Here is a 144179-nt window from a genome sequence, read left to right on the forward strand (position 1 = left end):
GAATATAGTTAGCAGGCTTTCTGATTTTAAAGTTTATCCAATGTGCAAATCTCTGAAGCTGACTCATCTCATATTTGCCAATGATCTGATGATATTCTGTAAAGGAAATGAGAGCTTAGTTAATAGGATTATGGAGGCAATAACTCACTTTAGTAATGTAACAGGATTGAAAGCAAATATGGACAAATCAAGTATCTTCATGGCTAGAGTAGATAATAACACTAAGGAGTATTTACTAGGAAAAATTAGATTTGTATTAGGTACTCTTCCCACAAAGTACCTTGGACTTCCTCTTTCCCCCAAGAAATGAAATAAGCTTGACTGTCATACATTGGTAGAGAAGGTCACACAAAGGATCATAGTCACATACTTCATGTTACCCCCCCGCAATATTACGTTGATGTTATGTCCTGCAGTATTATATTACGATGATGTTACGCTTTGCAGTATTAAATTATGACGATGTTGCACCCTGTAGTATTGTACGTTGAATTTGTCGTAAGATAATTGACATTAGTCCAAGGAAAAGATTATTTGAAGATTATAAGGATTATGCTATTTCAAACAAGTGATGAGTAAATTCGTAAATGTGAGAGGGGAAGCAAGTCGAAGAAAATAAATTTTCATCCAAGTTTGGCATGTTGGAATAAAATACGGGCCGAGCGATAATACCCGATATTTATAGACTAGTACCATATAAGGTACCATATGACCATGATAATAGAATGTATAAAGTGTATTAAAAATAAGAAGAGCTTTAAGTAATTTGAGACAATTCTTAATTATGCGGGTAGTTGGTTAATTACCAGGTAACAAAATATTACCTAGTTAATTAACTAATACGTGGATAAAGATTAAATTTTCCACCCCATCCCCACGTGGCACCAAGCCGTTCCTAAGGAAATGACTCCTAGCAATTTTCAATTAGGTGGCAAAACTAACGTTCCTAAACAAATGGCTCTTAACAATTTTAAATTATTCATTCCTAACATTTTCAAGAGCAAAAACACTACAATCAAAGGTGGAAAAGCGTTAGCCATTCTTATCACTTTTCAATTTCTCATTTCAAACACATTAAACCAGATTCTCAACCTTACATTAACCAACGTGAATTCTTGCAACCAAGAGGAATCTAACGAGAATTATTAAAATCATAGCAACGTAAAATTTTGCGGTTCTAAAGGAGTACGGTGCAACCTTTTCCAATAACATCATACGAATTTTTTCCTACTCCAGGTATGTTAAGGCTAAGCTCTTCCTTCATCATGATCTCGTCATTACACAAGTTTGATAACGAGGCATAAAGAAAAATTCATATCCCGAAATTTACGTATATTTTGCTAGTCTCGCAAGTTATAATATTTTACTTATCGGGACTTCATATTCATTTGAGTATTTCCTTCTTCTAGTCAAGAGAGCAGAGAGTTTATATATACAATATTAAAGTATTTTCATTACCATCGAGCTATAATCGATGGTCAGGCCCCTATTGGGAAACTTCTGATCAGATGGTAAGTTACATACCGAGCCTACTGTGGTCGAGTGCTTATGAGCGAGCACAGTTGGTCGAGATACAGAGCCTAGTATGGTCGAGCGCCTATGAGTGAGCCTACTACAGTAGAGCAGTTTTATATATATATATATACACACACCGAGCCTTATAGAGCCGGACAACTATTTTACTATATCGAGAGAGTTGAGTCAGTATCAGCAGGTAAGCATATCTTCAGATTACTTTTGACTTCCAGCTACTTGCAGTTATTATATTATCAGTTCAGTTTCAGCTTTCAGTATATTGCCTTACATACTCGGTACATTATTTCATACTGACGTCCCTTTCCTGGGGGCGCTGCATTTCATGCGTGTAGGTTCAGACAAACAGATGGGTAGGCCTCCTCATTAAGTGTTGCCCGAGTTCAGCTTGATCGGTAAGCTCCATGCCTTTCGGAGTTGCCGGGTCTAGAGCCTTATGTACATCTTGTATATATATGTATATATGTTATGAGTAGGTCGGGGAACTGTTCCGATCACAGTATATCCATCAGTAGAGGCTTGTAGACATATCATGTCAGTGAGTGCAGTATGTTGGGCTTGCATGCATTGTATGTATATTTGGTTGGTTTGTCAGCTGTAATAATTATGACGGCATTGTCGGCCCAATTTTATATTGATATTTAGTCAGCATTCGCAGTTGTATTGCAATGTGGTCCATGACCAAAGTATGACATCATAGGTTCAGAGTCCCTGAGTTGCAAATTGGTATGCAAGGATAGGTGAGGCACTGGGTGCCGGTCTCGCCCTCCAGGTTCGGGACATGACACTTCAGTCTCATTTCATATGCTGGCAGACTGCAAATCATTAATGTAGTATTATTTTCCATCCATAGCTTCTGGGCACAGTGTTCATACTACCTCAAAGTGTACTCAACGAGGTAGACAGGATATGCAAAAAATATCTATGGGGCAGCTCGGAGGAGAAGAAGAAGCTGTCCTTGGTTGCTTGGGAAAAGATTTGCTATCCTAAGTAGTAAGGAGGATTGAATGTTAAGGATAGCAGGAACTGGAATATGGCATCAGTGGGTAAGCTATTATGACAGTTGATTAAGTGTAAAGAAGCATTATGGGTGAAGTGGGTAGATATGGTGTACATGAGAGCATAAATAAATATATGGAACCATCAGCCCCCGAAAGATAGTAGTTGGTATTGAAGGGAGCTTAATGGTCTGAAAATCAAAATATAGAGCTGGTATGAGCAAGATAATTAATTATAAGCTTACTAGGAGGGGTGACTACTCTATTACTAGTAATTATCTTGCTCTCATTGGTGATCATTCTAAGTTGAAAATAGCTAATCTGATATGGACCTCATTAGGTCAACCTAAGCAAAGATTTATAGCGTGGTTGGCAGTGCATCAGAGGCTACTCACAGGGGATAGGCTACTCAAGTTGCAAATCTCAGTGGAGGACAACATGTGCTGTTAATGTAATGCTCCCATGACCGAAACTAGTGTCTACTTGTTTGTGGAGTATACATGGATTATAGCTCTAAAGCAAGAGGTAAACCAATGGACAGACATCAAGGTACCGACAGTTAATATTACGCAGGCATTGGATAGTATTAACATGAAATATTGGAAGGTCTACAAGAAAGAATTGGCAGCTGCTATCAATGATGTTATGATCTTTCACACATGGCGTGCTAGGAACTGGAAGATATTCAGAGGCATCACTGTACATAAAGAGGATGCATTACAATAGATGATGAAGGAGATTATAGAAAGTATAGAGGTTACCAGAAATTCACATAAAGCACGTAGAAGTAGGAGTTTAGTACAAGTCCTATATAATTAGAGTACATTGTAATTACTTCTTGTTTCGTTGGAGGCCTCATTTCTGATTGATTCAGGAAGGAGGTGCTCTTTATTTGTAATGATTTTTGGAATTAATGGTAATTTGACAATGGTTACCAAAAAATAATTTATCTTTAAATTTTTTACTTATGAATTACGGTAGATCATAAATTTTAAAAGTCATTATTTTTTAAGCTTCGTGCCAAATTAAATACCACCATATAAATTGGAACGGAAAAAGTATATATTAGCAATTGAAATTTAAATATTTAAAGACAAAAATACCCATAAAATAAGTTTTCTCCGTCAGCGTAACAATAGAAATCACCAAACTTTTTATGTATGTTGAGATTTATCTCAAATAATTTCATTCACTTCATTAATTGGCAGCAAAATCACATAAACACACGGAGTACTTTATTATACTAGTTTTAGTATACGCGCGATGCGCGTGCACCTTGTACGATGCATATAAAATTATAAAAATATATGTCCTTAAAAATAATTTTTTAAGAATATAAGCTCTTGAAAATGAAAATATTGAGTCTATTTAGTAAAAAAAAGTAGAGGCTAAGCATGAAACAACCAAGATGATATTGAAAGTTTAATATTCTTTTATATTAGTTTCGTATCAAAATAATGGTCTAGATGCCATGTATTCTAGACAAGTCTATTACATAAAGAAATAAATTAGCGATGAAAAAATTATCTAGTTAAATAATACAAAAAATATATCGCTAGTGACAGATCAATAAAAATGATCAGCTACAAGATAAATTTCGTAAGTTATTCCTATTTTTAAAGTTAAATTATTAGTTTCTTTTTAATATAAATTTTTATTGAGGCAATTTAGATATTTTTGTAAATTAAATTACGGTAATTAATTTTTTATCACAAATTAATTATTACTTTTTTCCAAAAATAAACACTCTCCCCTAAAACCTAATGTGGTAGAAAATTTTGAGAAATAAACGAATTTAACAACTAAGCTTCTAAAAAAATACTTTTCATTTAAATTTTAAAAACAATAAATAAATCTATGAAAGGGAAATAAAGAGGCAAAATTGGTCTTTATGATTAAACAAGGACAAAGAATAGAAATATTACACAAAATCGTGAAGCTTCCTTGTTGGAAACTAACGAAAATATTTCCTCCTACTTTTTTGGATTCTTTTATTGTCTTAATATTTTATATCCTTATTAGGAGAAGATATCAAACACTAAATTACTTAGAAAAAAACTTAGTTGATTTAGAACTCCTAAATATTTGGAAAGCTTTTTGATTTTACAATTTTATCCGATGTAAAATATACTTTTAAAGGGTAAAAAAGGCGAATGACATTTCGTTATGGGCTAGTCTTAGGGTACACGCTTTGCGCGTGTACCTATATTAATGAATACACAAATTTTAAAATTTACATACATGTTATTAGATAATTTGTTTGAGTTATAAAATATAATTTAAGATTTTTTTTTTAAAATAATAAATATTATTCCCATTTAGTTAGCTTAGCAAATGAATGAATTCTATTTATTTGATGCCTTATTGTTATTTTGTCTGGACTTATGTCCAAACTTATGAAAATTGTTGATATTTACAATTGTTTAAAGATTTATCAAATAACACAAATTAAAAATTAAATCTTTTGGTCTCTTAAAACTTTGCGAATGAAAAACGTTGGCATTATGCCTTTTAGGAATTTGATAGTGACAATATAAAGTTTAAAGAATGAGTAATATAGAACTAATATTATACAAGAAAAAACTTAGTATAAAAATTGTAGCGAGACGTTTTCATTTGTTAAACCGAATACAAGAAAAAAACAAATTATAACTCATTTATAATCTAGTTGCCTTCAACAATTTTACCTTATTGCTTAAAATTTATTTTTTTCACCGATTTGAATCTTTATTTTTTGCTATAATTAATTTTGCTATATTTTATGATTTCTTTCACTATCGATATTCTTCTTACAAAAATAAATTTATGTACTTTAAGTGTTTTTTCAATTTAACAAAAAATAATTCTTATATGATAAATTTGTAAAATAATTGAATTGGATTCCTTTACTAATTAATTAATTCAAAGACTTGATTATTTGTTTTCAACATTAAAAGAAATAACTTAATTTTTCTTAATTCAAATTTTGAATATTTGCTCATTCTAATTTTTAAATATTTGAGAATAATTATATTTTTTTTCAATAAGAATTCGATTTACAAATAGTAAGAAAAGACATATGTTTTGAATCTTTCGTTGCGTGCTTGACTCCTACATAATTGTGCTAACTCACGTTTTGCATAATAAAGAATCTTATAGGAATAGTTCAATACAACTCTAATATTAATGGGCTTTACATAAGGATTTTACTTGATTTTAAAGTCCTAAAATTAGAAAAATAATTAAATGACTATTTTATCTATTATAAAATCTATTTTTAAAGGGCAAAATTGACGAATGATATTTCGCAAAGAATTTATGCTGATATGTAGATAAAGATTTTAATGCTCTAATGAGATGTACAATTGCTCCAACCACACCAAATAATTATGATTTTGGGATGGTTCTAATTAAATCTATCAAATGTTAACGTAATATTTCAATAAACGGAGAGAGAAGAAACCAAAATTAAAAAGAACAACTTGTTAAAAAACTTATTTCGCCTATTTTTTCGCTTTTGGTTATCAAATTAGCCGATAAGTAACAGAAATAGACTAAAATAGTATAAAACTTACGTATAATTTGAATTTGCCTAAAGATCAAATTAACTATTTAAGTTCAAGCATAATTTATATTATTTATAATAAAACAAAAGGGTAAAGACTTGAAAAATAAATATGCCTGACGGGCATTTGGCTAAAGATGGAATTTTATTATATTTAACTATCTAAGTTTGATACTAAATATGATTAAATTATTTTTTATCAAAATAAAATGGCCAAAGACTTGGAAAAATATTGCCTAACGTACGGTTCTTAACATGGTTAAGAAGAAAAACTTGGAAACTTTGAAGGATTTAAGGAGAGTCCTAATATTTAGGATTTTGTATATAATTAAAATAAGGAAGTATTTAATAAATGTATTTTTAGTTGATTTTAAAGATCAAATTTTAAGGAAAATAATTAAATGACTATTTTATCTAGTATGAACTCTATCTTTAGAGGATAAAAAAAGATATTTCGCTAAGAGTTTTCGTGTTTTTAATGTATGTATAGATTATTCACTCCATACCATAAAATAATAGTCTCTTTATTACTATTATTGATCGCAAGAATTAGCTTTGCATTATAATTGTAGAACCAATGGTGGTGAAGTAGAGTTAAGCCAAAGAAAATTCAAGGGCACAACACTGACATAACGATATGCTCAAATTGGCAAATTGCCACCTTTGACATGTCAAAAACGTTTGACCATCGTTTCCCTCAAAGCTTTCTCGCTTCTCCCATAGGATTTCTGTCCCTCACATTTCCCGGTTCTTTCCTTCCTCAACTAATAAAGCCGCCTGCTTGTTTCCTTATTACTGGGTTCTAATCTTTCATTGATTTTAGAAATTTTCAATTCCATTTTATAAGGATCTGCTTCGAGAGATTTTCAATATTGCAGGATCTCATCTGTCAGCTTCTTAGGTGAGGATTATTACAAAACTGAAATTCTTCAAAGCTTTGATCTTTCTTTTCTTTTAAAGTTCTATTGGTAATGTAAATATAGGAAGAGAGTGAAGAATGGGACACCCAGGTTAGAATTTGAGCTCAATTTATGAATGAGACTGAGTTCTTGAATAATAGGTACTAAGATTTAATTTTGATCTTCTGAGGAATTCCTTCATATGTTTGTTTTTGTACTCCATGTCTTTTTTCTCAACTTATGCAGAAAAAAAGACTTTTCTTTCCTTCAATTCTATCTTTAGATCTCAAGTTGAGGTTTATCAACACTTTTAAGCTATGTTGCTCGGACTCTCCGAAAATGTTGTCGGGTGCATGTCGGATCCTCCAAAAATAGTATTTTTGGAGGATCCGACACGGGTGCGGCATCATTTTGGAGAGTCCGCGCAACGTAGCTTTTAAGTGATCAAATGTACAATGAAGGATCTGCATAGTGCATAATCATTAATGAGTTACATAGATGAATTCGCGAGTCTACTGACTGTGAAGAGGATCAATCAATCCGCATTACTTGCAAATTTGTTTAAGTTTTTTGGTTCTTAGCTTACTTTAGGTGATTTACTTTTATAATGAATTCTTGTCAAATATGTGTATTCCCAAGTTCATTTTCCTTTTTGTTTAGTGATATCTTTTTATCCATGAGCAGGATTTAAAAAATAAAAACAGGAGGAGTATTGCCTGTCAATCTTCATGCTGCTTGCCGAATATAGTTGGAATAATCACAGTTATCTTAATCTTCAGTCTCAAAACTATGAATTTGCTTATTTGTTATGGGAATGTGTAGATTATCAGTTTGTGTAAATGAGCAGTGGTTCAACTTGGTTGATTTGGTTATTCTTTGTTCTATGATATGATCGTCATCCTGCATAAGTAATAATACCAAGACTTGCATAATAATGCGGGGAATTAAATACATTAGATGTATGAAAAAATGAATAATATGTTCTACATAGAGAAGTCCTATGCTCTACATATAAAAAGTTGAAAGAATACAAATTGAGATATTTTGGTACTTCAATATTTGAATGATAAAGTATCTACCATTTGCATGGTCATCTTAGATCGACATGTTTACTGGATTCAAATTCATCAAATACTCAAGTTGACATCAGTGTAAACTCTCTCAGAGCAAAGTTGCTGGTGGAGAGTGAGAAGAAGTTATTTCAGTGCTATATCATAAAAACAGGGAACACTTGCAGTATAAAATTTTTGTGTAAATGAGTGACTTCCCAAAAGAAAAAAAGATATTTGTGTAAATGATCCATTTATCCAAAAAAAAAAAAAAAACGAGAAGATTTCCTGTGTATAAAAATCATCGTTATTATTTGTGCTCTATATTCTTGGTGCTATACTGCTTAAATTCTCTTACTAGAGGTAATTTTTTTTCCCAATCAACCTCATCAGTACCTTGTTATTTTGGTTCTAATTTACATCTCTTGAGCATTGCAAAGTGGAGGGAATGTGGTAAATAAACCATCCTAAAACAATTTTTTTTTTCTGTGGGTAAGTTTGTCACCATCGTCTGTATTTTCCAAGTTTGTAGATAATGGATTCAGCAGTTTCTATACTGGCAAATACAGTGAGAGCTACATCCGATTGGGTGACATCAGCCTTTGAGGTTCCATTCGCAAGAGCTGTGATATTTGAGGTCAACATTGGAGGTAGTCTCTTCATTCTTTGGATGGTAATCACCTCTTTGTTTTTAGATTCTGTGTTGTGCATTGGCTAATGTTTTGCTGTTTTTCCTGTAGGACATCTATTTGTGGAAGGTCTTCTCCTGGTGGTCATTGTCTTCCTAATGTCTCAGAAGAGTTACAAACCACCTAAAAGACCATTGACAAAGAAGGTTTGTGAGAGATCTGCATTTTCAACTGTCAATGGCTCTGTGAATATTATGTCTTCTCATTGTTCAAAGAAACCACCTTATGTCTGGCTGTCTTTAGTAGCTTCAATGCGTGTTGCTGGTATAATTTTTGCAGTTAAATATCACTTAGCATTTAGGCTCAAGACAGGGATAAACATGCTTCAGAAGCATCTATGTTGAAGATATGCATAAGGAGTCCTTTCAATTAACCCTTCAAAATAAGGAGTCCTTCCAATTTTGTTTAACCATCGTTTTCCTTTTTTTTCGCTTCACGTGAAAAACCCATATTCATCAAAATGAGAGTCAAGAGAATCATGCAGTGTCCCTCGGTCCCCGGCTAGCACCTTTTATATGAAAGCAAAAAATAAAATTGCAAGAACAGAATTCCTGCAAACTTCAATCAAGGTGATGAATACCTTTACTATTTTCAGGAAATTGATGAGTTATGTGAAGAATGGGCCCCAGAACCACTTATCCCTTCCATCACTGATGAGATGAAACATGAACCTCCGGTTTTGGAAAGGTGGAAAAGCTGTTTCTCTTTTCCTTGTTTTAGACAGTCTGAAGCTTGTATTTTGTTCAGCTTTGTAAAAATAAAATTGCATTTTGTTCAGATAATTTCAGTCAGGTTACTCTTTCTTTTATTCAACTGTATGCATTCAGAGAGTTAGAAATTTCTACCAGATGTACATGACAGAAAAGGCAACTCTATAAATGTTTTGCATTCTCTTTAATGATATTTTTTCTGTTCTCTGCACCGTTCTCCCCAGCTTTACATCTTTTTTAAAGTAGATTACATTTAGAGAACCAGTTTTAGTATTTGTTTTGGTTTTATTCTTGTATTGATTGATTATTAGATGGCTATCTAAAGGATAAAAGCCATTAAAACTGTTATGCTGCGCTCTTGCTTGCTAGATTCAACTATTTTTTTTTAAACGTAAAGGTTATTTTATTCATGAAACAGCATTGAGATGGTGCTGAATATGCTTTGCAAAAGCTTAGCTGCCTCAGGTGGTTTTTCTTTTGGGCAGCTGTCACCGTTGGATCTCGCCAATACAGCCCCCTATAGTTTTCGTTACCGAGATATCTTTTTTTGTTTTCATTGTTCTCAGAGATTTTGTTCGAATTCCTTATGATATGCAACTGAAACAAGTTCTTGCTAATGTTTTTTTTTTTTGGAAAAGGGGGGGGTTGAACGTGGGGGCTGTTCTTATTTTACCGGAGGGGTTTTAATTAGCTCCTCCCGATCGTATTTCCCCCGAGATGAAAGACAAATATAGGGAACCAAGGAACTCCAACATGGTATCAATATCATATACATTTAGCATGTCAGACTAAAATGCCAAAATTATGAATACTAGTTTTTGGAGGTTTTATGTAGAGACTTAGTACGATGGCTCAGATATGCTACAAGTTGTAAACAGCGTCTTTAAGTTATGAGCTGATAAGCGATGTTACTAAGCTGCATTGAAGCCGTATTTATTGTTAGAAGAGCTTTTGTTCTGCTAATGTTCAAGTTCATGATTCAGATGCTAAAGTTATCAAACTTTTAGGAATGAATAGCTAGATGTATTGCTTCTCATACCTTGTGTTTGTTCAGTGCTGCAGGGCCTCATACTATAGTTAATGGGAAAGACGTAGTGAACTTCACTTCAGCAAATTACCTTGGATTATTAGGAAGCAAAGAATTACTAGTAAGGTTTTCTTCATTACTTATTTAACAGGGATTTTGCTTTAGTTCTTTAGTATAACAGAAAATTCTACTAATGTTGAATGACAGGAGACTTGTACTTCAGCTCTAGAGAAGTATGGTGTAGGTTCTTGTGGTCCCCGGGGATTCTATGGCACAATTGGTATAATTTGATCATTTGTATCTACTTACTATTCTATGGTTTTGTTGCACTCTTCTCCTTCTTCATTCTCATTAAATATCAATCTGAATATTCTACAATTTGCAGATGTCCACCTTGATTGTGAGGCTAGAATAGCAAAGTTTCTGGGAACTCCAGACTCTATACTCTACTCCTATGGACTTTCTACGATGTTCAGTGCAATTCCAGCATTTTGCAAAAAGGGAGATGTTGTTATTGCGTGAGTATTTACATTCTTTAGTTATTGAACGCTTTATCTGTAGTCCAAGGTTTTAGTGTGAAAAGATGTTGAAATTACATTGATTTTGCTGAAGTATTGCAAGAACCAAAGGCATAAGTGTGGGCTATGCATACAAGATGAGGGTTATATTACATAAGTGTGGAATTTTTTAAGCTTCTCTTGTAACTTTTTGATTCTTTGATATTACATGACGCGTCACTGCGATATGAATAAAGAGAGTCAAAGTATCTTTTTGCTTTATGCTGACACAAAAGCTTCTATGTTGACTCATGTTGCATTTCGTCCGTAGCTCAACTTATTCGAAATGTATGAGCTCATCTTGCTACTCTTTGGGAACTGTTTAATTTGTTAAAAGTGCTTTCTCAAGAATTTGCACAATCAATTACTTAGAAACATAATTGATTCATTCAGTCTATTCACTGTTCAGCTACAAAATTGATTTTAGCTTGTAAAACTCCTTACTAATGCACTTACCATGTTATGCATATGTAGATTAGCTCGTGGAGTCCTTAAAAATTGCTTGGCAAGTTATTTTTCTGTTCCCTTTTACTTTTAGGAGAGGGAGTGGGGGAAGGAGGTTGTGGTAATACACTTTCCCTCCTCTCAGCTATTTACTTTTTAGGTTGTGACACCTAATACCCCTCAGTTCTAAAATGTATGCAATACTCCCTTGAACTTAATTTTAGCTGTGTCAAAAAATTATTGGTTTCCCCTTGGCTAGTATCAGTTCTGATTATCATAATAAATAACCCTAAGACTGCCACTTGTCATCAAATCTCGCTATTATTGACATTGTTCCTGTGATCTTTCTTTGCTCCTGTAGGGATGAAGGTGTTCACTGGGGAATCCAGAATGGCCTCCAGCTCTCTAGAAGTACCATCATATACTTTAAGCATAACAATATGGAGTCCTTGCGAAATACTTTGGAGAAAGTAACCCAAGAAAACAAACAAGCTAAGAAGTTACGGCGCTATATCGTTGTTGAAGCTGTGTATCAGGTATCAACTGTTTATGTTAATGGAAATACCTGATACGAAAGAGTAACTCTGATTTCTTTTTTTCGGGTGGTAGTTGAAGGGGAAGTTATTAGTAAAGACATGGGAGAGGTTAGCTCTAGGCATACCACATATGTAAATAATGAGCTTCATTCAAACTGGTCCGGATACCAAGTCCAATTATATTGTTCAGAAATTTCTTTGAATTAATTGGATAACTTTTTGAGGGGCCACGGTGTTCTAAATCATTTTCAAGGTTCTGCAAGGAAGTAATTCATCAAGTACGATGGTTTGTGGGTTGCACATTGTATTCCTGATGTCCACCTTATCATTGACAAAAGATTTTCTTTATGGGCATAACCAACTTGTTGCTTCATAGTTTAGTGGCTGCCTATTAATACTCAGCGCAGTTCTCTTTTTTTTCCCCTCTAGTCAGTGCACTTTCTACTAAGGGAAATTGTGCTTTGCAATGCCAGATTTCATTTATGACTGTAATTTGCAGAATTCTGGCAAAGTAGCTCCTTTAGATGAAATCATCAAGTTGAAGGAAAAATATCGATTCCGTGTGTTGTTGGATGAAAGCAATTCCATTGGTGTGCTTGGCAGTTCTGGTAGAGGTCTAACTGAACATTGTAAAGTTCCGGTATGTTCATCATAATATTTGGTTAATTAATTTTTGTATCTCTGTGTACATCCTCTTACGGGATCATCCAATTGCAGGCTGACAGGATAGATATAATAACTGCGGCAATGGGACATGCATTGGCCACAGAAGGTGGCTTTTGCACAGGGAATGCTAGAGTCATTGATCACCAGGTACAACTAGTTTATCTTCTATTCTCGATAATTGCATTTTCATGACTTTCATTTCTTGCACTTGTATCTCTTTATATTTCCACCCATCTTTTATTGATGGTTTACTTTGCTTACGTTGGCAGCGCCTCAGTAGTTCTGGTTATGTCTTCTCTGCTTCACTGCCTCCTTACTTAGCAAGTGCTGCGATTAAGGCTATTGATATCGTGGAAGAAAAACCTGAACTTCTTGTCAAACTGAGGCAAAATATTGCTACGCTGACTAAAGGTCTTTGTCCCGTACCGATTACCTTTTCCTTCTCCCTTATCCCCATTAAGTGAGTCTGAAGAAACTCTTTTTTTCTTGGTACAACTGCAGGTTTATCAGATATAAAAGGCTTAGAATTAGTCAGTGATCCGCTCTCCCCTATTATATTTCTTACATTAAAGAAGTCCATTGGTACTTCAAAGGGTGATTTACAAGTGCTTGAAGATATAGCTGATCATGTAAGTTATTTTGCTTAATGCTCGTTACCTTTGCCATCTAATTCTGAACTCATCATCATCTAGAGTTATCTCACGAGTTTGTTTTCGTGCAACATCTTATACTCTGTAGGTGTTAAAGGAAGATTCTGTCTTTATTGTGACTTCAAAGAGATCAACTCTTGATAAATGTAAGCTGCCAGTTGGAATTAGATTATTTGTCTCGGCAGCTCATACAGAATCCGATCTGGTGAAAGCCAGTGAAGCATTGAAAAGAGCAGCGGCATCACTATTGCCAGTTCATGATTGAAATTGAAGGATCCAAACGTTCTAGAGATTGCGTGGTCACAGTTGTTGATTCACTACTTGTAGAAATTCTTTTGTCCAAGATTTTGTTTTCATTTCCTATTTCATAATTTGCTTATTAGTGGAATGAACAAGAAAAAACTGAAAGATGATAGTAGTAGTTGAATAGTTGAATAGTTGAATGTATAGACAGATATTTGTTTCTATTTTGTTGGAGTATGAAGTTAATTTTGTTTAGTTGAAGAGATGGAAAAGTGCGTTTGTGATTCTATGTGCAACTTCTTGTCATTCAATGGGGATGTCATGTCACCTAGTATGTTTTTACATTTTCTGGGTTAAGTCCTGAAAATCACAAGATCCTATCAAACTGCCAATAATAATTATTCTGAAACAAGTAAATAAAGAAATTATTCTAAAGCAAATTATTGTCTATTGTCCCTTTCAATAAGATAACTCACTTTTTTCCAAGAGTGCATATGATAAGACTAATGATATGCTATACTTCTTTCTGCTCTGAAATTAACTCAAGAAGACTTTGAGTGTGTTGGATACAAGTGCAACAACAATAAATTCAGTGTAATTCCATAGGGATTTAGAAAGGGTGGTGTGTATTTTTCTATAAAATTAACTCAAGAAGACTTTGGGTGTGTTAGGTACAAGTACAACAACACCAAGTCCAGTGTAATTACACAAGAGTACAAGAGTCTTATCCCTATCTTGTAAAGATAGAGGAGTTGTTTCCGATAGACCCTTGGTTGAGTGTGTTAGGTATCAAGGAATAAAGAAACACAAGTGCGTTTGTTTGAGTTTTCGCATAATTGATTTTGCAAACTCAGGTTTTATGTTTTTGGTGTCTTTGGGACCTCGAATATTTTGTCACTGGTGAGAAAGGGAATGCCATGAATTATTAAGATTATCCGGGTTGAATATTCTATTTAAAAAACATCATGAAAGACAAAAAGTTTTTGACTCTTTAAATAATAATCATATTGTAATAGAATAAAGTAAAAATGATAAAATAATCACTTTTAGATTGCTAGTTCAAATATAACCAGCCTTTGCAAAGTGACTAAAAAAAACCAATAACTTAAACATACAATATAGTGGTTCAAATTGATCATACAATTTCAAATAAAACTTCATGATTGTGTCCTGAAGTCGACATTTATACAAATGAAATTTCAGAAAACTTTACAAGTGCAGATAAGCTTTTACCATAAAAAATGTTGTTTTATCCATCAAAGTTGGGAAATGTAAAAGGCTTTGGGTGTGTTTGGTACGAAAGAAAATATTTTTCATGAAAACAATAGCTTTATCACTTATTTTCTATTGTTTGGTTGGTGAGTGAAATTTTTTTTTTCTAACTTTTAGTTAGAGAGTAGAAAATATTTTTTTTAGGATAATGCTACTATCCTCACCCCCTTCCCCCAAATTCTCATGTTTCCTTGCTCTCCCTCCCCTCCTAATACCCAACGTTTTCAGGACTTTACTTTTTTACATAAAAACAACGTTGAAATTTGTGCTCCATAACTAAAAGGAAAATACTTTTTTTTGGTTGAAAGAAAGTACTCTTTGTACAACATAAAAATAAAGTACTCATTTTATTGTAATAAAAGAAAATATTTTTTCTACATCATGAAAAGAAAATATTCATTTTGTTGAAATGAAAAAAAATACTTTTTCCACATCATGAAAAAAGAATACTTTTTTTGTTGAAATGAAAAAAATACTTTTTCTACATCATGAAAAAAAAAATACTTTTTTTGTTGAACTGAAAGAAAATACTCTTTACTACATCATTAATTGAAATGAAAGAAAATATTTTTTATTATTAATAGTACTTTATTTTCATATTATAGATAGATTTTTTTCATTTCAACAAATGAGTATTTTCTTTTCATGATATAAAAGAAAGTACTATTAATAATATTTTTATTTAAGGTGGGATAGAGGGCGAGAGGGGTAGGGCGAGGGGTTGGGGTAGGTAGGTGAGGTGGGGAGGTGGGCTTGCGGGGATGGGGAAAAGGGTGAGAAGAGTTTTGAAAAATATTTTTTCCTCCAATTAAAGAAAAATGAGTTCACGAGTAAAATATTTTCCTAAAACATTTAAGCCAACCAAACATGAAAAAATTGAAAAATATACCAAACAGGCAAACACACTCTTTATTAAGTGTAATTCGGTTTAAATTTCCAAATATTTTCGGGACAATATCGTATTTACCCAAACTTTGGGGGCAAAACAACGATTTAGCAAACATTCATGAATCGAAAACAATTCGACGCACAGAGAACGAAGGATTTAACACTGAAAACTGCTAATATTATTAACAGAAAGTTCGCCCGCCCAATTTCTTGAATGGAGAAAATCCGTTAGAGTTCAACTCGGCTCATAGTTGTTTGCTACAATGGTAAGCTAGAGCGTAATAAAATTCAAATATTTTAACTTCTCGCAGTATATTTTTGATCATCTTCAACTGTGTCTCTCTGATTCTTTTTTTGCTTTTTTCAAAATTTGGGGTTTCAGTTTTCAATTGCAGCTATCAATGATACAGACTCAAAAAGCCAATGGGAACCTTTAGCCCCAACCAAAGAAGCCCAGGTAAACTCCAGCTCAAGTTTCTTTGTTGGTTTTTTTTTTTTTTTTTTTGTGTGTGTGTGTGTGTGTGTAATTTACACATGTTGTTGGTGGTGCAATTGGTGTCTGAGATTAAAGGGGACTTCTCTGTAAGAAACAAATATTAGTCCTTAGAATGCAGCAAAAAATAGTCTGCTTAGTTGTTGAGATTCAAGAATTAATAGTAAAGAGCACCTTGTGTTAAAGTACCCTAATTTTGCAAGCTTTAGATCTAAAAGGAAAAAGTTTTTTCTACTAAATTTTTAGTTGATTATAACGCATCTCTCTTTTTTCTTTTTCCATTTTCGTTAAAAAGTCGGCTATTCTATCTACTATGCATGCAATATTGTGATCACTTGTTTCTTATATGGATGAGTTTTTTTGTTACGAACTTTTATTGTGTTACTGTGATGAAGAGCAAGCATGGCACTATTTCGATTTTCGTCTTTTTACAATGGATTTATGATAACTTGGTTTTTCCAGGAATTTCATTTGTCACAAACTTACCATGAAGGACTTTTGAAACTGGAAGCTAAAGACTATAAAAAAGCTCGTGAGCTTTTGGAGGCTGTGTTAAAGGATCCTTTGGTCGCAAACTCTCAGGTAAAATGGTGATGGTTACCTTGGAATCACCATCTTTTCTGCTACATCCTTACTGATGATTTTTTTTCTTGATAAGGTAATACAACCATGCTGATGATTATTTTATTTTTTTTCCCTTGTTGACATTCTAGGTGGTTAGTAATTCTAGTGATGGTCATCTTTTGCAGCTCAGGTGTGTTTTGAGGCCTAACTTCTCACTTGAACTGCTGGTTCCAATTGTATTGTAATTCTTGTCGTGCTTGTTCTTGGCTCCTACTTCTCTAATAGTCTAGAATAGCAAGTGGACTACCATATCTTCTATCTGGCTATAGAACATTTTCCCATTTAATTTTCCTGTGCATCTAAAACTAAAGCGCATTTATTGCTCTTACCTTCTATGTTCGCTTTAAGATTCAATTATGGCCTTCAATCCTCCAAATAAAATCAGTTTCATGGTTGATTGTGGATGTTAATAAACTAAGATAGTTGCCCTATAAAAGCCTCAAATAATTGACTACTTATTGACAATTTCTTTTTTGTTTTGATAACCGAGAAATCCCCAAGGAATAGTGGTACACGGTTCGTAACTCGGTGGATAATGGGCCTTCCCCCAACCCTTCTCCACTTCTAATTGTCAATATTTGTATAAACATATATTTCTGATGCTGGGTAACTGTACTCATTCACATTTCTGCAGATTTTTGGCACTGAAGAATCTTGCCAATGTTTTTCTACAACAAGGTGCTCCTTACTACAAAGATGCTTTGCAATGCTATCTTCAATCTGTAGAGATTGATAATAAGGATGCTGTTGTCTGGAATAAGCTGGGAACTTTAGCATGCTCAATGGGATCGTTGAGCATTTCCCGCTGGGCATTTGAGCAAGGGTTATATTGCAGTCCCAATAACTGTGAGCATTTTATATCATGTTTAAGTTCTTATAAGCTTCCTTAAATAAGCTTTTCCTGTTACATGATATTGAATGTTAAAAGAGCCAACATATTCAGCTTATGACAGAGGTAATCTTATTATTCCTTCATCCGCTGCTTCTTCTTGAATAATATGCAGGGAATTGTATGGAAAAACTTTTAGAAGTGCTTATTGCTATAGGTGATGAGGTTGCCTGCCTTTCAGTCGCTGAACTAATTCTAAGACATTGGCCTTCCCATTCTCGAGCTTTGCATGTTAAAAGAACTATTGAAGAGTCTGAACCAATTCCATTTGCCCCACGAGGGATAGACAAGCTAGAACCTAAACATATGCGGCTGAAATTCCCAGAGAAGAGAAAAGCTGCAGGTGATGACCTTTATGAGGAACCTGTTTCCAAAAAGTTGAAGCAAAGTTTGGAGTTCTGCCTTCCAGATGTTTCCTGGACAGCTCTTGCCAGTGAACTCTTGAAAATTTTACATCCATCAATTGAATCTAGTTCTGAACTTGGACTAGGGAAAAACATATCTGGTGATGTTACAGTAAGCATTAAATTGTCCAACATACCAGGAAAATCTAAGGATCCTTCCGAAAGGAAAACTACTTCAGTCTCCACAGCTGCTGAAAGCATTTGCGTTGTGGCTTACAAGTCTGAGAAAGGTAGTGCTGGTAGAGAAAAACAATCAAGTATTTGTGGAGAACAACCTCAAGAAAGACGAAGCAGCCGCCTGGAAAGGCTCAGGACTCGTAAACCAGACAAAGAAGAATTAGATTTTGAGACCAACAGGGACCTTGCTAAAGTTGTAATGCAATTTCTAGGACCCTATCTTGTGAATCAAGCAGGATTTGCAGACAAAGCTGAGGATCTTCCTAATTCACCGGATACAGAATGTAGTGATGTTGTTGAATTTGTCCTGAAATCGACAAGAAATCACGGTGCTTACCACTTGGGTCACATGCTCCTGGAAGAAGTTGCCAACCGAGGCATTTTGTATCAGGATAGCATGTCTAAATTTTTAGATCTGGAGAAGGTGATAAGGTTTTGGGGCCAGGAGAGAACTCCTGAGTGCAATTTGTTTCTTGCTGAGTTATATTATGATTTTGGTTTATGTTCTTCTGACACTTCAAAAAAGTCTAGCTTGATGTCAGAGGCTTCATATCATCTATGCAAAATAATTGAATGCGTCGCTTTGGACTGTCCATTCCACATTATTGGCAGGAAAGAAAGCTCTTCAATGAGGGAGCATTGTCAGAATAATGGTCATAGTGGATATCCTCAAATTAGTAAAAATCATGGGTTTTGGGTTCGCTTTTTTTGGTTAAGTGGGCAATTGTCTATATCAGACGGTGACAAAGCGAGAGCTCGAGAAGAGTTCTCTATTTCAATGGAGCTTTTGACAAATAAGGAAAGCAAAAATGACTTCGTTTCATTGTCCCACTTAAAATCGTATAAGAGGCTGACTGTCGATAGAATCCTCCATGAGATTCATCTACTGGACGTTGATTTTCTAATGAAGGATGGTATCCATCAGTTAGTTGATAAAAATCTGCACTCTGAGTGTGTGAAGACACTTGCTCCTCTTCTCTTTTCCTCAAAAGAGGTCCGTGCTGAATCATTACGTGTCACCAATCATACAGAGAGAGGGCTAACTTCAATTGAACTGTCTGCCTTAGATATTTTAATAAAAGGATGTGAGGAGACGGAGCCATTGGACATTGAGGTCTATTTAAATTGCCATAAAAGGAAGTTGCAGGTGCTCATTACTGCTGCTAGTGAGGAAGAATATCAGCTTTCTAACCAGATGAAAGATTCAAAAATGTTATCTGTCTCTGACTCAGAGTCAAAAGAAATCCCAAGTGACCTCTGGAACTTGGTTGCTCAAGAAGTGAAGGCAATATCTCAGTGTGCGTCAAGGATAAAGAGCATCAGTAACCCTTCTGAAAGCTCTGTATGTCAGTTTTATCTTAAGAGTTTTTGGGGCGTCTTTTCTTCATTGTTGCAGATGCGTTGATCTTTAATTTTTTTTATTTTTATAAAAGATGCTATATCACTATCAATCTTAGACCAAACATACAGAGAATGAACCCTTTTTTTAAATTATATATAGGGGGGGGAGGGGAAATTGGGGAGGGGATTACAAGATGGGGAATCGAACCCTCACCAGCGAAGTGGAAGTTTAGGTAGCCAACAATTGGACTACTAAGATTCCCCATAGAGTGAACTTTTTATGGGAAGTATTGAAATAAACGTGCCCATTGGCTTTTCCTGGTTTCAACCTGGACCCCCCCCCCCCCCAAAAAAAAAAAAAAAAAGAGAGAGAGAGAGAGAAGATAGAGAATTCAAAAGTCTAGCTTGCGACAAGTTCCTCACTGTCAATGAGCTAGGGGTGTTGACCTCACATATTGGGGGCACTAGAAAAACATTGTAATACTGATTTTGTATCGCTTTCTGCACCACTCCACATGTAGTTGAACATTTACTTGCTGCCTTTAGCTTACTTTTAAAGCTTGAACTGGTGTAACTGCCTAGAGAACAATACTTTGGTGAAGGTTTAGGGATTTCTAGAATTCAATCTCGAAATATGCAAGGTTCGGTTTGTTTAATGCTTTTATGGTGTTTCAGGTTTGTGAATTATGCTGATAGTGTTTAGTATAACATTGATCTTTGCAACTTTATCCACTACTTGTTGGCTATTTAGTTGTCAAGTAATTCTACTAGAAGATTGGAGCATTACGCATTGTGCTTATAATTATTATTGTAGTGATGACGTTTTCCAGTGATGCTTATGTTTAATAATGCTAACACCTAGATTTCTAAGAGCTATCTGGACCTGGAACTTCAGAACAAAGTAAACAAAGAGAAATTGATAGTTTGAAGATGCAGATAATGCATTCTGTTAACTTCAACATTTGATCCCAAATATTACTACAAAAGCTCAAAGCATTCTTTTGACCAACTTCGCTCATATATTGCTTGTTTGTTCAACTTTATCCTCTTTTTCATAGTTTGACTTTCCATACTAGATAGTCAGCCGTAGTTGTATGGTTATGATGCTTATTGTAAGATTGGGAAGGTGGAGTATGCCACTATGATAGCCTGTCATGGATTTCATTTGGTCAAAATCCTTTGTCCAACTAGGAAAAGAAAGTGAGAAGTTTAAATAAGGATGACTTGTTCTGTTATGCAATTTCTTCCAACTCTAGTTCTAAGGTCTTGCCACCTTTTGTCCCTTTTTTTAAGTTTTTGGTGATTTCCTTGCTCTCTCCATTTAAAACCGCGTTCCTGTTGAGATGGATGCTTCTCATCTGACCTGACTTTTTGCAGTTTCTCGTCCTGAACTTCGGTCATATAGACAATTAAGGTCCATGTTCTTGTTGACAAATATTAGATGAAATGTAACTGATGCTTCACATTTTGGTTTTCCAAGAAATGATCAACTTTTATTTTGTTAATGAGCAATGATCATCAGACATCTATTTAGTTTTTGCTGTGTATTCTTTTGATATATAAGTTTTGTGCTAAGGTTGCAGAATTTGATACATCTTTCCCTTGCAGAGTGGTGTTCCAATGACTGTCATTAGTGATATTCAGTCGTCGCTGCTGATGTTTATGTGTAACATTGCCAACACATATTCTTGTAAGAAATTTTCTGGCCCAGGAATTTCAGATCATAGGGAACAGAGAGAAAGCTCGTACTTTGTAGATGCAGCTATTGCATTCTGTAAACTCCAACACTTGATCCTAAATGTTCCTATAAAAGCTCAAGTGAGACATCTTTCTTTCTTTAGAGGGTTTAGACCGTTGACTTTCAGCTGTAACATCAGTGTTTGCTAACTCTATCTTAATCTTTCATTAGAAACAAGCTGATCTCTTTAACCTTATCATGCCAGACAGAGTTGATTGTGGCAATCCATGACATGCTTGCTGAGTTTGGTGTCTGCTGTGCAAATGCAACTGGTGAAGAGGAAGAAGGAACATTTCTAAAACTTGCAATAAAGCACCTCTTGAACTTGGATATGAAACTGAAATCTAACTTTCACTCTGTCTGCAAGGAATTTGAAATGTCTCAGTGTGACGAACAGTCTTCTCATGATAATAATGTAGGGAAATCTGAGCAACTTTCTCATGGAAGCAACATCAAAGTGTTATCAAATGTATCAAATTTGGACAACCTAAATGTGACAGGTCAGGTAGATAGAGATGAAGCGACTGCTTCAGATAAAGATGCTGTTGAGAGGATTAGTGCAGAAGCCATTTCTGCCAGTAAAGCTCTGGAGGTTGAGAAAACTAAAGTGGAGAAAAGTAAGAATATTGGTGTTGTCTCTGATGGTTTGTACCCTAGATCGGAGAAATCAAAGGATCAATTGGTCGAAGATGGAACTGAGCTAAGTGAAGATGAAAAGGAGGAGCTTGAAGTTGCCATTGATAATGCTTTGGATCAGTGCTTTTACTGTCTGTATGGATTGAATCTAAGGTCTGATGCATCTTATGAAGATGATTTAGCTGCGCATAAGAACACAAGCCGGGGTGATTACCAAACTAAGGAACAGTGTGCTGACGTTTTTCAGTATATACTTCCCTATGCAAAAGCTTCTTCTGTAAGTGCTACATGTCTTCTTTTTGTCAAATCCTACTTATCAAACCTCTTCCTCCAATTCCTTATTCCGTGAGAAGTGTTATTTCAGTTATATATTGTTATATTTTCCTCTCTAGGCATAATATATGATTTTAAAGCTCTCAATTTTGCTTTTCTTTCAGAAAACGGGGCTCATTAAACTCCGAAGAGTCCTTAGAGCTATACGAAAGCACTTTCCACAACCACCAGATGATGTTTTAGCTGGAAATGCAATAGACAAGTTCTTAGATGGTCCTGAAATGTGTGAAGACAAACTCTCTGAGGAAGCAGGATCCAGTGGCTTTTTGGAATCCATGACAAAGATATTATTATCAGATCCCGGAAGCCTCAAACAACAGAAAGCATCATCAAAAGGAAGGTAAATATGTTAGTTATGGGATCAGCATTTTGGAACAAATGAATTTACTAGTACTTTGGACTATGGACTCAAACAGATCTTTGTCATTGGTTGTTTGCAGTTCTGAGCCATACCTGGAAGTTTATAGCAATTTGTACTATCTTCTTGCTCAGTCTGAAGAAATGAATGCAACTGATAAATGGGCTGGCTTTGTTCTGACAAAAGAAGGGGAGGAATTTGTGCAGCAAAATGCAAATCTCATCAAATATGATTTAATTTACAATCTCCTACGCTTGGAGAGTTGGCAGAAACTTGCAAATATATATGATGAGGTAAGATTGTTCTGCAGTCTATCTGTTGCGGCTATACATTCCCTAACTGAAGGCAGTTTTATACTGTGGGGAGTTCGTGGGCGTCGTAGTTACTTAATCTCTTTGTTTTTTGTACATTCTTTGGGTATGCAGGAGGTAGACTTGCTGCTAAATGATGGAAGCAAGCAAATAAATGTTCTGGGATGGAGGAAAAATGCTGTTTTATCTGAGAGAGTTGAGGCAAGTCGCAGAAGGAGCAGACGATGTTTGTTGATGACTTTAGCTTTAGCCAAAACAGCAGATCAACAGGTTTGCTTCACTCTGACAACTTGTGGGTGAAGGTTTTGCTTTTGTTAGATCTTATTGCCATCCTAGGAGTAATCAAGGACAGACCCGTTATTGGAGTTTGAAGCTTCCGATGTTACACGAGTTTCATGTATCAAGGTTTCTTTTTCTTTCTTGTTTGGTTGATGGTCCTGACTCCTGAAAACATATAGAATGATTTGAATGTTTACTTAGGTGTTAACAATTTTCAGTTTGCTTGGCATTTGACTATGTTGATTAACTTCTGCCAGTTTTTATATAATAATAATTACCTTACGTTATAAAAAAAGTTAATGTTGGAGCTAAGAGTGTGTTAGTGCATTTCGTTCTCACAGTCTACATATGATTGTTCCTGCTTCTTTCAGGCTGAGATACATGAGTTATTGGCATTAGTATATTATGATGGTCTTCAGAATGTAGTACCAATCTATGATCAAAGATCTGTTTTGCCGTCCAAAGATTCAGCATGGATGATGTTCTGTCAAAACTCAATGAGACACTTTCAGAAGGCCTTTGCACACAAGTAAGTCTGTTTGGCGACTCTGTATCCCTTGATTATTTCTTCATCTAATGTAACCTAGCCTGCAATTTCAGGGAGGATTGGTCGCATGCATTCTATCTGGGAAAACTTTCCGAGAAGCTTGGATACTCACATGAGATGTCATTTTCATTCTATGCTAAAGCTATTGCTTTGAATCCATCTGCTGCAGATTCTTTCTATAGGATGCATGCTTCACGGTTGAAGTTACTTTGCACATGTAGGAAACAAGATGAGGAGGCCTTGAAGGTTGGTGCTTTTCTGAAACTTGCTTTAGCTCCTTTCTGTTTCCTCTTTTATTGTGACAGTTATACATGTAAGCAAACTATGACACGAACAGGTGTGTATTGACAGTCGTGAAGATAGCTAATTTAATTTTAGCTCTTTTCGTTGTTCATAGATCTAATCTATCTCCAGTTGTATGTAAAATTTCGAGAGACATACACAGCAAAGCCACATTTCAAAATATATATACAAGCGCAACAGAAATATGTTTCACTAGATTATTCTAAACATAGCCTGCTTAGAGTTCAGGTTTGTGTATTATATAACGCTCTTCTCTAGTCAGCAACCTATATAGGTTCATGAATTTCAGCAGCATGTGCGTCGTTTTCTTTTTTTCTTCATAGCTCATCGCAGAAGAGTTCCCAAAACATACCCTGACAATCTGCATGCCCCTTCTCTGGCCAGACTTGGAAATAATTACCTTTTTCAAGTGGTCATTTTCCATGTGGTAGGAGTACAATTGTTGACTTAATTAGTGCCCGGATGCATTTTAGGTTGTTGCTGCGCACTGTTTCAATGAATCGACTCAGGATACTGTGATGGATATCCTCAGTAAGGTTTGCCCATCAATTTCAGAATCAACGTGCTCCGAGGATAGAACTCCCAATGCTTACTCTGTAAATGATGTAAAAGGGGATTCACATTTTGAAGGGGTGTGGCAGATGCTTTACAATGATTGTCTTTCTGCCCTTGAAATATGTGTGGAAGGTGACCTGAAACATTTTCATAAGGCTAGATATATGCTTGCTCAAGGCCTATATCGAAGAGGTGGGAAGATGGATCTAGAGAAGGCAAAGGAGGAACTTTCTTTCTGCTTTAAGTCGGCTCGCTCTTCATTCACAATAAACATGTGGGAGATTGACAGTATGGTTAAAAAGGGAAGGTATGCATTTCTATTTTCTTCTCTGTCCTATCATTTAGCACATCGAGAAGTCACTTTGACGACACTTTCTGATTCCTCCTAGATTGTTCTCTCTTTATTTAGGGAAGGCCCTTTTATTTAATTGAATCAAAATATTGGTGTTGAGTATCACACCAAGGCGTTGTCAGCTTTAGTATAGGGTATAAAAGGATTGCCATCCCATCTACATAAGTTATTGGAAAGATCAACCCTGAGATTCCAAAAGATCCATCCAAGTGTCTATATATAATAGGGATAATACATAATTACCCCCTTGGACTTGTCCCACTTTGTCAGATGCACCCTTCTACTTTGCGTGGGTCCTATGACCCCCCTAAATTAATTTGAAGTGAAGTTATTACCACCCTGAATACTGATAACTAGATGTAAGCGAAGGCAATGCATCCCATGCGTTGCCGCGTCAATTCCATGTCATTTTTCTTTTTCTTTTATTATTTTGGTTTTCTTTTTTGATTGTTTTCATCATTTTCCTTCTTCATCATGTTCCTTTGTTCAAGTTCCCATTTTTGAATTTGCAGTGATGAGAGTGGTCTCGAGGAACATCAATCTCATATCCCTTTCTCCTGTTTTCATTCTATGGCTTTGTGATGGGTTTCTTTTGATGAAGTTGGCTCTTTCCTTTTCTTTTTCTTTTCCTTTCAGTTTTTAGGGCCTTTTTCAGATTATTTCTTATCCTTTTTCTTTTCCTCTCTTTCTTTACCCTCTTTTTATTCATCTAAAACCTACATCCACAATCTCCATCAGAGAAAGCCACTGGATGCCTCCACCGCTGCTTCATCCGAGAAAGCCACGGAATCTCGTTTTCATCGAAACCACAATTTTATAACCCCTTCAGCCTTCTCTTCACACTATATAGATTTTATCTGAGAACGGATGGTTATTTTGGAAAACAGAATTGTGGGATTTCTATTAGATTGTGTTTTATCTGGTTGAAGCTTCCTAAGCTTTTTCTTGAAACTGATATTGTGGAGATGATGACAATCAAAGTATTGGTGGATGTGATTTAATGGATGAATATGAGGGGTGTAACTTTTAAAAAAGAAAAAAAGAAATCTGGTGGTTTGGTGGAAATGGAGGCAGTGAATTGGCGGAGGAGGTACCTGTAATTTAAAAGAAGGAAGAAGAGAAGAAAGAAAAGAAGAAAAAAAAGGAAAACAATGTGGAGAAGAAAAACAAAAAAGAAAGAAAAGTAAAATATATACTTTTAATAAAAAATCTTGCAAAAATTTAAATTTTTAATTTTCTTTTTTCATTCCCCCTACTCTCTTTAAGTAAGTGATATATACTCTCCATGCCATGTGGGCTCAGAAGGGGGTAATAGTACCAGTTCAAAGTTCAAAGGGGTTCATAAGGACCCTATAATGTATGAGGGTGCAACTGGTAAAGTGAGACAACCTCAATGGGATAATTATGTATTATCCCTATATAATAAGATAGTTTCTTTCCCCAAAAGAAAAATATAAATGGAAGTAAAAAGAGCCTTGAATGTGCATACAAGTTTTTTTCTACTGTTCCTTTCTCGCAAATCATTCCAAAATATACATTGAGAGAAATGAAACAAGCAAGAGAAGATTGAGAAAACAACATTGCTTGATTATTCCCTCAAGCTATTGGGGGTTTAGATAGTGAAGTCTACATGTTCCAAGAAAGGAATGAATATCAAAACTACATAACTACAGGAAATAAAGCAATCTACTTGATTTTGGATTGATATGTTACTATTTCACAAGACCCTAATACTCCCCTCAAGTTGGCACATACAAATGGTATGTATCAAGCCTGCTACATAATATATACCTTCTTTTGAGAAAGGTAAGAGACCTCGTGTTTATATCTGCAAGTTGATCATTTAACTTCATGAACTTTATGACAATGTCTCCTGAGATTATCTTTTCTATGACGAAATGACAATCAATTTCTATGTGCTTGGTCCTATCATAAAACACTGGATTTGATGCAATATAAAGTGTAGCCTGATTATCACACACAAGTTCAATTTGGTCAATCTCTCCTAATTGTAGTTCTGTTAGCAGTTACTTGATCCGTATGAGTTCACATATAGCCACTGTCGTAGCCCGATAATTCTGCTTCTTCGCTCGATCTTGCAATTACGTTTTGTTCTTACTTTTCCAAGACAAAAAGATTTCTCCCAACCAGAATGCAGTATCGGGAGGGAGATCATATGTCTGCCCAATCTGTCCTCTAGTATATCCAGCAATATGCTCATGTCCTCTACCTTCGTAGAGTAGTCTTTTCTCTGGAACATATTTTATGTATCGAAGGATACAAACAAATTCATTCCAGTTACTATCACAAAGAGAATCCAGGAATTGACTTATGACACTCACTGGGAAACCAATGTCAAGCCGAGTCACAGTGAGGTAATTTACTTGCCGATCAACCTCCTATATCTTCCAGGATCACTAAGAGGCTCCCCGTAACGTAGTAGAAGCTTAACATTTGAATCCACAGAGTATCAATGAGCCTAAAGTCTATCGTTCTTGTCTTATTAAGAATTTCAAGAAATGCCTGATCTGGATTGAGCAACCTCATACATAGGAAGTATCTACTAACCAGGGTCCTTGGTCTGAAAGTGCTGGAAAAAAAATGATGCTTCAACTTGGTAATTCCCTCTTCATCACCTCTGATAATTATATCATCAATGTAGACCATAAAATACATGCACAGATCTAGAGTGGAGACGATCTCTTCCCGTGACTGTTTGTAAATGGGAAGTGGATAAGCTGTAGGGGATCTTCTTGGTTTGACACTTTAGACAACATATACTTTGCATGCTCAACCTCCCTACTCTGCGAATGCTTCCACCAAAGATGTGTTCAAGAAATATTTATCTCATCTGAAGCATCCCAAGCCACTAAAATATTGTTTCACTACGTAATCTTTTGTAAGCATCCATCAAGGGACAAAGATGCCCATGCCACTGCCTTCTAGTAAGATCTTGAAACGGCAGCCGTTTTGTAAGATCTCCTACAGTTTTTTGACTGACATACAAAGTTCATTGGTCACACTTTGTATTGTCGTACATTAGGATTGAGTTACGTATGGCGTAGCCGGGACTGAGTCTATTGATTTGACCCTTTAAATGTATGTCACAATTTTTGCAAATTGTTGGGCGTGGTGAGTAAGCAATTGCAGAAGTTAGTTTGTTGCGACTCTCAAGAATAGGTTATATCACTCACAAGTAGGAGAGAAAGATATGTCACTATCACAATTTAGGGAAATGTGAACGTTAATTAGAAGACCGACTGGAACTGAAGTTCAAATTGATGAATGCCTATGTTTGTTAGGAAATGTGAGGTTTTAGGTTGTTGTAATCATCAAATGATATAGTAATGGAAACATTTTATTTATTGAACCTGGTGAACTTGGTAACAATGACGGGCAAAGTCAATTATAATCATGTTCCTAGATGAATCTCTTTTGAGGTCCATTACTTCGTCAGTATTGGAGCCACATTTCTTGCCTCGTTATCTGATTCAGAATGTTAATAATTTCGATGAGTTAAGCCATGCAGATCAATGTTTTTAATATTCATATTGCAGGCGCAGAACCCAAGGTTGCTCAGGGAACAGGAGAGCCCTAGAAGTTAACTTGGCAGAAAGTTCTCGGAAGTTCATTACTTGCATCCGCAAGTACATATTATTCTATTTAAAACTTTTGGAGGAGACAGAAGACATATGTACCCTTGATCGGGCTTATTTCTGTCTTAGGACAGATAAGAGGGTACTGCCATATGAATTGGATGTATACTTTGTTCACAATGATTAGCAGCGTTAATGATTAGCCTAATGAAAAAAAAACATATTCTTCTTTATAAACCTTATCGCGTCGCCCCTTTCTGAGGTTGCATATTAGCAAAGCCCCTTTGAGGTTGCTTTATTTAATTTATCCATAAGAAAGCATTTCTAATAGCTAAATTTTCTGACACAAATGCTCGGTTTTATTATTTATAGGAAAGCATTCCTCATGCCATATCTTAGAGCTTTATAAGTTGGAATAACAGTTAGTAGAAAATACAAAGAGAGTTGTTTTACTTGTATAATACCATGGAAAAATAATGCAGGAAAAAAAATAAAAAGCGCCTGGAAGAACATTTATTTTATGTTATAGATCATCTGATTAAACTTTCTATTTATGATAACCAATTTAGACCCTCCTTTCTTTCAATTCTCTCGTCGTTGGCTGTTCTGTTGGATACTAACATGGAACCTAAAGCTCTGGCCGTTCTTTTTGATTTAATTAACTCAACCCACTCTTGTAAATTTAGTTATACCTCTATTTCTTATTTAATGAAAACTCCCTTGCCTAACATATATATATTTTTTATCCAGTTCTCCTTATGCCTTGAAGATCTTATTCCAGTTGCTCTGGGACGATACTTAAAGGCATTAATTTCATCTATTCATCAAACTGACCATATGTCTTGTGCTGCTAGCAACTCTAGTGAGCATCATCTGGAGAAAATGTTCTCTCTGTTCATGGAACAGGTAACCATGTGGTCTGATATTTGTGGCTTACCAGAAATAAAGAGCTCAGAGTTGACGGAGAGCTGTTTATTTGGGTAGGTTCTTTTGAAGTGACCCCAACTTTATGTGTGCTGTACTAACTTGAAGTTATTCTGTGGTTTCCAGCTTGCTTACATTTGCAATCGAAAATATTTGTTTTCCATCTCTATGGTAAAAAAAAAAAGAAGGATTTTCCCCATCTCTTTTGTAGTCTCAATATTGATCTACACCAATTGTAAGCTGAGCAAAATAACAAAGGTATAAGGAAATAATTGCTCTCTTATCTAAGAACTATGTTCAGGTATAATTTTGTTCTAGTATCAAACAAGATATTTTGTTTTATTTGTGTTTTTGATGTAAAAGAGACATTAGTTAGAAGGATTTGTTTGGATATTTATTGTTTACCTCTTGTACTGATACCATCTTGGTGTGATATTTAATGAATGATTTTTGGATTATCAAAATATTGTATAACTTTGTTCCTATAAAATGTGGTGGTGCACAACTTGCTCTTCTTCAAAAAAAAAAAAAAAAGTATTGGTGCACAAATAGGAACTACAAGAAATAGATGTAATTTGATAACAATCTGGATAGAGTGAGCACTTATACATGTGTTAGTTGCTCAATATTCTCATTAAAATTGCATGTACTATCAAGATATTGTCCTTGCATCAAGTACTTTATATATTTCACTTTTGGGAATGTATGAATTTTCCAGTGTGTCCCAGAAGTGTCTCTGTTGTTTATTCATATGAGTCCTAACCAGGCTTTGAACAATAGAAATGATACCATGAGCATTTGTGGAATACAGTTTCAAATTCCTTGAAGCTATGAAGTCCACTGTTTGCTTAAACTCAAAGCAGTTTGCTTATACAGATACCATTTTAACATTCCTTGCAGATATCTTTATCGATATATCCAGTCTTTAGAGCAAAATATCAAAGTTGAAGCGCTTGAAGGAATAAATGAGAAGATACGCAAGCGTTTGAAGAACCCAAAGCTGTCGAATAGTAACTGCGCAAAAGTTCATAAGCATGTTTCTGCTGCTTGGTGTCGGTCACTTGTAATTAGCATGGCCTTAATAACACCTTTGCATTCAAGACTCTCTAGTGAAGTGCAAGTTCCAAATTCGCCAGCTAATGGATTAGAGAATTCACAACTGCTTTGTGTTGATCTCCAACTGGATGAACTATGGAGTTCATCTTTTGAGGAGATGAATCATTTGAAGGATCTTGAGAGGAAGTGGAACCCTTCATTGTCTAAGATAAAAAATGTAATAGTAAAGAGAGCTGCAGATGAAGACATGGAAACTGCTTCTATGTTGCTTAGGTCTTGCTATAATTTTTATAAGGACACTTTTTGTGCATTGCTCCCATCAGGTATAAACCTTTATATGGTGCCATCTCAATTTGCTACAGAAACATATATCCAACCTGGGATAGATGCAGTTGACATACTCGATATGAACACTTCACGGAAGCTACTTTTGTGGGCCTACACACTTCTGCATGGCCATTGCACAAATGTCTCAGCTGCTATTAAGTATTGTGAAGAAAATTCCAAGGTATTACATCCATCCTTGTCGAATTAGTCTAGTTTAATTTCTAGAGCGCTCAGGTGAGTCATCAATCACCAATAAATCTAAGACCTTGACATACGATATCACTGCTGATTTAGGAGTGTAGTAACTAGAGCTGCACACTTGAGGTGCTCTGCTGTAACATCCTCCTATGCATTGTGGTCTAAACTCGAACAGCAGGGAATACTTTTCGCTTACCTAACCTTATAGCCAAATTGGTTTTTTTCTTACCTCTTGATTTCCCTTTTCCCCTTACCTCCCAAATTACATAAACTGTAGAAAGATGTGGCTCCTTCACTTCAATATTTTCTCCTTTTTAATCTCTATTCTTTGTTAAATGGATCCTTTATTTTCTTTGACCTGGCTGTCTAAGGCTGACAGGGTAGGGCTACCCAGCGGCCTTTCTCTGAACTATATTTGGAATCAGTAAAACTTTACAGGTTCAGGTACCTGATACTTGCACACTTTCCTATAGGGAACATATCCAAAGCCCTGTAACATAATTCTATTTTGCGTTTAGCTTACGATACTCTGTTTCTACAACTCCCACGTGCTAGTTCAAGATTTTTGTTTTTTGTTTGGCTATTAAGAGCATGTAAAAAAAGGCCAAGAAGGAAATGAAAAGGAAAAATAAGATAGATGGTCATTTCACAACAACTGATGAATTTTAAGTGCTGAATTCCATGCAGTCAAGGATAAAAAAAGGAACCGGAAGCTCGTTGCCTTCAAGTGCAAATGCATCTCCTGCCACAGCTTCCCATATAGGTGATCAACTAGTTTCATTTATCCTTATCAATGTCAAGTAGCGCATACATCTTTGTTTCCTCTCCAAGCTGATCTGTAACTCTATGTTGTAGGTGGAGGAAAAGATGGAACAAGTAAAAGCTCTGAACCAGATGTTTCCCCATTATCAAATTCGGGCAATGCACCATCTTCTAAAACCGATGGATCACAAAAGGTTAAACCTCCCAGTTTGCCAGAAACTGAGAAGGCAAGTGGTGCCTCTTTATCCCAAATGGGGGGCACAATGAATGCATTATTGACATCTCTGCCTGAAGGAGAGAGTGGTTTCAACATGCCATCCATATCTTTGTCTGAATCTGTAAGCACTACTTGTCCAAAAGCTGTATCTGCTGATCAGGGCCAGAAGGCTTTATCGGCTGCTCCACATTTACATCAAAACAATCCTGTTGATGAGAGCAAGAAATTGAATATGCAGAATGATGCGAAACCTGAAAACGTTTGATTTTGTACAACCTGTTCTAATCAGTCTGTTCTGCAACTTTGCGTCGTGACTGGTCTATTATTGTATGTAAGCAGTTCCTTTTCTTGAAGAGCTCTTATTTCTTTTCTTTTTTTTCTACTGTTTTTTGGCGTCAAAGGGGATATAAATATAGGTTTTCCCCCTTGTATTCGGTACTCTACCTATTCCCACAGCTCGTGCTGAGCATGACCCTCGCTCACTCTCCCTCTCACACACACAGACAACAGCATGCCATATTTTTTGGTATAAGGATCTGATAGCCGGTACCCACTAGCCCAACTAATTCATATTTGTGTCCTGTAACACCTGTTCAAGGGGAAGTGCTTTCTACCAAGAATTTCTCCATTCTCAGGGCTCGAACTTGGGACTCTGCTTAAAGATGGATGGATCCATTCATCCCACCACATCCCTTGGTCATAAGCAAGCCATATTTAATGAAGCCTATTTTTTTTTTCTTTGTTCTTTTTAAACTTGCTCTGGAACGCACTTAACTAGCTACAACCTTCTTTTCTTTTTTGCTTTGGTTTTATTCTTTGGAGCCGTTTCTATTTCTGCCTCCGCCTGTCCGCCTCGGTTTAGCGTTGTGCTTCTGGTTCCTCGGACGAATCAACTTATGCCCGCTCCCCTAAAAAAAGAAGAGGCGGACCATGCTGGTGAAAGAAGCAATAAAAAAAGTTTAATCTTTGATCCAAAATCAGTTTTTGAAATGCAGATAGAAAGTAGTTCTCTTCTTTGTTTTCTTCTTTTCTTTATTAAGTGTTCTTGCAACAAATATTTTTCATAAATTGGTTAATATTCGATAATGAAGCTTTGGTTGTTATAGATTAAAGTTATCCAAAAAGTCATATTTCAATTTGTTTTTATGATATAAAAATTTAACTTTAAACCTCAAAGATATTCATATTTCATCTGTGAAATGTAACTTTGAAGTCAAAAAACTTTACACTTGATCTTTTAATTGGTTCCGTTCATCTTCTAATTTCTCCTGTTCAAAATTCACAAGAGTGATCACCCTCAAGCATTCGTGTAGCGTTACAAACTTCAGACAAAATGATGTCTGATCCTCCTCTTCTTGCTAGCCGTCCCACAATTGTTGCTGCAAAGCTCATGGTGTTATAGTTATCCAGTCTTTTTTTACTATTTATAGCTCTTTCTGGTGTACAATGAGAATGATTGCTATGTTTGGACTTCTTTCGAACGGTAGACTCGATACTCTCAAGCATGTTCAAGTATCAGAAGTGGATAGGGCATCCAAGTGTCGCGCCCCCTTTTTTCCCTCCGCATGTCCGGGTTTCGACATTACATGGGGTGATAACTCATTTCCTTTTGGGAATTGGGTATTTGAAGAGTCGCCATCTAACGAATTATGGTACGTTAGGGCACCCAGAGCGGTTAACTCTTGGATTGGTTTGCATTACCAGAGATTTAGGGTAAGAGCTCGAAATAATCTTGAGGGGAAGGTGTTAGGCACCCTTCTCGGTCCACAACGGTGGGTCCCGGCCGAACTCATATTTATGAATTAGTCCTTTAACAAATAAGTAGTTGAAACAAATAATTGCAAATAAAGCATGTTGGACATTGTATGACTCAGATAATAAGACAAGGGATTTGAACAAGTTGTATACATAAAAAGAAAGTTTTAAGCAAAAGGAGTTTGGGAAAGGAGGGGTCCTAGGTTGATTAGCCTACAGGATCACTCCACTCAATGCCCGGTAAATACTCCTTAATGAGGGGCTACACGTGACGTTAGCGCGTAGTCATCATATCCCTTTCTACCCAAGTTCCCCCTGGTCATAGCCTAAAGCGTTCTAGTAACCTTGACAATGTCCTATGCGTGCACTACCTGTCCCTTCCCTGTGGCCCTGGAGGTATTTTAGGACCTCTAAATCTGGGCAGTTCTAGACGATCCCTAAAGTGTTTAAAAGGAGAAAATTCTAGGCAACAAGCAAGAACACATAGGACTTAACAGATAAATGTAGAAAGAAGCACTTAAGAGGCTCAGGTTTACCTCCACAAGTAATGCACATAAGCAGCACGTCTCAAACACGAACAAGATCAGTTTTATTAGAGAAAACACTTAAACAGGATATCTAAGTGGATGTCGATGCACAGAAATATGCAACTTTATTTTTTATAAACTTGACAGTAAGGTCCTAATCAGTTTGCCTACTGATTTTAAACATGTTAAATCTAAACAGCTTTAAGTAGCAAAAAAATACACTTTCAGAGTTGTAGAATTTAAATCGTCCTATAGGCTTGCCTAAACGCAGAACAGTGATGTCCTAAAAACATCATAACTACGTTGATATAGTAAAACAGTGAGCAATTTTCAAAACAGACTCCTGAGGTCCTATAGGCATGCTTTCTAGCAGTAGTGAATGAAGGCAATGTTTAAAAGATCGATTAAAGAAGCGGACAATTGATTAAGCTAATTTCAAATGAAATAACACGAATTAGACTGACTTGTGTAACTAAATTGATTTTAATTCTATAGGTAGAATTCCTGATTTTATTCCCTATAAGCATGATATCTAGTTGTTAAGAGCTGATGTTAGAAACTTATAGGCATGATTTCTAGTGGAAACAAATGTAAATACACGTTGTAACAGAAACTGAACCTGATCACATTCTAAGGCATGATATCTAATTATAAAGCCATTTAGATCCTATAGGCATGATTTCTATTATTGGAACCATTTAAACCCTATAGACATGGTCACTAGTATTGTAAAACAAACATAGCAAGTATATTAACAAAATCCTATAGACATGATTTCTAGTATGGTAAAGCAGATATAGCAAGTATATTAACAAAATTCTATAGGCATGGTTTCTACCCATACTACCCCATAGATGTATAACCACACATCCCTTTTCACTAATCACCCCAATATTCGTTTACAAATAGTTATTACAGACCAGCTGGATAAATTACATAAATGGAAAAAAAATAAAAGAAGATGTTACACTATAGGGAGCCTGAAGCAGGCCCAAATGATTTTCCCAAGCCTCCAATAGCCTCAAATGCCAAATTTCATAGACAATATCATTATCTAGGTGCGTCAGAGTTCCCTAAGGATCTCAAGGATCCGGGGCAGTGCTCACACCTAGACTTTATAACTAGAACTGAGTAAGTGCAGTGTGGAAGAGCCAACTCCAATGCATCAGAGTTCAGAGGGATCTCATAGGGATCCCAAGGCAGTCACACACTGGAGGGGCAGAACTTAAGGACCTAAGAGTGGAGTGAGAGTGTTTGACATGGTTTTGAAAAGGTTTTAATAGGAAAGCAGTATTTGAAAAGACTCATTAGTTTTATAAATAGGGGAGTTCTTCAGTAAAACAGTTTTAACAAGAGTTGTGTAATCAAATAAACAACATATCAAACATATAGTCAAGACAGATTCAGCAACACTCAAACAACAGTCCTTCACACAAAGGTGATGGGAATTGGGGACACATAGAGCACATAGTATACATGAGCATAGCAGTTCTTGCGGGGGTTTATAGGATTAGGGGATAGCTAGTGGTACCAACACAATATGAATTTCAGAACCAATTATAGAATCAGACATTTAAAGTGACAGATCAGTTTGCATATCAAAACTAGATAACAAGTAGACAAGCATTCAAAACAGGGTTGAGACAGACTACCAGGGGAGTAGAACATGTTCTGAAATTCCCTAAGAGGGTTAGACTAGCATGCTATGAAGCAGTAATGTAAACATGTCAATTACATGTTGAACAACAGAACCATAGATAGAAACAAATTAGAAACATGATAAACTGAAGCAGTAGAAGAAACATATTGGTTTTGGGACTTGAATTGAAATCAGAACATACCAGTGAAGAGATAGTAAACACAAAGTGAAGAACAGGAGAGCACAATAATTAGCCTTGGCTTGCAGCCGGCTAACTCAGAATAATAGCAAGCAACCAAAGAGAGAGAGCAGAAAAGTTTAGAGTGTGAGAGAGTTTGAATTAATATGTTCGTGTGTGTTGACTGTTAATGAGAGACCATATATATAATAGTTCGAAACTAGGTAAAATAAGGTAAGAATCACAATTGTATAGTAATTATGGAACTCAGAACCAATTAGAGCAAAATCAGTACAAGTACTTCCTTAATTAAGGGAATCAGTTCAACGGTAAGAACAGGTGGCAAATAAGGAAAGAAATCAATGTGTAACTGGAGCATAACAGACAAGGAAATAATTCAAACATAGTAGGCACAGAGTAAACAATTAGGGCTAGGTTCAGAAAATTCTAATTAAGGAGATAATCAGTAAGAATCAAGTAACAATGCAGACAAGGTAAAGGAAAGTTAATTTAGGCAAGCAAATCAATCATATTGAGTAGGAAGGTAAGAATCGAAGGTTTAAAGGAAAGTTTTCAAATCAAACCAAGAAACAGGGAATTCAGAATCAATCAAAGAGAAAGTCATGAAAAGAGTTAGCGTTTAGCATATAAATAAAGTAAGACATGGATAGTCAAGAGTCGACATACAACTCTAGCAAACATGAAAGTTAAACAATACTTATTCAATGAGAAAGAGGCGAGTCTTGAACAGTCAAGATGAACACAAGCACATAGGATCAGTGTAAGTTTAGGCTAAGAAACTCAGTAGAAACATATCAAGGTAAGATAATCACGAGAAATCACAGAATCTCAAAACGAGAACCGGTCAGTCGTGCTAATACACAGAACCAAACGAAGAACCCTAAAAAATTAGGGCTTTCAGCATAGACGAGTTAAGATGTAGCAAACTCATAGAATCAGTCAAAATATGTAAGAAATAGAAGTTTAAACACAGAGAATCAGTTAGACAAGGTTTTAAAAAGAAGTTCCGAAAATCCTGGTTTTAGAAGAAGACGAAAAACACTTGAAATCACATGATTCTTGTAAAGAACCTCAAGGATGGTTTAAAACATTCAAGAAACAACTCAAATCGTCCTAGATCGTGTAGAAAAAAAATTAGGGTTTCGAAAGAAACCCATATAGAGATGAAGAAACATGTCTGGAAACCCAAGGATCGTAGCAAATAAAGAATGATTTCGCTTGGAATCACACTGGAATAGCTAGGAACAGGCAGGATATGAACCCTAGATGCAAGTCGGCATGGCCCTGGGCCCTTGAGGACCTTAGAGAAGGCAAGAATGGCATGAGAGAAGCAATGGGAGGCTTAAGAAACGATGAGAGGTCACTAGAGATGACCGGAGATGGGAGGTCGGCGTTTGAAGACTAGGGTTAGGTTGAGAGTGTTTTGAGAGTAGAGAGGATTTTAGGGCGGCGAATGCATAGAAATGATTAGGGTTGGGGGTCGTTTGGAATTAAAAAAGGTAAGTTTTAACGAGGGTCGTTGATTTTAGATCAACGACCATGATCTAATGGGGTCTTGGGTCGGATACGTGTATTTAGGGCCTGGGTTGGGTAATTTGATCAGAAATTGGGCTGGGGTATTGGGTTGAATTGAGGCTGAAATTGAAATACAATTTGGCTAAGTTTTAAATAGTCAATTCAACCTTATATAATTTATAATAAATAATAAATAATTTCTAAAAAAATAATTTCGTGTACTAAAATGATTTAAAAATAATTTTTTAATATTTTAAAAATATAAAAGACCCTTTTATGCATTAATAACGTAATTGTACATTAATAGGGCTAATATTGCAATTATATGCAAATTGGCTTTTAAAAATGTAAATACAATTATAAAAATGTACTAAAAATATTTAAACAATATTTTGGCACAAATATAGAATTTAGATGGCTAAATCACTACAAAAATAATTTGAAGGATAATTATTAGAGATTTTATGAGTAAAAAGGGAGGAAATAAATCAATTTGAAGCCTTTAAAATTATAGAAAAATTATAAAAATGATTATGCATGCTTATATATGCATATATGCTATTTTGAAAGTATATTTATGCAGTAAAATATATAGAAAAAAATTGGGTATCAACACCAAGAACTGTACAAAATTGTGGGTAAACAAAATTCCTGCCGACTGCAGTATATTACTATTACAGCACACAAAGAAGTTGCTAGCGATAAATGAAAATCTTGCCGAAGAGGACGAATTTCAAGATGAGTGCCACTTTGCCTTTAAAAAGAAACATCTGAGTTTGCATCATGATTTCACTTGTGAAATATGCTTAATGAAAAGGGGGAAACCTCAAAATGAAATGGTCATATTGTCTAGCTTAAAATTAACCAAGAGTAGGTGCCCCAAAAAGACATTAACATGTATTTGCTTGTTTGCGCGATGATGGAAAGCAGACCAAAGAAAGGCAGCCTATGAATACAAATAGGACTACACTTATACTGGTGATATTATTTACCATTGGCATCAAAAAGTTGCCGCTCTCCTAACGGATACAAATGAAGTGTGTCAACTTAATAAGCTTGATAGCTTATGGGATAAGACACGTACAGTACAACTTCCAATCTAGATGGGGCATATATGTTAGCATTGCAACCTAAACTACTGTGTAATTCACAAGTACAAACACAACATATTTACAGTATGGGGTGAACACGTTCAGGACAAAAATTGTTGTGCATGCCCTCTGAACATAGATTGCGAGCACTTTGAATCAATGCAGTGTAATATCAAAACCCTCTCCGGATGCTCTTGCAGAAAAACAACAGAAGGGAACACTCCGTCAACCGGTTAAAAGCTGATATTTTGCATTTCTTACCAGTTCTGCAACTGTGAAATGATACTTTTCACTACAGGATGATATTCAGTATGCAAGTACTTCTTTGCTTTCTCTGAACCAGGCTGTTCAAGCCACTCATTGTATAGGCCTTTTATGATGGGATTGTTGAAAGGATCAGCAACGACAACCTGAACATTAACAAAGACCATTCAGTTTCAAAAGATCAGAAAGTTTAAGTGCAAAGAAAACAAAGAGTTCTCATGTCAATCATGGCTTTGCAACTTCTAAAGAGTAGACCTTTCTTTCATTAGAATCTACTTAGGTGAACATTCTCATAAACTTCCTCATCTCGTAACACCGGGGAAAATATAAAAGCCAAAACAAGCAGCAGCTCTTTATAACAGAAAAAAGCCACAGATGGGGAGACACAGACTTCCATTTCAGCATCTCAAACATGAATGTTTTCATATTTGGTTACTAGAGAGTAGTCAGAGATGAATCTCCCAAGCTCTGTAATTCAAGTTACACACTGTATAGTTCCTTGACTTGGCACAAATTATACGCAAAGACTTCAAGCTGGAGTGGAAATTTCTAGAGTCCAAGATGGTGTAGTATGACAAACTCTGCCAATCATAATTGGCTATACAAACAAAAATAATCCAATTGCACCATGTCACTTACATCTTCTACATAAGCTGTCTCCAACAGCCGAATCAACTCTTTACCTGACTGCCCAGGCTGTGGCTTTATTTGTCCACCACCATTTAAGCATCCTATAATCAAGAGGGAGGCAATTAAAGACAACTAACTGTTAACATTGATGCAAGGAGGTTCAGAGTCGTTATTTACAAAATAGAAAGATCTAGAATCTGACCTGAAGGGCATGCCATGATCTCCAAGAAATGGTAGTCACACTTTCCCATTTTCACTTTTCTAACAACATTCTGCAGGTTTCGGAAACCATAACATAATGCAAATTTCAGGACCGATTTATCATTCACCTGTGTTATAGATATCTCGTCAGTTGTTTGTCAATGGCCAACTACTCTTTTGTGTCAATTGCTACGAACTTATTATAAGTATACATTTAAAAAAAAACTTTCAACTACATATATATGGTTCAACTTGAAGACATTGGATATGCGGGGTGGTGCGGAAGCTCTACATCCGCAGATAAGTTGGGATTTTACGAACTTTTCACTAGCTTTTATTTAAAGTTTTGCATCTTTTGATAGCATGCCCCTCCCCTTTTTCCATCCTGGGCCGAGGGTCTACCTGAAAGGGGTAAGGTCTGCGTACACTCTACCCTCCCCAGACCCCACTTGTGGGACTATATTGGGTTTATTGTTGTTGTAATCTTTTGATAGCATACAATAGTATAATCTCACCCGATTTTCGTTGGTTGCAGAGTTAAAAGATTTTGGAAATCTTTGAATAGGAAGAAAAGATAGCAAAAGGATTCAAAAAGAGTTCAAATGCAAGCTAATCTGAAGAGCCGCTGTCAGCTTTTTGATTCCGCTGGCAGCAGAATTGTGACAGTTTGATAGGATTCTGAAGTTTCTGCAGCAGGAAAATTCCATTGCAGCAGATGGAAGCCGCAGGCGGTGGAATTGGGTTCAATCTGGAAATTCTTCGAAGTTTCAGCAGCAACGGCAAAGCGCTGCAGCGAATATATTTTGTTGGCAGCAAAACTGGAGGCTCCTGAAGTTCAAATCTGGGATTCAAAAGCGCTGTCAGCGCTTTTATTTCGTTCGTAGCAGAATAGCAGTATTATTAGGGCTATTGTAGGAATGATTTGTAAATTAATTAGACTAGTATAAATAGTACATAACGAGTTTTTTTAATCAGTTTAGTAGATAGAAAGAATATCTAGGAACTTTTGCTGCTGGAAAGCATTCAATAAGATCTTTCTTCTATTCTTAGCAAGGATTCAAGCAACTTTTGGAAATTCATCAGGAGTTTGAGTCATTCAACTTAATTTTCATTATTATTATAAATTCTTATCTTTTAATTGCTTTTACTTTCATTTCTAGCATGAGTAGCTAATTCTCTGCTTGGGTTGTAGACTTAAGTTTGCAAGTTAATGGGTTATTAATTGCTTGTCACTAATTGCTTGGGTTATGATTATTTAGCTGATTCCATGCTTTATTTGTCAATTTAATGGTGGTCAGCACTAGATTAAGCCCTAATTTTCTTAGTTCTTATTTGGGAAGATGGAACCAAGACTAGGTAAGAATTAATTATCAAGGAATTGAGTTTTTTTTTTGTTTTTGTGTTTTTTTTGTTTTTGTTTTGTTTTTTTTTTTTTTTGGGGGGGGGGGGGGGGGATGGTGTTGAAGGTAACATATTAGTATATCTATTAAACAGGGATTACACAAAGTAGTGTAGTCCTATATAATTGCAAGGAGAATTGAAGCCTGAGTTCCTAGCCCTTAAACTATCATAAGAAATCTAGAATCTCATAAATAGATTCAGCTTCTTGTAAGTAATCCTGTTTACACCAAAAATAAAAGAGAACTAGACAGTTCATCTTCAGCTTCTGAATGGGACTTCCGTTATCTTCAAAACATCTCTGATTTCTCTCTTTCCAAATTGTCCACCAGATGCAAGTTGGGACGATCAAGGAATTGAGTTTTATAAAGGATTATATATAACTCAATTTATAGAATCAACCTAGGAATAGCTAGATTCTTACTTGGGTGTTCATCAATTTGATTTTAAAGCATTCCATTATGTTAGGGAGAACTTAATTGGGGTAGGCCAGTTATTATTGGAAGATCTTAATAAATAAATTACAATTGAACCAAAATCAAGAAGATATTGCATTGCCAGCCTACAGGCACTTATAGCCTGTTTGGCCAAGCTTCTTTTGAGGAGCACTTTTTTTTGGGTCAAAAGTGCTTTTTTTTCTAAAATTAAGGTGTGTGGCCAAGCTTTTGAAAGGAAAAAAAAAAGTGCTTTTGAGGAGAAGCAGACTCCAAAAGCACTTTCTTGAAAAACACTTTTGAGAAAAATTACACTTAGAAGCAGTTTTTTAAAGCTTGGCCAAACACTAATTGCTGCACAGAAGTGCTTTTCAAATTAATTAGCCAAACACAAACTGCTTCTCACCAAAAGTACTTTTGAGAAAAGCACTTTTGAAAAAAAGCACTTCTCAAATTAAGCTGATTTTTGCAACTTTGCCAAATGGGCTATTAGTTTAATAGAACACTATATGGGCGTCTTCACAACATTCTATAAAATCATGCTCCTAGGGGAAAACTGAAGCAAACTTACTTCTAGGCTCACTTCTTGGAAATCAGAGTTCCTTAAAGTCTTGAATGCTATAGGGCCTTTAATTTCCTGATTTAAAAGAACTTTAGCGGCATGACGATAAATGGTATCTGCATATCCTCCAGAGCTTCCGTGAACCCCATAAAGATGGCCCTCCTCATCGATATTGGCAAACCTTTAGAGAGCATATAAGCACTCAATTGTAAGGATTTGCATTAACAAATGAAATAAATGGAAGGTGTATAAAAGTGCTTACAACTTATCTAGGGGTGACTCTTCCAAGGATTGAAAATTAACTGCTTTTAACTACATCAAAGAGAAAGAGTTTGACTATGAGTAAACAACATAGTGCCCTTTTTAAAGAACAAAACCTGAAAAGAGTGAAACAAAAGATAGAAAGGAAAATAACTGCAAGTACTCTATAAAAGCAAGCTCTCTCACATTTTTGCTCCGAGGGAAAGTAATACTGAGAAGCGGAAAACTTTCTTTACCTGTATCAAATCCAAAACCTCTCCTGTTGTCAGAACTGAATCAACCCCCGTAATTTTTTCACTATCTGTATCCACTTGAAACACAAAGTCCTCACGAGCAGCCTCAAGCTTCTTGTCATAACATGGCATTACCGTCACATGATATATATCCTCTGGTCTGTACAAAAAGCAAATCTATCAAGCACCAATTGACTGCGATCAAGTCCAACAGCTAACAGCTCGATTTAAGGAACATAATAAAAACTTCAACTTTTCACCAACTAACATGCCATATCATATATCCTGAAATATCAATCTGTCAGCTGATTTTCACTGTAAATGAAAAAGAAATGATTTCTCTGAAAACTTTCTGTAGGATGCATAAAATGGATGGGAAGCACAACAGGCAGCAAAAGTTGATTGCTTAGTGCATAATTGCAATACAGCAACTTATGACTGATTCTTCTTTTTGAGGTAGACAAGTAGAGTCCAAGCATTACAGTTCAAGAACACAAAAATGAAAATTACAGTTTACATATGATGCACAATGCTTAAAAGACGAGATGACAACAAGCTACCTTACACTTAGCTTTTGACATAAATAATTCTTAACGACTGCTCCAATAGTTTGTTGGGGGCTCTTGACTGAAGATATGTATGGAAGAATGTAAGAACCAAGGGTCTTCTCAGCATAGCATATCCAACCTGCGATTCAACACCAGTAGAATTAGAACATATCGTAGAATCTCAAGCAAGAAATTAAGACAAACACCAAAGTAAATGAAGCCATTACCTGGACATGCGGAAGATATCATAGGCAAAGGTGGCTTTGACTCCCCATTACCTGTACTTTGGGATTGTTTGTATCGCACCATGAACTCGTTACAAGATTCTATTAGGGTCAAGTCTCTACTGCAGCTGGTATCAAATATAGCTTTCACACCCAGAGACTTAAATAAAGTTGTGAGCTTCCTGAAGACCTGACATAAGAAGTGCAAGCTCGTATTTATTTCAAACAAAAGCAAATGCTTTGTAATACTTGTTTGTTTGTTTTTTTTACTTTGCTGAAAAGTAGGAAAACAAACACCACGGACCCGCACCCCTCGCAAAAGGCATTTTACCAAGAAAAAAAAGATGGAAGTAAGAATTACAGCGGTCATATCAGGTGAGAAGATATACTGCAAAAAGTGAAATTACAAATATGAAAATATCAAAACCTACCTGAAGTGAAGAAAGTCCATATTGAACAGCGAGAGAGGCTCTAGACTGGGGAGATACAGAGACAATAACCGTTCTTCCCTTTTCCAAATTGGAAAGGAACTCATCTAAGCTCTGCTTCTCAAGCATGACTGTTTCCGCTGATGTAATGCACCCGCTGCAATCAGGGATCAAGCTTAGTTGCTCACCGTTGTTAAATCTTTTATAGAGAGATTGACATTTGCTTTTAATAGCTCAAGCAACAAATTCAAACACAAAGTACAACAAATAAAATTAATATCTATCAAGTAACAGTTTTCTGAGTAACTTCTCTTCTTTTTTTATAATGAAGCATTTTTCTGGGTAACTTATAGACTGGAGTGACTGCAACAAGACCAGCACCGTATAACTGGGCTGGTCATAGACCTTTGAGGGACCTTTTACCTGATATGTTTATTCTGGCAGCAAACAATACTTCGTCTTTAGCAGAAAACAGAATTGACAAAGTTTGGAACATCATTTAGAAGAAATTTCAATGATTGGGAAGTACAAAGGTTTGCTGAATTTTTCAACCTTCTGAATACAAATCAGCAGCCATCCAACACTGATCATAGCCTTATATGGAAGCCAAGAAGAAGGGTTATCAAAGGCGAAAAACACAAAAAGCTCTAAGGTCCTTTGGGGCTTTAAGCGCAAAGCGTAATTAAAACGTGGGCTTTAATGAAAAAAAGCGCAACCGAGAAAAAGTAAAAATATGTATATGTGATCCAAGACCAATAATTATAAGCATCAATAACAAATATATGGACAAAGAAATTGGAAAAAATTACGATAAAAAGTGAAATATCAATTGTTTAGTGTCGCCTTTTCAGGATTGCACTCATTGGCAAAGAAAAATATGCCTTAGAGCCTTGATGCGACACTGAAGCGCCCACAAAGCGAGGCGAAGCGCTCAACGTGTTTTGAGCCTCGCTTTAGGGCTTACGCGCGCCTTTGACATCACTGCCAAGAAGCAATGGAGTTTCAGTAAATTGTTGCTATAAAGATCTAACAAAAGGTGGATAATCCTGAAAAGCCTTCCCCATGGAAACAAATTTGGAGGTCCAGAGCTCCAACTAAGGTTGCTTGTTTCACATGGATGGTATTTACTGAAGCTTGTCTCACACATGAGAATCTACAAAAGAGAGGTATTGTTTTGACAAGCAAATGTTTTCGCACTGCCAAGTTACCACCCAACTTGGCAGCTCTTCATGGATATGATTGGTTTGGAGTAGGTCATGTCAAGGACAACAGAGGACTTGTTGAAGTGCTGATTCAGAAAGGGAGTCAGGAAGAGAAAGCTACTATGGTGGAATATTATGCCAGCGTGCATATGGTGGAGTATTTGGAGTGAAAGAAAATGTTTTGAAGACAACGCTAGCTCCATTCAAAAGATAAAGGCCAATACATTTTTGTTTTGCTTTTGGTTAGAATGGAACATGTAAATGAGGCTGAAATAGGTTTACAGGTTCTAGAGTCTTTACAGGTTTAGCAAGGTGCTTTTGTTTTTTGCTCCTCTACTGATATTGTAGAGTGGCTACAGCACGATCTTTGTGCTGGTTTATTTACAAAATTATCTTACCTTTTGAGGGAAAAGAACAAGACCGGCACCTGAGCCTTAGCATACAAATGTAGCCCAAAATTCCTTATTGCCAAAACAATGGAAAAATTCAAGCTATTTGAATCGTCATAGTTGATTTACAGTTAGAGCCAGTTTTGTTAAAGGATAGCTTAAAGCGCGCTTAAGTCGTGAAGCTTGGTGAAGCTCAAGTTGTGCACTTCCCTTTCACTTAACTGGTTCTTTACGGTAGGCGTCAAGGTGCTAAGGCATGGTCATTTTCACTATGGGACTAGACAATAAATATAGCTGACAAAATGATACACTTTAGTTGTTAAGAAAACGCTGTGGTTGAACTTTAATGATTAAGAATAAGAAATTAGAAATTTAGTATAAGAAATCTGGCTACTGAAAACCTACGACTACATCTTCTATTTTTGATAAGGAAAGAAGGTACTAAGTGGGACTCGATCCCTTAACCTCCAAGTAAATAACCTAGCATCCAACCAAGTACACCATTCAGCCTTCTGTACGTCTTCTATTCTAAATCAGAAATTTAAAATACTTTGAAGTTTGAACTAGATTGACATGATATTAACTGCATATATACAGCTTAATTATTGATTTTTCTTCCTTTGTCCAAATAATTATTGTCTGTGTTTATAGTTACATTTTCTTGCATTCCATTTCCATTTTTATATATTCTTCCCTAGAAACAACTTTAGTTGTGTTTTGTGCTTAAAGCTCCAATAGACTTTGGCGCTCTTTTTGCGCTTTCGCTTTTGAACTTTGGCTACGGCTCATTTGCTTGAATGTGTAATTGGAAATTATTCTTGTTTGTTTGCTACTTCTAAACCTTGAATAATCTATGTATTGGATATCTGCAATTGACGTATTATTTTAATAAAACTCGACATGATAGACGTATTAGAAATACATTGTATTAGAGATTACAAGAATGACAAAAATGACCTTTTACCAATTACATTATTTTGTTAATCATCTCCAACTCTTTTTTTGATGAAGTAAGTTGATACATTAAAAGGCATCAAGCAGAAGCTAAGATTACAAAAGAGAAATTAAGTCAGCCCATATTATAATATGACGTAGCTAATATGGCATAGCTTCTTTTTCTTTGCTGACCCTGTGATGATCTTTTTTTTTTTAAATAAACAAAGTCATGTTAAGGTTATCCCCATATTACTGAGCCTAACTTTTCAATTCAGGGCATGGTTGCCTAGAACAGTATATCCAAAAAGAGATAAGGTAATACCTGCAAGCTAAGCAATCTTTGAGAGAAATTTTGACTGGTTCATTTTGTACTACTGGTTTGCTCAGAGCTCCAGCTGATTTTCCCACATTCTGTTCAAGAAAAGCAGGATTAACTCAACATTAGTTATAGCAGCAATAGTCTAATAATATTAAGTATGGGCAGCTAGCTGTTCTTCAAACCAATTGCGGCCCTAAGAAATAATCCTATATAAGTCAATTTTCACTTCCACCATTGCGCAAAATACTTTCTTTGAAGTACCATAAAAGTGTTCTCTTTACACCAAATCCCTACAAGACTAGATTCAAAACAGCATGAACACAAAATCCATGCCTAAGGGAAAGCTGGTCTATTTCGCCCACACTGAAAACAAAAATTACATAGACAAGGGTACTTCAAATAAAACCCTAACCTTAAAAAATGGTACTGTAGTAAAAAAGATATACCTGAGGGATCCTAGGAGTAGAATTAGCATTGAGGGAAACGACGCAGCCCTGGGAAGGAGCTATGTAATCATTCAAATCCCCTATCCTTAGTGTCGCTGAGAATTTCTCCGACATCACCAAAACTCTTATTGCAAATGGGAAATTGGAGGCGGTGGAGAGAGAAGCAAACGCTGCTATCAATTTGGAAGAGTAATAGTTCTCAAGCTATGGCCTAAACGGGAGATCCTTCTTCTTATAATGATGGCGGCCTGTTCCTTTCTGCCTTTTCCAAATGGCGGCCTACTGTTTTTTTCTTTTTCTTTCCAATCACATTCAGTCTCTCTAACATTATATTCACTATAATCTTTATTGCTGATATTAATTTACGAGGCAAAAGCATAAAAATAGCACGGTCTAGCCAGTTTTTGGACTGATTATTCAAAAATAGCCAGTGTTTATAAAATTATTGAAAAATAGTCACTACTTTGCTGCAACACGGAAAGTTGAGATCGGTCCACCTGTGTATGAACTTCCAACATATTATGCTGGAACTCCAACACGCAAAAAGTTTCAGTATAATATACTGGAGATTGGATGTTGGACCGGTATATTATACTGGAACTTCAGTATATTATACTGGAGTTTTTTTTTTCGGATTTTAAACAGTATTTTCATTCAAATTTATTTTTACATGAAAAATGGTTAAATTACGATTAGTTTTGAACTTGTGGCTATTTTTGAATGACCACTTGTAAATCTGACTATTTTTTAATTTCTGTCAAGCGTAAAAATGAAATGAGCCAAAAAAAAAAATGATTATTATGACATGAAATATGCAACTATAAGAAATAAACCATAGGGAAGAAACAACGAGATAGCTCCCATACAAGCAAGCCGTATTATCAAATGCATACATTTCTTTTTTTGTTCTAACCAATTAACCCCTACAATTGTTTGTGCTTTTCGCAATGTCGAATTATTTTTCGAACAATAATCACCTTGTACAACCAATTTATAATCTTCTCTAGTTGGATTGTTAATCTTCATTTGCAGAGTTCTTTTCATCTTGTTCCATTAATATATGTCCTCTTGTGTGATTTATACCTTAATTCAACTTTCTTTTCTTTAATGATATGAATCATAATCTCCTAATTTCCATGCAAAATAATAAATTACTTATTTTAAATTTACATGCGGATAAACTAATCAAATATAATTAATATATTTCTAAATTTATTTTAGCGTTTAAATATTCAGAAGATCCAGATAATATTGAATCAACTTTGAAAATTTAATTTTCTTTAAAAATTTTGTACTAATTTAACAAATTTTTCTTTACTGAATAGTCTTGGAACTTTTTTAATTTAGCCCTTTTTCCAATTAAGTAAGCTAAAGCTTTTTTTTTTTTTAAACTAAATTTGATGTCAGGTAACAATTAAGTAGCAAACATCATGGTACAACTTAAAATCATAGCTACGACTGTTGGGTTTTTATCTAACTAGATAGGATATGTGAATGGCAAATAGAGGGAAAAATTTGGAGGGTTACTAAAAGTTTGAAATTGTTTCCTTTACTAATGCACTTTGTTCCTCATCGGAAAATGGAAAAAAAAATCTCCGTGCTTATATAGAGAAGCATATCTTGTAGCTCTTAAAGAGTTAAAACAAGTGGTGCCTTGCGCCATCGCCGTCGTCACTCGCTCGGCTTCGGCTTCGCTATAAATTCAGAGGTTTTGCCTCATTTTTCAGCACCGAAAATCTGCACACTCTCCCCTTTTTCGTCTGCATTTCTGCACTGTTTTTCAAAGCAAAATGTAAGCATAAGTGTGGTTTAATGCCTTTTGTTGAGTTCGACCACGTTCTGTAATTTTCATTGCCGGAATTACAAAATAGTTGTTCCATTCTATCATGAGAGGTATTAATCCAAAAACATTGGGCAACGGTGAGGGAATTAAATTCCTTAAGGAAACACAATTTACTGTTGGGTTCAGAACTTTTATTTATTATGTTTCTTATTCTATTTGTTTTATTTTTGCAGAAATTATTTTCGAACACAGGTTTATAACAATGACAACTTCAAATTAGGAAACCTAATTCTGATAATTAAAATTACAGAATAAACTCTAGCAGAACACCGCACGCACCCTTAAAACACCATATGCGGGTCTAGTAAGGGAATAGGCATGTTCTACCTCTATTTTTTTTATCAGTATCTTTATCATGAACGTCTTGTGCAAAATATATTTTTTATTCTGCTCAATGAACATGACTTACGAGACTATTTAAAATAAAATTTGAATTTAACAAAATAAATACAAGAGATAAATTAAAAAAGGAAAACATAATCAATGTATCATTTATAAAAACTTCCTTGTATTTGCGAAGATCTTGAGGACTTTATTCATTTTACACCAGAACATTTATTTTTTTTGGAGGAATTTAGTTAAGAAGGACTCCTACAAAATAAATACAAATCCAAGTCTACTCACCTTTAAACTTGAGCCCAGTACTTAAAGTCCACCACTATTTATGTACTTCACCCGATCCAGTCAAGTCAAAATAGCATGGGCTAGCCAGTTTCTTAAATTGCTAATTGAAAAAGAGCCAACATTTTGAAAAATGGCCACTATTTTATGGAGAGATAAAATCTGGACAAAAATACCCTAGCTGAAACACGAAAAATTCTATCGTAATATGATGGATTATGAAGTTCTTGCATATAAACTTCCAGCATATTATGTTGGAACTACAACATATTAAGCTGGAATCTCATATGTAAAAAAAAAATTGAACTCCACCATATTATGCTAGAATTATTTCGGATTTTTAAAGATAGTTTTGTTCAAATTTTATTTTTACATAAAAATAGCTAAATTTTAATTACTTTTGAAATTGTGACTAATTTTCAATTATCAAAAGTAAATCTAGCTATTTGTGATTTTCTTTTTCCCTCCAAACAAGTAAAAATTGCACGGGGCGCCCTATTTGGTCGCCCCTATTTAACCTATACCCATTTTTTTAAAAAACTTTGAACTTGTACCCACTTTTTAAACAACTTATGCCCCTTTCTCCTCCTCCTTCTCCTCCTCCTCCTCGAAGTTATATCCGCCCCCATCTTGCTCAATGTTGTAATAGGCGATCAGTGTCAGTGCGACCTAACTTCTGATGGGAAGTTCACATGTTCCTCTGTTAGAAAAAAAAAAAGACATCTTTTCTAGGATTTTTGCACAAAAGAGTTCCATTAAATTAAGCTCCATTTCTTAGTTGGAGAAAGAAGCTCCCTTTGGATGATACCTTAGCCAAATTAAGTCTAAATATTATCTCCAAAATGCTCTTGTTGTAGGTCTCCTCAACTAGAAACGTATTCATTGAAAGTGAGGCTGCCAATAGAATCTGGAAATACTTTTCGCATACTATGGACATCAAGATAGATTAAAACTCTCTTTCGGAGCTGGTGGGGGCATCAACACAATAATTCTATGCAAGCTACAACAATCCTAACGCGAGAACAAAAACTTCAGCTCTAGAGGTGAAGCTCGCCAGTTACAAAGAAAAACTTCAGCTGTAGAGCTGAAGTTCGCCAGTTACAAAACAAAAACTTCAGCTCTAGAGCTGAAGTTCGCCAGTTAAAAAAACAAAAACTGTTACAAAACAAAAACTAGAGTTGAAGTTCGCGAGTTACAAAACAAAAACTTCAGCTCTAGAGCTGAACTTCAGGCCCGACTACTAGAATGCTGAAGTTTTGTGTGATTGTCTTTGCTACTTCAGCTCCGTATGTTGAAGTTATGCGAAAAAACGGGTATGCTTGCAACTTTTTTTTGCAAAGCGGGCACAAGTTAAAACATGACACAAAAAGCGGGTATAGATGCAAATGCCCCGATTTGGAGGGGATATTTGCATCTATACCCACTTTTTGTGTCACGTTTTAACTTGTGCCCGCTTTGCAAAAAAATTGCAAGTGTATCCGTTTTTTCGCATAACTTCAACATACGAGGCTGAAGTAACAAAGACAATCACGCAAAACTTCAGCATTCTAGTAGCCGGGCCTGAAATTCAGCTCTAGAGCTGAAGTTTTTGTTTGTAACTGGCAAACTTCAGCTCTAGAGCTGAAGTTTTTGTTTTGTAACTGTCGAACTTCAGCTCTAGAGCTGAAGTTTTTGTTTGTAACTGGCGAACTTCAGCTCTACAACTGAAGTTTTTGTTTTTGTAACTGGCGAACTTCAGCTCTAGAGCTGAAGTTTTTGTTTTGTAACTGGCGAACTTCAGCTCTAGAGCTGAAGTTTTTGTTTTGTAACTGGCGAACTTCAGCTCTATAGCTTAAGTCTGAGGGAATCAATACTATTTTTGGTGTTTCGCGGTTGATCAACTTTGATGTTGCAAGTACATTCACATGAAAATACAGATGATCTCGGATTCCAAAAATATCCAACAAACTTGAAAAGATTGAAAGAAGTAAACAAGTAGGGTTCTTCACGTGCTTTGTCTTGTAAAAGACATATGCGTAACTAATTTTGAGATCTTTTTTTGCACACAGAAATTATTATAGTATCTTTGAATACAATGACAGGAGATCGAGTCACTCTATTTTCTTTAAGACTACAATGACAAGACATGTTAATACTACAACTTTATAGCAGTAAGAACAAACTTGGACATTGTGGTTATTCATGGTCAGATGAAGCTAAATAGAGGAGAAAAAAGAGGTTAAAAAATTTAAAGTGCCAGATTCTATGTTCTAAAGTATTCAAGAGATTGTGCAGATCCTTGTTGTTTTCTGTGGGTGTTACTTGTTAGAGTCCAGTTAAACAAAAAAAAATAGTAAAAGGAGATTGGTACTGAAAGACCAAGAAGAAAGTGTTCATTTATATAGTATCACTGCATGGAAAGAACATCGTAAGGTTCTTAGCTGAGATTCTCAAGGACGAGGAGAAAAGGGGCTGAAGTTATTTAAAAAATGGGTACAAGTAAAATAAATTTAAAAAATAGGGATAAGTTAAATGGGAACGACCGCTCGTGCAATTTTTACAACAATTACAGTCTAGCCCAAAATGTGAATATGGGCTTAAGTCCAAAATAAATGAGAGAACTTCATTTATAGCTGCAGTATCATCGTCATCCTCGTCAAACAAACAAACACCATCTATCCATGGGAAGCAGCATCAAAGCTTTGCATTTGCTGAAACCAGCCACTGATTCTTTCTTCTTCAGTTTCACTAAAAATGGCATTTCCTCATTACCACTGTCTATTAAGCAGCGAAGAAGCTACTCTATGAAATCGAGTGTTCTAGAGCCTCCCGATGTTCCTCGTTTGGCTGAAACTGCTCGAATTTCACTCATCCCTCAACAAGTAATTATTATTCTTTTCATATTTAACCTTATTGTTATTGTTTATACATTCCAAAATTAATCTTGGTTTTTTTTTGTAGGTTGAAGAATTTGCTCCCAAAATTCGACAAGTTATAGATTGGTACCGTTCTTTCTCTGCATTTTTTGTCTCTGTATATGTTTGCTTCTAAGTCATTGGTTAATATTAAAAAGGAATTAAGATGGTGTTCTAATAATTGAAAAGTTGTTGCCTTTTTAATTTTCTTCCAGTGATTTATTGATATTAAAGTTATGAGGAGGGATATGTTTGTTAAGCACTTTTCAAATTCAACAGTTAATTGATATCTTGCTCTTAATTCAACTTAGTCCCTTTGAACATAATTTTTATTGATTTGGTTACGAGGCTTTATTTTCATCGTCGTATTACTTATTTAGTGACCTGAGAAGTTGTTGTTTTTTAACTAATGATGACTGAGAAATCCATCTAGGGCCAACCCTTAGGACGAACCGCATCCTTCGAACTCAGCGATAATGGACTCACCCTTCTACCCTTCTCCACTTAAATATATGATGCAGGGTTCGAACCTATTGCCTTTTAGTACATTAGAGGTGTTGTCATTTACATTTATTTTAGCTAAGTTAACTATGCTAAAGATAGTAGAGTTATGTATCTTAGAACTCAAGTGGTAGATAAAACTGAGTAACATGAAGTTGCTGCTCAGTTTGTATTAGGAGAACCCCCAATGTGTGTAAGACACACGTAATATATGTCTTTTTCTTTTCCCCTCTTTGCGAGCAGGGTGAGGAATGGAGCAGTTTGATGAATCGTCGTCTAATTAATCACCAAAATTTGTCTTCAAGTTCTGAAACTAATGTTCAGAGTTCTTATTTCAAGCTAGAATTCCGGGTGTGCTTGAGCTTGAAATAGTTAGAACCGTTGAAGCTTGCAAGGCACTAGTCCAAGAATTTGGTGGATACTTGATATTTGTCTTTCCTAGCTAATAGGAGGGAGGGAAGGAGGGAGGGAGGGGACCGATGGTACATTTTTTACTTTTGGTACGTTCTGCAATGGTGCATTGTCTACTTTTCATGTTTTGATGTGCCTTCCTCGTTGGTGAAACAGGTTTGGACAACTTCAAGCTGTTGATCTGCAGAGTATCGAGCCAGCCTTAAGGGCAGGTGCTTAAGATACTTAATTGAATACTTCTCTTTGATTTTTTTTCTTTTCTTTTGAAGTTCTATATTTTTTTTCTTGAAGATAATGTCATATGTTTCTCAAAATAGTGCTTGCATCATTTGGCATGAAATCAGGAAAAAATGGTATAGGAATGCCTGCCTTCTCATCTCGGGCTATAAGCACCAAAACAGAGACTTTTCCCCCCATATTTTCTTTTTTGAGTTGGCCGTGCACCAAATATGCCATGCTAAAAGATTTCATTGACTGATCTTCAGTGTCAGCTATCGGACACCCAATAATGAAGAAATTTATCTCCTTGCAGATTGTATTCTATTAATAGAACAGCAACTAACGCCTACCTCATCCCTTTTTTCTCCTCTCGTGTTCTAGTTTACTTGTGTTAGCCTTTGCAGAGTAGACTTAGCAATGGATTCCTGGAAGAAGCTTTAGCCATGCTTGGGTAGACTAACAATAGGTTAAACAGTCAAGGTTACTGTTCTTCTTTTTTCATCTGGATCTTGTAAAAATGTCAAGTTGATACAATTAGGCTATCAATTAAAATCATTTGCTTGGGAATTCTGTGTCTCTTGACTTGAACAATCAGAATGTTTTGTTTGATTTTCTTTTCTGACTTGTGTATTAATAACATGCAAGAGCACTAGACTTTTGAACAACAAGCATTTGATGCAACATTGAAATATTTCGTTTTGGCAATTTTTTTCTTGATCTACAGATACTGAGGGAGATAATTTGCGCGATGATGTACCTGAAAAGTTTGAGAATAGGTAATGTTGCTTTCCTCCATCAACTTTCTTTTATGTTATTTGGCCCTATGGTAGCAAACGAATGATTCTTGTATGCAATTTCCTCAACAGGGAAGCATTGATTTCTGTTGTGCCAAGCTTTGAGGAGCCTTACATCAAAGTTCCCAAAGTGTTGAATAAGGAGTAATATTATTTAGGTAATATTACATTTTACTTTCACGGAAAGACCATGATTTTTTGTTGATGTATTTTGATTAGAAGAAAGACTAGAATTCATCCCTCCAAAATCTTTTCCCAGATGTATTTAGATTAGATGCAAATGAACTCTTTCTTTTTCATGTTGCATAGTTAGTGTCTTACTGCTGTTATCTCTATTCAGTTGCTCTATTGCTCATCTAGAAAGTGCACAAGTATCTGAATTGGTATTATGTACATTTCATACTTGTCCGATATTTAGAACATAACGTCATTTAGCCCCTAAAACCTATTACTATGTGTGTTCGCGCGCTTCCTTAAAATGGTCATTGTTCCGGTTTGAATTCCATAGAAGAGATAGCATGGATGAAATATAATGACAAACAAATGAAGACTTCCTCAAGATTCTAATCAGATCTGATCCACTTAGAGTCCTAAAAATTGGTTGAGTGAGCTTGCAGATTTGCTCTATTTCGTTAACTAAGTAAACAATTGAATAGGTTCTTAAATATAAGGCTGGTCAATCACTAATTCATAACAACAAAAGCATTGGTGTATACTCGGAACTCATTTAGTTTAACAAGGTTGTAAGCATTTAGTCAAAGAAAAAGGTTGTAGCCATTTAGTCAAAGAAAAAGGTTGTAGCCATTTATTAGAAAGAAAGGCAAAGAAATATTCACTTGACTTTCGAGAAGACAAGTAAATGAAAACAGACGGAATAATAAGTAATCTGTTTAATTTAGCCATTTGACTTTTACTTTTCCCAGTGCTGTCAAAATTTAAAGTTGAATTCCAATTCAAACCGAACTTAACGTTACGATTCAATCTGTCATTAATACGACCAAAGTAACTATGTACGAGAAACCAACAAACACGCAACAAAGGATTCAAATGTTGTGTGTTTTATAGAATGAGAACTTTCCTGCCTTTTCTTTGTTCTGTTACCAAAAATAAAAAATAAAAAAAAATCCTTTTTACCCACACTTAAAACAATCTTCTAACTCTAACAACAACAAAAAATCAACTGACTCAACCAGAGCTGTTTTATCACCAATCTTCTTTTTCGAAAACTATACAAGCAGGGGCAACCTGTACACAGTACAAGAAAGAAACTCAAAACAGCAACTCAGTCGAGATACTGATAAGGCAACAGAACTCAGCTAGAAAATCACATCTTATTGAATAATAAACTAATAAGCATCGCCCGAAGATTACATTAGAATTCCAGAAGGATATATATCTTGGATATTTACAGTGAAGAAACACAACTGCACAACCAAAAGTGGAGGGTGTTACACAATGAATGCCTCTCTCGGTATTTCTATCTACTCTTTCAACTTTCTTCTGTTGTCTACCCAATTCCTTTCTACATCTGTGACAATTCACTATCTAAACGACTATAAAAAAGGCAAAAAGTGGGTGATGTAGAAAAATCTAAATGAACCCAGAAAAAAGATAGGGTGTTAGCGGAATATTTCTGCTCAGCTTTGTACTATGATTGCCAAAACAGTTCGAAGTCATTGCTATACAACGACCTATCTTGAATCTCTAGATTAGCAACATGCCAATTTACGAGCTGCAATTGGATACATTTACACAGAACCAGTGCGAAAGGAAATATCCACCATTCACTTTCATCCCTGCAATAGCAAAAGCATTATTTGATAGCGAAATTGGATAAATTTCAGATGACAACATTGGACAAACTTCAGAATGCTTACATGTTCCATGGCTGGAAGTAAGGAAGCTTTCTGCTTGATTGGGTGCTATAGTGGACATATCCACAGACAAATGTGACAATCTAGCATGAGATAAATGATATACAGAGCAGTAAGTAGGCATAACCAGAAAATAGTCAGTAAAACATATTGATGAAATGAATTTACGCCCTCAGTGGAGAGTTTAGACAGCGAATGGTTCTAATTGGTCAATTAGAAAAATCATAAGTTATGGTGACATGCAATTCAACCATCTCAGTAGATGAATGTACATCCCAAGTTAGTTTTGAAAACACCAACCAAAACTGAATGATGAATTTTGACTTGAACTGGATATGGACATTAGTGCAAAAACTGTTAAGAAAGATAAATGGTACTCATTGAACAGCACTTATTTGGTGGTAGATTATGTAACTGAGAACGTGCTACTACAATATCTCTTTTAGGGTTCAATAGAGGACAGGGTTCAAATTTGGGAGAGGTAGTAGATCCAAATGATTGCATTTTGAAGTATACAAATTGATAACTCCTAACTAATTGACACTTTATTGGGGTAAAAAACCCTAACAGATGAAAAGAACAGAAATTGACAAAGTATATCACCAGAGAAGATGTAAAGTCCTACACTGATGAGACTTTTATATCGAGCATCAGTGATAATGCAGCTTTCCCTCCAGTCAATCCCAGAGTATGACCCAGTAAGTAAAGAGAAAAAAGAAAGGCACAAGGAAAGAGAAGGCAGAATATAAGGACCACTTAAAGAATGCTGACTGTTTATGGGCCCTAAAAAGGTAAATAAGTTGGGAAAGGAACAGATAGATTACCAAAACAAGTTCGCTACAGGCGTAATTACTCTTTTCATTTTTAAGGGTAAAGGGTAAAGTTACTTACAACATTAATCAGGGATGTAATGTTCCACATTGCATATACACGTGCAAGACCCGCAGAACGCCTTTGCCCATGACTGAAGAGAGCATTGATTCCAGCAGGAAATGGAAATAATATTCCAAGAGGTAAAACAAACAAAACCAGAAAGACATCCGCTAAGGAAATCGAATACAGCTGGAGCAAAGTAAGCAGCACTAAACTAAAATCGCCTAGCAGCAGTATCGAAATGACCAAACCAACAAGATCCTGCAACATTAACAAAATGTTCTCAGTAACAAAATTTCAAGGCCACCCGATGAGAGAGAGAGAGAGAGAGAGAGAGAGACCGACCTGATGACCAACTGGTTTAGTGTTATGAATTAAAAAAGAGAGAATATAAAACAGATCTCTTTTCTCCTTAAGCATTTTTAAGCTGTTAATGTCCAAAATCCCTCCGTAAAACTTCCGCTTTACAGTGTTTTTGTCATCCCCCCTTAAGTTTGACTCATCTCTTAGATAGCGCGGAGAATTCTGTATGTCTGTGTTGTTATCACTGCAAACAACGAAACAAATAGATCAATTAGGTCCATTGCAGTTGGGGGAGCAAACAAAAGGGGGAAGATATGAGATTAATATTGTTACCTTCCTCCACATTAAAAGTTGAAAATATTTGGGGTGCCTAGAGCAAATAGCAAAAAGGGCAGACTGGAATAAAAAAAAGTTCAAGGAGGAACTAGCTATGAATTGTTCTTCTTTCAAGCAAGACTCTCCAAATCCATTAGAGTCATTACATATTATTAAACACTTTTACTTGCAGACATGAACTAATCAGTGATAGAATATTCAGATGATTAAACCCCTGCCCTCTTCTACCACTCCCCCCCCCCCCCGCGGTCCTTCTTCAGTGACCATAAGATGACCATGTAACAATTTCACAATAATGACAGCAACTGATAGCAACACAAACAGTGCATAAACGAATGAATACATATTTAACATGTATTCATGACTTAAATAAAAGTCACAGATAAAAGTGAAACAATGAGAAGTATGAGAGTCCAGATGAAGGAATATGTCCAAATGGACCGGAGTCGGGACAAAATGCAGGAGAAACCAAATAAAGGATCTAAAGGAAACTCTAAGTGCACACCATACCTTGATAGGTGTTCACTTCTGGAGCCTTCATCAAGCCCTTCAAAAGACACTAGTCCAGTTTCTTCTTCGATAACACACACCGAAAGTCCAAATTGAGTATAGCTATCAGTTGTTGCTTGGAACAATGCAAGATCCACGCGGATGCCGTAGACCCTTAAAGCAGGATTGGCAAAAGTTTCAAGCCATCTAAGCACCGGGCGAAACATTGTACTAAGGCAACCCCGACGTACCAAGCGCAACTGTGCATTCAAACCAGCCACAAGACGGTACCATGTAGTAGGTGGAACAGACTGAAAACAATTGCATATCTTTAAGTACAAGGTGAATAAAAGCATCAGGAAATCCCTGCTTCTCTAACTTTTTTTTTTGCATTGGATCATGGCTAACCTGACTCATAAGACTGGTAAGAACATTGTCATTATTGAGTGAGAATGGAGCCATATAACTTCCATCACCACCAAATAGCAGGGACATCGGAAATCTTTGGTGAAGACTAGGAGGAAGATCGCTTCGCTTTTCATCACCACCAAGAAAGAAGTCTAAATATGCTAGCATTAGATCAGGTGTTGCTGCTACCTACAGTCATGAAGACCTATAATTAAGGTTGAGAAGTCATTCTCGAACCACATGGTTCAGTAAAATTTGCTTTTGGGACTCTGAACATAAAATCAAATAAAACAGGGGGAAATGACACATTTTTGCAACCGAAAAAGAAAATCAAAACTAATGTTATTAAGAAAATAATTTAATTCATCATCTGATATCATAAAATTAATACTTTATTAACAAATTCTGTCTGATATATCCAGGAGTCATTTATAATATGCTAATCTTTAGAAGCGGTCCACTATGGTTGAAAGACAATTTGGATTGAAGTCTTTTAATTTTAGGAAGAAATCAACAGTGGAAAACTAAAAAGCAGTGGCTGAAATCAAAATTGTGAGTTACATCATATGGATGGCAGTACAAAGTCAAAATACAAGACACAATGGCTCTACTAAAAAATACGCAGAGCTATCACACAACTGAGATGCTACTTTTTCCTGCTCAACATGATATAGTTGGTCCAATTAGAAACTCTGACAAAATAAAGATGCTGTTCAAACTTAACAATACATTTATGCCACTTTATTGATGAACAAATAAAGTGTTGCAAGAAAAATATCCAAAAGACTGTCATCTGCATAAAACAAGCGTACACAAAGCCAGAGTACAAAAATGGAGTTTGAAGTTTGAACAGCAAATAGCAGAAAGAACCAAAACTTCACCCATTCAAATTTCTAAACATGCTTAAAAATAAAATAATGACAAATGATATCTGACCAAAGTACAGTATAATCTAACCTTCAGCCCCTCATAAAGAGCACGTGATCGACAAGAACGTAAGCAAGCATGATCATATTCTGATCGAACAAATTCACGAAGACGTTGTAACTTCATTCTACGCCGCCATTGCTGCCATGACCATGCAAGAGGATACACAAGGATACAAAGAATGCTATGCACTGCTCCTTCCCACCATTGGTAGGCAGCAATAGTATTAATCTCATCCACAAAGGTGTTGAAGGCACCCTCATATCTGGCAGTCAAATACAGAACTACTGAATGGCTATTCCCAGTTTGTATAAATTATTCGGCGAAGAAAGACAAAGACACCAGATTTTGTGTGTGTGTGTGTGGTGGTGGTGGTGGTGGTGGGGGGGGGGGGGAAATTAAAATGAAGGAAAGAACCACCCAGAGAAAATGGAGGCAGAAAGAGATACATTCCTCCTCCCTCATTTTCCCTTCTGGATTAAAGCAAGAGTAAACTAGAAAAAAAAAACGACTTCAACGAAACAAAACAACCAAAGCAACACATTCAAAACAAAAGAGTAAACTGCCAAGATAAAACGGAAAAAAAAAATCAACTTACACAACTTCTTTTATTTGCTGTGGAGGTGTATGAGACAGATGCCAAGGTTCACTGAATGTGTTTGGACCCAAAAAGTACAATCTATAGACATGGCTTTGGGACTCCTCGACCCTGTTTGTTTCCAAAACCTGAAAGAAGCCAATGCCAAATTCCACTTTTTACCTTCAATTCCACCTAAGCTAGTAAAAAAGTAGACAATCTAATACAGTTGCATTATTGTATGTCAATAAGAGACATCTGGACAGACCTCATTCAATGACTCCAGAAATGGAAACGAGTGATCAATTTGAGAACCCTGTTGTGTGGGAGCAGGACCTGGTGACTCATCGACACCAACAAACTTCATTCGAGCTACACTAAGAACCAACGCTAACAAAATGAGAAGACCTAACAAGAGAAGAACAAACAGCCAGGGTCCTCCAAACGTGTAGATTAGTTCTTCAAGAGCTGTATAACAATGAGGCATATGGTATCTCTCGGAAACACATTTGTAAGGACAAGGACGTTCTGTAACACCACCTATTACAAGGAAAGCTTCTTAAAGTTAGTCTAAGAGTAGCCATCAACCGCAAATCAGCAAAGAATTGTGTAGAGAACAAAATTTCACGAATTCTGAACAAATAGGATAAGAAAAGAATCTGTCAAAATGTAGGAAATACAGAGACTTATACAAGTTAATTTCACTGATGTAGATCTTTTGAATGTTACTTAGTGTCTTAAAAGATTCATTTCTTATTTATTTATTTATTTAAAGAAAAAACTTAACCCCAAAAGCCATAACATTTATGTTGGTGAAAGTAACTTGTATCTGGCCTCCTTATTCCTCTATTATACAGAAACTAGTGAAGGCCTTTGCAGCTGCTATAAACAGCTCGTCAGTTGCAATACCTCGGACAGAAATATAAACAGCTCGATGTGGGAGCTCATCACTCAGGCACGAAACACAAAGGGCTCTATCAGATCCCGTGACATTCTTGAAAGTACCAAGCGGGCATTCCTGCATAGACACAACAGAGGAATTATAAAATTAAAAAAAGGGAAAAATTCACAGACAATACATTTCCGAATTTTAGGGAAGGAAAAGCAATGGAAAGTTGGAAACCCACACAATTGGAAATGATAACAGACTGATGATAGGAAAAAAGAAATGACCACCCCCTCCATCCAGGAAGTTCTTTCTTTGCCCTTCTTTCAAGCTGATTCAAGAACCTTATACAAAGAGAAGTTTATAGATACTATTGGGAACTTACCTCACAGAAAATCCCATAAAGACCTTTTGGGCATGGCTTTCCAGACAAAGTTCCACTTCCACCACTACCACCTTGCTCTCCACCCAATCCACCCCTGAAGAACCAGCACACATGACATAAATACAAAAAAAGGTAAATACTGGAACCACTGTTACAAAGTTAAGTCAACAACTGTACCGGATTAGTAATTGATCTGAAGGTCGACTAAGAGGACCTCTTCTGAGGACCTTCACGTATCGCTCACCTCCAGCATAACTTATTTACAATAACTTGGACGATTTTCCCATAAAAGGGAACACATTTAAAATAATCAAAACAAATTCATGAAAAATACTCAGTATTAACTAGATCTGTCAGTACGGGTTGGCTCAACCCAGCCTAGCTCAGCCCACTGTTTTGACGGGCCTCAAAATGGCCAGCCCAGCCCAGCCCTACATGGGTCACGGGTCCCCACGGGTCGGGCCACCTTTTTAAAATTTATTTTTTATATTTTTTAAAATTCAAATTATAACCTACAAAACTTAATAAATTTTGACATTGTTCCAATAGATTACTATAAAACACAAAAAAGGAGGACAATACTTCATCCATTAAAAGTCAATACTCAAAACAAACTACTCAAAATATTTTCAAATATCCAGCACTAACAAATCATCTTCATCAAGCACGTTTGAATCCTCTTGTGAAATAAAAATGTCTTAACATCTTCATTTTCATCTAAATATATAATTATATACAATGTTAATTAGTTAAACATCAAGAAATAACTAAAATTGTAAGAACAAAAAGTATTTAAATTCACATAAAAATATTACCGGTTTGAGATTGAACTACTTTTCTTGTTATTTTTAGTTTCCTGTATTTTTTTCTATTCTTTATATTTTAATTAAATATGTTCATTAAGCCCGCGGGCCGTCCAAGCCCAGCCTTAGTCAAGCCTCATGGGCCACTGGCTTAATTGGACCGGGATTAAAAGCCTCATTTTTAAATGGGCTCCAAAAATCTTAGCCCAACTCTATTAAATCCTGGGCTGGGTTGGGCCGGCCCAACGGGCCAAGCCCATATTGACGGCTTTAGTATTAACCAATTGCTAATCGCTCCTAACATGCTAACACTATATAGTATATAGATATAAACCAATACATAGATGCTTCCTAGAAAAAGATTTGCAAAAATCTCAAAAGGACGTGTGGGATACACGAAGAAACCACAATGGAATTCTTTGTAATACCTTTAATTTAATGACCTGTCAGTCACAGAGATCTTAAATGCATTCATAGGATCCATCCTGTAAAAATGTATTAACAGCCAAAAAAAACCTTCTAATCCAGTCTCTAGCTTTATCTCCTAACTGGATCTTAGACCAGCTAAGCAACCGCAAAGAATGAAGCAACAAATTGCACTTGAGGTTCTGAAGTTGATTGTGGCCATCAGGCCAAATAACAAATTACTAATTGATGCAACTAATAAACCAACATCCATTAGAATTTGAAATCAGATGCTCAGGAAGTATCATAAGCAATGTAGTGACATACTTCCAAAGAGAACAATGAAAAGTGAGGCTACAACTCTATCTAGTCATTGAAGTGAAACTATGTATCTTCATGTTATAAGCAGAGAATTTGACAAGAAGTACCAATTACATAGCAAGTAATCCGAACAGCAGCAAAAGAATGCAAACACAACAAGACTTAACATTTGGATATTTCAGGTCTAGCTATTTGCATCTCTTGATAGTGCAATAATACAGTCTCGAAAAAATGGTTTATGAATTCAGGGAAACAAGATTGCATCTTTCAATGAATTGAAACATGGCATTACCAGCAGGCTAGAACACGGAACAATGGACCTGTTTACTTCAGCAATTTCTATAGTACAATAACTAGACTAGAAAAAGATGCACTAAGATGACTACACAAGTTATCCATAACTTATCAAATGACCCGTGCATATCCCAAAGTACGCAAATTAACAATAGCACAACTTGTGGAAATAAATTTTTTAGCAATATGTTGATTCATAACTGCACAAACCTTGTATAGATGCTCCCATTCACAGTTGCTATTGGCTGATACACATCTCCAGTAGGAATATCCGACCAGTGAAAGTGTATTCGTCCACCACCTCCACCACCACCACCACTGGAACTGCTACTACCTCCAAGGCTTGACATGGTGCCAGATTCACCAAGATGGAGTGATCTCAAAAACAATAGAATACTTCCACCGGATCCACCTCCAGGCCCTATGTACTGATCTCTAGTTAGATAACCTTTCTTCCTGAAGCTTTCTTCAAAGCTGTCCCCGTCAGAGTCAACTTTGCCTTTAACCGACAAATACATCAGGGGATGCTCCCACGAGCCCATTACTGCATTTGGATGACAGCAGAAAAAAGAGAAACAGAGGAAACAGATTTATACAGTACCCAAAGATAGTGTAGTGACAAAGCATTAAAAACAATAATCTGTTTTTCACAGCAACTGGCCAAGCAGTAGCATGTAATGGGAATCTCATGAATGAGTAAAGCATCAGGACAAAATTCAGACGAAAACTGATATAGCTTGACGAGTCATAGGCATTCAAGCCAAAAACTTTTCTTTTAATCAGGTAAGGTAAAATTCCATTAATAGGAGCATCCAGAGGATGCAAAATCCGATTCAAGCCAAAAACTTACACTAGATAGGCTTTAAATAGGTAGAAGCACACAGAAGTTGACAAGGTTAGAGAATTTGTTGCACATGTGTTACTTTACTCTGACATTTGAAAAAATATGAATATCACATTTTATAAAGAATGTTTTCTTGCTCGTTAACACTTCAGTTTGAATAATGAACAGAGCTTGAATAAGGAAGTGAACTTAGAGGAATAATATTACATTTTTTCCAAGCCCCTTTTATTTGTTTTCAAGCTTTTCTGTCCAAAGCAAATTCTTTAGGTACAAGATGGTTGGTTAGGAACAATCTAATAGATCATCTCATACACACTCCCTTCCCTCAGCAAAGAGAAACAATCGATCATTTTATCAACAAAATTACTTGGAACTAGTAAAGAACGCAACTAAAAGCTGGAGATTGGAGAGAATCAGCAACGAAAGGAAAGACATGGAAGATGACATCTACTTGTCTCCGTTAGGAGTATATGGAACAAATGGAATAGGAGATCATTTTGTAATAGTGAGAATGATGTAGAAAGCATGAATAGATCTTTGTTATTGCACATGTACCTTTGGTAGAAGACAATGTATGACTCAAGCAGAGTGACACACACATCTTGTATGTATTTTCGGACACTGAATTGGTGCTTATTAATGAAGCATTTGACTTATCAAAAAAGAGTTCTTGGACCTTGGAAGGGAAGGAAAAGAGGACGACTACAAACAATGGAAGAAGAAGCATTAGATGCAGATACCAAAACTGCCATGTTTGGAGAATAAGAAGACCCCAGATCTTCAATCAATGAACACTCTACTATGCCTGCAGACTATACAAAACATCTGCAACTATTACTTTATTCGAAAAATAAGTAAATAGCAGTGTTACATGTGCGACCGCTCGAGAGAAAACGTGGACAAACTATTACCACCCTTTTGGCAGCTAGTCAATTATGATGGATGGTGCAGAGTCTGTTCGGAATATAGTGGATGATGCCCACTACAGAAAAGGATGTGATGTTTAGCTGGGGTTTCCGACGAAGGAATAGAAGATGTAGAGCATGTGATGAAACCCTTTTGGCTATCTTGTGGGTACTCTAGAAGAAAAAAGGAAGCTTGTGAAAGTGTGGAAAATAATTTTGTACTGAATGCTAGTTTCTTGTTACTGGTTAAATCTTGGTGTACCGGCAAAGTTTTTATAAGTATAGATAAGCGGATATTATTTGTAAAGAACCATATGTTTGTGCAGGTCTTCTACTTCTTTATACCACTCGTATAGCGGGAAAATTTGAATAAGATGTATCTTTCTTTCAAAATTTTAGTAATTTCGGGTGATTAATCCATTCAATAAAATCTAATTTTTGGATCAAACCAGGATGAATGCGGAGTTGGCCTGACCTCTCAGTTGAATGTAAGACTTAGCTGATATGGTTGCAACAAAAAGAAGTGGCATTTAAAACTGTTGTCGGCTTAACATTTAAATTTGGCATTACAAAGCTTGCATTGTTTTTTTTCACCAGGCCCATGGCATGCCATGATAATTATTCTACTACTTAAAGAGGAAATTCAAGATCACATGAAGAATTCCACCTTTACTACAAAATTAATAAAGCAATAGATGTTTATGCAATTTGTTTCATTACCAAATCGAGTTGATCAACCATCCACAGGTTGTCACTTGTCATATACAAAAAGATAAAGCTAGCACAGGGAAGAAAGCGGAAGCTGGGGATTATAGTGAAGAAGACGAATCCAACTTACCCAAAACACCACCACCTGCTGCTGATCCAGCTAGGCTACTATTCCCACTTCCACTGCCGGGTTCACATGGCAAATTGGGATCTCCATATGTGATGCCACCCCCAATGCAGCTTCCATTATAATATCCATATCCGCCTTCACCACCATGACCAGCACCACTGCCAAGACCATTGCTTAGAACTGATCCTTTGCCTACTCCTCCAGTGCAGCCTGTGGAGATGACACAGTGGAACCGATGAAACAATGAGGTTACATAATACGTTCTGAGAAAGTATATTGTTGTCGTTTGATTTGTTTGACAATAATAACATTGAAGTTTTGCATCTAAATGTGAGCTTTTTTCTTCAAGGCAAATTTGACCTTTCTCTAACAGATAAATTTGAACTGTCAAAGCAATGATAGTATACACTAGTATTTCTCAATCACTAAAGAAATTAAACCCTGCCTTAAGAAAAGCAATGTAAGATAAGGGTTACATTGAAAAAGTTAATATGATAACATCAAATATAAATTGAAGGAAATTAAGAACAGACCCATCCCTGATGTGCTAATAATTCCATAAGGTTGCACATCTACAGTCCTTGCTCTGTGGAAATGAACAACAGATCCTTCTATGAGGCCTTCAACAAGGATATCTTCAACTCGGCAGATCTGCAGATAAAGGGAGAATTAGAGTTGCATAAGTGCACCGTACAATCTATACACACATCATGCAGAGATGTCTGTTTTGATACTGGGCAGAAAATAGCACCTGTAAAGTGAATGATAGTGAAGAATTCACGTTGCAGTCTTCTGGAGGGTGGAGCAATTCAAAAGGACAACCTGGACTATCACAGTTCAACTTCGGTTTCCTATCAAGCACCATATATCCCATTAACAAATCAAAGAAAGCTTCTTGGAAAAGAAACAATAGGGGGAGGGAACAAGTAATTAGGAACTCACACAGCATCAGCTGTCGCATTTCGTGAAGGACCACGCAAAACCGACCCTGGTCCAATCTGCATGCAGTAAGAGAATAGTAGGCAAGAAATAAAATAAATAGATATGATATATAGAAAAAAAAATGGTCAACCCAAACTACATATAAGGCCAGGAACTGGAATACCAAGCTCCTCAGGAGCTGAGGCAGAACAAAGATCAGGTGAAAACCTGAGCAAAGACTAAGCTCAGTTACCACCTTGCTAGTGAAAAGAATTGGAACAGTAACACAGATACCCAATGCAGACTGACATATATTATCTTGCATCTGATATTCATATAAAGACGACGAGGGAGAAAGAAATTACTACACGCAATTTGAAAAATCCATATACCGATGTCAAAAATACCATAAAAGATCAAGTGACCAGGAAAAATCAAGTGTCGAAAGAAAGCAAGTATAGACCAGTTAGGAATCTATTGCACATCTCCTATAAACACAGAAACAAAAGGACTCAAAACAAGATTTCTGCTCACATTGACGCTGTAAAATAAAGACAGGACCAGTCTTTGAGCTTCAATAGCATCTCCTGGTCCAGATAAATTCAACAACCCTTGGCCATGAACTCCAAGATTTGCATTCGAACGAATTTGAGATGATTCCTGCATAAGATGGCACGTAGAGGACATCTCAAAATGAACAAGTACGCGAAGACAACCAAGAAAAACAAGCAACGGAAAAAGAAAGAGCACCTTAAGAACAATTAGGTTACTAGCCTCAAGCATTGTTGTCTCAACATTTTGATCTCCACCACCATCAATTATCATTCTCGAATTCCACATCAGAAACATTTTGACAGACATCCGTAGCGCTCCAAAAACCTGAAAAGAACAAGTCAGATAACATTCACTGCCAAGGTTTCAGAAATACGCTAATACAAGACACAGCGCTTAAGGACAATGAGTATAAGAGCTGCAATATAACTATGCTTCTAGAAGCACAGTGAAGAAATTTATGCCAAAGAACGAAAAGAAAGCATAAAATCACAGAAGCAAAACTGAGGCTGGCTGAAGTAGGTATTTTACCCTACCGTATCAAAAAAATAGGTACAAGAGCATACAACACGAAGGGAACAGCAGCAGCGAGATAGACCAGACATTGTCAGTGAATAAAACTCCAACTTCTCTTTCATCCTAATGAATAATTGTGACAACTCTTCCTTAAAACCTTAATGATGAAAGAAACATTAATCTACAATCAAATAAGGAACAGCATTCAGAGGATCCCAACTCATTTGGTTGCTTATGACCCCAAATAATGAAGGAAAGAGAAACTATAAACTCTCCTTTTGATTCTAGACATGCAAATCTTTTTGAAATAAAAGAAAAGGGTGCTGGACCACAGTTTCAAAATTGGTGCCGCGCATTGCACAAATCTAAGAGTCATCCCTGCTATTATTATCCTTTTTTCAGTAAGCAAAATGATTATAGCAAAAATCTTAGGTTAAATAACCGAAGGTAGGGTTCTAAATCATTTTGACATAGGTAGAACCCAAATCATGCAAACTAAACATAGAAAGTTCTCGAAATAACCAACTCAAGATAATTTTCAATTTATATTCAGGGAGCTACTTGACAGCCTCAGGCATCTGCACTACAAGGAGAGACACCTTATTTTAGTACAAGGAGGAGAGATACAGCAGCATGAAAAGAAGGTAACAAAGCTAGCGTCACCTGCTTCAGTCTGGAACTTTTCCCTTCGTTTAAGATTATTTTTATGCTTTTATATGACAGTGTCAGAAAATGCAAGACTGAGGAGACATTACGGTTAATAGTTAGTCAAGCTGTTATTAGAGTACAACTACAACACAACAGCAGGGAGACCTTACGCTTAGCTAAGCTGTTTTTCAACTTCCGTGAAGTAGCTTTAGCAAACACATGCAATATGTATTGCATGTATTGATGTTTCCGGTGGTCAATGCAAGTAATGCATCAAAGTTGACGCTCCAAAGGACAGCTATAACATCATTCAAGTAGAAGAAAAGAAGAGTAGAGGCACAAGCTAGAGTTTAACAGTTAAGAGTTTATGAAGACAAATGTAAATGAAAAACGGATGTGAAAAAGACTTTCCAATTGGAATATTGCATTAACACTTCTATAGATCACCAAAAGAAAGGGCTTAAGGAGACACTACAACCCTATAAAACAACAAAATCTGTATTTGCAAGGAGATTCTACCGCTTACCTTAATGACAGAATCACTCATCAAAAGCTCCTCTGCCAATAATTCAAACTCTGACATCGCATAACGTGCCAGCCCAAAGCTCAGCGCTCCATTACACAAAAGGCTGATTTGACCTTGGACCTATATGAGAGAGAGATAAGATACTCATATAATCCAAAAACAGAGGCAGGGGTGCAAAACAGAAGGAAGCTGGAGAACCACTACAATGCTTAGGCAGCTAAATTTCCCAAGGCATTTCATTGTCACCTCAAGGTGAAAAGAAACCCCTTGGCTTGTTTGGCTTTTCAAGGAGTGAAAGTAAAAGAATTATTGTAAGCTTCTGAATAATTAAATTCTTCAATTAAAAGGGGTGTTATAAAGATAATTTAAATGAAGAGCTCTATAACTGGAAAAGCAAAAAAAGGATTGGAGTGTTTTGTATCACTTTTATTCTTTCAGAGCCCTTGGACCCCCATTGCAGCTCTTGGGGATTTTATCTTTCTATCTTATACATGTTCCTTTCACATAAGGAAATCAAGTTCTTCTTAGATGAAAGAAGTTAGATGTCAAGCAAATTTAACCTTTTCAGATTAAATGCCCATCCTGTGACATGTAGAATCTAGAATGAAGATGAGTTGATAACTTTGGTACATAACTCAATTTCTAGATTTATCTACAATGCATCACATTATGGGTACAACTTAAAAGTATCGGTAAAACATCAGAACAAATAACAAAATAAAAAATGGGAAACCAGAACAATCCCTTTTCTTCATTGTAAGATCCATGTGAAGAAAATCAATGAGGACAAGTTAAAGACACCTAACCTAGGAAACACGAAGCAAAACCATGAAAACTAACGCAACCAAGGAAAATAAAGCATTAATTGTAAAACAATGCAGGAATCATTTAGAAACATACATAACATCCTGAGGCAAGAGTTTGATATGCATAAAATAGAATAAAGGAGTAGGAAGGGACTATCTTTATAAAGAATAAACAGCAAAATTTCTCATTATAACCAAGGAAAATATAACTTCTCTATGATGCTTCACTCAATAGATTCAATGTCAAGTAAGTTCAATCAATTGAGGTTACACATATATTTACTCTCACGAAAAACTGAAAAAGGAAAATTAAGATGCACTCCACCAACCTGAACACGACTCCACAGCAAGGGGACAGCAGCCTTAGCGTGGTTGCGAATATAAACATTTGTCAGAAGTGGCTGAGGAAGATCCAAGAGAAGCGTGTCTGTAGAAGTTGATTTATTGTGGTTGCTAACAGTAAGACTGCGGGGGACATTATCATAGAAAGTTCCAGCTGCGCCTGCATTTTCTGGGCAACCACGACTGCTTCCTCCTGCATGCAGAAAAATGGAGGTTGCATTGGCTTTAGTACCAGCTGAACAAAATAATAAATAGAAGTAAGAAATGTTCAAGCGGTTTACCTATCCAAAGGCCACAATTAACTACTTACGGAGCCCACATGATAAGGTTTTCTTACCATAAGTATTTCTAGAGTAAATCTTTCATCAAGACGAGAGATAATGCATCCTGCTAAGGGAATAGTTGCTACGTAGAGATAGCTAATGTTTAACACAGCATGGTGCAAGTTAAAATCCAAAAGCACGAGAGGCCAATTCTCACTTCATCATTCATCTTTGGAATAGCCATAGAATTTTCCATGGTTTAGTTCCCTTGCTCAACTATGAGCGGGAACTGGGAAGTTATCACACTTCACATAAACAATGTGTGAAGTTAGAAGATTCTTAAACAAACAAGGTAAATAGCCCTACCATACGCAAAGATCTCTGGTTCGTCGTGTCTACTAAAAATATCGACAGAAACTCTTCCACCACCTCCACCAGCAAAACCATCACCTCCACAAGCGCTAATTCTACCGTTTCCGGTCCTGCATTTGGTGAGAAAGAAAGGGTTAAATGGCAGTGCAGGTACAAGCATTCGACTCTTTTTGCAACTTAAGACATATCAACAACCGAGTAAGGTAATTGCAATTAAAATTTCAGGAAAACCACTGTGTTCCCGGCAACAGGGTAATTGTGTATAAACATGAAATAATATGTCGTATAAGATAGCTGCTAGAGTCATGGAAGGGCTAATGTATTATTTTATATTTTTATCAAGATTCTTTTGTTAAAGAAACCTTGGGGTGTATTACCAACACATTCATTTTTTGCTTCTCATCTTCGCTAGAAGCAAAAATCGAACCAATAGAACTAATAGTTAAACGACATAACTTTTTCCTTTTCATTACTAATTTACTTCTATGGTCACCACACAGCAGCACCCGTTCTACTGAAATAGTTCTTCAGTAGAGATGTTCCACCAAGTAGCTGTTTTCCGATCATATTATACTTCCTGTTCCTATCCTACCTGACCTCTCTACATTCTTGTAAATTCATAAGCTTATCAAAGCAAATCCCCTATTCTATCACCCAACATAATTGAGAGAAGCTCATCATACTAATAAAATTTATTTGAATAAAGGCTCTATCACTTCAACTACTTCTGATTGACAAGGAAGGGGATCCGCAATCACCAGAGACACTGATAAGTAAGTAGCTCCTAAGTAGTTATCATGCATGGAATTTGGAAAAAATCTGGTCCATCTCTATTTACACTACCTATTGCAAAGTTTCCAAGTCAGCCACTTGGGCTTCCATTTCAAATGTTTCAAAATTACTCTGATGGCTAAAAGTGGAAAACAGTAACTCATAACTGCTGATAACCAGCAGATGGGGAAAGAGAACAATAGGAACCATCCAGGAAGATAAGGGAAAAGGACATCAATGCATATATAGCTATTCAAAGAGTAACATAAATGCGCATTGCAAGTTTGCAACAGGTCAAGCATTCTTCATACAGTAGGTTTCTACCGTTTGTCTCTTTCAGGTAACCTTTTTCACACAATTTTTGCAAGTGAACCTTCAGCAATTATAGCTTTTACCTTCATCATAAGAAAACTTTTAATAGGTTAATGAAAGAAAGTTGATGCTGGCAGCAAGGTGGTGGTGCCTGCCAGTTTGAAAATCATATTCACTACACATCTGCCAAAATAAAAGAGCTAGCAAGCATGGACACCATATCTCAGACAACTGAGCCACATAACACGAACACCAATTCAAGTCCACTCGCATTCAGATGTTTGAGTCCAATACCAACCCAGCATGTCCAATAGCTTTTAGAATTTTTCAATTCATGTCAGCCCAATAGACAACAATTCGTCACTAGTTCCATGCTCTTTTATTTTGTCAAAAGCTTTCTTAGGTGCAAGGAACAACTTTTTCGGCGGGGGGAGGGGGGGAGGGGGGAGAAATAAGAGAGAGAGGACTTGGGTCTCTCTGGAGCTGTGGAGCAAAAGAAACTTGTGAACAGACAAACAGAACCAACAAGGAAATAGACCAAAGAGAACTAGAGATGCACACATCAAATGTCGTATTCCATTTTCTTTTCTAACCTGCTGCTATTTTAGAACCTTTTTTTTTTCCGAAAATGTATTTTAGAATCTTTTGTAGAATGACTATCCATTTTGATGTCAAATATTATGAAATTGATCATTCAAGAAGACACCTTCGAAATTGATGCATTATGTGAGAAGTATGCACCATGTGTCCTCCAAATTTTGAAATTTCCATGTATTTAGATGCATGTATCTATTGCTTAGCACAAGAGTGTCCAACAACAACAACAACAAACGCAGTGATATCCCACAAAGTGGGGGTCTGGAGAGGGTAGAGTGTATGCAGACCTTACTCCTACCTTACGAAGGTAGAGAGGTTGTTTCTGATAGACCCCGGCTCAAGAGAAAAAACTAAAAAGGAAGCAGAAACAACAAGTAGTAACCATAGCAAGCAAAGGTGATATAATGACCGAAGCGAAAGAAACGACATATAGTAAAAGAAATATGCGGATACGAAGAAATGAAAATACGAGACTAACACTAATGAGACCGACATATAAATAAGACACGCCTGCTTAACCACTACCCTTCTACCCTAATTCTCAACCTCCATACCTTCCTATCAACGGTCATGTCCTCAATAAGCTGAAGTAGCCCATGTCATGCCTAATCACCTCTCCCCAATACTTCTTAGGCCTACCTCTACCTCTACCTCTCCTCATCCCCCCATAGCCAACCTCTCACCCATGGCGCCAATTAGGACTGAGCCAACTAACTAGCCCAGGGGGAATTTCTTGGTTATACCTTATTATATTGCAGGTTTTGATCATAATACTTCACACCACACACTACAAATCTCAACTTGAATGCCAACTATATCTTGTGAATGTGCTAAAGCAAGAGCATATCAATATATGATTACATGATCAGTTGATGTTTACAAGGCCTTCAGCCTCACAGAGGAACATCATTCCCCTACCCACTTGCTAGATGCATTCCCTATATCAATGAATTTACTTGAAAATCGAATGGGGGAAACCTTACAGCAGATATAAGATTACCATTTTATTCAAATGCAAGACATGAAAACTTAAAACAAGAAGCTTATTCCGGATACTGGAAGTCATCATAATACTGAATTCAGCTTAGCTCTTAAAGTCAACACTGTATTTCTGAAGCTTAAAGTCTAAAGATGCTTGGATTCATTTTTGGACGCCTTGAACATCACGTTCCATGCGCTCATCTTTTATGAGGCACTTCCTAGATGCCTCAGTGATATCATAGAATTGACTTGAATAATTACACAGGAGTAAACAAATCAGAGAATCAGGATGCCATTCAATTCAAGTAAAGAACATGACAGCTTAAAGGAAGCTAACTTTTAAAGAAAGTTTACCACAAACTGTAACAGCCAGCCCCAATAATGCATCTAAAGCTTCAGTTACTTTTGACAGGCATGTGATTATCTGCATTTGATGTATCAATCTTTTCATTTGACCTTTTCCATTCTTTAATTCCTTCACCATCCCTCCCTCAGCAGCAACCACTACCTTCTTTTGATGTGTGACATCAAGTACCCAAGCAACATGTTCGTTCCATTCTTTGTTTCTTTGTTTGATAGGTAAAAGTTGTCAAATTCCTCTGTATAAGTGAACTTTTGTTCCATTCTTACAAAATGCTTTTTTATAAAGTAAAGAATTTTATTAACGATGAGGGAAAATCCCGTATAAAAGCCGTATACTAAAAAAGAACCTACACCGCAATATGGTTCTCTACAAAGTAACCCAATCATTTATACACACAGGAACCTCATGGGTACACCAAAAAGTAACTAGAAACAAAAGGCTATTTTGCAATTTGATGAAATCACTCTCTACTCATTCAAGAGTTCTCGTGTTTCTCTCTTTCCATAAAACCCACATAATGGCTAATGCTAACCAATTCTTATGAAATATCAAATCTATACATATATATTAGGACATTTTTAATCACGTAGCAAACTTAGCAAAAGCTGTACTGGCACCAGGTTGGTTTAGTGGAGTCAGGAGTGGCATTGCAAAAAGCTCAATTCCTTAGTGCATGTGCAAGTAACTAAGGAACTACCATTTGTTTCAATATGTAACATTTAAATCCATTATCTTAGTGAGGACATGACAGTGGATAGGAAGTTGTGGAGGTCGAGAATTAAGGTGGAAGGTTAGTAGGTAATAGAGCTTTCTGTCTGTCCTTACTGATAGTTTTAGTATTACTCTCATTTAGTGTTATTCTTTTTTTATAACTGTGGTATCCGGGCCAACTTGTACGCACCTCTCATTTAGTCTTATTCTTGGTTGTCTATATCCATCTAATGTGCTTCTGCTTCGCTTCTTCGCTTCTGTTACTATCTTCTTTGTTGTTATTGCCTTTTCCATGTCTTTTTCATTACTTTATTTCCTTTGCTTTGTTGTTGCGACGATGTTGAGTCGGGGTTCTATTAGAAACAACCTCTTTATCTACACAAGCAGGGGTAAGGTCTGTGTGCACACCATCCTCCCCAAACCCCACTTGTGGGATTCCATTGGGTTTTTGTTGTTGTTGTTGGTGGTGGTGGTGTCTTACACCAAAGAGCTAGACTATAGATACGTTTGTTCTTGAGCTTCATAATGCTTTCCTCTCTTCCTTTCAAAATTCTCTGATTTCTTCTTTCCATATCACCCACCACACTGCTACAGTACCTAAGGAAGTACCAAACTATATGTAACATTTACATCCATTGTCTTACACCAAAGAGCTAGACTATTGATACATTTGTTCTTGAGCTTCAGAATGCTTTCCTTTCTTCTTTTCAAAATTCTCTGATTTCTTCCTTCCATATCACCCACCATACTGCTGCAGGAACAGTGTTCCAGAAGAATAATTAACGAAATCCTTATCTCCGCGTGCAAGAACGAGATTTCTTTTTTAGGTATGAAGGAAAAATAAGTTGCTGTTTTCAAATCAAAGGTCATGTCAGTGCTAGATGGTACATAAGCTTTTTCTATTGGGTGTATAGTTTTGAATAGATCTCTAAGTTTTACTTTGAGTTTCAAGGGGTGTGTAAGAATGTTGAAGAGTTAGTGTAAGCATGTTACAATTAAAGTAATAGAAGAATTAACTCTTTTAAGGCTCACCGTTTAAGAAGAATTAAGTCTTAAGTTGGAATTATCCCACATTGGACAAATATCATATGTGTCTCTTCATTAAGACCTATAAAGAGGTAGAACAGCTTCGGAATTTACCCGTTACCCAATAAAGATGCAGACCTTGTACTCATCAAATTTCAAGTAATCGATATTTCTCTTCTCTTATTTTCTCATGGTATCTAAAGGTCACATATAAAATACTTGAATATCTGTACTGATCGACGGAAATATTTGAATTCCAAAATCACCCAAGAGATGTATCTATAAGTTACTAACATGCGTAAATAGTAAAAGGAACCTTTCAACTACCTATGACTTCAGAATTTTTTTCTTTTTGGGGGATAAAATGACTTCAGAAATATTTATATAATCAAACTTTCATCTTCCTTTTTCAGTATGCACACTTCAACCCAAAATTTTAATAGTAGTCTATATCTTGACTGAGAGTATGCACGTGCTGTTCCCAGCAACGAGGAATTCTTTCTCATCATGAACACCAACCTCAGATGTGTCTACTCCTTTCTTTTCACTCTTGTTTTCTAGCTAAACAGGATATTCGGATAAGATAAACTTACTGCCTCTCATAGGCTACCACGAAGAGCCCCAAGAAGCACGCCTCCAACCCTAGTGCAGTAATGTAGGATGATCTACTCCTGTTTCACTTGAGCCAATAGCAAGAAATTCTGCAGCTCATGTATTCTTTCTTCTTCTACTTACTGGGATTATTCCTCATGATAAATCAACTTATAGCCTGTTTAGACAAGCTTCTCCAAGGCCAAAAGCACTAATGCTTTTTTTCAAAGTTGAATTGTTTGGCCAAGCTTTTGGAAGAAAAAAAAGTGCTTTTGAATAAAAGCAGAAGCAGAAAAAAGTAGCTTCTACCCCGAAGCACTTTTTTGAAAAGCACCTTTGAGAAAAATACACTTTTATACACTTTTATACAGCTTGGCCAAACACTAATTGCTGCTCAAAAATGCTTTTTAAATCAATTAGCTAAACACAAACTGCTTCTCACCAAAAGTACTTTTTAGAAAAGTACTTGCGCTTCTCAAAATAAGATGATTTTAGAAGATTGGCCAAACAAGCTATTATTTTGAACCATTCAAGCATGGTTCGTCAAGCCTAATTACATGTATCTACCTAACATATTTCATTCTGTAGAAACAACCATGCGACCAAGGACAGTCTCTTATAAAGCAAGATAAATTCAGCATAAGCACATCTCACAGTGATATGATACCATCCATGCACTGAAAATTTTCGTTGAAACATGATATAATCATTCACAAAATATCCGGTGCAAACCAAAGGTTGATTGCAAGTCATGCAAACTACATGTTGTAGCACCTTTACAAGTGATAAGCTCCTTTTGTTTGTCCCAATGGTGCAGAGTTCCATGTATTCCCTCAAAAAACAACCCTATTTCTCCTACCAACTCATAGTCTAACACTTCATCATCCCACAGAAGAAAAAGATTTCTACATGAACCTACTGAACATTTCTAGTAACATAAGAATAAGGGCAGTATAAGAATAGCAATATGAAAGAAAATCCACATTTCTAGTCACAAAGAATAATGGCAGTACGCCAGTACAAACTAATAATATGGAGAAATTCAAGGGCACAGAAAGATAGTAATACTGCTGAATATGAATATGGAAATAAAGCAAAAGAAATATTACATCTTATAGGCTTTGATGTAGATGCTACCGCCAGAGCCGCCGCCACCTTTGACGCCTCCATCACCTCCATCAGCCAACACACTGCCATTCACTTCAAGAAACTTGTCCACCAACAGCATTATCTTTCCACCTCCACCCCCACCATAGTCCACAACCTTACTTGTGGTCCCGCCTTTACTCCCATAACTCCATGGCATTTGCAATGTGGACCATCCATAAGCATCCCCGCCCCAAACATCCTCCTGAATCTTTTTTTCATCCGTCAAACAACACGCCCCTCGTCCCCCGTACCCTCCACCCGCTCCCTCCACTCCCTGTGGCGTCCCACTCGTCTGAGCTGGCGCTGAACCAGCCAAACCAGTGGTATTCACAGCTGAACTATTACTAAATGTAGCGTTATCCGCCACCAGCTGGAATGTTCCAACTAGTATCACGGAATTCTCACCCAAAGTGAAGTTCCCAGTCACATTAATCCCAATTTCACAACCGGTAAAAGTACAATTTACGGTCACGTTTGGAAGGACATAAAAATTTCCCTTCCCTTCTATATACACACTCTTAGTGATATTCACATTGGACACAATCTTGCAAGTTGTATCCAACGACCCAACGCCGCCAAGATCGTCCTCGCATGATACCGACGGCGGGTGCGGCGGCGGAGGTGGCGGCGCCGGCGGGGAATAGTCTTGATGGAATAGAATTAACTCGGAATCATCGTCTGAATAACCCGAAATCGATAGAGGGTTTACGAAAAATACCAAAAAAAGTAGGAGAGTCAAAGCCATTGACTGATGAAAATAGTCATCACATCGGACAGTGATAAAGATCGGATTTTTGCATCGCAAATAGGGAGAAAAAAATCCCACCTCAAAAAATCCGCCCAAAATCAAACCGTATAAAGATTAAGCTTATACTGAACAAAACCCAGTTGGGTTTTTGTAGAAAGACAGCTGTAATAATAAGTATTTATATTTGGGGCTTATGAATATAGGAAAATTAGAATTTTTTGGAGAAGAGAAAACCCTAGAAAAAAATTCTTTTTTGTGAAGGAGAAGAGAATCTCGCGGTAAAGGGGACAGAGAGGTTTGGGAGAAAAGGGTTTAGAGAGAGAGAGAGAGAGAGAGAGAGAGGAAAGTTGGAAATGAGGTGAGCAAATGGGGAAAAAGGAAAAGGAAAGAGGAGAGGAGAGCGTGGTGAGATGATGGGAGTGAGGGTTTTGTTTGTTTAATGTGGGATAGGTAAAAGGTTTGTGATTAGGTAAGGAGTGACAAGTTTTTTTCTAAATTCTTACATAGTAATTTGTACTTTCCTAATTATATTGGATTTTAGTAAAACTTTTCGTTAAAATATTTTGGGAAAGTTTACTAAATGTGGGGTTCCCAAGATTGTAAAAGGAAAGTATTCTTATGAAAGATATATCAAGAAAAAACTCCACGAAAAAAAGAATAAGAAAAGATTATTACATAAATTATTTATGATTTATTTTGTAACCAATTTTTTTCAAATAATTAATATGTACTTGTAAGAATGAACCAACTAAATTAATTCATATAATGTGGTTCCAAGTACAACCTTTTAGATATAATACTTTTCCAAATTGAGAGGGGAAAAAATACGTTTATATTGTGACAAAATGAATGCATTTAAACCAACGAAAATAAAAAAATTCACATATTATGTAAGGAGAAGATCTTTGTGTGTCCCTTAAAATTTGATCTTCTTCGAACCGGAAAAAAGCCCTACTTTCCTTTCTTCTCCAACTGATAACAACACTAAGAGAAAAGCGATCAGCATCTTAAGTATGAAGTTGTTAGTACATATGAGTGTATTCTTATTTCTTTTTTTGTTAAATAAGATATTGATCAATAACTATTTAACTTTACAATATTTGGTCATGGATGTCCCACGGGGATCAAAACCATGGCTTGTAAAAAGGTAAAAATATTACAAAATAAAATAGTACTATTGTCACGACACTAAATTCTCACACCGTGATGGCGCCTAATATTTCACTTGCTAGGCAAGCAACGTTAGAACAATATATCCATTTTTCAACAATTTAAATTAAACAGTGAGAAAGAACTAAAATAACTGTAATAATCAAAAGTAAAATGCGGAAACTATAACAACTAAAATATCTGATACAACCCTTAACTCGATGTCACAAGTGCACGAGTTACTAGAATAGTACAAACAAGGGTCTGAATAAAACATAAATTTGTCTGAAGGAAAGTACACAGCTAAATAAAAGGAGAGGGGACTCTAGGAGCTGCAGACGCTGAGCAGTTGTACCTCAAGTCTCCACAAAGTTGTCCAATCCGAGCACGCTAATAACCGCCGCTGGGACCAACTCCAAAATCTGCACAAGAAATGCAGAATATAGTATGAGTACAACCGACCCCATGTACTCTGTAAGTGCGAGCCTAACCTCGACGAGGTAGTGACGAGGCTAAGGCAAGTCACTCACACTACAATCTTTATGCAGTATATAATAAAGACAGAAGAAGGAAATGTAGAACAAAATAAGACAGTTAACTGAAGATAATAGCTACAACCTCAAGAAATAAATCAGTGATGGTCAGAATTGTCAATCCGTAGAGTTTCAAATGAAAATACCGAAAACCGACACAGCTCACGAAAATAGAAACACATAGGTTGTTGTGGCATGCAACCCGATCCAACCCATACAACACAATCCTATCTTATCCCCCTGTAATAATATCAACAATCATAATAAATATATATTGCGGCGCGTAATCCGATCCCATCATATAACATAATCAATATCACAATTCACCCTTATTTCACCGTATCAATCCACCCTTATTTCACTTGACGCGGCTTACAACCCGATCACACCATATCAGTGCAAAATCACCCTTATTCCTCCGTGTCAATCCACCATTATTTTACATGTTGCAGCGTGCAACCCGATCCCACCATATCAGTACAATTATTCGCCGAGTACAATTAAATCCATATTTCAAATCACAAGAACTTCCAAAACTGATGAATATAAAGCTGAAACATAAAGGAAACCTTGCACCACTTGAAAATTTACATATGAAATACTATACGGCAAAACAAGTCCAGTAAATGACAATTAGAAGGTGCAAGTACATCAATTAAGGAAAATAACAGCAAGTCATGAAAGCATGAAGAGGTCTAACATTTTTAACAGGAGAAACAACGATTAACAAGTAGCAATTAAAACATGGAAGGCATTTGGGCACATAATAGTTAAGGCAGGGAAGGAGGTAATTAAGGAAAAGTAGAAAATCAGGGAAACAAGTAATTTGGCGGCGTATAAGCACTCGTCACCTTGGATATACGCCGCAACACATGAAATTCACATAGCACATAGTCAGAGGGTTCCTAATTCCCTCAAATTAAGGCTAAAATCAACGCTTACCTCACTTCACAATCAACTCAGAGCTTTACGGGAGCTTTTCCCCTAGAATCCGCCTCCAAACCACTCGTATTTAACCACAATTGACTCAATAATATCAAATATTGCTAAAGGAATCAATTACATGCATAAATTTAGAATTCCCACACTTTTCCCAAAAAAGTCAAAAATTGACCCGGGCCCGCTTGGTCAAAACCTGAGGTTCGGACCAAAATTTATTTACCCATTTACCCTCGAACCCGATTATGTAATTAGTTTCGGAATTCGACCTCAAATTGAGGTTTAAAGCCCTAATTTGAAAAAACCCTCAATTCTTCCTAAATCCCCCGTTTCTACCATGGAAGAATAAAGATTAGGGCTAGAAATTAATAGGGTGATGTTAGAAATGGAAGATAATGAGTTAAAGTGTACAAATCTATGAATTGATGTTGAGTTTTCCCTTTAAAATTGCCTCTAGGCCGAGCTCCAATGGAGAGTTTATCAAAAAATGGAAGAATCCCATTTTTGGTCTATTTTTAGTCATTGCGTCAGGCCTTCTTCGCATTCGCGATGTGCAACAACCCAAGTGGCCTTCACATTCGTGAGTTCGACAATGCGTTCGTAAAGGTTGTTCCCCCATGGCGTTCGCATTCGCGAGCCAGTGCTCGCGTTCGCGTAGAAGAAATGATTGTCCCCTTCCACAGGTCCCTAAAGCTACGTGTTCGCGTGAAGTTGGTCGCATTCGTGGAGGGTAAACCCCCCAACACTCCGCGTTCACGACCCAACAATCGCGTTCACGATAAAGAAAGTCCCACCCAGCCCAGATCACTCTTCGCAATCGCGTGAGTACCTTCGCGATCGCGAAGAAGGAAACCAGATGATAGCTGAAGCTAAGGAAAAACAAGATTTTTCTAAGTTCCAAACCACCCGTAGCCTATTCGAAATTCACCCGAGCCTTCTGAGATCCAAACTAAACATGCACACGAGTCCAAAAATATTATACGAACTTGCTCGCATGATCAAAATGCCAAAATAATGCCTAGAACTATGAATCGAACACCAAACCAAATGAAATTTTTGAGAAAACTTTAGAATTTCTATTTTAACAATCAGACGTCCGAATCACGTCAAACCAACTCCGTTTCTCAACAAATTTGATAGACAAGTCATAAATATAGTAATGGACCTATACCGGTTCCAAAATCAGAATATGGACCCGGTATCAATAAAGTCAGGCATTGGTCAATTATTTAAAGTCATTAAACCTTTAAACTTTCAATTTTCGACAAAAAGCGATAACTCGAGCTACGGATCTCCGAATTTGATTCCGAGCATACGCCCAGGTTCCAAATCACGATATGGACCCATAAGAACCATCAAAAATAGATCCGGATTCGTTTGCTCAAAATATTGACCGAAGTCAACTCAAATGGATCTTTAAGGTCAAATTTCATATTTTATTATTTTTTAACATAAAAGCCTTCCAGAAAAATACTTGGACTGTGCACGTAAATCGAGGAAGGATTAAAGAAGCTATTGGAGGCTTCGAAACACAGAATTAATGTTTGAAACTCTAGATGACCTATCAGTTCATCACATTCTCCATCTCTAAAACAACCATTCGTCCTTGAACGGGCATAGAAAAGTACCTAGGATGGTAAAAAGGTGTCGATATCTACTCTATATGTCCGTGTCAGACTCCCAAGTAGCTGCCTCAACCGGATGACCTTTTTACTACACTCAAACTGAAGGATAACTCTTTGACCTCAACTGTCGAACTTGCTGGGCTAGAATAGCCATCGGTTCCTCCTCATAAGTTAAATCCTTGTCCAACTAGACTGAGCTAAAATTTAACACATGGGACAGATCACCGTGATACTTCCGGAGCATAGACACAGGGAACACCGGATGGACTGCTGATAAACTAGGTGGCAATGCTAGTTTGTAAGCCACCTCACCCATTCTCTGAAATATCTCAAAAGGTCTGATATACCTAGGGCTCAACTTGCCCTTCTTCCCAAACCTCACCTCACCCTTCATGGGCGAAACCCCGAGCAACACCCTCTCTCCGATCATGAATGCAACATCACAAACTCTACGATCGGCATAACTCTTCTGCCTAGACTGAGATGTGCAAAGTCGATCCTGAATAATCTTGACTTTATCTAAGGCATCTTGTACTAAATCTGTACCCAACAACCGAGCCTCTTCCGGCTCGAACCATCCAACTGGCGATCGACACCGCCTCCCATATAATGCCTTATAGGGAGCCATCTAAATGCTCGACTGATAGTTGTTGTTGTAGCCAAACTCAGCAAGTGTCAAGAACTAATCCCAAGAACCCCCGAAATCTATAACACAAGCACGAAGCATATCTCAGATTGTCCGTCTGTCTAAGGGTGAAATGTTGTGCTCAACTCAACCTGCATGCCCAACTCATGCTGTGCTGCCCTCCAGAAGTGCAAAGTGAACTGCGTACCTCGATCAGAAATGATAGACACGGGCACACTGTGAAGACGCACGATCTCGCGGATATAAATCTCAGTCAACTGCTCTGAAGAATAGGTAACTGCCACAGGAATGAAATACGCTGACTTGATCAGCCTGTCCACAATAACCCATACTGCATCGAACTTCTTCTGAGTCAATGGGAGTCCAACAACAAAATTCATAGTGATACTCTCCCACTTCCACTCAGGAATCTCTAACTTCTAAAGCAAACCACCAGGTCTCTGATGCTCACACTTTACTTGCTGACAATTTAGACACCAAGCTACATATGTAACTATATCCTTCTTCATCCTTCTCCACCAATAATGTTGCTGCAAGTCCTGATATATCTTGGTGGCACCCGGATGAATAGAATACCGGAAACTGTGGTCCTCCTCAAGAATCAAATCACAAAGTCCATCTACATTGGGCACACAAATATGACCTTGCATCCTCAAAACTCCATCATCTCCAATAGTAACCTGCTTGTCACCACCGTGCCACACTGTCCCTAAGGTCATCATATTGCCTCTCCTTGATGAGCTCAAACAAGGAAGATCGAGCTACCGTTACAAGCTAGAACATGACTGGGCTCTAAAACATCTAACCTCACGAACTGATTATCCAAAGCCTGAACATCTGATGCAAGTGGTCTCTCACCGACTGGAATATACATAAGACTTCCCATACTCACTACCTTTCTACTCAAGGCATCGGTCACCACATTAGCCTTCCCAGGATGATACAAGATGGTGATATTATAGTTTTTCAATAGCTCCAACCACCTCCTCTGCCTCAAATTGAGATCATTTTGTTTGAACAAGTACTGTAGACTCCGATAATCTGTGAAAACCTTGTATGACACGCCGTAAAGACAATGCTTACAGATCTTCAGCATATAAATAATGGCTGCCAACTCTAGGTTATAAACAGGATAATTCTTTTCGTGAATCTTCAACTGCCTTAGCGCATATGCAATCACCCTGCCATCCTGCATTAATATTGCACTGAGCCACACAGGAGATGCATCACAATACACCGTATAAGATCCTGAACCTGTGGGCAACACTAACATTAGCGCCTTAGTCAAAGCAGTCTTGAGCTTCTGAAAGCTCGCCTCACACTTATTTGACCATCTAAACGGGTCACCCTTTTGGGTCAACCTGGTCAATGGATAGATGAGAACCCCTCCACAAACCAACAATAATAACCCACCAAACCCAAGAAACTCCGGATCTCCATGGCTTAAGTGGGCCTAGGCCAGTTCTGAACCGCCTCAATCTTCTTAGGATCCACTTGAATGCCCTATGCCAATACTACGTGCCGGAAGAGAGCGACCGAGTCCAACCAAAACTCGCACTTTGAATACTTAGCATATAACTAGCTGTCTCTCAGAGTCTGAAGTACAATCCGAAGATGCTACTCGTGCTCCTCTCGACTGCGGGAGTTGATCAATATATCATCAATAAACACAATCACAAAGGAATCCAAATAGGGCTCGAACACCCCGTTTATCAAATCCATAAATGTCGCTGGGGCATTCGTCAGCCCAAATGACATCACTAGAAACTCATAATGCCCATATCGAGTCCGAAAATTTGTCTTATGGATATCAAATGCCCTAATATTCAACTGATGGTAGCCAGACCTCAAATCAATCTTCTAAAACACTTTGTCACCCTGAAGCTGATCAAATAAGTCATCAATCCTCGATAATGGATACTTGTTCTTGAGGGTGACTTTGTTCAACTTTCGATAATCTATGCACATCCTTATTCACCTATCCTTTTTCTTTATGAACAACACAGGCACACCCCAGGGCGAGACACTAGGTCTGATGAAGCCCGTATCAAGCAAATTTTGCAACTACTCCTTCAATTCTTTCAACTCTAGCGGGGCCATATGGTATGATAAAAGAGAAATGGGCTGAGTGCCCAAAGCCAAATCAGTACATAAGTCAATATCTTTATCGGGTGGCATCCCTAGCAGATCAGCAGGAAACACCTATGGAAACTCACGAACAACTAGTACTGAATCCATGGAAGGAACCTCCGCACCAGAATCGCGGACATAAGCCAAATAAGCTAGACACCCCTTCTCGACCATATGTCGAGCCTTCACATAAGAGATAACCTTGCTGGTAGAATGGCTAGGACTCCCCATCCACTTTAATCGAGGCAACCCCGACAAAGCTAAGGTCACCATCTTGGCGTGACAATCTAATATAGTATGATAACATGACAACCAATCCATACCCAAGATGACATCAAAATCTACCATATTGAGGAGTAGAAGATCTACGCCAGTCTCGAGACTCTCAATAGTAACCACACACAAACGATAAATACGATCTACAATAGTAGAATCTCCCACAAGTGTGGACATATACACAGGAGCACTCAAAGAATCACGAGGCACAACCAGATATTAAGCAAAGTAGGATGACACATAAGAATAAGTAGAGCTCTGATCAAATAGAACTGAAGCATCCCTACAGCAAACTGAAATAGTACCTGTGATAACAATGTTAGATGACTCAGCCTCAGGTGTGACTGGGAAAGCATAACATCGGGGCTGGGCCCCACCACTCTAAAATACATCTTTAGGATGGTCTTTAGCTAGCTGGCATTTACCTCTAGCGACTTGACGTCCGCCTATAGTAGCCTAGCCTCCACTTCTAGCTGTCTGACCCCTGCCTCTAACTGTCTGAGCGGGCGGTGGTGCAACCGATGCCGGAACTATGGCACGAGAACTTTGTTGTGGCGTGCCACCCAATAATCTCAGACAAGTCCTCATGATATTCCCAAAACCACCACGCTCAAAACAACCTTATGGTGTTGTGGCAGTTGAAATTGAGACTGACTCGAACAGTCCGAATAACTTCGATGATAACTCCGAATTAGAGGCGCACTCACAGGAGCTGATGGTGCGATGTAGGCTCGCTGCCCAGTATCACGACCCAAATCGATAGGCCGCGACGGGCAATCGGTGCCTTACTCAACCAAGTACTAACATAACATATCTTCTGTGTCATACTATCATAGGTAAATAAGCCGGAAAGGCTGTTATGAAATAATTAGAATAAAATATGAGGCAATACTTGACATAGGATGACCCAACATGATATAGCGGCTTATACATATAACGTACGGGACTATAAGACCGACATGATCATTTGTATACTCAAAACATAGGTTGACAAGGCCATACAAGTTTCAATATACATGACATATGTCTACAAGCCTCTAAGAGTACATAAATATCATAAAGGTCGGGACATGGCCCCGCTATACCAATCAATACATGTCCAAATCATATTGATCAAATAGGCAACTCCGGAGCAAATGAAGTGAACAACACCTTTTGCTGAGCTAATAGCCTACTTGGAAGACTCTCAACCTGTCTATAGGGACCTGCGGGTATAAAATGTAACGTCCCAAGAAAAAGGGATGTCAGTACAAATAAAGTACTAAGTATGCAAGGTATGAAAGTAGTATATAGTAAACATGAAAGAAACACAAAAGAAAAGACTCAACCTGTAAGTCTGAATAACTCTGTGAAGCATGGAACATTTATAATGTCATGCATATACATATAAATGTTATTTCATACATAGGTATATGTGTACATAACATCATCAAGCCTCTAAGGGCATCCCATCATCTCATCTCGGCCATTGTGGGCAAAATCATCAATGTATACCAGTTGATCAGGTAGGTGGTGCATATATAATGCCATAACCTTTCCCCATACCCAATATATATATAATATACGTGTATATAATGTCATATGGTCATGAGTTAATGTACATGTATAAATGAATGCAATGTATGAGAAGTACGTCAATAAGATCTCTCGGATTGTCATAAGATCATTATGCCTTTGATTAATATCATAAAATAAACTTTATCAACTTACGTATTTTCTATGACCCATGAACAGACGATAGAATAATAGGACATATGGGGAATCAAGACATAGGAACCCCTAGTACTTTTAAGAATATAGTCATTTGTGAAAGTTGCATGTTTGCTCGTTTCGTGTGTATCATACGGATCATGCCAAAAGAAAAGAAGAGATAGCCTTAACGTACCTTTGTCTTTTACCTAACCACACGATGATGGTTCAACTCATTAGTACTTCAATCTACAACAAACAACAAGGGACCATTGTTAAGCTTACATAAGCTAGAACTCAACACAAATGTGCGACTAGCTCATCTACGAAAACACCTCCCCTTATTCTTTTCATTTTCATTAAATCAAACAACAAGACCAACATGTCCAAAAAGTCTACAAACATAATATATATATATATATTATATCAATATCTAACCCCATATTCATTACAATACATCACCAAAACAGTCCACACCATCTCACCCAACAACCAAGTTCTAACTTGCACTTTCCAAGCCTTCTCTCCTTCCAAACACATCAACCATAAATAGTAATAGTATTCTTAAGTTATTTCTACTGATTTCCAGCCATAAAACATCAACAATTCAACTCCAATATAGTCCCACACTACAACACTTCAACATGAAGTTTAACCTACTTCACAAGTTTCCTTTAACAAATCAACTAGATATACATAGATGATCTTAATAACATATAGGAGAGTTAAACCTTACCTTGGCAGTAAGAGTACTTGTCCAACTAAGCTTTACTACAAGCTCAGCCAATATCTTTACCCCAAACAACAAAGTAGAGAGAGATAAACTAGGTGATCTTGATCTTCCAAGAGAGAAATCACCTTACCAACTTGTGTATTTGGTCTTGAACCGTAGGATAACTTTGAGAGAGATCTTGGGATGATGTTTTGGAGCTTCTTCACATTTTAATAGAGAGATAGGGATTCTAAATTGTTTTCTTAGTGAAATATCTATGTATATATGGCCCTACTAATGGGCTTGGACAGATGGGTTGGATGCCCATCTCTATCATTTCCCTTTCCCTTTAAATTTGGTCTACAAACTTTTACGTAGGTGATGCACCTACTTGTCACCTACTTAATCAAGTAGGTGATTCATGTTGGTTCTTTTTCTATTTTGAAACATGTGTCTCATCCTCATTAAATAATTTAGACATGTGTTGAGTAGCTCAAGCAAGTAGGACGGAAAGTAAGTTGGTGAAGCAGGCACGTTTGGTAGGCAAGCAGCTCATTTTTATTTATCCAAAATCTTCTCGCGTTTAAGTGCATTCGTCCTCAACCTAGTCATTTGTATGCTGAATGGAAGTACGAATGTAATATCATTAGATCACTTTATATACTTTTAGAGAGAATCTCATTTTCGAGCTTATATCAATTGACTTATAGCGTACTTTCACGTACGAAAACATGGGGTGTAACATCATTCCCCCCTTTTGGAACATTTCCTCGAATGTTGACTGATGCACTTATCATTATAATAACCTATAGCTCTTGCGTATACTTTAGTACTCTTCTTGCCATATAAGCAACTGTTTTGTGAATAAATCCAAAGGCCAGGACATTTCCCCCTTTAGGCCCTTTACTCACACCACGACTTGTGGTCGAAATTCTTCTAATCTCGTAACTATTTCTACCTTTTATCATGCAGTCTGTACGACTTTATCCTTGTATGTGCGCCTATGCGACTCTTGTCTCCTTTTCCTCCAGCTTTTAGCTAATTTCTAGGCCTCACTTTGTGAACATATATGGAATTATGACAAGCTATCCCTATGGGTGTCTATGGCTTTACTACATCTAAGTAGATCATAATATACCATAAATCTTACTTCAGTTAATTGTTACCGAGATCTGCTACCAAACTCCAGGTTACTCTTGTTACTTATCCAATATGTATAAATCTAAGTCCTGTAATGCTTCCTCATTACTATTCATCTTAAGAATGATGACCTAATTTATCTCATACTTTGTAACTTTTATCCATCTATTATTATTTCACCTCAATGTTGATCTATAATTTACCACTGATAATTTAAAACCTGTTACGTAATACATTGTCACTATGCTTACATCGCATTAAGGAACATTTTGAAGTGATTTGCCCGATCCACCTAGGGACAATACTATACTTAAATAATTGTATTTCATATCATCCTAATGTGATTCATCTTATGGGGTATTCTAATCCCGTGCAATTCATGAAATTCCCTTTTTTCTTCTTCAAATCATTACTCAATTGAAGGCCCAAACATCATCCTTTATCTATCACAATTACACCCTTATTCCACTATCAGGGCAGCATCTCATCTCTTCTAAATGCTACTAATCTTAGACTCCTTTGAGTTCATTCAGGCTATACTGAGCTTTCTATAACTTGGAGAAACCATCAGCTCTTTTGTTTTCATGGTCATTAAACCCGAGGAATTATCCATTCTCGTTATCTTCTCACTTATCTTTTCTTATCCTTACTCCTGTTTTCCTAAAACTTTGTCGCTCTACCATACTTTAGCTTGCAACCTACACACATCTATTTATACTTAATCGCAACCTTCCTTCAACTTGCTTGCACCATAGATTTCCTATGTTATTCTGGAATATCAAGCGATACATCACATTGTCTCTAACTATTCTTTACTCTCTTAACTAGACCTTTTCATACCTAGAAACCATAAGCTAGAAGATATGCCACTAATGACATCGCTATCATTCTTGGATACTGAATCCCAGTTCTTCTAGCCCTCTATCTGAAGTATGGATTATTCACAACCTTCTGCACCTGAGTATCCCGTACGTTGTTTACCTTTACCTTACTTACCTTAAAATCTTACGTCATATCTTCTATCTCTTTCATAACCCCCTTCCACATAGGTATAATTCACATCCACAACTTGAAGCTCTCTTATAATACTTGCACCTCTGGTGGATACACAATCTGGTGGGAGCTCCATACTGACTTCTTATGAGGATGATACTCTTCTAACTGGCTTTATCTTATTTCCCACGCATGCCAGAATTTTTGTGCAACTCATATGATCTCAAATATTACTTTTGGTTTCACTTCCCGCTCATTAGCCACGATTGGTGCCACTTTCTTAGTGTATACAATGTTGTAGTTAGATTGCTATTACAAGACCATTTCTTCTTCAAGTCACTATGCTTAGGTTGAAGTCTTCTTCCTTATTTTCTCAGCTAGTCTTTGTTGTAGTACTTAGGGATACCTTCTGGCTCTAGTAAAGTTGCAAGCTAATTACATCATATACTTGACAGATCTTTTTTTGTTGTTGTTTTTCCTCATCTATAATTATCCCTAGTTATTTATATTCGCGCCCTTGTGCTCGTAGGATTGCTTCAAATCTGAAATTTTTGACTATTTCGTAGTGGCACTCTCTTTTATTTCTGTAACACTGATACAACACCTTTAACTACCCCAACTCCTATCTGAATATTTCTCAAGGATCACGATGTCATATTTGTGATACTGAATTCCCCATATTGGGGTTCACTATGCTTATCTTGCATGATCTATTGATTTGTCTGTATTCTCTTGTCTAGCTATAACTAGGCTCTTCCTGAATCAACTACTAACTACTCGTTGACCCATTCTCATATTAATATTTTGCGTAATATTTCTTGGGTTATTTCTTTTGCCTTAACTTACCGTTCGCACTAGCTCCTTATTTATCAATAACATCCCGGACCGGAACCCTTGCTTCCTATCCTTAACGTCGTGCTTGCATAATGTTCTGGAATCGTAGCATATCTGTAGGATTTGAATAAGTGCAATCTTGTCTCTTTTTCATTTTTATCGCATTCTTCCTTTACCATTCCATAGTTACTAGAACCACTTAATTCTGACTTAATGCCACATCACTTCATATTCCCCCATTTAAGGGAGTATTAAGATTTAGTGCTACGACGATCTACCTATAGATGTTTTACATCTTCATCTTTGGCATCTTTTCACATCATCGATGACCCTTACTTGCCTTGCGATGATCCTTCTGTACCAAGGATAATGAAATTCCTTACTTACGAGGGTGACACCTAGTGTAACTCGCACACATAGTCCCTTAAGCTTAACTTTGCTCACATTGCTTGCTTTAGGGAAGCGTCTTCCTGAATGACCTTTAAAGGGTATTCTTCTGTTGTTCATTCTATTATCGCCGGAATGCAATCTCTGAAATTCTCTTTATGCCGACTATTATCAAATCGCTCATTTCCTAATTCATGTTTAGTTTATCTTGTTCACCAGCCCATACTAATTTGTATTACTCTGGGGGTCTAACTTTTCCTTGTCTTAATCACATTAGAGTTACAAACTTATTTCTCGAAATGAGGATATGACTTTATGGCCTATACTCTTTTGTTATCTTAAGGCCTGTCACCTCTCGTCTTTTCCTTCCCTTGACTATAGACTCTGTAGTACTGTCATTTTTTGATCTACCGTTGTCATCCATGTATTACATCTTACTCATAATGCTTCATTAACTCTCTTCTTATTTTCGTGCTAACATTTTTGTTTATCACTTTATTCTGAAAACTTCAACAAGACATTCTTTTGCTTTTATCTCCCCTTGCTCCATCCACTGGCTCTTCGGGTTGCCTAATATTCTCTTTCTACTAGGGACGGGAGCCACACTAAGGTAATATTTATCCCTTCCAGGATTCCAGTACCTGTCTTTGTAATTAATTTTTTTTAACATTCTAGTATTCATATCTAGCTGTACTATTCTAGAGTGCACCATCTGGGTGTTTTACAAGGAGATCTATTAGCACATTTGCAATATCCTTCGGAAATGTCAACTAACGCAAACAATCCATCCATTATTTTGGGTTGCTCTAACCCCAGCCGGATCCTGATAACCCGTCCTTCTCTTAAACTATATCTATTAGCTCCCATAGGGAATAACTAAGATGGGTGTGGCCAATTGTACATACTATGTTACTGTTGAAAGTAACTCAAAAGGCTTATATCTCTCTTCCTGAATGGTAAATAATGATAATCTTCACTAGTTGGGGTACCTAGTACACTTCTTTACCTTGTTTTTTTTACTTGTTGAAACTTGTATCTACCTTCTGATGCTCTCGTTGCTCTTTACCATAAGGGTGAATAGATATTCATGCCTTAAGGCTCCTTATCAAGAAGCTTACATGTCTTAGTACACACATGATCTGCTAAAGACCTTACATTTACTCATCATAAGCATCATGAAAAATTGGGTTCCTCTGACTCAAATCTTCTGCAGCCATACGCAATCTCTCACCAGCTATCATTCTAGATGTATGTATCATTGTATTACGAATAAAATATAGTTTAGGAGTTTGAATTCTTACAACTGAGCTCTACCACACGATCTAGAGTAAGAAAAAAGAGTGACATTCCTAAATGCCATGTAGTCTTCTGCATATAAGTATGGTGTACAACACACCCAAAAATAAGACTTTACTAGACACAGCTTGTAGACTCCCTAGGACAGAACTGCTCTGATACTACTTTTGTCACGACCTGTGACGACCCGGTTGGTCGTCTTAAGAACTAACACCCCGATCCCCTATTAACTACTTTCCCCATGGTTATTTCTGCTATTTTGATTTGCTGGGATGTTCGGTTTTAAGTTTCGGAGAGTTTTGGGACACTTAGTCCCTAAATGAGAGCTTAAGTGTTGGAAAGTTGACTGTCTTCGGAATAGAGTGAAGACGGCCTCGGAATGGAAATCTGACGGTTCTGTCAGCTCGTTGGGTAATTTCGGGCTTAGGGGCGTGTCCGGATTGTGTTTTGGAGGTCCATAGCTAATTTAGGCTTGAAATATCGAAAGGTCGAATTTTAAAGTTTCCTGTTTGATAGTGAGATTATGATCCAAGGGTCGTAATGGAATACCAGAAGTTGGAGTAGCTCCGTAGTGTTGAATGTGACGTATGTGCAAAATTTCAGGTCATTCGGATGAGGTTTGATAGACTTTTTGATCGAAAGCGTATTTTTAGAATTTTTGGAATTCTTAGGCTTGAATCCAAAGAAAAATAGGTGTTTTGATGTTGTTTTGAGCGTTCTGAAGGTTGGAACAAGTTTGAATGAAGTTATGCGATATGTTGGTAGGTTTGGTTGAGGTCCCGGGGGCCTCAAGATGATTTCAAATGGTTGGTGGGAAATTTTTTGGAATTTGGAGTTGCAGCTTCAGTTATTTTTCTGTCATAACCGCACCTGTGAATGTGGGACCGCAGGTGCGGAGCCGCAGAAGCGACGGATCTATTACAGAAGCGGAAATCGAGAAGTTCAACAGGGATCGCATAAGCGGTAGGATTCCTGCATGAGCGGTACCGCATCTGCGGATGGGGGGTCGCAAATGTGGAAGATTAGTTTTAAGTGAGAAGTCGCAGATGCGACCCGTGTTTTGCAAAAGCGGTACTGCAGATGCGGTAATAGCTGGGCAAAAATATGAAATTTCGAGGGTTTAGTTCAAAAGTTGGAAATTCGATTTGGAGCTCGGGAGATGACGATTTTGAGAGGTAACTGAAGAGGAGATCAGTGGGTAACAATTATTTAACCCTTTCTAGTTATATTCCATCAATCTATAGTTAGTTTCATCATTTAATTTCGGATTGGAGATGAGAAATTGGGGAAAAGTTGGAAGAAAGTTCTTAGACCTAAAATTCGACTTTTAATCGGGAATTTGACCTTAGATTTGGATAATTTTGGTATGCATGAACTCGTGAGAGTATGAGGATTCTAAAAATATATATTTTACCCGATTCTGAGACGTGGGCCCGAGGGGCATTTTGGTTATTTTACCTAATTTCGCTTATTAGCTTAGAATTTCTTTGTATAATCAGTTACTTGAAGTGTTATTTACCTTATGCAATTGAATTGAATAGATTTGGATGTCGAGTACTCGTGGCAAGAGCGTGGTTTCGGATTGATTATTGAGTTGGTTCGAGGTAAGTGGCTTGCCTAACCTTGTGTGGGGGACCTTCCCTTAGGATTTGGTATATTTGGTAATTGAAATGCCTTGTACGTGAGGTGACGAGTGCGTACTTGTGCTAATTGTTGGAAATCTGATTTTCATTAAGTAGTTACTAGTATGTTCCTGTCCTGTTTTTATTACTTGTACTATTAAGCCTGTTGTTAGCTTAAGAAAGCATGTCTAAGTGACTTAATTGCTTTACTTGTTCAAACTGCCTTACCTGAATTTCATATCGCATGCTAGGCTAGAATTACTTGCTTGCCTCAATATGAAATTGCCATTTCTGAATATCTTCCTGTTGCTGCTGTGTATTTACATTAGGACTATGGATGTGGGATTCCGGTAGCTCCCCCCTTGGCTATTTATTTTGGGACTACGGATGTGGTATTCCGGTAGATCCCCTTGCACAGTTATATGGAACTACGGGAATGCACCCGGTAGATTCCCCCAATAATAGGTATTTACATTTGGGACTACGGAACGAGATTCCGGTAGATCCCCGCGCACTATGAGTTGGACTATGAGATAGGATCTCGGGAGATCCATTGGATATGTATATTTGGGACTACAGGATGGTATCCTGGGAGATCCCCGATTGTTATTTTGGTGCTGAACAATATTTGTTTCTGTGTTTACCTTGTCTCTGTAATAGTTGTTGTTGCCCTTTATATCTTGTGTTACTTTTATTGTTATACTTATTTATATTGTTCTGTTCTACACTGTTGAACTTTATATTTTATTTAACCTCATTAGGGCCCTGACCTTCCTCGTCACTTCCCGACCGAGGTTAGGCTTGGCCTTACTAAGTACTGATGTGGTGTACTCATGCCCTTTCTGCGCATGTTTTTCATGTGCAGATCCAGGTACCTTGACTCAGACTTACCATCCTTGAGGTGAGGTGACCGTTCAGAGCCTTAGGGACGTATGACGCGCAGAGTTTGAGCATTTTCGCCAGGGTGCTATGACGATCTCAAAGTATGCTATTTGTTACACTAGTTTGGCTAGACATACCCCGACCTTGGTTTCTACTGTTCGCGAGAGGGTTCACCGGTTTATTAAGGGGCTTATTCCCAACATCAGGTCTAGCAAGGCTCGTGAGTTGGAAATGGACATTTCTTATTAGCAGGTAGTGAGCATTGCTAGGAGGATTAAGGGTATGCATGCTAGGGAGAGAGAGGAGAGAGAGGCCAAGAGGTCTAGAGAGTTGGGCCATTTCTCTGGTGCCCGTGCCCCAGCAACAGGTCGTCATGGTAGGGGTTATATGAGGTGCCCTATTTATTCAACTCTTCCAGCAACCAGTGGTATTCCAGCTCCTCCTAGACCCCAGGAGCCTTATTATGCACCTCTGGTGTTTAGCGTGCCTCCTACGCGGGGTGCTTTCAGAGGTCAGTTCAGCAGACCTGGCCTAAGCCAGTCACAGCCACCACGTCCTCCCAGATCTTATTTCGAGTGTGGTGACACACGCCATATGGTGAGAGATTGCCCCAGACTTGGGAGGGGTGCACCTCCACAGACTTCTCAGCCAGAGCATGCCCCGCAGAGTTCTCAGGCTATGGTTACAGCTCCAGTTGCTACCCCACCTGCTTAGCCAACTAAAGGTGGAGGTCGGGGAGGTAGAGGTCGCCATAGAGGGGGAGGCCAGGTCAGATACTATGCCCTTCCTGCCCATACCGAGGTTGTTGCCTCCGATTCTGTCATCACATGTATTATATTGGTTTGTCACAGAGATGCATCGGTTCTACTTGATCCAGGCTCCACTTACTCTTATGTGTCTTCTTATTTTGCTCTGCATTGGGTGTATCTCGGGACTCTTTGAGTTCCCTTATTTATGTTTCTACTCCTATGGGAGATTCTCTTGTTGTGGACTGTATTTATCGGTCGTGTTTGGTTGCTCTTAGTGGTTTTGAGACCAGAGCCAATTTATTGTTGCTCAGCATGGTAGATTTTGACATTATCTTGGGTATGGACTGGTTGTCGCCCCATTATGCTATCCTTGATTGTCATGCCAAAACCGTGATGCTGGCCATGCCAGGTGTACCGCATGTTGAGTAGAGAGGTACTTTATATCACACTCCTAGTAGAGTTATTTCTTTTCTTAAAGCTCAACATATGGTTGAGAAGTGGTGTGACACGTATTTAGCTTATGTGAGAGATATCAGTATTGACACCTCTTCAATTGATTCTGTTCCAATATTACGGGATTTTCCGATGTGTTTCTAGCTGATCTTCCAAGCATGTTGCCTGATAGAGATATTGATTTTGGCATTGATCTGTTGCCGGGCACTCAGCCCATTTCTATTTCGCCGTATCGTAAGGCTCCTCCTGAGTTGAAAGAGTTGAAGGATCAGTTACAGGAATTGCTTGATAAGGGTTTTATTCGGCCCATTGTAGCACCTTGGGGTGCTCCTGTCTTGTTTGTGAAGAAAAAGGATGGTTCTATGCGTATGTGTATTGATTATTGCCAGTTAAACAAGATTACAGTGAAGAACCGTTATCCCTTGCCTCGTATTGATGATTTGTTTGACCAGCTTCAGGGCCCACGGGTGTTTTCTAAGATTGACTTGCACTCAGGTTACCATCAGTTGAAGATTTAGGAGCCAGATATCCCGAAGACTGCTTTCAGGACTCAGTATGGTCAATACGAGTTCCTTGTTATATCATTTGGGATGACCAGTGCCCCAACAACCCTTATGCATTTGATGCACAGTATGTTCCGGCCGTCTCTTGACTCATTCATCATTGTCTTTATTGATGATATTCTGGTGTATTCCCGGAGTCGGGAAGATTATGAGCAACACCTGAGGACTGTGCTTCACACTCTAAGCGAGAAGAAATTATATGCTAAGTTCTCAAAATGTGAGTTTTGGTTGGATTCAGTGGCATTCTTAGGCTACGTGGTATCGAGTGAGGGTATTCAGGTGGATCTGAAGAAAATAGAGGCCGTGCAGAGTTGGCCTAGACCATCCTCCTCTATAGAGATCCGTAGTTTCCTTGGCTTGGCGGGATACTACCATTATTTTGTGGAGGGGTTTTCATCGATTGCAGCCCGTATAACCAGGTTAACCCAGAAGGGTGCTCCGTTCTAGTGGATAGAGGAGTGTGAGGCGAGCTTTCAGAAGCTCAAGACATATTTGACTACAGCCCCAATTTTGATACTGCCTATAGGTTCGGGGTCTTATACGGTTTATTGTGATGCCTCGAGGATTGGCCTCAGAGTAGTGTTGATGCAGGACAGTAGGGTGATTGCCTACACGTCCAGACAGTTGAAGGTACATGAGAAGAACTATCCGGTCCACGACCTTGAGTTAGCTTCCATTGTTCACGCCTTGAAGATCTGGCTCCATTATTTATACAGTGTGCCTTGTGAGATTTATAATGACCATCGGAGCTTGCAGCACCTGTTCAAGCAAAAGGATCTAAATTTGCGCCAGAGGAGATGGTTAGAGTTGCTGAAGGATTATGATATCACTATTTTGTATCACCCGGGCAAGGCCAATGTGGTGGCCGATGCCCTAAGCTGCCGAGCAAAGAGTCTATAGAGTTTGGCTTATTTACCAGCATCAGAGAGGCCGATGGTGATGGATGTTTAGGCCTTAGCCATCTAGTTTGTGAGATTGGATCTTTCGGAGCCTATTTGGGTTCTAGCTTGTGTGGTTTCTCGGTCTTCCTTATTTGATCGTATCAGGGAGCGGCAGTATGATGATCCTCATTTGCTTGTCCTCAAGGACAAGGTTCAGCACGATGATGCCAGAGATGTGACTATTGGTGATGATGGGGTATTGAGGATGCAGGGTCGGATTTGTGTACCCAATGTTGATGAGCTTCGAGAGTTGATTCTAGAGGAGGCCCATAGTTTGCAGTATTCCATCCATCCGGGTGCCGCGAAGATGTATCAGGATCTGAGGCAGCACTATTGGTGGAGGCAGATGAAGAAAGATATAGTTGGGTTTGCAGCTCGATGCCTCAACTGTCAGCAGGTGAAGTATGAGCACTAGAGGCCGGGTGAATTGCTTCAGTAGATAGAGATTTCGGAGTGGAAGTGGGAGCGGATCACTATGGACTTTGTAGTTGGGCTCCCACGAACTTTGAGGAAGTTCGATGCTATTTGGGTGATTGTGGATCGGCTGACCAAGTTCGCTCACTTCATTCCTGTATGTACTACTTATTCTTCGGAGCGGTTGGCGGAGGTCTATATCCGGGAGATTGTTCATCTGCATGGTATTCTAGTTTCCATCATTTCAGATAGAGGTACTCCATTCATATCCCAGTTTTGGAGGGCCGGTCAGCATGAGTTGGGTACTCGGGTGGAGTTGAGTACATCATTTCACTCTCAGACGGACGGACAATCCGAGCGCACTATTCGGATTCTTGAGGATATGCTCTGTGCGTATGTGATTGAGTTTGGAGTGTCTTAGGATCAGTTCTTGCCATTGGCAGAGTTTGCTTACAACAACAGCTTAGTCCAACATTCAGATGGCACCGCATGAGGCTTTATATGGTAGGCGGTGTAGATCCCCGGTGGATTAGTTTGAGCCGGGTGAGGCTAGACTATTGGGCACAGACTTGATTCAGGATACTTTAGAGAAGGTTAAGGTGATTCAGGATAGACTCCGTATAGCCCAGTCCAGACAAAAGAGTTACACGGACCGGAAGGTTCGTGATGTTTCTTATATGGTTAGAGAACGAGTTCTGCTTCGGGTTTCGCCTATGAAGGGCGTTATGAGATTTGGGAAGAAAGGGAAGTTGAGTCCGAGGTTTATTAGCCCTTTTGAGATATTGAGGCATGCTGGGGAGGTTGCTTATGAGCTTGCCTTACTTTCCAGCTTGGCAGGAGTTCATCCGGTATTTCATGTTTCGATGCTCTAGAGCTATCACGGTGATCCGTCGCACGTGTTGGATTTAAGTTCAGTACAGTTGGACAAGGATCTATCCTATGTTGAGGAGCCATTGGCAATATTGGACAGGTAGGTTAGGAAGCTGAGTTCAAAGAACATTGCATCACTAAAAGTTCAATGGCGAGGTCAGCCGGCCAAGGAGGCAACCTAGGAGACTGAGTAGGATATGCGCAGCCGTTACCCTTATCTTTTCGCTACTTCAGGTATGTCTTTATGCTCGTTCGAGGATGAATGAATGTTTAAGTGTAGGAGGATGTGACAACCCGGCCGACCGTCTTAAGAACTAACGCCTCGATCCTCTATTAACTGCTTTTTCCGTGTTTATTTGTGCTATTTTGATTTGTCGGGATGTTCGGTTTCGAGTTTTGGAGAGTTTTGGGACACTTAGTCCCTAAATGAGAGCTTAAGTGTTGGAAAGTTGACCGTAGCCGGAACAGTGTGAAGACGGCCTTGGAATAGAAATTCGATAGTTTCGTTAGCTCCGTTGGGTGATTTCGGGCTTAAGGGCATGCTCAGATTATGTTTTGGAGGTCCATAGCTAATTTAGGCTTGAAATACCGAAAGGTCGAATTTTGAAGTTTCCGGTTCGATAGTGATATTTTGATCCGAGGGTCGGAATGGAATACCATAAGTTGGAGTAGCTCCGTAGTGTTGAATGTGATGTGTGTGCAAAATTTTAGGTCATTTGGACGAGGTTTGATAGACTTTTTGACCGAAAGCATATTTTTAGAGTTTTTGGAATTCTTTGGCTTGAATCCAATAAAAAATAGGTGTTTTGATATTGTTTTGAGCATTCCAAAGGTTGGAACAAATTTGAATGAAGTTATGGGATATGTTGGTAGGTTTGGTTGAGGTCCCGGGGGCCTCAGGATAATTTCAGATGGTTGACGGGAAGATTTTTGGAATTTGGAGTTACAACTTCAGTTGTTTTATGTCATAACCGCACCTGCGAGTGTGGGACCGCAGGTACGGAGCCGTAGAAGTGGCGGATCTATCGCAAAAGCAGAAATGGGGGAGTTTAGCAGGGACCGCAGAAGCAGTAGGATTCCCGCAGGAGCGGTACCTCGTCTGTGGATGGGGAGTCGTAGATGCGGAAGATTGGTTTTAAGTGAGAAGTCGCAGATGCGATCCCAGGACCGCAGATGCGGTAATAGCTGGGCAGAAATATGAAATTTCGAGGGTTTAGTTTCAAGAGTTGGAAATTCGATTTGGAGCTCGGGAGAGGGCGATTTTGAGAGGAAATTGAAGAGGAAATTAGTGGGCAATAATTCTTTACCCCTTTCTAGTTATATTCTATCAATCTATAGTTAGTTTCATCATTTAATTTGGGATTGGAGATGAGAAATTGGGGAAAAGTTGGAAGAAAGTTCTTAGACCTAAAATTCGACTTTTGATCGGGAATTTGACCTTAGATTTGATTAATTTTGGTATGCATGAACTCATGAGAGTATGAGGATTCTGAAAATATAAACTTTACCCGATTTCGAGACGTGGGCTCAAGGGGAATTTTGGTCATTTTACCTAATTTTGCATATTAGCTTAGAATTTCTTTGTAGAATCAGTTACTTGAAGTGTTATTTACCTTATGCAATTGAATTGAATATATTTGGGCCATTTGGAGTCGAGTACTCGTGGCAAGAGCGTGGTTTCAGATTGATTATTGAGCCGGTTCGAGGCAAGTGGCTTGCCTAACCTTGTGTGGGGGATCATCCCCTTAGGATTTGGTATATTTGGTAATTGAAATGCCTTGTACGTGAGGTGACGAGTGCGTACTTGTGCTAATTGTTGGAAATCCGGTTTTCATTAAGTAATTACTAATATGTTCCTGTCCTGTTTTTATTACTTGTATTATTAAGCCTGCTGTTAGATTAGGAAAGCATGTCCAAGTGACTTAATTGCTTTACTTGTTCAAACTGCCTTACCTAAATTTCGTGCAACATGCTAGGCTAGAATTACTTGCTTGCCTTAATATGAAATTGCCATTTCTGAATATCTTCCTGTTGCTGCTGTGTATTTACATTAGGACTATGGATGTGGGATACCTGTAGCTCCTCCCTTGCCTGTTTATTTTGGGACTACGGATGTGAGATTCTGGTAGACCCCCCTGCACAGTTATATGGAACTACGGGAATGCACCTGGTAGATTCTCCCAGTACTGGGTATTTACATTTGGGACTACGGAACGGGATTCCGGTAGATCCCCGCGCACTATGAGTTGGACTACGGGACAAGATTTCGGGAGATCCATTGGATATGTATATTTGGGCCTACAAGACGGTATCCTGAGAGATCCCCGGTTGTTATTTTGGTGCTGAACCGTATTTGTTTTTGTGTTTACCTTGTCTCTGTAATAGTTGTTGTTGCCTTTTATATCTTGTGTTACTTTTATTACTGTACTTATTTATACTGTTCTGTTCTACACTATTGAACTTTATATTTTATTTAACCTTAGTAGGGCACTGACCTTCCTCGTCACTACCCGACCGAGGTTAGGCTTGGCACTTACTGAGTACCGCTGTGGCTCATGCCCTTTATACACATGTTTTTCATGTGCAGATCCAGGTACCTTGACTCAGACTTACCATCCTTGAGGCGAGACGACCGTTCAGAGACTTCCAGGTATATCTGCCGCGTTCGCAGACCGTGGAGCCTCTCTCCACTCTCTCTTATAGTTACCGGACTTATTTATTTATTTTGCTTTAGACTATTCTGGAGTTAGAGCACTATGTAGTGATCCTTAGCTTGTGATTCATGGGTTTCCGGGTGTTGGAGATATGTATTGGTTTTTGAGAGTTAAATATTGCGTGCACTTTTAAACACTGTCTTATTACTCTAATTCAGTTTTAAATTGTTTTATTTCCGCAAATTGGTTTATTTTCCATAATTTAGGCTTACTTAGTCGTAGGGACTAGGTGCCGTCACGGTGGTTTACGAAGGGCGAACCCGGGTCGTGACACGACCCAAACCAATAGGCCGCGACGGGCACTCAATGCCTTACTCAACCGATTACCAACATAATATATATTTCGTGCCATACTATTATAGGTAAATGAGTCGGAAAGGCTGTCATGAAATAACTAGAATAAAACACGAGGGATACTCGACATAGGACGACCCAACATGATATACCGACTTATACATATGACATACGAGCCTATAAGGCTGACATGATCATTTGTATACTCAAAACATAGGCCACCAAGGCCATACAAGTATCCATATACATGAAATCTATCTACAAGCCTCCAAAAGCACATAAATATCATAAAAGGTCGGGACAGGGCCCTAATATACCAATCAATACATATCCAAATCATACTGACCAAATAGGCGACTCCGGAGCAAATGGAGTGAACCAACACCTTCTACTGAGCTGATAGCCTACTTGGAGGACTCTCAACCTGTCTATTGGGACCTGCAAATAAAGTACTGAGTATGTAAGACATGAAAGCAATATATAGTAATCATGAAAGAAACATGGAGGAAAAGACTCAACCTGTAAGTTTGAATAACTATGTGAATCATGAAACATTTGTAGTGTCTTGCATATGCGTATAAGTATCATATCATGTATAGGTATATACGTACATAACATCATCAAGCCTCTGAAGGCATCCTATCATATCATCCCGGCCACTATGGACAAAATCATCAACGTATACCATCTGATCAGGTGGTAGTGTGTATATAACGCCATAAACTTTTCCCATACCCTATATATATATATATATATATATATATATATATATAATATGCGTATATAACTCCAACTGGTCATGGGTCAATGTACATGTATAAATGAATGCAATGCATGAGAAGCACGTCAATAAGATCTCTCGGAATGCCATAAGATCATTATGTCTTTGACTAATATCATGAAATAAACTTTATCAACTTACGTATTTTTTGAGACTCATGAACAGATGATAGAATAATAGGACACATGGGGAATCAAGACATAGGAGCTCCTAGTACTTTTAAGAATATAGTCATTTGTGAAAGTTGCGTATTTGCTCATTTCTTGTGTATCATGCGGATCATGTCAAAAGGAAAGAAGGTATAGCCTTAATATACCTTTGTTATTTACCTAACCACACGACGACGGTTCAGCCTGTTAGTACTTCAATCTGCAACAAATAACAAGGGGCCATTTTAAGCTTACTGAAGCTAGAACTCAACACAAATGTGCAACTAGCTCGTCTACGAAAATACCTTCCCTTATTCTTTTCATTTTCCTCAAATCAAACAACAAGACCAACATGTCCAAAATATCAACAAACATATATATATATATATATATAATCCCATATTCATTACAATACATCACCAAAACAGTCCACATTATATCACCCAACAACCAAGTTCTAACTTGCAATTTCCAAGCGTTCTCTCCTTCCAAACATATCAACCACAATAGCAATAGTATTCTTAAGTTATTTCTACTGATTTTCAGCCATAAAACATAAAGAATTCAACTCCAAAATAGTCCAACAACTTTAACACATCAACATGAAGTTCAACCTACTTCACAAGTTTCTTTTAATAAATCAACTAGATATACATAAATGATCTTAAATACATATAAGGGAGTTAAACCTTACCTTGGCAGCAAGAGTACTTGTCCAACTAAGCTTTACTTCAAGCTCAACCAAGCTCTTTACCCCAAACAACAAAGTAGAGAGAAATAACTAGGTGATCTTGATCTTCCAAGAGAGAAATCACCTTACCAACTTGTGGATTTGATCTTGAACCTTAGGATAACTTTGAGAGAGATCTTGGGATGATGTTTTGGAGCTTCTTCACATATTAATAGAGAGAGAGGGATTCTAAATGGTTTTCTTAGTGAAATATCTATGTATATATGGACCTACTAATAGGCTTAGGCAGATGGGTTGGATGCCCATCTCTATCCTTTCCCTATTCCTTTTAATTTGGTCCACAAACTCTTAAGTATGTGATGCACCTACTTGTCACCTACTTAATCAAGTAGGTGATTCATGTTGGTTCTTTTTATATTTTGAAACATGTGTCTCATCCTCATTAAATAATTTAGACATGTGTCGAGTAGCTCAAGCAAGTAGGACAAAAAGTAAGTTGGTGAAGTAGGCACGTCGGGTAGGCAAGCAACTCATTTTTATTTGTCCAAAATCTCCTTTCTCGCGTTTAAGCACATTCGTCCTCAACCTAGTTGTTTGTATGCTGAACGAAAATACGGATGTAATATCATTAGATCACTTTATATACTTTCAAAGAGAATCTCATTTCCGAGCTTACATCAATTGACTTACAGCGTATTTTCACGTACGAAAACATGGGGTGTAACACCCAAAATAAGGCACATAAGGACCACAACCCCCGAAAGCACTGTGGATGCCTGAAGCGCCGACTAAAATGGCTTGGGAGGATGACCCCTACCGAAAGTACCCCTGCCTCCAGATGAGGCACCACTAAAACTATCGGAATGATGAGGCCTCTTATTAGACCCCTGCTTTCTCTCCTGTGCAAGAACCACCTCGATAAGCCTGACGACATTAGCAGCCGTCTGAAAAGAAATCTCACCCCCAGTCTTCTTGTCCATCTGTAGCCTGATAGGATGAGTGAGTCCATCAATAAACCTCCTCACCCTCTCCCTCTTAGTAGGAAGAAGAAGAAGATCATGACGGTCTAGTTCCACAAAACAGGTCTCGTACTGAGTGACTGACATACTGCCCTGCTGGAGATGCTCAAACTGCCTGCGGTAGTCCTCCCTCAGTGTAATAGGAAGGAACTTCTATAGAAATATCTAAGAGAACTGGTCCCAAGTAAGAGCAGGTGACCCAGCTGGTCTAGTCGATACATAATACTTTCACCATCTCTTGGCGGAACCCGTCATATGAAACACAACAAAATTGACCCCATTGGTCTCAACTATCCCCATTTTCCACAACACCTCATGGAAATGGTTAAGATAATCATGTGGGTCCTTGAAAGATGCACCACTAAAATGAACTGGTAAGAGTTTGGTAAATTTGTCCAATCTCTACAAGCCTTAGAAGACATAGCGGGCTTATCACCGGCCTGTGCCACAACAACCGGTTGAACTACTCCAACTGTCAGGGTTGCTAGAGTCTGATACTAGGGAGCCATCTGCTCTGGAGTGTGAGTAACGTGAGTCTATTCTCCACCCTGAGAGATGGATGGTGCCATAGGAAATGTACCGGCCTCGGCCAGACTCTCCATAAGGCCCACCAAATGGACTAGAGCGTCCTGAGGCACTAGGGTAACGATGAACCCCTCTGGGACCTGAGCTGGTCCAATAGGTACAGTCTCAGTTGCAACCTCCTCATCAAAATTTACCTGAGGCTCCACTGCTGGTACTACTGCTCGAGCTCTAGGCTGAGCTCTGCACCTGCCTCGGCCTTGACCTCTGCCCCTCGTAGGAGCTACTGCTGGGGCTCCGGCTGCTGTCCAGCTGAAGATGCAGTGCACGTTCTCGCCATCTGCGAGAGATCAAGAATAGAAGAATTCAATCATTAATGGTCGAATAAAATCGCATGACCTAGAAGAATATAAGTAAAATTGTTCCTAACTCCATAGCCTTTGGAAGATAAGTACAGACGTCTCCGTATCGCTCCTCCAGACTCTACTAAGCTTGCTCATGACTCGTGAGACCTATGTAACCTAGTGCTCTCATACCAAGTTGTCACGACCCAGAATTCCCACTTTCAGGACCGTGATGGCGCCTAAAATTTCCCTTGCTAGGCAAGTCAACGTTAGAAAAATTTATCTATTTTTCAATAGTTTAAATTAAATAGTGAGAAAGAATTGAAATAACTGTAATAATCCAAAGTAAAGTGCAGAAACTATAATAAATAAAATATCTGACACAACACTGGATTCGATATCACAAGTGCACGGGTTACTAGAATAGTACAAACAAAGGTCTGAATAAAATATAAAACCGTCTGAAGGAAAGTACAAAGCGAAATAAAAGGAGAGGGGACTCTAGGAGTTGTGGACACTAAGTAGTTGTACCTCAAGTCTCCACAAAGCTGTCCAATCCGAGCACGCTAATAACCGCCGCTGGGACCAACTCCAAAATCTGCACAAGAAATGCAGAATATAGTATGAGTACAACCGACCCCATGTACTCTGTAAGTGCGAGCCTAACCTCGACGAGGTAGTGACGAGGCTAAGGCAAGTCACTCACACTACAATCTTTATGCAGTATATAATAAAGACAGAAGAAGGAAATGTAGAACAAAATAAGACAGTTAACTGAAGATAATAGCTACAACCTCAAGAAATAAACCAGTGATGGTCAGAATTGTCAATCCGTAGAGTTTCAAATGAAAATACTGAAAACCGACACAGCTCACGAAAATAGAAACACATAGGTTGTTGTGGCATGCAACCCGATCCCATCATACATCACAATCCTCCCTTATTCAATCGTAACAATATCAACAATCATAATAAATATATGTTGTGGCGCGCAACCCAATCCCACCATATAGCGAAATTAGTATCACAATTCACCCTTATTTCACCATATCAATCCACCCTTATTTCACCTATCGCGGCGTGCAACCTGATCCCGCCATATTAGTGTAAATTCACCCTTATTCCTCTGTGTCAATCCACCATTATTTCATCTATTACGGCATACAACCCGATCCTACCATATTAGTGTAATTATTCACTAAGTACAATTAAATCCATATTTCAAATCACAAGAACCTCCAAAACTAATGAATATAAAGCTGAAACAGAAAGGAAACCTTGTACCACTTGGAAATTGACATATGAAATACTACACGACAAAATAAGTCCAGTAAATGATAATTAGAAAGTGCAAGTACGTCAATTAAGGCAAATAATAGCAAGTTATGAACACATGAAGAGGTCTAACATTTTTAACAGGAGAAATAGTGATTAACACACAGCAATTAAAGCATGAAAGTATTTAGGGAACATAACAGTTAAGGCAGGGAAGGAGATAATTAAGGAAAGGCGGAAAATCAGGGAAAGAAGTAATTCGGTAGCGCATAAGCACTCGTCACCTCGCATATATGCCGCAACACATGAAATTTACATAGCACATAGTCTAAGGGTTCCTAATTCTCTTAAATCAAGGTTAAACTCAAAACTTACCTCACTTCGCAGTCGACTCAAAGCTATATCGGGGCCTTTCCCCTAGAATCAGCGTCCAAACTACTCGTATCTAACCACAATTGACTCAATAATATTAAATATTTCTAAAGGAATCAATTACAATGCATAAAATTTAGAATTCCCACACATTCCCTTAAAAAGTCAAAACTGACCCCGGGCCCGCTTGGTCAAAATCCCGAGGTTCGTACAAAAATTCATTCACCCACGAGCCCGATTATGTAATTAGTTTCAAAATCTGACCTCAAATTAAGTTCTAAATCCCTAATTTGCAAAACTCCCATTTTTTCCTAAATACCTAGTTTCTACCATGGAAGAATAAAGATTAGGGCTAGAAATTAATGGGTAATGTTAGAAATGGAAGAAATGAGTTAAAGTGTACAAACCTATGAATTGATGTTGAGTTTTCCCTTCAAAATCGCCTCTAGGCCGAGTTCTAATGGAGAGTTTATGAAAAAAAATGGAATAATCCCTTTTTGATCTGTTTTTAATCGCAAGGCATCAGGCCTTCTCCATGTTCGTGAAGGGCCTACCGCATTCGCGATGTGCAGCAACCCAAGTGGCCTTTGCATTTGCGAGTTCTCTCACGCGTTCGTGAAGGCTGTTCTCCCCTAGCATTCGCGAGCTAGTGCCCGCGTTTGCATAAAGGAAACGACTGTCCCCTCCCCCAGGTCCCTAAAGCTATGCGTTCGCTTGAAGTTGGTCGCATTGTGTGAAGCTGATCGCATTCGCAGAGAGTAAACCCCCTATTGTGCCCCCTTTTTCCCTCTTAACATCGGAAAATCGGGTTTATGACATTCGATATAGGACAACTCATTCCTTTTGGGAACGAAGTTTGCATTTTTTGAAGAGTCGCCACCTAATGATTTAAGGTACATAAAGACACCTATAAGGTTCATCTACAACTATGTTTGATAACCAGAGACATGGTAAGAGCTTGAAATTATCCTAAGGGGGAGGTGTTAGGCATCCCTCAGGATCCACTAGTGTGGTTCCTGGCCAGACAATTTTTATGAATTTGTACAAATTGGCAAGTATTGGCTCAAATAGTAGGGGATTTAAGTTTTGATACACATATATATGAAAACAACTAAAAAGAGGCAAGATTTTGAAAAGAGTTACAATTTTAAAGGGAGGGGAGTCCTAGGTTTGTTTATAATATGGATCACGTCAATGCAATATCCGGTATGATACTCCTCAAAAGAGGGGCTACACATGGTATTAATGCACCAGTCACCATATCCATATCTACCCTTTCCCACCCTGTAAAAGTAATTAGAGCGATGATTGGTCTCGACTCTTATTGCATGTTGCTACCTGTCCCTTCCTATCAGTCCTAGAGGAATTTTAGGACTCCTATTCCTAAAAGAAGGAGGTTTTAGGCAAACCTCAGTTTTAAAGGTAAAAATGCTAAAGCGACATACAAAATATATATAAGACTGCAATTAGGGGGAAACATGTAAGCAGATAGAAGGCTCAGTTATACCTCCACAAATAATGCACACAAACAACATGACTTATACACAGTTAAGATCTGAATTAAAAAATATCAAAGCAGGGTGTTTAAGTTGTTGAAGCAGAACCAAATTTATTACATGACTCAGATAAGAAGTCCAAATCAGGCCTGCCTGCTGCTTGTAGCAGTTGATAATTAAACAAAGGCAGTTATGTTTTTAGTCAGGTTATTACCTAAGGCTTGCGTAGGCATAAAACCATATGCAGTAGTTATTCCAAGTTATTAAGGCAGTTGCAGATGATTATTACCTAAACATGCTATTCTAATCACAGAAGTTGTTGCCAATTTTATTCAGAAAAATGCAGTGCGAAAATTATTACTTTACTACCTTTTTCATGAATCAGTAGTTAACTAGGCATTTGGATGAAATGTAAACAGGATCCTAGACAGGATATCTAATATGCATATGCGAATGGCAGGGTTGTTAAAGAAACAGAATCCCTAAGACATGATGAGTTGCAGAATTATCAGAATATAACTTTGTGAATACAACTTTTATAGCAATGTTATTATTGCCCTAGGAGCAAGATTTCTAAGCGATAGAGATAAAGCATGGATTAATGAATGAGATGCTGAAGCAAGAAATATGAATCCTAAGAACATGATTTCTAATGCATTGTATGAATTCCTAGACATGGTTTCTATTGCACGATTTGGAAATGTAAACCTAATAACATGTTTTCTACCCTGTAACAACTATAGCATGCATATTTACCATCCCTTTTCACTAGCCAACCCCATACTTGTCTATAAATTATTACAGACCGTATGATTGAATTACATAAGAAAAATGTAAAAATAAGAAGTTACAACTACAAGAAGCCTGATTCTGACTTCCTCTCTGAGTTATGGAATAAACCACCTCAAATGCCAATGTTGTTCCAAAGCCTTCTCATATCTAGGTATGTCAGAGTTCCCTAAGGACCTTAAGGGATCTTGGGCAGTGCTCACACCCAGATTTGCATAATCAAAAAGAGTAAGTGCAGTGTGGAAGAGTCAGCCCTTACGTGTCCAGGTTTAGAGAGAGCTCAAGGGTCCCAAAGCAAGGCTCACACAAAAGGGGCAGAACCTAGATTCTAAGAGTATCGTGAAAGTGCAGAACACACGTTGAAAGGGATTTGTTTAAAAGGCTGGATTGATAGTACATTTTGGAAAGCAATCAGTAACAAAGGTGATTGAAATCAGTCGTAGTAGCAAATAAAACTCAAAACTCCCAAGGTGGGATCACACATAGAATCAGTAGTCACAAAAGGGGTCAAGGGACTTGTGACACACAAACATTTGACTGTAAACACATAACCCTATCAAGGGTCTTAGGACCAGTAGGACATGCATATCAATAGCTGATACTGGCATGATCACAGTCTAGTCAGAAAGAACATAAGCACATTGAAAGGATAAACACTTGGGATGACAAGTACACAATAAGTGATTGACAGGGCACGCTTTGAAACACACATGGGGGAGTGCATTAATCTAAAGGGAAGGGGGAACATTATAACATGCTGGTAATGTAACTTAACAGAACCACAAGGAGAAATAGACCAAAATGATAGAAGCTAAAACAATTAAAGGAGCATGTTGTTGTTGAAGCTTTAAAATTAAACTAGGACATACCAGTTGAGAAAGCAAAGTGCAGAAAGATAAGGCAAATAGGATTCCACAGTCTAGCCTTGGCTTTCAGCCGGCTAGACAAAACAGTAGCACAAGTAGTAGTAGAAAAAGAGAGAGTTTTTGAGCGTGTAAGTGTGTGTTCTGAACACAATTGTTCGTGTTTAGAGAAGATGGGGTAGGGTATTTATAGATTTGAAAACGAGTAGAAAAATAAGGTAACAAGTAAAGTTTTAACACAAACATGGAAATAATCACAATCAGAATCAATTAATACAAGTACTTTCCTTTAATTAAGGAATTACTGTTCAAACAGATACTGACAGGAATAATTAAGGAAAGAAAACTAATTTGAGAAAGATTGATTTCTGACTATATAGGGGATATTAAAAGTATATAGTAAATAATTGAGTCTAAGTACAAAATATACTTAATTGGGGAAAGGGTTCAACAAAGGTAAAACATCACAGCAAAGGAAAGGAATCAATCAATTCAAACAAAACGAGTGAAACCAGGGGTTTATGAGAAAATATTTGCAATCAGTCGTAACTTGAGGAAATCAAGATCAATCAAGAAAGAATCATGATTCTGCACTTTGCCATATAAATAGAGAAGAATGAACAGGAGTATCAGACATGCGAGGCCAACCATATTGCCAAAAAGTAGCAAATTAAATGAACATAAACATACAAGAGTGACATGAATTGGCTAGGGACTATTTAAAGCATGGTAATCAACAATGTCAAGCAGTCATGGCTCAAACGTAGAACCCAAGTAAAGAAACCAGTTTAATAGGTATAGAGGGTCAGAAATAAGTAAAGAACTCACAATAACAAGCGAGGAAAATCTTTTAAGAAATTAGGGTTTTAACAATAGTCGAGTTTAAAAGAATGGTAAGAACTCAGAATCAGATAAGTCAAACAAAGGAAAAGGATTCAAACACACAGAACTTAATCGAAACAAGTATACACACAAACAAACAAAGACAGCTTCAAAACTCGGATAAAACCAAAAAATACCTAGGGTTTTAACACGATGAATCAGGTAGAAGAAAAGCATGAAAAAATCGTTTAAACACGGTAAAATCATAAAACAATACTAAAAATTGGAGAAGAGATCCTTTTAAAAGAGGTTGAGAAAACCCTAATCATTGAAGACGAAGAGTCGCTTTGAAAAATCGGGAAGCCTTTGAGGAAAACACTTAAGAGGTTCATAACATACACAGATCTAAGATAGATCTGAAAGAAAATCGAAAGATCTTAAAGGTTAAGGTTTCAGAGGACCCAAAAAAATGAGAAAGACTTTCAAAAGTTACCGATCTAGCTGGAAAAGTCAAGGATTTGACTCGAATGACTATGGATGGCCGGAAAAAGACTAGAGATAGAGGTTGAGCAAGGACTGGACCAGATCTCTTCGAGATCTATCCATGAAATCACACAAACGGACCACCAGAAGACGTAGGATACCGGTATACATCTCAAATAGCCATGAGAGTCCATGAATTGAGTGGGGATTGAAACGGATTAGGGTGGATTTAGGTGGCGGCGGCTGGGGTTTAGGTGAGGTTGCAGAGAGAATTGGAGAGGAAGGGGATTCAAGGGCAGCAGGTTGGTGGAAATCATTTAGGGTAAGGGGTTCGTTTAGGGTTAAAAATGGTAAGGTGGAACGGTGGCCGTTGATATGAATGATCAACGGCCTAGATTAAAAGGGGTAGGTGGGGATCCGGGTTTGGGTAGGATTTAATTGGGTAAGGGTCGGGTTTAAATTAAAATTGGGCCGAGGAATTGGGGATTCGATTTAGGCTAAAATTGAAATACAAATAGACCGTTATTTAAATAGCCAATTTCCTTCTTTTTAAATTATAAAAAATAGTAAATGGCTTCTGAAGATTAATTTTAAAAACTAAAATGATTTATAATATATAATTAACAATTTAAAAATACAGGACCCTATTTTATAAATATAAAACCCAATTAAACCTTGAAAGGGCTAATATTGCAATTGTATGCAATTTAACTTTAAAAATACTAAATAAAATTGTAAAAAATATATAAAAATTACCTTAGCCATATTTTGGTATAAATATAACAATATAATAGATGGATTATCAAAATAATAATTTTGAAAATAATTATTGGGATTTTATGGATAAAAAGGGAGAAAAATAAATCAATTTAAAACTTTAAAAATTATAAAAAAATAAAATAAAAAAATATTTGGACATGCTTATATATGCATACATATGCTATTTTGAAGTTATTTTGCATATTGAAAATATATAGGAAAAAAATGGGTATCAACAACCCCCAATATTCCACATTCGTGAACCAATAATCGCGTTCGCGATGAAGAAAGTCCCACCTAGCCCAGCTCACTCTTCGCGATTGCGTGAGTACCTTCGCGATCGCGAAGAAGGAAACCAAATTACAGCTGAAGCTAAGGAAAAACCAGTTTTTTCTAAGTCCTAAACTACCCGTAGCCTATCCAAAATTCACCCGAGCCCTCGGGTCTCCAAATCAAACATGCACACGAGTCCAAAAATATCATATGAACTTGCTCGCGCGATAAAAATTTCAAAATAATGCCTAGAACTACGAATCAGATACCAAACCATTAGGTTTTTCTTTTTTCAAAGAAAATTATAATTCTTCCATATTTGGCTAGTCCCTTTTTTTTGGAGGAAAATGTTTGGATTTCTATAAATTGAGGATCCTTCTTTCTGATTCAATAACATCCACAATGTAGCAATGAGGGGTTGAGAGTCTTGTTTAGGGGGAGAACTTTTCGGGACAAGTGTTAGTGTGACATTTGTGTTTGCCTCTTCGTAAGGTTGTTCTCTCGATATTTTGTACTCTCTTTTATATAGTGGATTGCTCATCTCCGCCCCTGGATGTAGGTCAAATTGACCGAACCACGTTAAATATTTGTGTTTCTTTTGGTATATTTCTCTTATGTTGTCCAATTTATCATAGTTCAAGGTTTTCTTTACTAGCTTCTGCATGACACTTGATTATTTCATTCCTATCAAGTGGTATCAAGGAGGTTTAATACAGGTTCATCGTGGCGGATTTAGTTCTGGCCGCAACCTATTTGACGATGATCATGATTTTTGTCCGAAAAATTTGATTGGAGTGACTCACGTTGAGACAACTTTATTGTGGAGATTTGGAGATGTGATTTGTTGAAGGTTATGTGAAGGTGGATCAAGTTTATTTTGTCAGAAAGTTCCAGCCAAGGGGAGAATTGCTAGGTGCTTGTCCTTACTTTCTTATCATATTTGATCATCCTATCTCATGAAGGAAAGGGAAATACATTTACCATAATTGAGTGTTCTTTTTTTAGAAGAAAATTATAATTCTTCCATATTTGGCTAGTCTCTTTTCTTGAAGAAAAAAGTTTGGTCTTCTATAAATTGAGAATTCTTCTTTCTTATTAAGTAGCATCCAAAATGTGGCCATAAGGGGCTTGAGAGTCTTGTTTAGGGAAATTTTTTCTGGACAAGTGTTAGTGTGCCACTTGTGTTTGTCTCTTCATGGGGTTGTTCTCTCGATATTTTATATTCTCTTTTATATAGTGGATTGCTCATCTCCCCCGGTGGATATAGGTCTAATTGACCGAACCATGTTAAATGTTTGTGTCTCTTTGTTATATATATATATATTCTATTGTGTGATTTATCGTTGTTCAAGGTTTGTTTTACTAGCTTTCGCATAACACCTGATTATTTCGATCCTAACACTATGTACTTTTGTTTTCTCTTACTTTATGTCTATTGAGCAAAATTTAGTTACGCCAATATAGAGGTCGATGGTATAGTTACGATGAGGAAATAAAGAACTTGAGGCATAACTTTTTTTCTTTACTTTTTAGCAACCATTTGAGATAAATTATCATTTTTTGTTAATTTTGATGAAATTGAAATTTTAAAACTAAGTGTGATACGCTAGCAAACTTGTGTTTTTATGAAACTTGCCTCGAGTGAGATAAAGAACATAAAAAAATGGGTCGTCAAATGAGGGAAACCCAAGCGTCTTAAATTAAACACGATTCCACAACCCTCTTATATTAACAAAATCATACCAAAAACTAAAAATAAAGCAAGGCTAGAGGTCAAGTATCTATCCCGTCTTTCCGGAATCACAAAACAAGAGCATTTTAACTAAATTTGAGAAGGATGCTCCAAAATCACCTCCACATATACATCACTAAGCAGAGTACAAGTATCGCTACCATACTCTCTATAAATCAATCTCACTCGGTAGTTCATCACAACACATGATAAATTAGTGTTGAGAAGATAATCACCGGCATAAAATGATAGATGATTGTTAAGGTTAACAACTCAATATAAATACCTTTTATAATTTGAGCAAATATAAATGAACCACATCTAGAAATAAAGTGAAAATTTAATGCATTAAAAAGAAAATGGTGGCAGAGGGAGTCGAAAGGGAGGACAAAGAGTCATGAGCTACGACCACGAAACAAGGCACAAAGCATAATATACCTCGAACCAGCATACATTGAAACATTTCATATATAGTTTATACAATGGTAGAACTTCATGTATATTCAACACATTCTACTAAATTACATCTTCCTTAAACATTACGAGCTTGAATCTAAAAGTATACTTGAGTGTATTCGAAATGTGACATCAATCCCAAGATAGACAAAATAATATCAAGATATGTTCAAACGGATTGTGCTTCAAATAATTTAAAATAATTTTGTTGGTGTTTCGGGTCTATCCCGAGCTCAACCTAACGCTCCGTCTATTTAGAATATGACAGAAAAGTTATGAATTTCAGTTTTTTAAGACATGAAACACAATCAATACCGTCATGACATAACACTGCAAATGTCATAATACTAAACATAAGGGAGGGGTGAAGTGTCATTGACAATCAAGCACAATTTCCAAAGACAGTCCTATAAGGGCGTTGCTTAACTAATATTTTTTCATGCCACTCATACTTTAGTTAGATTTCATAAATAGCACTCCTTCCATCTCAAACTATTTATCAATATTTTTTTTACACGCCTCTTAAGAAAATATTATCTAGGAGGAATTTTAAATTATTTTACCCTTATTTATATCTTAAGATATAATCTCTATTCATTGAATATTTACTTTATTTATAGGTAATATCCATCTCCAAAGACAATTATTATTGAGGGTAAAATAGAAAAAATAAAAGTAATTTTAATTTTCAACTTTTAAAATAATACATAATTTGAGAAAATTATTTTTAGAAATCACGATAAATAATTTGAGATGGAAGGACTATCTAATGCAAAATAGTTACGTTAGAATAACTTTATTATTTTTTCTGATCATCTAACATTTAAGGGATAGAAGATTATTTTCACATAGTTAACCAGGAATAGAAAAATTGATAGTAAGTCTATAAATTACAATTCTAGTTATAGCCGTTTGCTAACAAAATAATCTCCGAGGGACAAGCTCTAAAATAATTACCTTATGAAACATATCATAATTTTACTTTGCATAAAGGGTCATCTGTTTACCCTTAAAATTGGATAATAATTGAATTTATACGCGGTTTTAAAGATACGTGATATAGCTTGATACAAATCAAGAAGACAGATTAATATTGAAATTAATGATGAGAAAATAAATGCAAACCATACAAATTGAACAGCCTTAGCCTCCGAGTTTGATCACCCTCGAGCCAAGAAGCGTCTCAACTAATGTTAGAACTTAACAACGATGATAAGAACTAGAAATAATCAGTATATTGCTTTTTTTGTGCCTGTTACAATGTCCCCTACAAATGATCAGAACCCCCTTTATATGGTAGGGGTATTCAACTCTTGGTACAATTCTATACAAGGTAAAAAATCTCATGATTTGCTAATTAATCGGCCTCTTCTTGCGTGCCGAGATTTCTGCCGTGATCTTCGACTGATTGCGGATATTTTGGCTTTCCGTTATTTGGCTCAGCAAGTTTCCCTTGATCTTGTTCGGTCTCGTTCTTGTTCGGTCTTTGGGTTACGAGCTCGACGATCTAATTTTGTGCCTTGGTTCGATATAACCAGAGCTCGAGCTTTAACCTGCCATGTTTCAGCCTCGATTGGTCACTCAATGGACAAACCCAGTTTCGACCGTATACAGATAGTCCCCTCATTTTTCGGAGAGAAGATGACGATAAACGATATGAACTGCCGAACCTTGCTTCGATAGATCATGACGCAAGCAACAAAAAATAACTGAAATGTCCTATTGGTCGAGTCTCCAAGGCATTAAATGTGTGTCAGTGTTGGTCGGCCACTACTGGTTTTGAACCGTCATTAGCAAGCTATAAATATCCCAACTTTCATTCATTCAAACTTTATGTTCAAAAGCTTCTTCTACTCTTATTCTTTAAGAATCTCTTCACTCTCTAACTTTTGTACCTAGATTTCTTGAACCTTTTGCAACCACTAAGTATACCTTCTTAATTTCTTTTTCTTCATCTTGTTTTAAAATTTCAAAAACTTCTAAGATTGTTCCATAGAAAGAAACAACCTCTTCATTATGGCCTGCCGACGATGGGACTACGACGGAGCCACACCCTAAAGAGTTCGTTCCAGGAGGGTGCCTGATCGGTGTTGATTTCAAGATCAAAAAAACTTCCACGGTACCAGGTCGATACGAGCCGGTCTTGAGATATATATGTTCGATCACCGATGATCTCCTCTCCAAGGTTAAAGAGGATTGTAACTAGGCCGATAAACACGTGGTGGTGCCCTCGCATGAGAAATCAATTACTATCCACATGATTTTTAAAGTGTTTACACTTATCTCTTCATGTTGGGTCCCTTAGACCCCGATCATCATTGCCTTCTACAAAAGGTACAAAGTGACCCTCAGTCAAATTCACCCTTCTTTCTAGAGGATAGTGATTCTTCTCCACTTTTTTGTCAGCAAATTCGAGGGGTGTCCCTTCACCCTCGATCATCTCATGCGTATGTACAGTCCCCGAATCTATCAAGGGGGATTAATAAAACTTACTCGCCGGGCCAATAGGGCCCCGTTCTCGAGTATAGAAGAGGATCGGGACCGAGGCTGGATGGGCCTATTTGTTCGAGTGAAGACCTCGGACTTGATCCCTGTCGAGGATATGCCATTTCTCGAGAAATGGAACATGAAGCGTAAGTATAACTTTGCCTTAAAGATTTTATTTATTATTTCTCCCCTTCCCTCCCTTCTTATCGGCGTTTTTGTGGTGCAGATGTGGCTTGGATACCGGATGCAGTTCCTCGACTCATGGAGTGGGTCAAGGATCTTGTGTCATAGAGATCATATTTCGAGTGCGCATGGCACGAATTGTCGAAGGGTCGGTGGGAGGCCCGTAATCATGGTAAGTTTTCTTTTCTGATTTAATAATGTTTGATTTTCTCCTTGTGCCGTCGAATTCTTATCGGTTCTGTTTTCTTTTATTGGTTTCCCCAAAGATGTTGCTATGAGGCCTCCATTCGGTGATGAGAATGTGCCTCTCGAGTCTACTGCTCCGAGGCAGGGTGATGAGAAGAAAAGGAAAAGGGCTCCGAGTTCTTCGAACTCCGAAAAGAAAAAACCAAAGAGGAGGTTGGCGCATAAACCCAAGGGAAGCATCAGCGCTCTATCCACAGATTTAGTCCACTGACTAAGGGATGAGTCCGAAAAAAAAGAAGATAAATCCAAGCTGGTGGCCTGCGTGTGGGCAGGTGTCTTGATACGAGAGGTCTCCAAACCAGTAGGTGTTGAAATTGAACCACCTCGACTTGAGGAGGTCGATGGGAGAACTTTATCCGAAGCTCCCGAACTAAAAGGGGCTGATGCCACTCCGCCTCAAGCTAGAGGGCTTGAGAGGAAGACCGGGGCTGATACTTCTTGATCAGAGGAAAGTGCCCGAAAGATGCACTTTGGGCGATTGACCTTACCGGGGGATCTCCTCAGTTCTCAGATGCCATGATCCATGAGGCTGGTATGCTAGAAGGTCGTTCTTATGAGGGGCCTCAGGGGGCTACAAATATCCACAACTTCTTATATGAGTTAGAGTATTCTGCTTCAGAGGACGTTATTGGGTTCGGAGACTTGCCGGTGCCAAAAAAGGTACCATCGCTGGGAGCTAGTGGGTCTTCCTCGAGCCCAAAGTTAGTGGACCGGTTCCCGGGCCCGAGTGTTGACCCTGATTGAAAGCTGTCAATAGTTTTCTCTATCCCGAAGGATGCCCGGGTTTTCTCTGCCCCCGTGGGGGTTGCTAGCTATCTTCAGTTTTTGGTGACCAAAGAGGACCAAACCGTGATGGACAAGTTGGAAATGCCCTGCCTATTCAATGAATCCAAACAGGTGTTGAATCGGGTAACTTCAAGTGTCTTTTTAGGGGGGTCAATGGTTCGGTTCGACCGGTTATTTTATAAAATTTGTACCATACCAATTTTTCGGTTATTCTATTATATGTAACCAAAATTAGACTTTTCGAAACCATCCCAATCATGTCGGTTTCTCTTCGGTATCAGTACGATTCGGTTAATTTTCGGTATTTTTTTTATATCATGTAAAATTCACCAGTAGAAGTAGAATGCAATAACATACGTTCTTTTATAGGACTTAGCAAAACTCTCTAGACATTTTTACTGTTTAAAGGGTGATGAGTTAAAAAAAGAAGAAGAGTTGGCTAGAGAGTAGATCCATCAACTATTCTATAACAGCGTAAAAGAAATCAAACAAAGGCAAAGAAAATATAAATCAGACGAGTTGAAAGATATACCAAGCTGGGACTCAAGAATAAAGTCTATAGAAGATTAAATATTCAAAAAGATAAATCCAAATTATATGAAAGGAAACATATTTAGTACATTGTAGTTTGCTACTCATAATCGCTAGAATACTTTGTGTCTTGCTAATAAAGATACTTGAAATAACTTAGTTTAAGTAGAAGTAGCATAATAGGTTTTAGGAATTAGTATTTTGAGTTTAATTACTTGTTGGCTTGTAATAGTTTTCATAATTTCAAGGCCCAAAGAAAATTTAATACATTATTACTTTAAACTTACTAAATAAATATATTTTCTACATTTAAAATTTATTCGGTACGGTTCGGTATTTTTTCGGCTTATTTTTATAAAATAAAAAACCTACCCTAATTATCGGTGCGGTTATAGATTTATATAAGAACCTACGGTTTCTTAAAAAGAAACCTAAAAATCGGTTCGGTACGGTACGGTTCGGTCGGTTTAGTCAGTTTTCAAATATCCATTGACACCCCTAGTATTTTTTATTATGTATTTTTAGACTTAAAGTTGTAAATAATCATAACACCTTCCTTTATGCTTGTAGGCCTCGGTATTGAACCATGAGGCTTTCCTCTAATATCGGGAGGAGTTCACCTAACACGAGGCCGAGGTTCAGGATCTTACTAAGAAGAGGGACACCTACAAGCTTCTCAGTGAGAAGCTTAAGGCCAAGTTAGAAGCAGCTCAGAGGGAGCATGTCGAGATGGCTGAGCAGGTAATCGAGTACTTCAAGATAGTGATGATGAATTGTACATAGTGGCTAACGATCCGATCCTACAGGTCCGATAGAGGCTTGAACAAATCGGGCATCTCCAAGCGCAGGTAAACACGATACAAGCTGAGGCCGAGGAATTCAAGAAAAATATGGATATCTTAGCCTCGAAAAAAGAAGCCATCCAAGCACAAGTGACGTCGGCCGAGGCCCAGCTCCGGGCTGCAAGAGAAAACCTCGATGCATGCCAAGAAGATTGAGGAGCTCCAATCTTAACTAAACTCGGCTATTTCTAGTCAAAAGAATCTGGCCAAGGGACTCGAGGCGGCCAAATCAGATGTGTTTGTGTCCAAGACCAAGGCTGATGCTAAAGTGGCCCAGTTCAAGGTTAATGTCGAGGCAATTCAGGCGCATGATAAACATATGGTGGAGCATGCAAGGTGGAAAGCTCGAATGGAAGCCCTCGAGGGAGTTCATGTTCAGAACTTCGACATACTGGCTGAAATCGAGAATGCCAAAGTAGAAGAAGCCAGGGCCCGAAAACTGGCTTTTCCTGAGGAAGATTCCGAGAGCTTAAGCAAGTCTGAAGGCGGGGAAGATCCCGGGGATGAATATGTTGCCTCCTATGAGGACCAGGCCACTTAGGCCTTTAGATGTTTTTATGTTTTTGCCTTTTGCATCTTTTTGAGGCCATTTTGGCCATTGCAGATTTCTGTGTTGGGCCATTCTGGCCTTTGTGTGTATATATATATATATGAGGCTTTCTTTCTCTTTCGGCTTTCAAATTTTCCTCTTTCCTTATTACTTGTATTCACGAAGGCCGAAATGCCTTAGCATAAAATAACTTAGGTTATGTTCAAAAGTTCAAACAAACCTCGCCTTTACATTACTCCGTTTTAGGGCGTCTTTGGGGTTCGGTGTTACCGAAAACTTTTTCCCAAAGTAGGTATCCAAGATTATATTTCGCCGAGGTTTAGAACCGGTTATATGAAAAAAATTCTTTTTTAAAGGCCTAGTTTTGGTTATGGGTTTCGGACGTCTCCAAGCCGTATTAATATGGCCGTAGCCTTTAGTTTAGGAGCTGCCCATTGGACTTGCTTCCCCGAGCTATTCGGGCTTGCCCAAGATAATAGTCCCCGAGCGGGTATGGCCGTGGCCTCTAAAATTCAAAGGTTGCCTAATAGGTCTTATGCCCCCGATGTTTAATAGCTCGATCTGTTTGAGTTTGTTGTTCGGACAGTAGACCCTAAGTTAGGGAGTGATAATCCGAATTTCGGTTATAAGCGGCCCTTGAGCTCTTTATCTTTTGGAGATCGAAAGTACGAGATTCTTTGAGGGATGTAAAGAGGAAATTTTTAAAACATAAGATGATTGCAAGGAAAGTACTTCTATTTATTCTTGTGCAAAAACAGTTATACATGTGTACATGTTTTATGCCAGGGCTCGAGCAGTCTATGTGGGCACGGTTTGTTTGAACGTTTGGCTGTTACAACAAATCCTACCTATCGAGACCCTTCTATTACGAAGTAATTTCCTTGCTAAAGTCTATATCCAAGGGTAATGCCCCCAAGTATTCAAGGTTGATTGTAGAGGAACCTCGGATACTGTTAATGCAATCTTTGACACCGATTGGTGATCGATCTTTGATTCTAAGTTATCACGATCCACTGTTGCCTCGTTAAAAACCATGCTAGAAAACCTATTTGGGACAAAACCGGTCTAAGAGAAAAGAGTATAACACATGCTTTCAGACCTAAAACTCTGTGCTACTTCTTGTCATTTACCTGCAAATGTTAGTCCGAAATAAAAGAAAATGAATGGGGTCGTACCTTAGCAATAATATGGCTTTAGGTGAGTTATCTTCCAATTACTTGGTAGTTATTCTCTGTTCATCATTCCGAGCTTATAGGATCCTTTCCCGGTGACTTCGAGAATTTGGTACAGTCCCTCCTAGTTCGGCCCAATTTCCATTCGTTCGGATTCCGGGTGTTTAGTGTGTCCTTCCTTAGTACTAAGTCCCCGACTTTAAAGTATCGAACATTGTCTTTCGATTGTAATACCTCTCGATCCATTTCTTTTGGGCGGCCAATCAAACAAGGGAAGCTTCACGCCTTTCATCCAATAGCTCTAGGCTTGTATTCATGGCCTTGTAATTTGATTCCTTTGTTACATATCGGGCCCCCCCGACTTCGACTGGTATTAGAGCTTCGGCGCCATAAACCAATGAGAATGGGGTAGCCCCAGTACTAGACTTTGAGGTTGTGCGATATGCCCAAAGAACTTCGAGCATGATCTCCTTCCATTTTCATTTGGTGTCGGTCAACCTTTTCTTAAGGTTTTGGATTATGGTTTTGTTGGTCGATTTGGCTTGTCCATTCCCACTAGGGTGATAAGGTGTTGATAAGATTCTTTTGATCTTATGATCTTTGAGAAACTTTGTCTCTTTGCTGCCACTAAATTATTTTCCGTTGTCACATACAATTTCGGATGGCATCCTAAACCGACATATGATGTGGTCCCAAATGAAGTCGATGACTTCCTTCTCCATGACCTTCTCGTATGCTTATGCTTCAACCCACTTAGAAAATTAGTCAGTCATAAATAATATAAATTGAGCCTTACCCGGTACCCAAGGAAGAGGGATGACGATGTCCATTCCCCACTTCATGAATGGACATGGCGACAAGACCAAATGCAGCAGTTCCCCGGGTTGACGAATCATCAGAGCATATCTTTGGCACTTGTCACATTTTCGTACGAACTCTTTCGCATCGTTTTCCATGTCGATCCAGTAGTAGCCGGATTTGATCACCTTTTGAACCAATGATTCGGCGTCTGAATGATTTCTGCAGGTGCCCTCGTGAACTTCCCTTAGAACATACTCGGTATCTCCCGGTACTAAACATATTGCTAGCGGGACATTGAACATTCTTTTGAACATGGTTCCATCCTCAGACAAGCTGAATCAGGTTGCCTTTGTGCGCAGGGCCCTCGATTCTTTTGGATCTGAGGGAAGTTTCTCGGTCTTCAAATACTCTATGTATTTATTTCTCCAATCCCATGTTAAGCTTGTGGAGTTTATTTCGATGTGACCTTCTTCTACTACGACCTCATGAATTGTACGACTACCCTCGAGTTGATCTCGTCATCTTCGACTAACAACCCTAAGTTTGCAAGGGCATCAACCTCACTATTTTGATCTCGAGGCACGTGTTGCAAAGTCCACTCTTTAAACCGATGTGATGTTACTTGTAACTTATCTAGGTACCTTTGCATTCGTTCTTCTATGACTTCGAACGTTCCATTAACTTGGTTCACCACAAGGAGGGAGTCACATTTAGCTTCGATCACCTCCGCCCCAAGCTTTTGGCTAGTTCAAGACCTTAAATCATGGCCTCATATTCGGCCTCGTTGTTAGTCAATTTCATAGTTCTAATGGATTATCTAACTATATTGCCTATGGGTGGCTTCAGTACGATGCCAAGTCTGAACCCCTTTACGTTCGAGGTACCGTCCATAAAGAGGGTCCAAATTCCCAAAGACGTCCTCAAGTTTACCAACAACTCTCTTTCAACTTCGGGTATTAGGGCCCGCATTAAGTCCGCCACAAAATCATCCAAAATTTGAGATTTAATGGCTGTCCGGGGTTGATATTCGATATTGTACTCGCTAATTTCTACGGCCCATTTGGCCAATCATCCCGAGAGTTCGGGTTTATGCATTTTATTTTGTAATGGGTAAGTTGTCACAACACATATAGGATGTCACTGAAAATATGGTTTCAGTTTCCTAGAGGCACTTAGCAAAGCGAGCGCTAGTTTTTCTAAGTGAGGATATCTAGTTTCGGCCTCACCTAAGGTCCTACTAACATAATATTGGAAATTGCGTACCTTGTTCTTCCCGAACTAGGACTCCACTTACTTCTTCTTCTGATACTGCCAAATACAAGTATAGTCGTTCGTCTGCCCTCGGTGTGTGAAGTAGTGGCGGACTCGATAGATATCCCTTAAGTTCTTCTAAGGCCTGTTGGCATTTCGAGGTCCATGTGAAGTTGTTTTTCTTCTTCCTTAACGAGAAAAATCGATGGCTCTTATCAGAGGACCTTGAGATGAATCGCCCCAGGGTGGCAATGCATCCGGTTATACTTTGTACGACATTCAAATTATCCATTACCGTGATATCCTCGATCGCTTTGATCTTGTCGGGGTTGATCTCGATTCCTCAGTTGGACATCATGAACCCCAAAAATTTACCTGATCCGACTCCGAACACACACTTTTCTGGATTCAGCTTCATGTTTTACTTTTTCAATATACTGAAGGTTCCTGCAAATGCTTTAAATGGTCCTCTACTTGCAGGGACCTAACTAACATATCGTCAATGTAAACTTCTATGGATTTCCCTATTTGTTCCTCGAACATTCGATTTACTAGGCGTTGGTAAGTGGCACCAACATTTTGTTTTAATCCAAATGACATTACGTTATAGTAGTATGTGCCATACTTATTAATGAAAGAGGTCTTTTCTTGATCATCCGAGTTCATTCGTATTTGGTAGTACCTAGAGCAGGCATCAGGAAAACTAAGGATCTCATGGCCGGTCGTGGCATCGATCATGCGATCAATTTTAGGCAAATGGAAAGAGTCTTTGTGACTACTACTATGTTTGCTAACCATTCCGGGTATTTGACCTCCGGATGGACCCTATCTTAAGGAGTTTAGTTACCTCATCCTTGATGAAAGCATGCTTGATCTCGGACTAAGGTCTCTTTTTCTGCTTGACCGGATAGAATTTCAGGTCCAGGCTCAGCTTGTGAGTAGTAATATCCGATGGGATCTCTATCATATCGAGATGGGACCAAGCAAAACAATCCATATTAGCTATAAGAAATTGAATGAGCTTTTTCCTGAGTTCGGGAGTTAACCCCATGCCCAAGTATACCTTTCTATCGGGCAGATATTCGATCAGTACGACCTGCTCCAGCTCTTCAGCCTTTGATTTGGTAGCATTGGAATCATCGGGAACTATAAAGGATCAGGAACACCATAATCATTGTCTTTGTTAGTCCCCCGCTTTTCCAGTTGGGTCGAGGCTGACATTAGTGATTGCTATTTGGCTTCCTGTTTTGCTTTTGAACATGGCTCCTTTGTCTATGAGAGTGTTGATATCAGAATTACTTCGTCGACGACAAACATTTCCTTTGCGATGGGTTGTTCCCCATAGATCGTCTTAATCCGTCTAGTGTTGGAAATTTTAATACCTAGTAAAGGGTCGAGGGCACAACCCTCATGTTGTGGATCCACGGTCTCTCGAACAAGGAGTTGTACCTCATGTCCCCTTCAATCACATAAAACTTGGTCTCTTGGGTGGTTCCGACTACATTTACCGGTAACGTTATTTCTCCCTTAGTAGTTTTGCAATCCATGTTGAATCCATTTAGCATTCAGGCTGCAGGCACGATTTGGTCCTGTAGGCTGAGTTATTCTACGACCCTCGATCGAATGATGTTGGCTGAGCTACCTGGATCAATTAACACATATTTAACTTGAATTTTATTCATGAGTAGAGATATTACCAGTGCATCATTATGGGGCTGCATGATCCCTTTTGCATCCTCATCGTTGAAAGATAAAGTTCCTTCTTTGTATGTAATATCGGGTTCATTTTGCCCTTGTGATTGATACTTTGGTACACTTTAACATCGGACCTTAAGGAACATCGACCCCTCTGATGATCATATGAATGACATGTTGAGGTTTGTCTTGCTCGTTTTGCTTATTGGAATCTCTATTTCTGAAATGATTCTTGGCTCGGTCGCTCAAAAATTCCTAAAGGTGCCCATTAATGAATAACCGAGCTACTTCTTCTCTCAATTATCGACAATCCTCTGTTCTGTGGCCATGAGTGCCATGATATTTGCATATTTGGTTGGGATATCTTTGGGCTGGATTGGTTTGAAAAGGTTAAGGCCATTTGGTATCTTTTATGAGTCCGATAGCCGATACGATGACAACTGTATCAACATTAAATTTGTACTCTGATAATTGTGGTGCTTCTTTAGGTCCGATAGGCCTGTCGAAGCCGTTCTTGTTCATGAGCCCTCGAGAGCTCTGGCCTCGATCACTCCTCCTTTTATTTCGTGCAAAATTTCGCCCAGATCTACTGCTCCTACGATCTCCATTATATGGCTGGTATCTGATCGAGGCCAACCCTACACTACTATAAAGTAGTGAGAGTGGTCGAAGCAGCTTTTACCCGAGAAGGTCGGGATCGATTTCCACAGGGAGCTAGAAATGGGAATTGAGTTTCTATCTAAATTAGAGATGCGTAATTGTTCCTAATTGCACTTCTAATCATAATTGGCTTTGATATTACTTCTAAATTTATACTACTCAGATGCTAAAGTAAGCTAAGTTAAGCTAAGAGTAAGATATTTGAAGGTTGTCTAAATAGTTAAAAGGCACTAGGGAAGTGACTTTCTCCTAGGTGGATACTTGACGGGTTCTCGAGGCTAAGGCTGGGTTGTCATGTTGGGGATTATGCTATAAACATTGCACGTTATTACTCACTCTATACCTCTCGGTAGTTTGAGTGATTTTTCCCTAATTGACTTTCTCAAGACAAATTGGGTATGATAATTTGTGCAAGCAATTGAGGTTCAAGTCGGGTATTACTATTTCTAGGTTTAACCCTTTAATTGGGGCTATCAATCTCTTGAATACGCCCCAATTCCTTATTGGACTAATTTTCCTAGACTTAGGCTCTCTTTCTCAAGAAGAGCCCAAGTCAAATAAGCACAAATTATTGTTTGCAACCACTAACTCAACATTAAAACCATAAATTAGTCCAAATATCAAACACCCATAGACATTCAAGCCTTAAAATACAAGACCCATCAAATACTCACACTAGGGTTGAGCCATAACCCTAGATAATGGGTCTATCTACTCATGATAATAGAAGAAAACAAAGAAATAGATGAAGAAAAACCCATAATATTTAATTACTAGCTAAAACTTGAAGATTCAATGATAAAACTATTGTAAAATTACTCAAAATAGTAAAGGAACACTGTTCACGAGTGCATCTCTACTTAAAACTACCACTCATGACCTAAAAATAGGAAAAGAAACTATTTATACTAAGCCAAATTTTTTGGACAAAAATACCCCTAAGGGGGTAGTGCGATCCGCACAAAATCGAGTGCGGCCGCACTGAGGCTCTTGGCTTAAAACTTCTGCTCTCTAAACTTGGCCACCGTGGCCCGCACAAAATGCACTGCGTCCGCAGTGGCTTCTATTACGGTTTGCACAAAAAGGACCGCGGACCGCATTAGCAATAATTCCTAAATTGGCAACTCTCTGAACTCCAGCTTTGCGGACCGCACAATATCGAGTGCGGCCGCAATCAAGCCAATGCGGTCCGCATGAAATGCTTTGCGGCCGTATTGCTTGAATGCCTGAAATGAGCACTTCTCTGAACTTCCTCTTTGCGGATCGCACAGAATGGAGTGCAGCCGCATTGGTCCTGTTACACTGTGTTTGGACTTGTTCTTGGTACTTGTGCATGTTTCACTCCTTTTTGAGCTGGTTTTGACGAATTATCACCTTGTCGACCAAACCCTGCAATCAAGTACAACACGTAAGCCTTTGGGACTATTTTGTACACATTTCTAATCAAAACTCAAGTAAGAAGGAGTATAAAATGCATCATAATCCTTAGTTATCAACTCCCCTAAACTTAAGCTTTTGCTTGTCCTCAAGCAAACAAAATAAGATCCACCCCTTAAGAGTAAATCCAAGAAAATTCAACTGACCTAAAATGATCTCATCTAGCATCAATTGGGACTAACAACTGCCCTCAATTCAAATGAATCACTAACAACATTCACTCTTTTAAGCACCATGGATTTAGTGCGACACAAGAACATCAAGAGTTGACTCAACATATCAAATAAACTCTTTATATTACTTTGATCATTGTGGAACCCAAACTCACACATCTTCAACTCTCCCTAAGCAAACCTCACCTTTAGGATTGTAGCACTCAAAACGAGGTTAATGGCAATACACTTATCTCTCTTAAAGAAAAGTCACAAGTCCGGCTCTAAGTACCATATGCTTGCCCCTTATGTGAGTCACCACTAATGTAAGCTTCATTCAACTCAAGATCATATAGGGCTTTTGTGGAGACATAGTGAAGGTTTTTGGTTCAGGGTAGGAAATGTTTGGTCTAAGTAGGCTCCATCTTCCCTTTAGCACTTCTTTTGCTTCATTTTGGCACATATTCTCTTGACTTTTAAAGTCCTTTAACTTCTTTCTAAGGGGTTAGAGAGACACACTGTCACTCTTTCTTGTTCATTTCAAATCTTTTTCTCCTTTTTCAACTTTCCACACCTTTCATCTTTTTACTTTTATTGAATCCCTTCATTCTTTTCTACATTGAACATTCTTTTTGTCTTTTTGATTTTCTTCCTTTTTCATTGCCTATCCTTTTCTTCATTTTACACCTTTTCCCACTTTGTTGCATTCCTCATCTCTCACCCCAAACTTATGCTTTTGCCTTGTGCTAAAGAAAGATCGGGTGTCAAGAGAGGGTATTTTAGAACGGGTAAAGACTTGTATCATGATTTTTGAAAGAAAAAGGTCTATGGCTCAAAAGGGCTGACTAGGGATGTTATCATTGATAGGCTATGGAAGTGTTCAAGATATCATTCGGATCAAGGAGAGCCTATAATCACATCTCAAGTCAAATTACACATAGGATTTCGCCTAGACAAACATTCAGGGCAAGTTCTATACCAATGGCTTGGGACTTCGACTTGCAATTCAAATTCTCACCACACAAGCTATGGGATTGATAAAGACACAGAGTTGGGGGCCCACAACAACCTTAGCTAAGATTTGAGCAACACAATGGTCCCAAAAAACCACTTGATGATTATCGGCCAACACAAGAGTCTCAAGGTCAAAACTTTCCATCCTATACACAATGATTTGTCTTTGACCATAGGATTAAAGGCAAATGTGTTAGGCCCAAGCAAAGCTTTGCTTGAGGCACCCTTACCAACTAACTACTAAAAATCAAAAAGAAAATAGACTCAAACCCTTAAGAAGGTTGTCATGCCATCCATCATCGGGAGGAGCCACCTGGTTCACACAAATTCCACCTTTGGAAAGAACCATGGCATTAAGAAAACCAAAGGCTTATTGTAAAAACTCAAAACAAGAAGCTACGAACATAAAATAAGAAACTAAGAAAGGAAAAATGCGGAAAGTAAAATGAATATGTACAAGAGGGGATTTAATCGAATATACAATAGGGCGAATGAATATATACATAAGAACGTAACTTTATATACAGACCCAACAGTAAACAGTACGAAAAGTGCAATGAAATGATAAAGTTATATACATACCAAAGGGAAAAAAAGAAAGCATAAAGAAAAAATACTGTCATATATACAGTCATCCAAATAAGGCTACCCCCTCAAATAAAAGGCATTGTCCTCAATGCCAACTAATCAAAATAAGCACAAAATAAAGAAGAGAGGAAAAAGAAACTCTCTATGGGCCCTCCGTCTGCATAAGATCCCGAGTCTGGGTCCCTGGGTCTTCTATCTGCTCGGGAACCTATGACTAGCTCCCTGTGATCTGTGGCTCCACTAGGACCTAGGCCTGGACTGAGTCCTGGGGCTGGCTGGAGGAACCTCCCTGCAGGTCCTCCAACTGTATGACTGCATCGTCAGAACGGAGAATCACCCTCTTCCTCTTGGGTGGCCTCTCTGACTCTTGCTCTAGTTGGGGCTGGGCTGATGGCGCCAGGTCATGCAATAACAAATCCAGAGGTAGGTGATCCACCTTCAACCTCTCTACCTCCACCCGTAGCTCCTTCACTGACTTTTTTGAAGCCCGAGTCTTTCTCATTTTCTTCGCCTCCCTAGCAAGCTCCTTCAAAGCCTTTCCATGAGAGTCAACAACATCTATAAGCTTCTTCTAGTTATCCAGAATCTCCTTCAGAGTGTCCTCAATAGACTGTGGGACCTGAGGTGGAGGAGGTGCTGACTGGGCTGCGACCGTAATAGATAAGATAGACAACTTAGAAGTAGCTGTCTGCATCCAGTTGTTGATGCTGGCGAGGGTCTAGCTCAGGCCGTGGGCAGTCAAGGGGTTGGCAGTGGATGATGGAATCTCTGGAGCTAAAGAAGTAGAAGGTCCTAGCGCCATGTCTGCTATAGTGGAAAGAGGCTGAGTAGGAGCCACTACCACTACTGGCTCTTCAGATTGGCCATTTGAAGTAGTGGCTTTGCCCTTGAAGTTCTTGCCTTTAAGGTTGTCATTACCTTGTAGGCTGTACCAGGAGAATGGTGCCTTCTCCTTCACTTTCATATCAAATTTCCGCTTCTCCACATCTAAGTCCTCGAGGTACATGGTCAAGAAGTTGGGGAAGGGATAAGATCTGTCACCTTCGTTGACCACTCGGGTAATTACTCGGGACATCACATTCCCGATGTTAATCGGGTACCCCTCCATAATCGATGCCACCAATATAGCCCGGTGGATAGGAAGTGAGTTGTCATGGGTGGTGGGGTCTAGCCTGCTACACACAAATGTTTCCCACCCTTTAGCTTCAAAGTTCAGTGACCTTCTTAGAATCTTCACTCCCACAATCAACCAATCGGGGGTGGTACCTGGGATTGTCAAGTACTCTACCAACCAAGGACGAGCAGCCTCACCTAATGCCATCTTCTCCAAATACAATGACTCATCCTCCTCCTGGAAGCCCAGGTAATCATTTATTGTCTTGCCATCAAATTTCACCTTCAAGTTCCGCACTTTGGTCACTGTGGTGCCCTTTTTGATGTGGGCAACATTTGTGTATAACTCCTTCACCAAATGCTCATTGGCATCCTCCACGTGGCCTATGAAATAATCCCATCCAGCTCTCTCTCTGAACTGCCTCAACACATTGGGGTTGTGAGGCAAAAGGTCCCGGGTGATGAATTTACGCTCGGGTATTAGCTTCCTCTCGGGCCACCACTATCTGAACTTGTGGTAGACAACCTTACTCATAAACCGGTCCTGCCATGCCTCCGTATTTCTGGTCCTCTCTACCCCTCCTACTTAGGGCTCACCCCTTCTACTTCTTCCCTTTCTTCTTCTACGGGCCCCTCCCCGGATAGTAAAGCTGTAGGAGAGGTGGAATATTCATTGCCACTGCTTGCAGCTGAGCCCTCAAATGACTCAGAAGATATGCGCACTGATGCTTGGGTAGTGGGAGAGACTGGATGTGTATCCCTCAACCTGTTCCTCTCCGACCAGTCAGGAACATACTCTGGCACGGAGTCTGATGATGCCTCCCGGGAAGGTGCATACTCACTCCCCGATTGGTCAATGGCTCTGTTAGCAACCTTTATTAGCCTCCTTGTGTTTTTGATGTTTTGCCGGGCTTGCGGGGTCAATTTTATCATGCCCTTTCCTCTACCCCGAGAAGATTCTCTTTTGCCCTGTTGTTTTCTACCACCGACTCATGATTGAACCATTGTCTGCAAGCAACATTTATTTTTGCCTTGTTAATATCAGTAGAAGCAGTGAAATTTAGAATTGCAGAAAAATTATTGCAGACAGTTAAAAGTTGCAGAATGCAGACCGCACAAAATGAAGTGCGGCCGCAAAAAGGCTACCGTGGATCGCACAAAATGCACTGCGTTCCGCACAGAGGTGGGGTTCAGACTACCCACTCTCTGAATCTATGCACCGCGGACCGCACACAATACATTGCGGTCCGCATTGAGGCACCGCAGACTGAACAAAATCCATTGCGGCCGTGGTCCTCACTTGACAGCTTTCAGAACATTTACCACCGCGGTCTGCACAAAATAGTATTGTGGACCGCACAAAAACCACCGTGGTCCGCGGTGAGTGCCCATCAGCAACACCAACCTAGGGTTTAAGTTTTTCACATTTTTAGTCCAAATTTTATTGTTAATGATTCCCTAGGTGTTCCATCAATGTTTTAGCTAATTAGTCCTAATTAAAAAAGGACTTAACTAACCTATGCTATAGAATTGAAAGAAAAACGGGAAGCAAAGGAAGAAAAACTAAGAAAAATAAAAAATCAAAGAAAATAACAAAATTAAACAACTAAGAAGTAATTAAAGTTACCAGAAGTGAGATGTAATCTTGATTAATGAGCCTTAGCAGTTAATTTCATGCAATTAGAGGGATGAACAATAATTTTTCAAGCTCTGAGAGTAAAAAGATCGAAAAATTCAAACTGAGGGCCTCAAGTCCTATTTATAGAAAAAGGTCCTGGGCCTCATCTCACCTACCCATTGCGGACCGCACAAAATGGCACCGCGGTACGCAGTGCTCAGAAACATGAAGCACTAGGAGGTTGGCCACTGCGGACCACAAGAAATGCAGTGCGGCCGCAGTTGTCCACCGCGGACCGTACAAAATGCAATGCGGCCGCGGTGGAAAACTTCAGAGACTCCTCACTTTTGACTGATCACTATGCGGTCCGCATTGATTTCTTGCCCCAGCACAAAGGCCTTTGCGGCCGCACAAAATGAAGTGCGGTCCGCGTTGCAAACTTCAGAGAGTGGTCATTTTCCCAAAACTTGGTCCTGCACTGCATCAACACAATCCTACAGCATCTCGCAACTAGTCAGTCCAAAAATAAATCCTACCCTACAAAGAAAATCAAAGACAAACAAAAAGAAAGACACATGGGTTGGTGATCACTACCAACTCCACACTACTAAAAAGTAGGAAGAGAGGGTCGCAATAGCTTTTACCCGATATGAGGGTCAGGATCGATTTCCACAGGGAGCTAGGAATGTAGTCGAGTATCTATCTAGACTAGAGTTGTGTAATTTTTCCAAATGTCACTTCCAAACATCTTTTGAATTTTCTTTAACAAACTAATATTATCAATTACTAATTAGAGCTAAATTATGCTAATAAGAGAATTGCTAGAGTTGAATCTAATGGGTAGAAAGACACTAGGGTAGTGACTTTCACCTAGGTGTCTAATTGACGGGTAAATGCTTCTAAGGTTCGATTGACATGATTGGGGAAATATGCTATAACTATTGCACAATTTTACCCACTGTCACACTTTTCGGTAGAGATAGTGATTTTGCACAATTGACTCTCTCGAGACCAAATGGATAGGCAAATTAGCTCAAGCAACTAGGGTTCAAGTTCGGTAATTACTCTCTCGAGGTTTAACCCTTTAATTGAGACTATCAATTCTCTTGAGTCCATCCCAATTCCTTGTTGGCTCAATTTTGGAGACTTAGGCTCTCTTTCTCAAGAAGAGCCAAGTCAACTTAGCACAAACCAGTGTTTGCAACCACCAATTTATAGATTAAACCATAAAATTGACCCAAATAACAAACACTCATAGTCAATCTAACAATAGATGACAACACCCATCAATTACCCACACTAGGATTGAGCCACAACCTTAGCTAATGGGTTTAGCTACTCATGCTTGAAAGAGAAAATAGAGAAATAGATGAAGAACAAGGTATATTAATTAAATGCTTAATTAAAATACAAGAATGTATCGTTAATTTGAAGCTAAGATGCCAAAATGGCTACAGATGAGGTTCCCACGAGTGCATCTCAGTTCTAGATATATCTGATAACCTAAAAATGGTAAAATATTCTATTTATACTAGGCTAAAAAAACTGGACAAAAATACCCCTGCGGGGTCAGTACGGGCTGCATAAAATGGACCGCGGCCGCACTAGGCTCTTGGACTTTAATTCTGGGATCTCTAAACTTAGGCTCCGCGGACCGCATAGAATGGATCGCGGCTGTAGAGGCAGCTAGCACGGTCCGCACAATCATGACCGCGGACCGCAGGGCTTGAACTTTGGCATTTTCCATCTCTCTGAATCTCTCTTTCGCGGACCGCACAAAAGGGTAGTGCGGCCGCGGAACCTTCACCGTGGACCACGCAATGTGTACTGCGGCCGTGTTGCCTGAAGCCTAGTTTTGCCATCTCTCTGGATCACCTAGTGCGGCCGCATTCAACTTTGTGCGGTCCGCACTAGGCTTGTTTGCCCTCAGTTTACTTTGTCTTTGATACTTGAGAAGGTTTCACTCCTTTTAAGCCGTTCTTTGACATTTCCTCACTTTGTCGATCAAACCTGCAATCAAGCACAACTTATGAGCCTTTTGGGACTATTTTGTAACAATTTATAATCAAAGCATAGGCAAGAAAGAGCATGAAACTCGTTAAAATCCCTACTTATCAACTCCCCCAAACTTAAGCCTTTGCTTGTCCTCAAGCAAACAAAATAAGACCCACCCCTTAAGGGAAAATCCAAGTATTTCCAGCTATCCTAAAGTAACCTCAACAAGCATCAATTGGGACTAACAATTACCCTCAATACGAATGAATCATTAACAACATTTAAACTTTGAAAAACTACGGATCAAGTGTGACACAAGAGCATCAAGAGTTGACTCATTACATCAAAGAACTCTCTCAATTACTTTTGTCATTGTGGAACCCAAACTCACACATCCTTAACTATCCCTAAGCAAACCTCACCTTTTAGAGTATTAGCACACAAACCGAGGTTAATGGAAATTCACTCATCTCTCTCAAGGAAAGGTCACAAGTCCGGCTCTAAGTACCATATGCTTGCCCCTCATGTAAGTATCCACTAATGTAAGCGTCATTCAACTCAAGATCATATAGGGCTTTTGAGGAGTCAATGTGAAGGCTTTTGGTTCAGGGTGGGAAAAGTTTTTGGTCTAAATGGGTTTCATCTTCCCTTAAGCACTTCTTTTGATTCATTTGGCACAATTCTCTTGACTCTTTGAGTATCTCACTTCTTTTGAAGGGGTTAGAGAGACATAATGTCACTCTTTCTTATGCACTTCAAAGCGTTTCTCCTTTTTCAACTTTTCCACACCTTTTTCTCTTTTGTTTTTCTTGAATCCCTTTTCATTCTTTTTCACATTGGCCTTTCTTTTTGTCTTTTTTTCTTTTCTTTTCTTTTTCATTGCCTTCCTTTTTTTTTCGTTTTCGTACCTTTTACCACTTTGTTCCCTTTATCGTCTCTCCCCCAAACTTAGACTTTTTCCATTGCTCAAGGAAAGATCGGGTGCCAAGAGAGGGTATATTTTAGAACAGGTATAGGCTTATAGTATTGGTTTTTGAAAGAAAAAGGTTTAAGGCTCAAAAGGGTTAACTAGGGATTATATCATTGGTGGGCTATGGAATTGTTCAACTATCATTTGGATCAAGGAGAGCCTATAATCACTTCTCAAGCCAAATTTCACTCAAGATTTCGCCTCAACAGACATTCAGGGCTAGTTCTAGACCATTGGCTCGGGACTTGGACTCACAATTCGATTTCTCACCACACAAACTGAAGGATTGCTAAAGACATAGAGTCAGGGGCCCACAACAACCTTAGATACGATTGAGCACACAATAGTCCCGAAAGACCACATGATGATTGTTTGGTCAACACAAGAGTCTCAAGGTCATGACTTTCACCATCCTAATTACAACAACTTGTCTTTAACCATGGGATCAAAGGCAAATGTGTTAGGCCCAAGTGAAGCTTTGCATGAGGTACCCTTAACTACAAGCTACCAAAAATAAAAAACAAAAACGGACTCAAACCCTTAAGAAGGTTGTCACACCATCCATCATCGGAAAGAGTCACCCGGTTCATATAATACTCCACCTTTGGAAAGAACCGTGACATTAAGAAAACCAAAGGCTTATTGAAAGCGCCAAAAATGAAACAAAAAGCTACGAGCCTATCTAAGAAGCTAAAAACAAACAATTTTTACGAAAATAGAAAATAGAATGAATATGTATAATAGTGGATTTGAATATACAACGGGGGATGAATATATACAATAATGTATCTTTATATACAGACCAAAGGGAAGATAAAAAATGCAATAAAAGTAGCTAAATGTAAAGTTATATACAGACCAATAGAAAATCAAAAAGGCATAAACTAAATCAGTATATATATATATACACAATCATCCAAAAATAAAATGTAGGGCACACCCCCTCAAATAAAAGCTGGCATTGAAACCCCGTGTTTTGCGCAACTTCTTGTGCTCCCTGGCAAGATCCTTTAGGGCCTTGCCATGTGAATCCACTGCCTTAGCCAAGGTAGCCTGGTAATCAAGGATCTTCTACTAGTTGGCAAGAATCTCCTTAAGTGAATCCTCGATAGACTGGGGCACCTGCACTGGCTGTGGTGCCGACTGAGCCGCAATGGTGGAGGTCAATGTTGACAACTTGGACAAAGCAGTCGCCATCCAGTTGTTCAAGCTATGAAGTGTCTGGCTCAGTTGGTGGGAAGTGATAGGATGGGCCCGTGAAGATGGAATCCCCGGGCCAGCTGAAGTAGAAGGACCAGCGGTAGTGGAAGGTCCGGGAGGCATGTCAGCAACTGTGGAGGCAAGCTCAGTGGAGGGCTCTACCGTAACCGGCTCTTCAAACTGGCCAGTTGGGGCAGAAGTAGGCGGCTTGTAATTCTTGTCCTTGGGGTTGTCTGACCCCTTCAAACTATACCACGAAAACGGAGCCACAGATTTGACCTTGATGTCAAAAGGTCTCTTCTCCACCTTCAAGTCCCGGAAATACATAGTGAGGGTGTTGGGAAAAGGGTAGTTTCGGTCATGCTCAAACCCCATTGCAGAAATGATGCAGGACATCACATTGCCCACGTTGATAGGGTATCCCGCCATAATAGATGCAACAAGAACAACCCGAGCAAGTGGAATAGTCTGATCATGGGTAGTGGGGTCAAGCCGACTGCACACAAAAGTCAACCACCCCTAGCCTCAAAGTTAAGGGTCTTCCAAAGGATTTTGGCCCTTGCTATCAACCACTCTGGAATAGTACCCGGGATTGCCAGGTATGAAGCTAACCACGGACGAACCTCCTCACCCATTTCCAACTTTTCATTGTAAAGGGACTCATCTTCTTCATTGAAGCCCAGGTATTCATTCAGCGCCTTGCCGGTAAACACCACATTTTTGTTTCGCACCTTGGTCACTTTGGTGCCCTTCAAGATGTGGGCCATATTGCTATAAAACTCCTTGACCATGTGCTCATTCGCCTTCACACAATCATCTATAAAGTGCTCCCAACCCACTCGAGCTCGAAACTGGCTATGCACATTGGGGTGTAGGGGTAGAAGGTCTCTGTCAATGAAGCTCCTCTCCAAAATCAACTTCCGTGACGGCCACCATTCCCTAAACTTGTGGAACGCCACCTGGCTGACGAATCTATCTTCCCAAACAGCGGGGTTTATAGTCCGGTCAACACCCCCAACCTGAGGCACACCACCCCCAGGTACCTCCTCATCTCCCTCATCACCTCTAGCACCCTCTCCAGATATGGAAGCTGTGGGAGAGGTAGAGTATTCTTCCTCACTACCTACTACTGAGCCCTCAGACGACCCAGAATAAATGTTGACTGAAGCTTGGACATCTGGGGAAGAGGGAGGAGTGTCTCTATGTATGGCCCTCTCCAAATATGGGATGTATAGTGGGACTGAATCCGAAGAGATCTCCCGGGAGGGCTCGTACTCACTCCCCGAGTTGTCAATGGCTCTGTCAGCCGCTTTGATTGCTTTCCTCATGTTCTTTATGTTTTTTCTAGCCTAGGGAGTGAGTTTTACCAACCTTTTCTTCCCTCCCCGGGAGGAATCACCTCGGCCGGGTTGTTTCGAGCCTTTGCCTCTTTATTTGACCATTGTCTGCGAGCACAAACATCTAGCTTTGTTAGTATCAGCACAAATAGTGAAACAGATGTGGAAAATGAATTGCAGAACATAAGCCACAAGTTGCAGAAAATGTTGTAGAAACAGTGCATCGCGGGCCGCACAAAAAGGAGTGCGGCCGCACTGAGGGCACCACGGACCGCATAAAAGCAATCATGGTCCGCGTTGGGGCAGGGTCTAGAAAACCACTTCTCTAAATCTCTCCACCGCGGCCCGCACAAAGTGGTATTGCGGACGCAGTGGGCCAGCGCGGACCGCACAAAGTGGTATCGTGGCCGCGCTAGGCAAGAGGTCAATTTCCTGAAAATTCCTCACCGCGGTCCGCACAAAGTGTTATTGCGGACCGCATCACAGCACCGCGGACCGCACAAAGATGATCGCAGTCCGCGGAGGGGAGCCAAGTTAAGGCACTAAGTTAGGGTTCTCAAATCTTGCAATTAGTTCAAGTTTTTGCCTAATTAATGTCCCTACTCAATTACCCATTTCACTACACTCACAAAGCACACAAAGATTAACAGTTAAACCAAACTAACCTAGAAATTTAAGAATTACAGGAAGAAGAAGAAGCTACAGGCGAATGAACATGAAAATAACATGAAATTATAAAATTAAACAAAGAAAAATGAATGAAATGTTACCAGATGTGACGATGCAATGCAAGTAATCAATCTAAGCAAGGATTTACGTGCAAAGAGATGATGAACAATAGATTTTAGGTCTCTGAGAGTTAATTTTTCGAAAAGGGTAACCGGTGACCCCTGTGGTCTATTTATAGAAAAACAAGTGGGACCCAGTTTTACCTACCAGCGCGGCCGCACAAAACGGACCGCAGACCGTGCTGGGTTTGTTTCAGAAGAAGTCTGAGAAGGCAATCCTCCGAAGTCCGCACAAAACAGATCGCGGCCACGGAGGTCCACCGCGGTCCGCACTAAATGGAATAAAGTCGTGGTGGAAAACTTCAGAGAGTACCTCACTTGGCCTTCACCAGTGCAGACCGCACAAAGTACAATGCGGCCGCACTAGCAACTTCAGAGACTGTTCAATTTTTCCAAAATTTTTTGCACTGTATCAATACTATCCCTGCAACATCTCACAACTAATTAGTCCAAAAATCAAACCTAAACTACAAAGAAAATTAAAGAAAACAAGAAGAAAAATACATGAGTTGCCTCCTAAGAAGCGCCTGATTTAACATCGCGGCACGACGCATGTTACCCACACATCACTTTAGATGAAGAAGTGCCACCACGTGGCTGTCATCCAATTTCCCAAGATAATGCTTGACCCGGTGCCCATTAACTCTGAAAACTTCACCATTTTTGTTCCTTAGATCAAGAACACCAAATAGGGTCACGAACACAACTTCAAATGTCCCACTCCACTTTGACTTGAGCTTACCCGGAAATAGACGTAACCGGGAATTGAACAAGAGAACCATATCTCCAACCTTGAACTCCTTACCCCGAGCATATTTGTCGTGAATGTACTTCATTTTGTCCTTATACAAGGATGAACTTGAGTAGGCATGGAATCTAAACTCATCGAGCTCATTGAGTTGTTCAACACGAAGATTTGCAGCAACATTCCATTCCAAATTCAACTTCCTCAAAGCTCACATGGCCTTGTGATCTAACTCAACCGGAAGATGACAAGCTTTTCCAAACACCAACCGATACGGAGACATACCAATCGGAGTTTTGTAAGCCGTCCGATAAGCCCATAGAGCGTCATCCAACTTTTTCGACCAATTAGTCCTATTAGCATTGACAGTTTTTGATAAGATGCTCTTAATTTCTCTGTTGGATACTTCCACTTGACCACTAGCTTGAGGATGATAGTGGGTAGAAACCTTATGATTGACACCATACTTGGAAAGCAATGTGTCGAAAGCCTTGTTGCAAAAGTGAGACCCCCCATCACTGATAATCGCACGAGGAGTGCCAAACCTTGTAAAGATGCTCTTTTTAAGAAATGCCACAACACTCCGGGATTCATTGTTAGGCAAAGCCACGACTTCAACCCATTTCAAGACATAATCAACTGCCACGAGAATGTAAGTGTTCCCACAAGAGCTAACAAATGGACCCATGAAATCGATGCCCCAAACATCAAAGATATCCACTTCTAGAGTCGTATTGAGAGGCATCTTATCCCTTTTTGAAATTTCGCCCGCTCTTTGGCATTCGTCACATCTCTTGACAAAGTCGCCCGCATCTTTGAACAAGGTCGGCCAATAGAATCCACAACTAAGAACTTTCGAGGCAGTCCTCACCCCACCATGATGGCCACCATAGGGTGAAGAATGGCAAGCCTCTAAGATACTCAATTGTTCTTCCTCCGGAACACATCTACGAATCACACCATCAGTACAAATCTTGAACAAGTATGGCTCATCCTAATAAGAAATTCAAACTATCCTGCTTGAGCTTCTTCCTTTGGTTAGAAGAGAGCTCATACGGGATTATTCCGGTCACAAGATAATTGGCAACATCGGCAAACCATGGCATATCCTTCATTGACACCGCAAGGAGTTATTTGTCGGGAAATGAATCATTGATATCAAGGCCATCACAAGGCCTCCCCTCCTCCTCCAAACAGGACAAATGGTCTGCCACTTGATTCTCACTACCTTTCCGCTCAACAATTTCTAGATCAAACTCTTGAAGAAGTAACACCCATCTCATCAATATCGCCTTGGAGTCTTTATTGGTCATCAAATACCTAAGGGCGGCATGATCGGTGTGCACTATAACTTTGGCCCCCATAAGGTAAGGTCGGAATTTTTCCATAGCAAATACAATAGCCAACAACTCTTTCTCGATGACTGTAGTTCCTTTGAGCCTCATTCATGGTCTTGCTTGCGTAGTACACCGGATGAAACATCTTGTTGATCCTTTGGCCCAAAACAGCCCCAACCGCAATGTTACTAGCATCGCACATGAGCTCGAAAGGCAAGCTTCAATTTGGTGCGGTAATGATGGGGGTAGAAGTCAACTTGAGCTTGAGAAGCTCGAATGCTTGCATACAACTCTCATCGAACAAAAACTTTGCATCTTTCTCTAGCAACTTGCACAAATGGTGTACCACTTTAGAAAAATCCTTTATGAACCTCCGGTAAAAACCTGCGTGCCCAAGGAAACTCCTCACCCCTTTGACAGAAGTAGGGGGAGGAAGCCTCGAAATCACCTCTATCTTGGCTTTATCCATTTCAATTCCTCGCTTCGAGATTTTGTGACCCAACATTATACCCTCTTCTACCATGAAATGACATTTTTCCCAATTGAGAACAAGGTTGGTGTCTTCACACCGGGCCAATACTCTATCCAAATTTTTTAGACACTCATCAAAAGAATCCCCAATCACGCTGAAATCATCCATGAAAACCTCCACAATATCTTCCACCATGTCGGTGAAAATAGCCATCATGCAACGTTGGAAGGCCGCCGGAGCATTACATAATCCGAACGGCATTCGAGAGAAAGCGAATGTGCCATAAGGACATGTAAAAGTTGTCTTCTCTTGGTCCTCCGGGGCAATTAAAATTTGATTGTACCCCGAGTAACCATCCAAAAAGCAATAGAAAGCACTCCCCGCAAGACGATCTAGCATTTGGTCAAGGAATGGCAATGGGAAATGAGTCACCTTGTTTAGCTTCCGGTAATCCATACATACTCTCCACCCGGTGACCATGCGAGTAGGAATAAGTTCATTGTTGTCATTGGTCACCACAGTCTTACCACCCCTCTTCGGCACACATTGCACCGGAGAAGTCCAAAAACTATCAGAAATATGATAAACCACACCGGCGTCTAACCATTTGATAACCTCTTTCTTCACCACTTCTTGCATCGCCTTATTTAATCTTCTTTGATGCTCCAAGGAAGGCTTTGCATCCTCCTCCAAGATGATTTTGTGCATACAAAATGCGGGGCTTATTCCCCGAATGTCAGCTAGAGTCCATCCAATTGCCCTTTTTCGCTTTTGAAGCACCGCCAAAGTGGCCTCAACCTGCATGTTAGTGAGGAAAGAAGAAAGAATAACTGGTAAAGTAGAATTTGAGGCTAAGAATTCATACCTGAGGTATGGAGGAAGTGGTTTCAACTCCAACACTGGTGGCTCCTCAATTGATGGCTTTGTTGGTGGAGTTTTCCAATTTTCAAGATCCAAAGATAATTTCCTCGGCTCATAAGAATAAGAGCCCATCCCATGTAGGGAATTCACGCACTCCACTCTACTAGCATCATCATTGACATCCATGTTTAAGAGTACTGCTTCAAGAGGATCTTCCACGTTAATCATAGCACTGGTATCATTTACAATCACATCTGTGGCAAGGTCTACAAATGATCACACCTCAGTGCTATTGGGTTGCTTCATAGATTTGCAAACGTGGAAAACGACCTTTTCATCTCCCACTCGGAAAGTGAGCTCACCCGCTTCAACATCAACCAATGCCTTCCCCGTTGCAAGGAAAGGTCTGCCCAAGATAATAGGAACCTCATAGTCTACCTCACAATCCAAAATCACAAAGTCGGCTGGCAATATGAATTTGTCCACCCGGACAAGCACATCATCAATAATGCCTAAAGGTCGCTTCATCGATCGATCCGCCATTTGAAGTCTCATTGAAGTTGGCCTAGATTGCCCGATACCCAAAGTTTTGAAAACCGAGTAGGGCATCAAATTGATACTAGCTCCCAAGTCACAAAGAGCTTTGGCAAAATCCGCACTCCCAATGGTGCAAGGAATGGTGAAAGAACCGGGATCTTCAATCTTCGGGGCCATTGAATGCACTATAGCACTAACTTGGTGAGTCATCTTTATAGTTTCACAGTCCATAGAACGCTTCTTTGTCACCAAGTCTTTCATGAATTTTGCATAACCCGACATTTGTTCAAGTGCCTCCACTAGAGGCACATTAATAGATAAGCTCTTCATCATGTCAATGAACTTTTTAAACTGATTATCATTCTTCTTCTTTGCGAGTCTCTAAGGATAAGGTAGAGGTGACCATGGCAAAGGAGCCTTGGATTTTGGCACAACCAGCTCGGGTATGTCAATCATGTATTCCCTCAACGGGTTCACATCATTTTAGGTTTCCACCTCAACTTCTTCAATATCAATCCTCACTTCATTGTTCACATTTTCATCAACCACGTCTTCAACAATCAAAGGTACATCATCATCCCGCAACTCAACATCTTCATCCACAACTTGCTTTTGCTTTGAGGCATTCATATCACCGCCTCTCCCACTTCTTGTTGTAACCGCCATCACATGATTGTTATTTCCACCCTTCGAGTTCACTACCGTATCACTTGGTAGAGCACCCTTGGGATGAGTATTCAACACTTGAGAGATTTGGCCTAATTGCACCTCCAAGTTTCAGATAGAGGTATTGTGAGAAGCTAATTGTGCATCAAAATCCGCATTCCTCTTCATCATCTGCTCGAACATCATTTCAATTCTACCCATATCATTACCGGAAGAACTAGGACCTTGAGAAGGGAAAAGGGGTGGATTGTTCGGTTGTTGGTACATTGGGGGCCTTTGAAAGCTTTGCCCCCGGATGTCTTGGTTTCTATTGTTGTTCCACCCACCTTGATTGTTGTTGTTGCCCCAGTTGTTGTTATTTCCATTCCAATTGCCTTGGTCATTGTTCTGATTACCCCAATTGTTGTTTTGGTTGTTGTTCCAATTGCCACCACTTTATTGTTGATTGCCCCAATTTCCTTGGGGTCGCCATTGTTGGTTTGAAGAGTTGCCTCTATTGCCTTGAAAGTTGTTGACATATTGTACCTCTTCACTTTGGTCATCATAACCATCATTTTGACACCCATCATATTCATCAACAAATTGCTCAGAATTTCCTTGATTTTGTTGCCTCTTTGCCTTCTCTTGTTGACAAGCATACTAACACCCTCTATGGCATTCACTTGGCAAGGATTCTGAACTTATTGCAACTGTGCCTTAGCCAATTGATTCATCGTAGTAGTAAGCTCAGATATCGCTTGCCCGTGATCATGTAATTTCTTGTGCAAATGGATAATTGTAGGGTCACCTTGAGGCATATTTGCTCTACTCTGCCATGCTGAAGAAGTGTCCGCCATTTCATCAAGTACATCATATGCCTCCTCATAAGAAAGCTTCATAAAATTGCCCCCGACCAATTGGTTAACAATGCATTGATTTGTAGTATTTATGCCCCGGTAGAAGGTTTGTTGGATCATGGCCTCGGTCATATCATTATTTGGGCACTTCTTCACCATCGTTCTATACCGCTCCCAAATCTCATGCAAAGGTTCTGTTGGCTCTTGCTTGAAGGCTAATATTTCATCTCGAAGTGCTGCCATATGACTAGGAGAGAAGAATTTGGCAATAAACTTATCCGCCAACTCATCCCAAGTTGTGATGGAATGGTTGGGGAGTCTCTCGAGCCAATCCAATGCTTTTCCTCGAAGTGAGAATG

General features: G+C 38.3%; 5 protein-coding genes across 10 annotated transcripts; 3 read left to right on the top strand and 2 right to left on the bottom strand.

The window, feature by feature from the left end:
• The first annotated feature begins 6681 nt into the window (after positions 1 to 6681).
• LOC104210236 (long chain base biosynthesis protein 1-like) lies at positions 6682 to 13834 on the top strand. 5 transcript variants are annotated; one of them, XM_009759095.2, is made up of 14 exons: positions 6682 to 6976; positions 7059 to 7135; positions 8549 to 8673; positions 8764 to 8858; positions 9308 to 9399; positions 10477 to 10570; positions 10657 to 10729; positions 10835 to 10967; positions 11812 to 11986; positions 12486 to 12626; positions 12704 to 12799; positions 12922 to 13063; positions 13154 to 13281; positions 13391 to 13834. In XM_009759095.2, exons 3-14 carry the CDS (start codon positions 8559 to 8561, stop codon positions 13565 to 13567), a joined length of 1461 nt encoding a protein of 486 aa, XP_009757397.1. In that variant the 5' UTR covers positions 6682 to 6976; positions 7059 to 7135; positions 8549 to 8558; the 3' UTR covers positions 13568 to 13834. The 5 variants fall into 5 exon arrangements, with proteins under 5 accessions (XP_009757397.1, XP_009757401.1, XP_070009823.1 ...); XM_009759099.2 differs by having other exon boundaries at positions 8556 to 8673; XM_070153722.1 differs by having other exon boundaries at positions 7059 to 7085; positions 8556 to 8673.
• Positions 13835 to 15847: 2013 nt separating this feature from the next.
• Positions 15848 to 32478, top strand: LOC104210251 (calcineurin-binding protein 1). 2 transcript variants are annotated; one of them, XR_011401908.1, is made up of 19 exons: positions 15848 to 15971; positions 16088 to 16162; positions 16661 to 16780; positions 16912 to 16952; positions 17457 to 17668; positions 17827 to 19634; positions 21242 to 21451; positions 21577 to 22284; positions 22445 to 22680; positions 22781 to 22991; positions 23124 to 23279; positions 23660 to 23817; positions 23889 to 24081; positions 24612 to 25000; positions 28603 to 28783; positions 29392 to 29621; positions 30466 to 30894; positions 30984 to 31129; positions 31834 to 31909. XR_011401908.1 is itself a non-coding variant. In XM_009759111.2 (19 exons), the coding sequence occupies exons 1-19, from the start codon at positions 15969 to 15971 to the stop codon at positions 32388 to 32390; spliced, it is 6060 nt and encodes a 2019-aa protein (XP_009757413.1). In that variant the 5' UTR covers positions 15849 to 15968; the 3' UTR covers positions 32391 to 32478. The 2 variants fall into 2 exon arrangements, 1 of the variants encoding a protein (XP_009757413.1); XM_009759111.2 differs by adding an exon at positions 32002 to 32478 and having other exon boundaries at positions 15849 to 15971; positions 30466 to 31129.
• A 6231-nt stretch (positions 32479 to 38709) lies between these two features.
• On the bottom strand, positions 38710 to 47630 carry LOC104210259 (protein NAR1). Its single transcript, XM_009759120.2, has 11 exons — positions 47327 to 47630; positions 46884 to 46972; positions 44038 to 44191; positions 43610 to 43796; positions 43395 to 43521; positions 42838 to 42994; positions 42603 to 42652; positions 42350 to 42521; positions 39948 to 40074; positions 39755 to 39846; positions 38710 to 39261 (listed from the first exon to the last, which is right to left on the bottom strand). Exons 1-11 carry the CDS (start codon positions 47438 to 47440, stop codon positions 39109 to 39111), a joined length of 1422 nt encoding a protein of 473 aa, XP_009757422.1. The 5' UTR covers positions 47441 to 47630; the 3' UTR covers positions 38710 to 39108.
• Positions 47631 to 52396: 4766 nt separating this feature from the next.
• Positions 52397 to 54915, top strand: LOC104210270 (glutamyl-tRNA(Gln) amidotransferase subunit C, chloroplastic/mitochondrial). The gene is made up of 5 exons (XM_009759128.2): positions 52397 to 52651; positions 52731 to 52771; positions 53753 to 53808; positions 54540 to 54591; positions 54682 to 54915. The coding sequence occupies exons 1-5, from the start codon at positions 52451 to 52453 to the stop codon at positions 54755 to 54757; spliced, it is 426 nt and encodes a 141-aa protein (XP_009757430.1). The 5' UTR covers positions 52397 to 52450; the 3' UTR covers positions 54758 to 54915.
• A 1006-nt stretch (positions 54916 to 55921) lies between these two features.
• On the bottom strand, positions 55922 to 78697 carry LOC104210278 (uncharacterized). The gene is made up of 22 exons (XM_009759139.2): positions 77486 to 78697; positions 71018 to 71133; positions 70376 to 70581; positions 69241 to 69360; positions 67749 to 67877; positions 67533 to 67658; positions 67020 to 67075; positions 66829 to 66928; positions 66611 to 66728; positions 66078 to 66287; positions 63701 to 64034; positions 61668 to 61761; positions 61306 to 61414; positions 60665 to 60936; positions 60418 to 60545; positions 59850 to 60084; positions 58893 to 59081; positions 58506 to 58795; positions 57702 to 57903; positions 57375 to 57617; positions 56487 to 56566; positions 55922 to 56405 (listed from the first exon to the last, which is right to left on the bottom strand). Exons 1-22 carry the CDS (start codon positions 78268 to 78270, stop codon positions 56258 to 56260), a joined length of 4290 nt encoding a protein of 1429 aa, XP_009757441.1. The 5' UTR covers positions 78271 to 78697; the 3' UTR covers positions 55922 to 56257.
• Between the last annotated feature and the right edge of the window lie 65482 nt (positions 78698 to 144179).

The sequence above is a fragment of the Nicotiana sylvestris genome, chromosome 8 (assembly GCF_000393655.2).
Source record: "Nicotiana sylvestris chromosome 8, ASM39365v2, whole genome shotgun sequence".
Taxonomy (NCBI): domain Eukaryota; kingdom Viridiplantae; phylum Streptophyta; class Magnoliopsida; order Solanales; family Solanaceae; genus Nicotiana; species Nicotiana sylvestris.

Bases quoted from the DNA above. Each gene is read 5' to 3' on its own strand.
- LOC104210270 (XM_009759128.2), top strand. From the start codon at position 52,451: ATGGGAAGCAGCATCAAAGCTTTGCATTTGCTGAAACCAGCCACTGAT. The intron at 52,652-52,730 runs GTAATTATTATT...TTTTTTTTGTAG, and splicing joins TTTCACTCATCCCTCAACAA to GTTGAAGAATTTGCTCCCAA. The intron at 52,772-53,752 runs GTACCGTTCTTT...TTGGTGAAACAG, and splicing joins ATTCGACAAGTTATAGATTG to GTTTGGACAACTTCAAGCTG.
- LOC104210259 (XM_009759120.2), bottom strand. From the start codon at position 47,440: ATGTCGGAGAAATTCTCAGCGACACTAAGGATAGGGGATTTGAATGAT. The intron at 42,995-43,394 runs GTAGCTTGTTGT...CTTTTTGTACAG, and splicing joins TGTCAAAAGCTAAGTGTAAG to ACCAGAGGATATATATCATG. The intron at 39,847-39,947 runs GTCAGATTCTAG...TCTTGATTATAG, and splicing joins GATCATGGCATGCCCTTCAG to GATGCTTAAATGGTGGTGGA.
- LOC104210278 (XM_009759139.2), bottom strand. From the start codon at position 78,270: ATGGCTTTGACTCTCCTACTTTTTTTGGTATTTTTCGTAAACCCTCTA. The intron at 69,361-70,375 runs GTTGGTGGAGTG...TCTCTCATATAG, and splicing joins TGCTGTGGAGTCGTGTTCAG to GTCCAAGGTCAAATCAGCCT. The intron at 67,659-67,748 runs GTGCTCTTTCTT...CATCTTATGCAG, and splicing joins GTAACCTAATTGTTCTTAAG to GAATCATCTCAAATTCGTTC.
- LOC104210251 (XM_009759111.2), top strand. The intron at 23,280-23,659 runs GTTTGCTTCACT...TGCTTCTTTCAG, and splicing joins CCAAAACAGCAGATCAACAG to GCTGAGATACATGAGTTATT. The intron at 28,784-29,391 runs GTACTGCCATAT...TTTTTTATCCAG, and splicing joins GTCTTAGGACAGATAAGAGG to TTCTCCTTATGCCTTGAAGA.
- LOC104210236 (XM_009759095.2), top strand. From the start codon at position 8,559: ATGGATTCAGCAGTTTCTATACTGGCAAATACAGTGAGAGCTACATCC. The intron at 12,800-12,921 runs GTACAACTAGTT...TTACGTTGGCAG, and splicing joins CTAGAGTCATTGATCACCAG to CGCCTCAGTAGTTCTGGTTA. The intron at 13,064-13,153 runs GTCTTTGTCCCG...GTACAACTGCAG, and splicing joins TATTGCTACGCTGACTAAAG to GTTTATCAGATATAAAAGGC.